The sequence below is a fragment of the Thunnus albacares genome, chromosome 6, assembly GCF_914725855.1.
Source record: "Thunnus albacares chromosome 6, fThuAlb1.1, whole genome shotgun sequence".
In the NCBI taxonomy this organism is placed as follows: domain Eukaryota; kingdom Metazoa; phylum Chordata; class Actinopteri; order Scombriformes; family Scombridae; genus Thunnus; species Thunnus albacares.
Genome location: NC_058111.1, coordinates 30127231 through 30271409, shown reverse-complemented (window position 1 = coordinate 30271409; position 144179 = coordinate 30127231). Strand labels below are relative to the sequence as shown.

Below are 144179 nucleotides of genomic sequence, written 5' to 3'. Positions count from 1 at the left end.
ATCACACTTCAAAAGTCTAGAAGAGCCGCACGATTGAATTGTTTTATCCCCATTCAAGTTAGCCGCAGGGCTAAACTGGAAGTTGCCAGCTTGGTTGGCGAAAGTCACTAGTGTGTTTGCTCTATGGGCCCCGCAGACACGGAAGCAATGTGGAAGAAGTTGAGCTTTTTTGGCTTCGTGCACCATTGACCAACTTTCATTGGAATGAACGGGGCCCCACCTCTGACGCTGTATCCAGTTCTCTTTATACATCCATGTGCTGAATGCAGCTTGAGTGAGAAGTGGGGAGGCTGCAGAGAGGCAGAGTGTGGATGGACTGTTGTGTTCACATGAGACGAATTTTTTTCTGCTTGTGATAATGTGTGAGAAGAACAGAAGTGACTCTAAAGCTGATGAATGCTCCTTCAGTGCAGTTCAATGAATTTGGGGGGTGGAGCTTCTGAGGGAGCACGAGGGGAGGTGTGAATTTCTTTGGGTGTTTGCTCAAATATCAACAATCTTCCTCCAGAATTACTGACTCTACCTTTAAATACATTTACACATAACTATTCTCAAAGGCTTTATCACTTATTGTGGTCTGTGAGCTCACAAATGAACATTTGGATCTGAGCATTAATCAAGCTTGAACTGAACTTCTGTTAGCGTGTACGGACAGTGAGGCCTACAATCTCAGGTTGTCTGCATGCAGTTGCTGAGAACCCTATCTTACATCAAGATGCTCAGCCCATACGTGCTTACAAAGCACACACAAAAATGATTTCCATGCACACAAATGCAAGAACAAATATACAAATTATAGGAATACTTTAATAGAATATTATATATATGTTCATATATGACATACATCTGCACAAATAAACTATCTCATATTGAATTAATGTATTACTCAGTGTAGTTTCTCTGATACGCTCTAAAGGCCCCCCTTATTTCACACCCTGCCTTTATGAAGATTTCATTTCACCCATCTGTGAGAGACAAAACAAAAATACAATCCATTAATTGAATAAAAAACAAATAGCAAATAAGAATAGACAAGGGTGACTTCATTCTTTATAGCTCCATGGGGCAAATGTTACCAAACACTCTGTATGTGAGGCTTGTTTACAAAGGAAACCTGTTAACGTAAAGTTAGCTTGTTAACAGTTAGCTAATATTAGCTAGCCAGTAAATTTCAACCAATGTTTTCATGGCACATGATATAGAGCACATGTTATGACATTCTAATGTTAGAATGACTGGATAGTGCAAATTAAAAGTAGTAACTTTAATTATTTGTACTACTAACATAAGTCACTCTCCATCACGGAAAACTCATGAACGTTCACTCAGAGCACAGTCTGAGATGGTCATGGAGCTCACCAAAACGTCCACCCATACGGGTGAAGTACCAAGTTTTTTGGGAGTTTTTGAGTGCACCATATGGTGATGATAAGTCAGATTTTTTGAGTGGCAGTGCATTTCACAAATACCAGATTATGAGCAGCTCCTCCTCTTTCACTCAGTGTACAGTGCACAGAGGAACAGAAGCTTACTGCCCACTAGCAAGCTGCTTTTAATGTAGGTTAAGATTAAAACCATGGCGAAACAAAGCAGCTTGCATAAGTTTGTCACAAAAAGATGTTGTGAGGAGTGGGAGGAAGAGAATTTAGCTCAAGTTCAGTCATTATTCTCAACCCAGACACCTAACAAGTGCCAAGTAGTAACAAGACGTATGTGGCTGCTAATTCAACCCTTTCTCTGTCAGCAGCAGCATGTGACTGAATCACTGGACTATAATGACATAATTTCAGTGTTCAACACCAAGCCCTGTCGTCTCCTGCTGTATCATCAAAAGTAAGCTAATTTATCATTTCAAACTGAAGTAGACTATTGCCTATTTCAGTATTATTGTTTATTGGGTACGGTTTTTGTTGGGTATACAGTTGGACTTTATGCTGATGTTGCTGCGTCTACCATCTGTGTGTGTGTGTGCGTGTACATGCATGTGTGTGGTTTATGTGGCCGCTGTGCTGCTATGTTCAAGTGTCATTTTTAACATTACTGAGCATGTTGGTGTCGGTGTACCTCTATCCATATGCTTGATTAATGGTGCTGTTGTGTCTGTCAGCTGTGTGTGTGAATATGTGGCCACCGTGCCAGGCTATGCGATGCTGTTAATGTTCGTCTTGGTGCCTGTAACATTACCTCTGATGATGCATAAGGCTTGTATGATTAAACTGTGGTGCATTCAGGCAAGTACAGTTGTAATGGTCTATTTTGGTTAACATATGCATTTCAGAACCTATTAAGTATGATTGGTCTTGGATGGGCTAGGCCCACCTGATTTTCTCTGTGCCCACCCACACTGTGATTTCTGCCTACACCACTGGCCTACAAAGGAGCTGTCTTTACTTTTAGATAGGCTCCATACATTTGGCAGTATGCATGCACTCAAATTAGCTTTATTGCTCAGTTTAAAACAATTGTTAGAAAAGTAATCAAAAAGTAATGATGTAATATGTTACATTACTTTACGTCATTAAAATAGTTACATTACTTCTAAGATTTTAACAGGGTAACTAATCTTTAACCTATTGCATTTCAAAAGTAACCTTCCCAACACTGCTTGTTGTCACTGTGACGTTGCAAGCAGCAGAGACTCCTTTAATGGATGTGTTAATTAGTGAGTTGCTTTAGAGGTGCTGGTAGGCACTTTTTTTTTCTTTGTACCTTTGAACAGAGCCAGGATTGCTGTTTCCCTTCTTATGCTAAGCCTGCAGCTTGTCACAGAGGACTTTTTGTCCTGTCATGTTTTTGTCTGTCTCACATGCATGGAACAGATTCAATTTTAATCAATGAAGCTGTCTACACTGGCATTTTTACTCCACTTTATGCATGTTACTAACATGAATTTTAGGCTTCGACTCTATTTTCTTCTGCTTTACATGCATAACTAGAATGATTGTATATTGGGCTCTGAGTGCTGCCAAAATGTGTGTGACCTACACTCAATATTGTGCCTGAACACATTCTGTGTAGACACTGACAGAGGACTGAAGCTGCTGCAGCTGTGCTACTGATGTGCTGCTTTCACTACACAGTCTGTGTGACTGCCTGCTAGCTCTAGCTTCATGTTGAATGGACATGAGAATGGCATCAATATTCTCATCTGACTCTTAACAAGGAACATCAAACTAACCCCGAAGAGCTAAGAGCTGAGATGTTTATTCTATACAGCAATGTGAAACACATTGTTTCCTGTGCAGATCTTTCCTAAAAGATCTACCTATAAGTATTTAAAACAGCAAAGCTTTCATGACTGCATTGTATCCCTGTCTTTAGCCAGCAAAAAACACTTCTAGAGATTGAGGAGTGGGGAAAGCATAATAAGAACAGATGGGTGTCTTTTAAAAAATTGAGGCATTGCCCCTTCATGTGTGTCCCCGCTTGTATATCAGATTGGTAAAACACCACCAAAAACAGTTTTTGAGACACCTCTAGCTGTTACCCATACAGGTGCACAGAGCAAGCGCTACTGTGTTCTCAATTTTTGAATACAGGGATAGATATCCAGCAGGGTAAAAAATTCTTCCTTGTCCCAGAATTCCCTCTGACCTAAATAGGCCAATATGGATACACACTCTTATTTTTCCCCATCGAACACCCCTCTGCCATGGCCTGTCACGCACGGTTAGCCCTCGATTGACTCAAGGCTGGATCCTGCTGGATGGAGCTAGGCGGGAGCTAACTGCTATTTCCTTTCCACCAATTTAGAGTCCACTCAACCCAGAGCTACCATTCGATTGGCGCCACCAACGCAGATCTAAAGGAGCAGTTAGGGAGCCATTCAGGGAGCAACCCTTACAAGTAACATAATGTGAATGGGTGGCTACCCCCAACTAACACACAGAAACCACACAGAGACTTATAAACTGGATGATAAAGCAGAAGGTCACAATAGTATAATTGAATCTGTGCTTCTGGCCAAACACACAAAAAGAGGGCTGTATTTACTTGTTGTCCTAACATTCCCTCAAGTATATATATATATATATATATATATGTATATATATATATATATATATATATATATACATATATTTTGCTTAGAAGCAAGAGCCTGGAAAAAACCTGTGTTTACTGTCTGACCTGGCTCTATGAACCCTACACTCCCCCTGGGTTTTACACAGCTCTAAAGCTCTAACACTGTAGGAAAAGAAAAGAATAATCAAGAGTTGTGACTCTCTCAGCCATAAATTAAGTTCTTCACCACATGGATGCTTGAACTCATAACTCATAACTCTCATAAGGTCATCAAAAGAAAGGACTGTATGACCAAACACCATCATCACCACAGTCTGCCATGTTGACTCTGTGGTGTAAAAATAACATTGCATTGCAGTGATATGCAACAACCCTGATTAGCAGTGATGTGCATGCAACTGTAGCTGCAGACCTGGGTCTCTGCTGAGTGGCACTGACAAACAACCAGATATTAAACTGTGGTGTCAGTGGTCAAACATGGCACAGTCCCTACTATAAACCCAACAAAGCTTGTGGCTACATTGCATTGTATTCCTCTGAGGCTACTGTTGGTGGAGAAATGTGTACTATTTCCATTTTGTATATTCCATCTAAGAAGAATGTGTCCTATGTTCAAATTATTTGTTGTATTTCATACAATAACAATACATGACATTATTATTATGACACAAAGATGCAAACTGTGGCTGCTTTGAATTCTGGCCTACTGAGACTGTTGTTGGTGAAATTAAATCTCTGCTTCTGCTCTGATGGATTTATTTCTAAATTCCAGTTCTAGTAAGCAGCACTTGCTCTTTGATTTTGAGGGACTGACACCTGAACCCTTTTGTTTACCAGAAAATACCAGCAAATAACGAAATCGTCCCTGAAATTCATAGTGTATCACCAATGGAAATTTTTGTTTAATAGCTTTTGAGTTTATTTCAAGGCAGAGTTTTACTTAATTTAAAGTACGGGGGAGGTTTCATACTTTTCCCATCATGCTTTTACAGGGATTGTGGGGTACAGAAATAAAAAAAAAAACCTTTTCCCCCAACATACATGCTCCTGTATCTTGAGCAAGTATGTAGGGGATGTAAACTCAGTGCACACATTTCATTAAGTTCATAGCATACCTACTAGCATCAAACTAATGATAAGTGTAAAAAGCTGCTTTTTTAAAGCTGCACTAATAAATATTTTTATAGTAACAATGGATTTAATTTGCTGTGTATGAAAAACCCACACACCTACTCTGCAATCTGCCTTGGCTAAATGGAGGATTTTAGCATCTTTCAGCTCATTGTTTTGTCTGCTAACATGAACTTCGCTTCCAGCAACAGATAGCTGCTTTCAGCAAAAAAGTTCTGATAAACGCATTGTACACAACCTGTCAAGCACCAGATGGACACAGTTTCTGACTAGTTGGTGAGCACAGTGGAGCATTTACAGCTAAAGAGCCAGATATTTTTTTCAGGAGTTGGTGGAGATCCAAAACAAGCTAAAACAGACTTAATATTGGACTTACATTCACCAAGTGGCCAGAAACACAACTAAATGAATGCTAATGTTGCTTTATGTCTGGATGTGTAAATAAGTACTTTTGCTATAACATTAGCCACTTAAAAAGTGACAATATGTCAATGTTTTGTTTTAAACTAACTTGTTCTTCTGCCCCCGAGTGGCCACAGAAAAACAATTAATGCAGATTAAAGGAAGATAATAGTTTAGGGGGAAAAAAAATTAAATTCAGTTCCATTCAATTTCATTTATATAGCTCCAAATCACAACAGAAGTTATCTCAGGGCACTTCTCACATAGAGCAGGTCTAGACCGTACTCTTTAATTTACAGAGACCCAACATTCCCCCATGAGCAAGCACTTGGCAACAGTGGCAAGGAAAAACTCCCCTTTAACGGGAAGAAACCTCAAGCAGAACTGGGCTTGAGGTGGGCGGCCATCTGCTTTGACCAGTAGGGTTGAGAGGAAGAGGGAGGGGGAGAGGGGAGAGAGAGAGACAGAGAGGCACAGCAACAACAATAATAAGAATAACAACAACAACGTAATAGAAATATGACTAATAATAATGGAATGTGACTAATAATAATATATGATCAAAATAAGTAAAATAATACTTTTCTGAAAGCATAATAGATTTAGCTCCAAGCATGCCATGTATAATTCTCCACGTCCAACATAATTCACTGCCCATCTCCAATCTTTTTGGAGGAACTGAAGGGCAATAATAGAGGAAGAGCATAAAGGCCATTGAGCCTGAATATCAGGATACATCATGTCTTAAAATGAGAGTAAAAGTTGAAATTTTGCACTGATACATCATGGTTTGAGAATTCTTTTCAGTATTTGCAAGCAAGCTCCTCATGCACCTAGTCATCATGACAGTACCACAAAGCAAACATGAAAAATGCAAGAGAGGACATGTGAGGGGAAACAACTGAGGTAAAAAGTATCAGTTAGTATCAGTATGCGGCTGGGTAAGAGGTGCTGGGAAGCATAAATGGTTTATACCTGCATGCAGCCTACAGTAAGTGACTCCAATCTGAAGGGGGGAAGAGCACATGGGCCTCGGCCTCCAAATCTCATTTGGCTCCGGGACCCGAGGCCTGACTCGCTGATAGGAAAAAAAGTGAATAACAGCAGAGAGGAGGGGAGGCGGGAGGGGGTGATGAAACGAGACGGAGGAGGTAAAAACAGCACTGAAAACGATGGTAAAAAGAGTGTCTGGGATATGGTGGAGCTGAGTGCGATGAGGAAAGACAGAATAAAAGGCAGGAAATTGCAGAAAAAGTCAGGAAGGGAGTAAGGTATGAAGGCAAACCGTAGGAGAGACAGAGTGAGGAAGAGAGGGTGTGATAACAAGGGAGGGATCGTCTGGGATATATCTTCCAGCCAGGATGGATTGAAAGAGTAAATAGAGGTTAAGGAGGGATAAACAGAGAGATAGAGGCTTGTTTCTGAAGACAGACAGAGAGATGGGGTCCACGTTGTACGGTGAACGAAAGAGTGGTGTGTCACAGAGAGGAGGAGGGGAAAGAATGATGTGGAAAAGATCGGAGCGAATGTAGTGTGAAGAAAAAGATGGGAACTGGAGAATGGCAGTGAAGAGAGTGTTTGAGAAAAGAGAGGAAGACTGAGGAGAAACGGTGTGTGTGTGTGAGAGAGAGAGAGAGAGGAAGGAAGAAATTGTGTGTGAGAAGCGGATAGCGAGGGAAGGGAGTGTGACTGATTCGGCCGAGGCAGCAGTAAAAAGGTTCCTCTAATACAGCGGGTGGTGAGGAGATCGGAGCGAAGAAGCCTGAAGGATACACTCTGTTAGAGGAGAGGAAAAGAGGATGAGAGGAAGGCAGGAGGGCGACAGAGATCCAGAGTTGAAAAAGTGATGGAGTGGAAGAGGAGAGACAGCTTTCCCCAGGTTCTTCTTTGCGTCTCCTCCTACTCCTCTCGTTTGCCAAATCGTCCCTTTCTATTCCTCTTTTCTTTTCTTTCTCCCTTTTGCATCTTCCCCCTTTTTGCCCTAAAATCCTCCTCCTCTTCCTTTCCACTTTCTCCTTATTTAAGGCATTTGGCTTTTATTGCTGCTCTCATACAAATGTGAAAAGAGACCTTGAAAGCAAGATGTCTTTTCAATAAAACGGGATGATCAAAGAGCAGAGAAAGAGGGACTCTGGTCCAGACATTTTAACTGTAAACCATGTTGCATCAATTCATAACCACAAGGGACTGCATGCCAGTAGAGCACTTAAAGAAACCTCCACTCCTACTCCCTCCCCCTAACACTTATCATATCACTGCACCCCCACCTGTCAAAAGCAGCGACTCTAACAGGCATCATCTGCAAAGATCAGAGAGGTAGCTATGCGCTACCTGTTGCAGGGACAAAACACAAAGATCAGAAACAACTTCAGGGATTGTGGCCCTTTGCAGTCCCTTTACCTCTCCTCCATCCTTCTATCCCTCTCTTCCTCCCTCTCTCCTCCTCATCCTGTCCAGACTGGCCTTGGCTCAGCGCCCAGGAACAAGTGCTGGCTGGCTTTGCTGGCCAGACGGGCGTTGTAAGACAAACTACCCAATACAGGCTGGGAGCAGATAGAGACAGAGAGAGGGGGATGCATTGAAATGGGGTAAAAAAAAAAAAAGAAGGGAGGGGTTGGTTCAGAAAAGGAGGGATAGTTCCAAAGGGAGTTGAGGTAAAGCGTGCTGGGGCATTGATTTGCAATTCTAATGAAGCCTGCTTACAGTGAATTACACACCAACGCACTCTGGCTTAAGTGTGCATAAATAATCACGGCCAGCTCTGTCCCATAATGGATGGTCCTGCCGTAACAAAGTTAGTGAGGCTGTCTGCCACGGAACCACATAAACATTAAAACCATTATGAGAAGTGCCATGGTGGATTAAGATTGCACAAGGAGGCTCTTGACACGTCCGAGCTCTGTTACCAGGGCCACGAGGAGACCATGGGATTACTGTCTCTCTTTTGAGATTGAAATCTCTGTGTAGTTTTTATGTTTTTGAATAATTCATAATGGGACAAGTGCATCAGTTCATTAACTTTCATTTAAATCCCAGCATTTAACATCATCAAAGCATCTAAGAAGACTACAAAAAAATATATGTACTGGGTAGACAGACAGTGTAGTCAGTATACACACACAGTATAGATGGACCCAACTAGCATCATAGAGAGACTATTTATCCAAAATGTGCACCTTTTTTACTCAACATGTTAGTTTTCTGAGCATTTTTCTTTGATCTTTGCTTTTATTAAAAAAAACTTTTTACTGCATTTCATGAAGATTTTACACAGCAATGATGTGCATTTACTGTACAGCACTCCAATACAAGGAGAAGAAGAAAAGGAAAACCAAATGCATAAAAAGTAACAAAATAATATCTAATAATAATATGAATTGTAGTAAACTAATCACATAAATAATTAATGTCAGAGGTACATGGAACCTGGTTCATGAGGCACATGACCACCTCCACCATCAATCAATCAATCAATTAATCAATCAATCAATCAATCAATCAATCAATCACCTGAAGACCTCAGCCCTATACAGTATATACATACGTACATATAACACATGCATATAAACACACATACACCTACACATGAACTTACTTATAAGTACAAATACTTATATATCAATACATACTTGGATACATACATAAGATCAAAGGCCTCATTCAAATAGGAGGTCAAAACTGGATAACAAATCCTGAAGACTAAATATTCTAAATGATCTTTGCTTTCAGTGATAAAAACCACCAAACACATTTCTAAATTACTCAGACTAAGATATAGAAAGTGTCATATTTTACCATAACAACATTATACTTATGTTTTGGATGGTTTTGAATTGTTGACTCTGTGCAAGTCAAATGTGAAAACACTCAAAGAACACACACCTCTGCCAAGGCTCCAGAATACTCTTGTTTTTTTAATAATAGAAAATGTCTTTTAATTGAAAATGTACTGTCAATCTGCATCTGAATCCATGTACTAACAACAAAATCATCAGGTACATGAGTCAGAGTTTTTCCTTGAAGTAATGACAGCAGTCAAGCCAGGTTTTGGATCTCCACCAATGAATTACTTGTTCCTTAACCTCTGGCTTGGCCCCTGACTAAGACTAATCAATTTGGCTTATTACCAGTTTGTGTTGAAAAAAACAGAAAAAAAACAGATTTTTTTCTTAAGGGGGCAAATCACTTTCAGCTACTTTTTGTCACCTGGATTTTATGCCCAAAATTTTTCATAAAAAATGTGTTGTTTCCTGCTGCTAGATTACATTTCTTCAGACTGTGTTTCCACAAATAGAAAGTGAAGAGAGAAAATAGCAGCAAGTGCAACTGAGCTGCTTATTACTGCATGCTTAAGATCCGTAAGTAAGAAAAACATAATAAATGGGTAAAATACTATAAAACAAATATCATATAAATAAAATGTCCCTACACATGTCATAACTTTCCACCAAAATATTACAAAATCTGTTACTGCATGTTTGAGATATCTTGGTACCTTAAAGCCAAACAAACAAGACTGAAATCATAACTTTCTTGGCAGAGGTAATCTTTACTCCATTCAGTTCCGCAACATACAGGAAAAAAGTGAAATGAAAATTGAGCCCTCTTCGCACATTAATGCCAACAAGTTCAGCATTTTTAATACTTGTCATTTCACACCCTCTCACCTACTGTAAGCACTTTTTGAGACAAAGCATCCATGAATACTGTAGCTGTGGGATAGAAACCCACTCTGGCTGTGATAGCTGAGTGCTGAAAGCCCGCCAGCCAGCCAGCCAGCGTCTTAGCTCCCCGTGTTAATGTGAGTGCAATCTCCTCCATTCACTGCGTGTTGCATGCAAGCAGGCATGTGTTGTTAACAGGCCCCTATGGAGTGCGAGCCAAAGATTAGCGTGGTGAAGGCTTGTTGTACACAAAAACAGCATCGCAGCCAGACACCAGACAGAATGGCTTTCCACACAAGATGCCAGGCCAAAAGCGGGGAGGAGTAAAAGAGAGGGAAAGAAAACATGTACTGGTAAAAAGACAGAAGGATGAAGAAAAACATGAGAATGAAAATGGGAATAATAATGGCAGGGTGAGTGAAGGGGGGTTGATGTTGGCAGGTGAGACAAATATTTGATACTTGTGGCAATGTTGCCACGCCGACGTATTGTCCTAGAACTCCATTGAAAGAAAGACAGCGTACAGAGGGATGCAGGGAGGACAAGAAGGATGGAGGGATTGTAAGGACAGATGGAGAGAGCAGTGACGGATGGTGGGTAGATGGATGGACGGCGCTAAACGACACCATCAGTCAGCGAATTAACGGCCCGTGATGAGCCAACGTGCGAGCCAGCATGTTTTAGGACTTTGTTTGCGGCCGCTGCCAACAATCAACTCAGCCATGTTTGTTTGTGTCAAGGATTGGACACTGATGAGGGGACAGAGGGAGGGAGGACAGAGTAAAACAACAGAGAAGGGAGATAATCTCCAGGACAGTCAACATGACTTGAAGATCTAAGACTGCTATAGATTTCAGATTGACTTTGAGTGGAGGCATGATGTGCGTTTCTATCTTTTGTTCAAACTCTAGTTGCGACTGGGTAGGAGCGTCTGTTGACCTGCAGGTCTTGTGACTTCAAACACCAAAGCCAAGAGGATTTAAGTCTTGTAGTGATGTGGTGTGGACTGTGTCACCATCAAGTTTAAAGGGTTATTATTCATTCATTCATACAGTATATTTGTCCATTTGTCACTTTGACAAAAATGTTATGATTGTCAAACATTATCTATAGGTGAAGTCAGTTTGATTTGTTAATTATGTTTACCCAAAAGCAAGAAAAAACACACCCTTTTAGGCATAACTAGTCTATATTAAAGGGTTGAATTGAAAAACACAGTTTTTTACAAAAAAAGGTCCACTTGCTAGATTTCACAAGGGTTTTGAGTCATATTGTGGTCTTCACCAGCCATATGTTTGTTTGTGTCAAAGAGTGGACTCTATGATGACTAGTGAACCATCGTCATGACACCTGAGTATCCACTGATGAAGACCACAGGATGTGGCTGAAAAAAATCTAATAAGTGGATCTTGAATTAAAGCTGCTATAATCAGTATTTTAACATCAACCATGGGTCAAGTGACTGTGTGTAAGGTGAAAGTGTTTACTCATAGTGACGAATGCAAAGATTATTATCAACAGACTTTAGTTTAACAGCCAGCATTTTTACTGTTTTGTAAAAAACTGTTTCCAGACACAGCAGGCAGCTGTTTTAATAAAAGAAAAGCTGTACACAACCTGCCCAGAAACAAACAGCAAACAAAGTTAGCTTTCTCAGGAGATGGTGGAGACCAAAACAGAGCCAAGAGGGAGAGTGAATATATTAATCAGGTGGCCAGAAACACAACTCCAAATGAATGCTAATGTTACTCTCTATCTGCTGGATGTGTAAATTAGCCACTATGTGAACACTTTTCACCATAAGAACTTGTGTTTGCAACCACTTGCACTTTGTCACTAAACTCTAGTGGTATCTAGTCCAGCATGTAGGTTTGGTTTTATTTGGCCAGGGTTTGAGATTTTTTTAGATTTCTACCACCCTGAAACTGATGGAGGAAAGTGGAATTTCATTTGTTGAATATATGTTGCACAAACAAAGTCTTGGATAATTCAGGGGCCAACTGTTTGCATAAAGACTACGTCATGAGTAGACATAGTTCCAATAAAAACTGTTTGTTTGTCTGTGAATTATCCAGAGTAAGGAGTAACTGTTTAAGGAAAGAGATGTTGAAATTTTTAGATACAACTTTTCAATTCAATGAGCAGCACAAATTAATTTTATTTCCCCTCCAAACCTACAGAAAATAAACAAAACTTCATGGCAAGATATAATACAGTTGTGTAATTGGGTGAATCAGATAATATAAAAACAGTACTTGTCTAGGAGTAGATAGAATGTGAAGGGCTGAACCCACTCATAGAGAATATGATATCACTCACCAGTACACTATAAAAACCTTTCATTAAGCTGAGATTGCTGCTTATCTACTTCACAAACCGAAAGAAGAAAAAAGAGTGAGTTCACGGCTGTCTCTGACTCATTCTCATCTCAGGTTGTAATTTAGGGGAATCTGTGAGGTAGATCTGTGTGATCCGCACAGACGGCAGGTTACTTAGGGCTAGTATTGTTCCGTCGTGACCCTCCATAAGTTGCTCTAATTCTCCCTCTCTCCTTCCTCTGCCTCTGATTGAGCCATTAAGCCAGCCAAGCCAGCTGATTGATATACTGCGTGTCGGGTAACTGATTCATTGAAGTAAATGATTTGATGAGGGGTCAGTCCACAAATCTCTCTGGGCTAATGTGAAGCTAATGGCAAATGACAACAGGATCAAGCTAAACACTAAGACAGCCTGCATCTTCAAGGTCGGAGGAGTGAGTCAGTGCATGGTATTTGTACGGGAAAAATGAAAGTTAGGGGATTGAACACAGAAAGGTGAGTTGTGCAGTTATGGAAGTGGTTCTGCACAGGATGGTATTGACAGTTGAAGAAAATGAGGATTCAGCAAATCATAATCAAGGATGCAACACTGATATTAAAACATACCTCTGAGATTTTAGCCAGCAGCCACATTTAATGGAAGTGAATAGATTTTTTTTTTTTTTGTGCTCAAAGGATTGAGCACTGTTTTTTTACCTTTGCTCCCTTGTGTTGAGGTACAGCACCTGAAATGATGTGCATAGCTATATGTCACGCAAGGTGAATGAATAAATATGTCTTTCTGAATGGATTTATAAAGGATTAAAGAGGCCTCAGTCTATGTTTTTCTTATTGCCAATAAATCTCATGAAAAGTCTAAAACCAACAATGTGTTAGTTTGTCTCTCAAACCCTCCAGTTTCCCTACCCTGTGTGGCACTCAGCCCCAAAGCCCATTGGTTACTGAAGATGTTAATCTTTAATAACAGTCACAAATATGTAGTTTCATTTAAAAAGGGGGAGGCTCACTAATTTCCCAAAACAGCTGGACAACTGTAGTTATTAGCAAATGTCAAACAGGAGTTTAGTGAGCATTTACTGTACAACAACAGGATGGTGTACGTGAAATTGAGTAAAAAAAATAAAAAACTACAGTGTCCATGAAGGACAGTGCAACGGTATGTCTCACTGATGTGTTTTTAATAGTTTTAGGACAACAACAGACAGACTGAAGGAATATAGGTTTTATGGGCTTTGTTGACAATAAGTAAAATTGTAAACCTTATTCTATTCAGGGAATGGTATACTTTCATAAATAGTTCTTTGTAGAGGCAAAAAATTTCCTACAAGCCAATTTCTACTGCTGGAACTTTTATGTTAAAGCTGTAGTTTTGGCGAGCCAAGATTAGAAAGCTTTTAGTCACTGGATTACGGTCAAAGTGGGATTTTCAGATTTTCAATTCACAACTGATGCACGCTCGTTTTCCAGTACCATGAATGCGAGGAGCCAGAAAATGGGAGACAAAAATGAAAAATGTATGAAGGAGAGAAAATGTGACAACCTCTAAACTGGAGCGATTTGGGGACTAGTGTATAAAGACACATCTAAACTGCTAAAGCCTTCCATTTTCCAGTCTGCAGCCCTGTGTTGCTCACTCTTCCACAGAGCTGTAGCTTTCATGTTTTCAAGTGCGACTCCGCAGCTCTGCATGGGAGGTCTGAGTGTACGGCCCAAACCCTTGCAGGGGGAAACAACATCAACCAAATAACTGAATAATTGAATGACCAAATGAAACAGCCTGCACTGCCGAGTGGATCAATAGACTCCACCACTCTCCATTAGGTATTCACTGCTACCCCCCTCTCTCTCCATCTCCCAATTTCTCTCTTGCTTTCTTTTCTCTTTCTCTCTCCTTTCTTTCTTTCTCTCTCTCCCTCTCTCTCCTCTATCCAATGCTCTTGCTATATGGCATTTGTCTTTTTCCTATTATATCCCCTTTCTCTCTGTCTCTCCACTGTTTCACTCACTATCCCTATTTTTTCTATCTCTCACTCTTTTTTGCCTTCCTCCCTCCCTTTTTTCACTATTCCCCAGCCTTTTCTCTGTCTTGTTCTCTCGCTGTAAAACCTTTCAAACTCTCCTGTCAGTATCTGCGGCGCCAGTCCTCCTCTCCTTCCTTCTTCATTCTGTTTTCAATATTTATTCTGCTTCCATCAACGATATGACAAACCAATATATCAAGTCAATATTAGACTTTTATTAAAAAACAGACTTTAGCCAGTCAGTGTGGTCGACCCTATGATGAATGCGATGCAGTTTGATTGATGACTCATTTATTGTAGAGCTGGTGAATGCACTGGTTGTGTATGTGAAGACCTTTACTTGAACGGACTCTGTGACTGCATCTACCGACCAGAAATTGACAAGAATAAAGCTCTGGGGAAACAATAGTAAACTGATAAGATATTGGCCATTCACACACGCACAAACAAAAAATCTACAAAAAATCAACTATTGCAACAAAGCAGCTTCGGTCCAAAGGTATTGATATCAGCCTTTCACGGACTTAAAATCTCTTTAAAACTACTTTCAATATTTATTCACTCTCTGATTTCTCCCACTGAGAAAACTGCATTCCGTCACCCCCTGTCTCTACCACTCTCCCTTCATTCTCCTCACAATCCAGCCCTGTAAATATGAGCCGGGCCACATCAGAGCTCCCATCTCTGGAGACGGCGGCGTAGTCAGCGAGGCAGAAAGACACTGTTGGATTTCACAAAAGGGGTTAACAGGTGAACGCAGAGGAGGCAAGCGAGATGGGAAATGGATGAGCTGTGGTGTTTTTCTGTGCTGCCACTCCAAGCGTGCAACCTCAGTCAAGCCTTATGAACACCTTCATGTATCTACCTGATCAGATGAATAGTGGCCACTGAAGCAGAGTATCCCTCTGCCTCTTCAGGTACAGTAGATGAGAGTGTGTGTCGTCTTGTACTAGGATTAAATATGTTTTGAAGAAAAGTGTGGGAATTTTGCTGCTCCTCACTTGTGCAAATGGGCAGTTTAGGCTTGTGTTCAGGTTTAAGTTAAAGGGGACCTATTATGCTTTTTGTGATTTTCTGTTATTTATATACTGTTATGATGTCAGATATCTATATGCTCAACACAGTCAAAGTTCCAAAACTTGATATTAACATATGTGGAAATGCTCCCTGCAAGTCAAAAGTCAGGGCTTCAACCTGCTCTAAACACTTGGTTTGCAACTGTTTCTTCTACGCGTACGCCCACAGACGGCCACAGCAGCCTTTGTTGCTAAAGTTTTTCATGTGTTGTTGGTATTTTCCACTCTTATATTTTAGATTGGATTCCACCTTGAAGTTGACAAACAAGAAAAAGTAGTGAAATCCTACTACTTAACAGTAGTACACTGTTTCATGGATTGTTGACGTTGCCTCCCGAGCCAGCAACAGTCGGCTGTGAAGCAGCTTGCAAGTGCTAACCAATCAGAACAGTGTGGGTTGCTCAGGAGGGGGGGTCTTAAAGAGACAGGAGCTAAAACAGCCTGGCACACCTAACAGGCGAAATGACCTTTTTCACACCCTGTCAGTGGGCAATCTGGAAGGGAGACAGGGGTTCCCCATCACAAGAGGCAGTCTGTGGATTCGCATCTCTGAACAAACCATGCAAGTTTTGGTTCAGGCATGACCTCTCTCTATTTAAAAATGTATTTATTTGAAGATAGGTTAGGGGATCACCAAATTCAGAGGATGAATCCTCTGTGCAAAATTTCCTGTCAATCCACTCAACATTTGTTGAGATATTTAAGTGATGACCAAAATGCGTGGCTAAAAACTAACATTAGGTTAAAACTATGCAGCTAGCACTGGATTAAAGTTGTTTTTACTGAGTTAAAGTTTTGTGTTTTATCTGCAAAGAAAATGGCTCCTGTTTGTCTCACAAAAGCATTCCATCAGCTTACCAGCAAGATCAAACTAGGTGACACACAATATAAAATGCAGTGTTGAAGCTGCCAATCTTCTCAGTGGCTGTTGTTTGTTTATGGTAATTATACCCTTGTTTCAAAATTAATGTGGTAATGGTTTATTACCTCCGCCAGCTAACGTTGGATGGGGGTTATGTTTTTATTCCGTCTGTTCCCTGTTTGTCTGTTTAGCAGGAACTCTCAAACACTTATGAATGGATTTGCATTAACTTTTACTAATGGTTGGTCATGGGGCAAGGAAGAGCTGACTAACTACACACTCTTTCTCAAAAATATGTATAACATGCTGATTTAAGATGCAGATCTTCTAAATGGACAAACACGATCAAACCTTTTGTGCCAATTAACAGACACAAGTACTCGATACTTTTCCAGTCAAAAAATACTGAAGCAGTGAGCTAATTTCTGGTTTAGACATAACCACTCTGAAAATCTTTCTGGCCAGGTGAAACATAAAAGCTTTGCATTCCCTTGTTGACACCACCATTCATAGAAATATTCTCCTGTGGTATTTATGTGGGGGTTTAAAGAGCAAAAAGAAACTTTGGACTCCTTTTCAATCACCTCTCTGGGAATTATTGTGGAAAGTGCTCTACTCCTTTGCTCCTCTTCATCTTGCACGATATGTCTGAAACTTATCTTTCCTGAGATATTTATAACTGACGACCTCATTACAAAGACTGACATTTCCTCTATTATTAAAATGATCTTGATGAACGACTAATAATTACAAAACCTAAGTGGATATTTTCAGTCTTATAAAAACTGTATGTACAAAATCCCATGTGATTCAAATACACAGAGCCTGCTATATACAGTATACTGTACATGAACATTTTGAAACTTTAGTGGTTTTCTTATACAAATTTAACAATAACAAGAAAAAAAACAACAATAATAATAAAACTTCCTATCATTTTCCTTAATTTCATAACCTGCACACAGAGCTGAAGAACACATGTAGTTAACTAGCTGGTAGGATACAAAGCCAACAGTGGACCCACACTTGTTCTCAACCACTTGAGGCCCCAACCTCTGCAGCTTTTCTATTCAAATCCATCTCAACAGCAGCAGATTTCTCTTATTAGTCACTGTTCTCTAGTTTGAAGGTATGCTAATTAGTGACATTACCTGGTGTTTGAAGTATGCTTACTGACACCACCTGGTGTTTGAGGTGTGCTAATTAGTGAAATCACCCGGTGTTTGACTAGAATGAAAACCTGTAGAGTGATTAACAGAAAGCTCAGTTGATTGGGAAAAGAGAAGGTGAATTAATGAGCGTTTTCATCCACTACTGTCATGTGAATATTAGGAATTGGGCACACAGCTGGTGCCATTTAACCATTGCAGAAGAAGAGGGCGCAACAAGATGATGTAATTAAAAGAGTTTCGGTCAACACAGTGGAAAACCATTGGTGTAATGTGGAAAGCAATGTAGAAAACATGATGGACCTACAGCATTTATGTTTGTCTTTCGTCTTACTTTATGGAATGTTACAGTCCTTAAAGTAAATCATGATGTACATGCTTCTTGTACATCATGATTTATTTGCTATGTCTGTTTCCATTGCACTCCGTTGCATTTTGTCTTTAACCATACGTCAAGTTTTCCACCTCAGCCAAGCATAAACTTTTTTGCAACTTTTTTTTCTAATTTCTGGCATTTCCATGCTGTTTTTTTAATGAGCAAATTGAAAATGCGCACAAAAACAAGTGCACGGAAACAGACCTATTGGTATCCCTTGTTCTTTCATTCACTGCTACCTCTATAATAGAAATTCAGTAGTTAACTATAAAGAGATCAGTAGATTTTGGACATGTGTTAATCATTGTCATTTTGCGTCATTGCTGACAGCTGTTTAGTCGCACAATAGCAATTTCTTCTACAATAATCTAAAAGGCAGCGCACTGCATTGTAGGATTGTTAGCAGAAAGTAATAGAAAATGTAAACTGGACCACAATACAGATAAATATCTGTATTTGTGTGGGTAGGTGAGATCATTCAAAAGAGCATAACCATACAAAGTTGATCTTCATCATTTTGCAAGTTTTGCAAGCTCCAGTGTGAAAATTGTTGTCATATCATATCAGTGTGTATGTTTTTAAATTCACACCACCCAGCAATCCAAACCATAAACTAACAGTAAATTACATTATAAGAATTTAATTGGCACGCAGTGAGCAAGATGGTCATTTTATGTAGCTGTGAACAGGTTTTGAGTCAATTTGAAGGTCACTCTCTCTAACTGGGGTGCTGAGATACTCGTCCCTCTTGATTCTTCTAATAGAGGGAGGTCTGTTGGCCGTTGCCATCTCTACTCAACATCTTGTTGAGAGAAATTATTGAGTCCTTGTGTATGCATAGCATAGTTCACATGGGTGAACTGATTGCGTTGCTAAGGAAACTGCAGGTGTTTTTTTACAAGAACCCTAGGATTTCAAGAGATTCGAGAAAACACTGAAAAACCAATTAGGAAAGGATGCAGCTCAGTGTGCAACTGTAATTCAAAATGAACATACATCATGGACAATGTCTCTCTATCTCGCATCTGGACATGCATGCTCTTACTACGCACGTTTTCCACGTACAGACGCTCCATCACAGTGTTTCGCCTCTCCTCTGTATGCAAGATCAGTGACAGCGGGTATACCAGTTTACAACAGCATTCCTATGTCAACAACAATGAGTATTTTGAATTATACATTGTCATTTTACACTATATTTGTAAAATGTTTGGTGAATGTGCCTTGCACTGAGCTGACTATGTGTGTGAGGCTAGCTGCCACAGAGCATTGTGAGTTGTATTGTAACAACATTATTAAAAGCACTAAGTAAAGAAACAACAAAGCTGAACATGACACAAGCAAGACCTGTTCATAACAAAGGATATCAGCATTGTTTTTCCACACTTGCACATTCTGAAGGAGAGGATAGGTAGCACAGGGCTTTGCAGGATGAAGGCTAGTTTGCAGGAATTTCTTACTAACAAGCTCACAATAAAAAAAAATATCCCATTGAGTTCTTCAGACAGCCACAAGATGAGTGACACTAGGTGACTACATACATACTATATATATATATATATATATATATATACACACACATACATACATACATACATACATACATACATACATACATACATACGTATGTATGTAAATATATATAGTATGTATATGTATAGATAGATAGATAGATAGATTCACTTTTAAAGTCCTGGCAAATCATACAAAAAGGGCATATTGATTTTTTGATTTTTATTTGTCTTGGTTTTGATCTGTCTGGAGGTAAATGGAATTTTGTTTGAGCCACTCAAAGCATTTAAAAACTCAACAGCAATGTGTCCTTCCAAAATCATTGACCCGGGTATGCAGGATCTCGCACAGACCTTGTTGTAAACAATAAAGTAGTCCCACTGGAAATTGTTCACAGTGAGGTCTTGATAACGCAGAGTTCTTAGAGCTATGAGGACAACAAACAAAATTCCATTCACCTCCATCGATTTGAGATGGCTGAATGTCAGAGACTGATATCTTTAAATCTCTGCAAGAAAGCAAGAAACCACTGAGAAATGTATTCTTCGAAATTTGGGTAAACTGATCCTTTATGGCAAAAACTTTGCATGTCGTAGCTTTAAAGCGACAGTCTTCCAAATTAAACGATAAAATGTCATTTGTAATTGCACTCAAAACTACACTTAGAAGCATTTTCTTATCTGACGACTATATTGGCAGGATCTGATACTGCCATGGTTAAGGTTTCTAACTTTGACAAAAAATAATGTGTTCATGTGGATCCCTGTTGCTTATAGTAAGACGCTGACTGAGAGAGGGCCTCTAAAGGAGCAGTGTGTAAGATTTCGTGGCATCTAGTGGTGAGGTTGCAGATTGCAACCAACTGAATACCCCTCCCCTCCCCCTCCTCTTCCAAGCATGTAGGAGAACCTACGGTGGCTGCGAAACTCACGAAAAACACAAAAGGCCCCCTCTAGAGCCAGAGTTTGGTTTGTTCATTCTGGGCTTCTGTAGAAACATGTCAGTGCATCATGGCAGGCTCTGTGGAAGAAGACCCGCACCCTATGTAGATATAAAGGGCTCATTCCTGTCAGAGTTTCATCCCTATCAATGATTTTTTCAGGTGATTATACATTTATGTATAATATATTTTTATATAATTAAAACATACTTATGAATATAATATTACATTTCTGCCAAGTCGGTTCCGCTAGATGCCACTAAATTCTACACACTGCTCCTTTAAGACTTTTAGTTTGGCTTTTAGGATTGCGTTTAGGTTGAGCTCAAGCCTGAGATTAGTGACAGTTCATTCTGAGAGATTAGGGAACAAATGCAGTCAAAAGAAACCTGTGACAAGAAAAATTCCAGGAGCGTTAACGCTGCATGCTGACAATTAGTATGATAATGCAAACTGCTATATATCACTCACCTGCAAAGTGCTGCACAAGACCATGAAGCTGTCTGTATATCTGTATTCAATCTGTGGCTCTGTTCTGTCCACGCTCCAGCTCGTGGTATGTGAGCCCTAATTGCAGCCGGAGTGAGAAACAAGCAGCCAGCCAGTCACTCAACCGGTCAGCAGGGGGAGCACTGCTTCTCAGAGACACTGATTTATTGGACAATTTCACAGCAGTGTCCGCAGTAATGGGACAGGATAAATGGCTGACCCCTCAGTGACTGAACTGACTCCTGGGGAAGAGCAGAACTGGCTCGCTCTGTGTGTCTGTGTGTGTGTGCATACTGTACATGTCGATTCTCCATCTTTTCAGGAGTGTGTCTGTGTTTTATTTCTCTTTGCCATCTTTTTCTCTCTCAGTTTGTGTTTTTAGTGCATCCTCCTTCCAGTTTGTATGTTGTTTTTAGTTTTATTTCTTTACCTCCCTCCTCAGTCTGTACACCACTTCATCCTGCTCCACCCCCCAACACACACACACACACACACACACACACACACATACACTAATTCCATATCTCTTCTCTTCCTCGTGGCTCCTCCACTATCCTATTATGACTAATTTACTCTCTGCCTGTGTCATCCTTTAGCTCTGTCTCTGTCCTCTTGCCCTCTGAGTTTTTACTGTGTGTGTGTGTATGTTCTCTCTTCTTTCCCAACACACAGTCATTCTGTATGTATCATTACTCCTTCCTCTCTCCCAACTCTTCTTTATCTATTTCATCTTTCCTTTCTGTATGTTGTTTTTGCCCCCAGCCCTGGTTTCCCGAAAGGAATGTTTTCACAGTGTGTTTGTGTGTGTACATTTTTATATACAGTATTTTCCTCAATAGGGATGTGAATGCATCCGTATGCTCACATACTCACCAAAGCTACAGTCACACTGAAAACTTTCATGGCTTCCAACATGATTTCCAACATAATTTGGAAGCAGCGAAAAGTATTTTGTACCAATGTTCAATATTTATTCAATATCTTCAAAAGATTACAAATATTCAGATTTTTTTGAAATGTGGTATTGTATTTTTTTGCGCTTCCACCTGTTTGGCATCTTCTTGGCTTCAACTGAACCTTGCACCACTGTTGTTGGAGTGGCAGAGCTGATTGTTGGGTTAATGCAGATCAGATGGCTTGGTGCATTTTCCACCTGCTCACACCATGTCTTATTGTAAATGCAAGGCATTTTTTCTTTTAGTTCACTTTGCTGTACAATTTCTCATTTACTAAAGATTGAAATGTCCATCAGAAAACAATTTGTTTGGCCGAGGGAGAACTCTCCGCCAACTTTCAATTTAATGTATTAGACTTTTAGGGATATATTACCAGCAACAAAAGAAACTGACAGTTTGTGATGGATCAAATAGAATTATATAGGAGGAGAGGAGGAAAAAAAATTAGTTAACAAATACAATATCACATCATGTTACACCAGGGTCAAAAATTAAACTTCAGTGGAAGATGGACTGTTTGAGAAGAGGGAGTCATTTGGTTCCCAGTTCCCAGCAGAAGAAAAAACGGCAAATTTTTGCTTGACAAAATCTACCCCCAGAGCTATCTGGTGTTTGTCATATGCATCGCATTATAATATAAATGAAAAATATACCATCATATAATATCTGAAATGATATACTCAAAGATCCCCTTCAGACATGTTTTAAGGTGTAAAAAAATATTAATTTTGTGTTTGATGCTTGTAAGTACATGTCATCGACTCAGGTTTGAAATGAGCACAAGGAAACTTTCACCCTTTAGCAGATGAATGTGAAAACAAACTCTGCATGTACATCATTCTGTGTAGCTGTGAAGCTCAAACAAAGCAACAAAAAGCAAAACTTTATCTGTCTTTTTGATCAATGTCTTGCACCATATTAACAAACTTAAACTAATTCACAGCTGTAGGCTGCCCAGCACAACCATGGTCTGATTTTTTGGTCAACGAAAACCCTCACCGGAACAGTTAAGGGTTTAAATGCCTGGCTCAAAAGCAGCAAAGTAGTAATAATATCCCAAAATTGCTCCACTATATCTTCAATAAAGCTATGGAGAACATTTGGATTAGAGAAACAAAAGAGAGCAAAATTTGATTTAAGGAAAGTTGTATGTCTCAAAAATCACAGCTATCTGCTTCAAAGAATGTTGCCTCACGATCCTTCACAGCTTTGAATACTCTTTAAACGTGTGTTTTAGCCTTCAGATGTAATACTACTGACAATAATAAATTTAATTTATACCACACTTTTCATTCATAATGAAACTCAAAGTTCTACAGTATTAATAACATAGAACACACAAAATAAAGAAAATAGTTATAAGAGTTAAGATGTACTTACTGCAAATTCCAGCCTCTCTACAGTAAATTCCTGATCATGGTGACATCATTTCACATTCACATTTCCTATTCTTGCATTGTCTAGCAAGTTTGCACTACTCCCATGTGCTTTTTAATGGAGTCTGACATTACCACAGGACATAAAAGGTGATGACCAACCACACTGGCATGAATTCTCTGCCCATCCTGCTTTTTTACTCACTTTCCTCTGGCTGCAATTGGACCACTGATGTTGTCTAAACACCGCTTGTTTCTATCTAATTAATAACTTAACAGCATGTGGGCTTTAGGTTAACAAACCTCGGCTATGCTTCAGTCTAAGTTACCTAACACTGTCTCTTTAACGCTAACTCTTTGCATCTTCTGCTGTATCTAAATCTGTTTTCTACTGCTTGTCTTCCACTCTTTGTGTTCTCTCACTTCTGTTTGTCCCCTATTCTACCTTTGTCCCTTTTCTACCTCTATCTCTGTTGGACTGGACCACCTCTGCTTCGCTGAGGAGATAATGGAGCAAGCCACTTTTCAAAACCACACTGAGGCAGGCAGGTAGTCACACACACACACGCACACACAAAAATGATCTCCCTTCATCTTTTTTTCCAACCAGCTTATCGTTATGAAATCCCATTTCCTGTAGCTATAGTGCTGCACACTGCATATGTTCGTGCATTTGTGTCCGTCTGTCTGTGCCATTAGCTGTTATATGTATAAGTATGTGTGCATGTATGTCAGCATCTGCATCTCTTTCTGCCACTATGAGACACCTTGGCAACAGACAATCTGTCACCACATTGCCCCAGCAACACATCTTATTTGACCAACAGGCAGCATCTGAAAAACAGCAATATGGAAGAGAATCAGGACTTCAGGTTATGTCACCAACATTGTTTAAACTGAAAAGGTTTCCTAAGAGTTGGGAGTGACACGAAACAGTGAATTCAGGGTAGTAAAAATGGAGAGTGCTATCCCACATGTATTGCTCTACCCCTTTACCAACCATTTAAATAAATTACTCATTTATATTGCTCTGGTTTTCTTTCTAAGAAGCTGTTGTGTAATCCGTTTTCCTGATGATACCTTTGGACAACATCTACTCCTTGATTGGTCTCATTGTGTCAAACATGATAATTCCATTGCTGAAAATGATGTGGAAGAGTTTTTAAATTCTGTTTAGTCCTGTATCTGAAGTAGAGCAGATTAGCATCTCTGTGCTTAGATCTTTCACGACAAATCATCTCCAAATTAAGACTATCTGCTGTAGTGACACTGTCAGTTGACATACTTTGAAGTACTCTGTCAGTACCATCAGGTACAGTTATTCCGCATTCAGTTGTGGCTCTGTAGCATGAGTGCTGTACACTACTAGTTTGTACTGTTGTGTGTTGAGTGTATCACAAACATTGTACATCTCTCTTTATGGATTCGTCCAAGGCTTTTGATATTGTTGATTACATCATTGTGTTAAATAAGATGCTTTCGATACCTGGTAGATTTCAAGTTTCAAATGAAGTCCCCAGATCTCAGGTAAAGGTATCCCACAAGGTTTAATTCTAGGCCCTCTGTTATTTACTATTGCACTATCCATTTTTATGCTGATGATACTATCTTGTATGCCATTAGCTCTACCATAATCCAGTCCTTCTCCATGCTTACAGTCTGCTTTTGATGACCTCTAGACCTCTTTTACTAATTTACTATTTACTTGTTTTAAAATGGATGCCTTTTGCAAGAGCTTGAAGCTTTGATTTTCCTACATTGTCCTACAAACCTCACATTGAGCACTTAAAGACTAAAAACTGAAATTAGTTTCTTGCACTGGAAAAAAACGTTTTTCTCTTCTCAAAATAGAAAAACCATTATACTATATATACTGGATTTATGGAGAGATGATGTATGCTCAAGCAGCTGCCACTACTCTTAAACCACTGGATGTAGTTTATCACATTTCCATTTGATGTATTACTCAAGACGGTGATCACACTCTCTACTGAGTTATAAAGTCAGATGGTCATCACTGACTTACAGAAGTCATCAGAATACCCATGTCTTCATGTATAAAGCCTCACTATCTAAGTTGCCAAAATTTTTAATATCCATAATAGAATTTAGAGCTAATAACCATGATGCCAGATCACATGATAGGTTCATGTTTCACTATTGTGTGCAACTCTGCCTAAAATCTTTACATTTTATGATTGCAGTCTTAAAAATGCGCAATTGTATCATAAAATCTACCAGTGGCACAACAAACAGCACCTACTCATTTAACAACGAAGTATGTTGCTTCAGGTACCGATGAGGCATGAAATACAATCAAGAAAGGCCAGTTTGACTAACAGATCTATGAATATGAAGACTTATCAGACACCCAAAACACTACATGGAAGTTTATGATGATCTGAGATAGGATTTTACAACTCTTGAAAGTTATCACAGCGAGAATTATTTTTTCTTTTCTTTTTCCAATCACAGTGTAAACAGTGAAAATGGAACTGGAATGTGCACTTGCATATATTTGATTAACCATTATACAACACGTAGTTCCAACCAAGCAATCTGATTGGTCAACTAGACATTTAGAACGTGCTCAAATGAAAAAAGCCTCATCACTAAAAATATTATTCCACCATTCATTACAACTGCAGACTGTGACGTTGTGTTAACAACAACAGCCATTTCTGGGTAGACGACTGGTGGTTGATTTGAATTGTGGAGATATGTGAACTTGGCAAACTTATTTTTTTCTGTTGTCATTTTCAGGCATAACTGTAATGTTTGAAGGTATATAGTTAAACATGGTGGTCCGACCCATCTGACGTTTCTGCTGGCTTTATTTTATGTACTGTGTTGCTTGGCTAATGTCTTTCATTTGTTTTGTTTTGTGGGGGGTATCTGCAGTGAAAACCCGGAGTGGAGTTTTGAGTTGTCTTTCTTTTATGTTTGTGAAACTGGATTGAACTGAACTGATTGGGGGTTGTGGGGAAAACAAAACAGACCCTTTGCCGAGTGGATTGAACTCTGAGACTGTGGGATGAGTTACACATGCACACACTCACACACACACAAAACCTGAACCCTTCTCCACTCTTCATCGTTACCTGGCACCCCCCTACCCAGCAAAACGTAGCCATTTTCCTTTCAGTTGAGAGCTTCCACTCCGACATCCTCCATCAGTTGTACTGGTGCCATGGCGCCACTAGCTTAAAAATGTCTGTGAAGTTTGTGGATGTAGTAGCTAAATCTGTCCATGGAAAATTTCTTTTTTTCAGTGGATATCTTAGTTACAACAAGATTGAGCTAGCAAAGCAGTTTTGTGTTTATATGTGTGGTATTTATTCAGTTTGGGAAATGCTACAATCTCCAGAAAGCATAAGCTGAAGTTGGCTAGCTGACTCAGCAGGAGCTAGAAATCAACTCTGTTGCTAGCTCGTTACTAAGGGTCTAGTTAACTAGATTTTATTACATAGGAGTCTACTGACGTGAGTGATTGTTTTCCAGGTATTAGTCATACCAAACGTATTTCCATGGAAACGGAGATAACACAAGCAAAAAGTTTTTTATTTTTAGAGCTAACTGCCTCACAATATGAATACATTTTGTTTATATATTTTATTTTGTTGGTAAATGCCAAACTGCAGTTCAACATCATTTGGCAAAGCGCTGCGCTTAAGCAATATTACACTTGAGGGTGTGCTTTACCTTATTGTTGGAACTTCAGTGATGCGGTCAGGAATGAGGCGCTTGTGTAAGCATCACTCGTTTTTTTGCCAGAGCCCTCTGAGTTGGCACCCCCCCCCCCCCCCCCCCCCCCCCCCCTGTGTTGACAGACTGGCCTCATTCAAATGAATAGACCCTTTTCACAACAGACATCTTGACTTGTTGAAGCAAGAAAAACACTGGTGTAAATAGTAACATTAACAATGGTTCCATTCCATTAATTGTCCCGCTGAGCCATGTCAGTGAGTGAGTTTGCAAAATAACAGAACCCTGGAACTGGTTCACCCAAACGGAATGCAGTCATCGTTAATTTTTCCACCTGTGCTTTTCCTGCTTTGACAAGTCAAAATATCTGCTGTGAAAAGGGAATATTACAGGGGGTTGTGTTTTCACGCAGGTCACCAGTCTGAGGTCTGAGGACTTATCACATCCACTAATCAATTTGCTCGGGGAAATCCTGCTATGCACCTCATTACTGAAACTGAAGTTAGAGACTCATTTCTCTGTGGTAACATTTTACCTACTGATATTTCAAATAATGCTTTTGAATGTTTTTAACCAGTTTGTGTATGAAGGCAGCTTTATATATATGTCATTTGTTCTCATGTCACTCGCTTTGCTGTAGGTGCATGCTGACATTATTACTTGCCAGCAGCTTTCAGTCAACACACATTTTACCACCTCCATTCACTGGTACAACTATTCACTATGGTCTGATACATGTATTTTGTAATGGAAGGCATACAAACAAGCTCAGAGTCAGAGACACACACTTTTTTAACATATACTGTAAATGTACTGCCAGACACACACACACACTTTGACACACAGGCAGTTGGACTTGGCCAGTGCTCTGGGAGCTGATAGCTGCCTATCTGTTGTGTTGAGTAAGGGCCTGCAGTCGCTTCTCTCCCCAAGTGAGCAGAAAGGATAAACACTGTTCTGGATAAACCTCTCTCTCATGCTTTCTGTCCTTTTCAAACTTACACACACACACACACACACACACAAAGCAGCAGCAGCACTATCTCTCACTTCCCTCTATCTATCACACACATACACACACTGTCTCAATTGCATTCTGTTTCTCTAACACATCACCGCCCTCCCTCCTTCCTGCCCTCCCTTATACACTTCTCTGCTTTTGACCCCATTTATTTCATTTATGTATCTCCATCCCTCGCTCATCCCCATAACTCCTCTCATTCCCTCACACACACCCCTCCCTCCCTGTCCCCTCTCGTCCTCCTTTCCTCTATCCGTGTCGCTCCTCTTTCCTTCCACTTTTTCCTTTTCCTCTTCCCCCTTTACTAGCCTCTCTTAGCAGCTACATACGCCCCTTCCTTGCCTCTTTGCCTCCCTTCATTCATTTCATCTATTCTGCATTCTTTTGCTCTCCCCCCCTATTTCACCAAAGTCTCAGACACCCTAAGGTGCAGTCAGGGTCTTATTTCCTCTGTTACTAAGGGTATTTTCACACTTAGTTGGTTTAGAGTAGTTACAGGCCTGGAGCAATGTCAGCCTTGGTTCAGTCTGAGACACAAGGTTCCACTGTTGCATTAGTTTGCAGATATACTGTACCTCTGATATGATGCTTGGGTCAACATGAACAGGGTCACTGGAGTGCTACGATGTCACTTTTCTTTTTTTCAATTTAGCATTTGCTTACAATAGGAAAAGTAAGTCAATACATAGTAAATTGCCAGTGCATAGACAGAGACAGTTACTAAGGCTCATTGGTTTCAGGTTTGCCTAATGCTCTACTGTCAGTGGTGTCAAGTATTCATTATAGCTAGAGCCCCTAAAAGACACACTGATTGAGGCTGAACAGTAACAGCAATTGCAGTCAAGTGCAGACCATCACAACTGTACTGAGACTTTGGAAATGTACCAAACAGCCTTTTCAACAAACACATCAGAGGCTTTTTTTAAAAAATTGATTCAACCACGATCTAAACCACCTGCCAGAGGGAGTTCTGTGTGTTATCAGTGTTTTCTATTAAGGTTAATTAATGAGTCATTGTATGTGTTCATTAGTGTTTATGCACCTGTTGCCTAGAAATAAGTAAAGATAAAATACAAACATTTTTACTGATGCATTTTTTGGTATATGTCGTCATATGTTTTCAGACTTCACCTTGACACAACACATACTGATGGCTGAGATTTTGTAGTGTTTACAACAAGTGCACCAGCAACTTAGCGACTACTGTAAATCACAATTTCAAAAGGCAGCTACATTAACATGGTTCTGTCAATTCAGAACCAATAAGCACACCAAGTTGAATTTGCACCTTTGACAGCCTTTGAGAAGAAAAATGAGTCATTTGAAATAACGATTAAGAAACAATTAGCTTCACTAACTTGGTTTTTACAGCAGGATATTGTAAGATGTTGGTAAAGCCACCACTTGGAAGTTGTAAAATTATAGATCTATTTTTCTTGACATTTTTCACATTTAAAGAGGAATTTTGCTCCTTTAATCTAGGCCACCTATGTAGTAGACATGTGTAATTATTTTTGAAATTGGTGCCCTATCACTAGAGAAAAAGGCTGTAGATTCCCCGTAGTCCCGTTGAAGGCCACTGATGGTGTCTTTACGGAACAGTCGTTTTCCAGCAGAGCGGCCGACGAAGAGAGACAAAGTTAGCATTGATCAGCATTATATCTCTTTACTGAGGCTTATTTTCATTTTCATTACAAGGTTCATAAAAACAAATGGCGCGCTGGAGTCAGTCATTTGGGTCATTGAAAACTTACCGAAAGCTGCACATAAGCCAGAATGCTGCCAGAGCACATCGGTGCCGATGGACAGTCAAAATACCTCACAGTCTGCAGTCTTCATTTCAGCTTGGTTTTGGAAACAATCGTGGATGAAGGAGTGAAAACTGCAACCAAACGCTGTTTCTTTTATCGCTATGGACGACGAGGCGCTGGGACCTAATTGTGCTCAAGCTGAATGAAGTCGCATAAGTTACAGGTAACACCCACTGGTCGTTGTGCTGTTCTGTATTCAGAGTTGGCAAAGTCCGATATAATATTCTGTCAGAAAACAAAGTCTGGTTTACCCATGCACCATGAAGTTTGTTGTAGCGCCGAGTTTCAGTTCTATCTCCATTCTTCTGACAGTCATCACCGAGCACCGGTCAATGCTGCAAAGCCACTCCAGCTGCAGCAGGCATCTCTCTTTCAGCTGCAGCTGTAATGTAGCTCCAGTTGTCGCTTTTTCCTCCATACTCTGTTTTGTCCCATTCCACAGCATGATATTTGGCCTCATAACAGTAGCACCACATCTCTGATTCCAACATGATATCACGAAACTCATTTTCTTCCAAATATACTGATATTTTAGTGATATTTTTGTCCTTGAGTTCAGAGATCCCTCTTCGACAGTCTTTGAAGACAGAACTACAAAAAATGAGGAAAAGTAGTTTCCATTTATATGCAGATGTTCTCATTATTTACAAGTGCAATCGCCTCATTTCCAACAGTTTCATCTTCTACAACAGTGTGTTCTACATCAGTGTGTGAGTCAAAAAGTTACAGCAAACATGATGATCTGCAACACCAGATGTCCCGCAGAAAGTTTCTGCTGACAATTTTGCCAAATTTCTGGAGTCGCAGATAAATGTCTGCTTGTCCTGCGACTCTCAATAAACTGACTGTAGATTTAGTAGCAGTGGTTGGCTCTGCTCTGACCTGCTCTGCCTCTGTGGTCCAGACACACCAACATCCACCCTGCCCCCACCAAAACAACCTCAACACTAAATCATCGACTCCCCTTGTGGCTACTGCTGCTACTGCTCATATAAAGGGAGGAACACATGGAAAACATACATCCACATACACGTATGCACACACAAACACAGTTTTTCATATAAATGTTGTAAATACAGATGAATAAAGACACCTTCAGGCTTTTATGGACTTACAATATGGACTATACCCCTGGTCTGGGATGTGATATAACGCGTGCATGCGTGATGACTTTTCCAGATGTTGTGTGGTTTCCTCTAGAATGGGCTTTAATGAAAGACAGCAGTGCAGGAGAGCAGCAGTGGGGTACACAATACCGATGTTAACATTATAGACTCACATTCAGACACACACTCTGCTCCATTTCTGATATTCACATTACACCAGTCATAAATATTCATACCCACACTTGAGTGCAATAACATATGTGAGCCTTTCTACATGCAACACATACCTTCACAGACGGCCCAGACTGTCTCCCATAGGAACAGAGTTGAGTTTGACTGATGGACTGACTTTCATAGATAGCCACGCAGTCACACTCTCTCTCTCTCTCTCTCTCTCTCTCTCTCTCTCTCTCTCTCTCTCTCTCTCTCTCTCTCTCTCTCTCTCACACACACACACAAACAGCACGAGCAGCGAGCATGGCCTTTCACAGCAGAATCAGCTCCTCTTGGCTTGCCGTTTGATCTCGGCACCGCTGATGGGTCCTGAGAAGCAGGTCTAGACTATAACACTTGCCATATGTCTCCTGGAAGCCATCAAGTGCAAAACAAAGTCATCAACAGGCTGCCAGCAGCGCGCAGACCAAACTCTTTCTCTCTCAAATGACCTCAAATTCATTCTAGCAGTGGCTCTATTGACACAGAGATTCTTTAACATTTTCAGCTCAGGACTCAAATGAGAAATTTATTCTTACAATGAAGTCCAGACTCATAGAGACACATTACTGAGAACTTTGAGGACTAAACCTGCTATTACTTATTTATCGAGCTCCGTGGTTGCATTATCAAAAGTCACTTTGGTCAGTCTGGTCTCAGGTCTGATGAATATTATGTCACTTTTGGAATAAATATTCTCACTTGAGTCGATCAACACTACACTGTGTTCACCTAAATTGATTAAAAACACATTTATATTCTTATTCTGCATGTCAATGCCCAAACAAATGCACCTACTGCCTTTACTTTATACACAAAGTCAGAGTCAGTTCTGACAGACTACAGTTACAGTTACAGTTAATGGAGAGAGAGTTTGATTATTTATTTAGCAGGTTAATATTAGCCAGATTGGTTTGTCAAACTGTTTCTGTTGTGCTTTTGTTTTTTCCTGATACCTCATATTCCTGCCACAGCACTCTGCAGATTTACTTTAGGTTTTCAAATCCCACGTTCTGTAGTCTGGTTGAAATGGACCCTGGTTCGTTGCTCCCTTTGGTACGGTTAGTATGGGCGGATCATAACACAGTAATTGTACTGAGATGACCCTTTAGAGGAAGTGCAGTGTGTTTGTGGAGCGTGGGAACGTGATCCGACCTTGATCTGACCCAACTACATTAATCCAGGAATTTTCCTTCTGATAGCAACATGAAAGATCGCCAGCTGACAGTAATATCAATGTCACTTCCACATGCACTTGATAACATCACATTAGCTAACTTTTTTATAAATGTGGCTGTGCTGCCTGCATGTTTTCATAGTTTGTCCAGCTGTTCTGTTGCAACTTCTTGTCTAATTCTCAGTGGATTGTAGATGAATTTAAACCATAAATCAGTTTTTTCCAGCAGTGCAAACATCAGATAACATTAATGACAGAACGTTACGGAATGCAAGATGAGTCTTATTAACAAAGCACCTCATATTAATGCAATAGGTCAAGCAGCTAAATCAGCTTCTGAAGAAGAGATATTTTGGGGCAGATTTCTTTTATGCTTTGAAACACAAACGCATACAGATGCATTACTACAAATTTTGTATTTCCTTCCCTGACAATGTCACAATCTGTGAGATTTGATCATTAAAAACAGTTCTGAGACACAGATGATTGGGCTAGATGTTATGGTTGCGTTAACTTAACTTTAGAAGCAGCTCACTGTGACAATACCCAAACATTTCAATCATCAAACCCCACATCTCAGCTGTTATTCAGCCACATACTGTATGTACCTGTTTGAAGTTTCAATCCAAAACCATCTTCCTTTCTCAAGACCACACATTTGTTGAATTCAAAAAACAGCATGACACAAAAGCTATTATTTGTGTGTCGGGGTAGCACACTGAGCCAACAGGAAGCTCCAGGCACAACTGATCTCAGCACCACACCTGGGAGAAAGCTGCCAGCTGTGATGATCATACGTACGTGTGGTAGAGCCAACTGTCTGACCAGAGGAAGACAGGTTTTCATACGCCTAGAAAGGTAAACCTTCAAGATGTTTGATCACCCACCCACGCTCATCTCATAATGGAATTTAAGGTTTTATCATGTACTTTACGGATTAGTCACCAAGCATATCACAGCCAATTTGATCCCACAGGAGTCCAAGATCATCAAATAGGATAGTAGTTTCTAATGTTGTGTACATTTGGAATACATTAGATATTAGATTGCCTGATGAGCTTTGGCTGCTTAATGTGTAACAACTTTTTAATTACTATTGGCAACTGATTTTATGGACTTCTGTTTTTAGTAATTTACTGTGTGCAAGAGAAGCAAGAGAAACACAGTTTTACACCACAAAAAGTGTTAGATGGCATATGTATCTAAAACACTGATGACTTGAGTTGGTACCTAACTCATACTAACAAGATGTCTTCCGGATAGCTATATAAGTGATATTTTACCGTTGCAACTTTTTCCTATTTAGGAATGACCAAAACATTTTACTTACCTTCAAATACCTGTAACTGATTTTTTTTAGGCCATTCTTGAGGATATGTTTTGTGGTGTGAATGAGCTCCCATTCTTTCCGGTAGTCCCTGCTCAGCCTGGGAGGCTCAGTGGAGAGCACAACTCTCCCCTTTTGTGTTTTGTGCATTGTTAGCTGGATAGTGAGTCACAGCAAGTATCAAATGATCACAGTCACACCTTAGAAACAAGTGTCTGAAGGCATATATACAGATATAACTTGGATTTAGGAGACATCCTGTTTCTCACTGCACACTGAGTCATCTTCTCCTGTGTGGATCGTCACCTCATGGCTCCAGATTTATTGATCAAATGAATCATTTCATTAGACCGGTAGGTGTGACAGGCACATACATATCATTTTAGAGTACAAGCTCAGCACTTCTTATAACAGTTTTAGTTGCTTAAGTCCTATTCCTACCTCAAAACTGCAATAACTGATTTTTTGGGGCTCTCAATGACATATCATCACCTTTTATTGCAAAATTATTAGCAAACAGTTGCTTAAATACACATTTGCACATTAATGCGGAGTCATGTTTGTGTCAGCCTGGCAAATGTAAGTTAGGGTTGCCAACTCTCATGCTTTTGACATAAGACACCCACTTTCAGGCTCTGTCTCACGATGTCATGCTGCCCAAACAAATCTCACGCCAACTCCTACTCTGAAATGAAAAATAGAGCCGCATTGCACAAATGTCAGTACCGGTGTTCTGTTTGTTGCCACAACTGTTGTATGTAGCGTTCTTTGCTTTGACTTTGTAGTCATAATAACAGCAGCACGAATGATACATACATTTTATGTGCACAGCGTTATCAACTTCATTAATTATTTAAATTTCCTGACACTATGACGGGATCTAACTAACTGATGCTGCATTTTTCTGAGAATCAGACAGGTTAGCTGCTATGTACAGATTCCAAGTTTACCCAGTGAAATTATTCAGAGTAAAGCAGCCGTCCTGCTCCATTAAAGCTGTTGAAACTGCTTAAATGCAGTGGTTCACAATATTTGCAGTGGTGTTAGTGGAAGTGTATCCGTATACTGAATGCACCCTCTCTATTTTTTGCAAAGATAGGGCGTCATTACGATCATTACACACTGACAACAATATCAAGGTTTCATAGGCTAAATAATTAATTAAGCAAATCAAAATTTAAAAACAATCAAAAGGTATTGTCTGCCACTGACTGCAGATTTTGGGTGATGTATATATTCATATTTTGGATGTTATATTATTTTTATATTTCAGGGCTTCACAGATTTGTTCATCAAATATACTGTGACCTGTTTCCTCCTGGTCCATGTAGAGAATCAGGAGTAAAGCATCATTACTTACAAAAACCCAAAAAACATGTTGTCTCTCTTACCTCCAGTGGTATCTCTTCATACAGGTAGTTAGATGCATGAAAATATGGGCAGAAACATACATAAATATTTATGCATTTCCTACACCTAACAAAATAAAAAAAAAAACTGTGCTTTATCCTCCACTTCAGAACAAATTCCAGCATTTTCTGGCTTCTCCTTGATCTGAATAAATATTATCCAGCCAATAATGTAACTAATTTCTTTGCAATAACAAATGGTTCCTTCCGGCAAACAGCAAGCACCTTTTCTGCTGCTGTTAGAGCTGTGAGATACATTTTTTGTTGTAACTATGATAAATCAAGCAAATATGTCATTATCAGCGTGAACAAGTTACCCCTCTGAACTGCCACATATGAGCAAAAGAACGATGCATGCTTATGCAGAGATTTAACCATGAAATATCATCATTTAGGAGTAGGACAGTTGGGAAATGAAATATTCTTACCTATAATATTAGATATACCCATACTGTCCTGCATTTCTCAAAATATCTCAAAATGCAAATATCGGTGCATAACTCACACTGCGGAGATGCCAAAAACTTTATTTGGTCTAAAATCCGAGCAAAATAATTTCCTCTGTGAACACATTCATTCATAATACCCCAGTTGATGAATGGAAAGCTGAAGTTAATCACAACTCTACTCCAGTTAATTGAAGTATGAAAAGGATGTATATGCTTAGTCCAAACTGCTCCAAGTGTTTTTTTGTTGCCTGCATATAACTTCATGTCAGCCATTCCTCCTTTTTTCCGTACGGGTACAGCTGCAATGACAGCTACATTAATATTTTCTCATTTGTGTAGTTAAGAGGGTTTAGTGAATCCCACTTGAAACACTTGTACAAGAAAACTTCACGGAATAGACAAAAATATGAAAATGTTCTCGCATGAGGCCCCGTGTTTTATCAAGGCAAACAACCAACACATCACATCAGAGCCAAAATCAAATCATCCCTCAGGGTTCAGATGATTGAAGGGTGTTTGTTTCTTTTATCAGACCTTTAAACTGCTACAACAGCAGATCTGTCACCTGCGTGAAGATGAGATAAATCAAGTATTCAAAATGTATTCAACTGTTCTTTGGGCTTGATCCGCCAAGCCATTAAATCCTAGCTGAGTCATTCTGCTGTGTCTTAATTAATGAGGCCACTTTGAGATTTATTCTTGGGACCAATTATAGCATCTAAGACTCTATGGCAGAATCAATCAGTACTCCTAATATGACATCATAAGTGACTAAGCAACTCTCCTGAATGGCATTACGGCATCAATGAGCAGAAATGGCTTTGACAGGGCGACAGAGTGTGAGGCTGGCAGCCAGATAGATGATGACACTCAGTAATTTCTTAAAAGTCTGTATACTGTAAGGACTAATAGTGTAATCATAGTTGTCAAACTTGCAAAAATACCCTTCTAAATGAGAAAAAAATGCAGACAGTTTGTGTATGGCGTGGCTCTCAGGCTGTGGTTGCTCTAAGACGTGTGTCCCTGCTTCTTTGGCCATTGTGGGCAACATCTGTGACAACTGATTTAGTCCGAGAGGTTTGCACTCTGAACTATCCAGACTTCTTTCCTTCCTTTCGCTTCTGAACACCATTTATAATTTAACTCAAATGTTATTTGTGGGTATGTTCATCTTTGCAGTGCAAAGCTTGTTAGAATCTAAGCTAGATAACAGCCGTTGATGTAATTAACGGTTATTAGAACACCTGTAAAGCAGAGTGATACATGTATAGTTAAAAGTCCCAGTGCTGTTGTACTCTATATCAGCACTCATGGAATGCCTCTTGTCCAATCCGTCTATGGTCCAATCAAATTACTTGGTTGGAACTAACTATTTTGCTACACTGTTTGTATAATTATAAATGTCATATCCGATGCAGATATGGATTCATCCTGGAGAAGGTGTCCAAAAATTAGAACCATGTAAAAAACATTTTTGAATCAGAACTCCAGCCTTTCCATTTGGATCAGATCTCTTATCACTTCTGCCACGTCCCTCTCAATACGGGTATCCACTGTACTCTCAAACTTTCACAACATTCAGTTAATGAGTCCATTTAAAGTGAGCCCATATCAGTCCACAATTTCAGTGTGGATGAAATTCTGGAGTAAATGTTTACTTCTTGCACTTGATTTGAGGCTGAAATGAGGCTAAATTAACTCTGTGGAAGGGAGATTACCAGTGCCCCGGTGTGAATTATGAGGAAGACAGTAAATGCTGGAGAGTGATGACTTTCCTGACAGCCCCCTAGGCTGTTTTCTGTCTGACTAAACCAAGATATGTTTTATAGGTGTGCATGAAATAAATAAATAAAAACATTTGGGTAAAAGTAAAAAAAAGAAGTTATAATTACAGCATAGTTGACTGTCATGTCATTCCATATAACCCACATATTGTGACTGAACCAAAAGCCAAATTGACTGATCACCATATGTGCATGTAGTTACTCATTTTCAAAATGTCACCTTTGCGAGAGCTGCGGTAAGAATAACAAGCTTTGCTTCTAGCCTTTGCATTTTTACACCATGCAATGGGCTTTTGAAAGGGCTTCATAAGACCAAGAGGTTGATGAATTTTCACAGACAACCTTTAGTATCACCGATAGTGATAACAGAATTCATGCATTTATACTGTATATATGCTATGTGTCCATTCTGTGACTCTTTATCTCTGCCTGCTGGAAGGGAGACTGTGTATGTATGCAGGAGAGAACACATATATTAGACTGTCTATTGCTCTGCTGTAAATATTTTGATATAAAATCGTTTTAGTTATTTCTCAAGCAAAAGTGCAAAACATGTTGAGCATGTCAGATGTGAGGATTTGCAGCATTATTGTCAATTGAATATCTTTGTGTTTTGGACTGTTGGGTGAACAAAACAAACAATTTGAACATATCTCTTTGGGCTCTGAGAAATTGAGGAGGCCATTTTTCACCATTGGCCCTTTCTAGATGATTATACAAAAAGCTAATCATCAGATTAATTGACAATGAAAATAATCATTAGTAGCTGCCCTAATGATTTTCTGTCTTTTTCCCTGAAAAAGTCATTGTCTCACGTCTCTTTCTTGACACTTTTCCTTTTCATTTTCTTTTATGACCACTTCTCTCCTTATCTCTGCTGCACTTTAGGAATTCAACAGTTTTAGTGCTTCACCCACATGTTTCATACCATAGCATGCAATCTATACTGTAGCTGAGATGTAAAGATCTCGAGACCAAATGTAATATAATTGCAAATATGCTTCTTTTTTGGAAAATCTGACATGCATTTATACACCACTGACATGTGGGTTTGTTCAATTTGACAAGGAAAACAGCAACATTTCAAGCAGAAGCAACTGAAAACAAGTGTTTAATTCAATTTGAATGACCTGTATAGGGCAATATAGCCATGAAATAAAATCTTAATATTTTCCATCTTGACATCAATCCACGATTTAATAATTTTTTGTTTGCCTGTAAAATGCAGGATTGAAACATCATATTATTTTTCGACAGATTTAACAACAATAAAACATCTGCACCACCTGCAAGGCTGTCATCAGTCTTTATAACATACAGGTTATCCCACACAGCTATGTGCACCAGATGCTTCAACTAAGTAGAGCACAGGCATCAACTTTAATAATCAGTTTCAGCAGAGACAGAGCAGAAAGGTCTGCTCACTAATGGATCTGCTGTTGTTTGTGTTTCTTTACAAGACATCAGCTTGATATCTGCAGACTGTTGCTAGTTGGCTTTAGCTATCCGGCAGGTAGGGGACACACTGAACAATGTAGTATCTGGAAACTGTTCAGTCGAATCCCAACACTTCAACTCTCCCAACCAGAGATGATACCTTGTCAACAAACACAAACAGAAAGCACAGATCAGTGTGCAGAGTCATTTCCAGTCTTTCCTTCTCGTAGATACGACCATTAAATTCTCTATCAGATAGCCAGAGACAGCCAGCCACCTGAAGCTACGACACTTCCTGTAAACTACAGCATGTCCCCATGTAGTGTAACTAATCAGGTCACAGTTAATGGGACTATCATGACTCAAGATGGCGAATGTAGCCAACTACTAGGGATGTGCAGAAAGCTCAGTATTTGTATTTGTATCTGTATTTGTTGAGGCAGCAAAATTATTTGTATTTGTATTCGAATGAAAGTGGAGAGAGGCTTAAAAATCCTGTTTTTGTTTTTATTACGCTTTTAATTTTAAAAAATATTTGTATGAAACAAATATTTGTAAAAAAAAAAAAAACATTATTTGTGCTTTGCCGAATAATGTATTTGTATTCGGGCACACCCCTACCAACTACCATCTACTTTACTTTTTGACTAAAAATATGATTTTTGTGCATACTGTAATAACTCTATTATCACGATTTAGACATTTTAGATTTATCTCCCATCTCTACAGCTGAGTAGGTAGAAGTGTGATTCGGCTGAGCAGAGCAGCAGCAGGAGATGGCCTTCCACTCACCTGCCCATTTTTACAGTGTTGAATGTGATTGGTTTGTTTTGACAAGCTGACTGTGATGATCAGCTGATGTGGCGTGCGTGACTTACAGTACATACCCTCCCTAACCATAAAACTTCACTTCTGCACATATTTGACTGCAGTTTGTTTATGGCTCTGACAACATGATGTAGGAGCTGCGATTAGGCGCCATTTCAGCCGGCAGCATCATGTCAGCCGGGATGGGAGACGATTGGGTGCAAACTTATGTATGCGTCCCCATAAAGCATGCAGCACTGTGATTGGCTGAACGAATAAGCACCCGAGAATCAAAGTGGAGCCATGCTCCCGGCGCTTTGCAAGACAAATAAAACCGCTCCCAACTGTGTTTTTTTTAATATTTTCCCGTGTCACTCTTAGTCTCATCTTTTATTCCCTCTTCCTTCCTCTTAAAACACTGGCAAGCAGCTCAGCCAAAATTAATCGTTTTTTATTCATGCTTTTAGCAGGCCAGTAGAAAGTATTGGATTCCTTTAAAATGGAAGAGGAGGCACAGTTTAAAAACAACATTATCCTTCCAACAACCTTCAATCAATTAGATTCCCTATTAAAAAAAAAAAAAACACCACTAATAGGTCCTAAAGAGCTTTGGCACACACACGCATACACACATAAATTGTCACTATTCTTCCTTGTAAGTCCTCCCAAGTTTTTAAAGTGATGGGCCAACAACTACCACCTCAACACCTGGAAACGCACACACATGCATGGTAGCTTGTTAGAGGGAGCGGATGCAGGAATTTGGGGGGTAGTCTGTGATGCTGTTAACACATCGGGGACCAGCTTGTCTGCTGCCCTTGATGTCTGCCCAGTCTGATGCTCTGGGAGTCAGTCAGACGCCCCCATTGGCTGTACGACCAAAACAAACTCCCCAATTAGAGCAGATAGTTAGAGGCTATGCAGAATAAACAGCTGTTACAGTTTTGGACAGTCAGCAGGATGGAGCTTGCTGAGCGCTATCAGAAAACAGAAAGGCTCGCAGGAACTTCAGTGAATTGTAACGGCATGAAAACTGCCTGTGAGTCTTTGAGAAGCGTGAACAAAGAATTTGCTGCCAACAACATGGTCACAGAAGTCTCATCTCAAGAAGAGAAAATGATCACTTTCTTGGGTTGTAGCTCTTTGATGCCACCAAAAGGAAATGAAACAGGCTCCTCTACCTGTGTTTTATAGTGAAAATAATTATGATCGCTGTTCTCATGATTAACAGCAGATCCTCAGTGCTGACAGATGTCTCTAAAATGTGACTAAAATCTTGACTCACAGATCCGTAAACCATATTCAGCTCTCCAGAGAGGCTCCTCACTTCTTTTTCTTCATCTTCCGACTGTTTTTTTTTTCTCCTCACACACTCCTACACTCTGTTTTTCTGACAGATTAGATCTCTCTCTCCTTCATAGTTTAGATGGATTGCAAAGTTTCCCGAGCTATAAATCTATTAATATTCACTTTGGAGACTGAAGACGATAAATCGCGCCCATAAAAGCGCCACACAGGGAACAGAGCCCCATCTCACATAGACACACGCACATAGACACAGGCAGTTTGTTAAGTGCCTGTGTGTTTACGTGAAACTCCATGCATGTGCGCTGCATTTATATGTGACTATAGGGCTTCATATGACGGACTCTGACTCTGTTCATACTCACTGTCTGTGTCGCCATGATACTGATAAGGGTCACTAAAGCAGACACACACACTCTGTTGTGGCTCTTTATCCAACCATAGATACATTTTCACTGTCTGATTAGAAATTGATTTTTTCCACATTAGGGATATTATAATGCATTGTATGGTTTCACATTTTTCCTTGTTAATTCAATTTCCTTTTCCTGGAATTGGACTGTTAGCTTCACCGTTCAGTTAGGGTTAGTTTGATGGCTTGATTCTTTTGTTTCTGTTGACTTGAAATTCGTCATAAGCCTCTTGGTTTTGTAATTTTCTCTCAGCAGCACAAATCTTCGAGATTACCTTTTTTGTCTTGTTAATGATAACTTAGAACGTGACAGCACAAACATCCACGTGAGTGCAGGTTTTGCTAAAAGATTTAAGTACAGAAAACAGCCACTTAGAATGGATTGAATCAAATGTGCGCATGTCAGATCAATACATTAATGCATTTCTGGCCTGTAACTCTGACTGCACTGAGGCTTCGAGCTAGCATTAGCTGTTGGAAGAAATTGCTATGGCTAACCCACCATCTTCTGATATCTGCATTAGTCCAATTGAAGAGCTCTGTTACAATCCCAGAGGAGAAATTAATACATAGGCTGTATGCAATCAGGAGGGTGCAGGTGAAGTGCTTGACGGAGTGCAAAGAAGCAGGTAGAGGGAGGGGAGAGAGGAGCTCGAGTGGTTTGCTTTCGAGTTTAATGCTAGTGCTGATTTCCAGAAGTTGCATATTGTAGCTTTAGCATTTTGGTTGCCTAAAAAAGTCTTGTTCAGTGTTTGGTTGTACTTAAGAACCTCCATGGAGTCGGCTGTTCAGTTTTTCTGGTAAGTACATTTTGTTTTAAGCCTGTTTTTTGCAAGCCAAAATTAGCATTAGCATTAGCACAGTCAATGTAAATTACAGATTCACTGTGCTAACCAAGCTAGCAGCTAGCGTCAGAGTTAGCTCCACCCACTCGTCCAAACATGGTAACTTCTGGCTCCAAAAATCCAAGATGGTGATGGTTAAAATGCTGAACTCGAGGCTTCAAAATGGGAGTCCACAAACCAGTGGGTGACATGACGGTGGCTACGTCCATTATTTTTTAGTCTATGCGTAAACTGTTAAACTGTCTGCTGCTTTTAAAGAGATGAAGAGGATGAGAGGAGCTGATTTGATGTGACTGATGAGTCAGATGTCCTGACTCCAGTCACTAAGTGGCTGAGATCAGCGACCACAGGGTCCTCAGCATGATGCAGAAGTGCATATTGGTGCAAATGCAATCACATCACAGTTGTTGCAGTGTAATTGCTTTATTCAGCTGCAGTAAGAACAAGGCCATTTAGTGGAAGCCCTTTTTGGGTGGCATCTGGTCTGAAACAGTTAACTCACCACAGCACAAAGCTGAACCTTTACCACAACAGGCCAAAACATATGAAGCTCCAATACTGCAATAGCTGATCACTGTCGGCTGTACAGTGTGTGTGTGTGTGTGTGTGTATGTGTGTGTGATTTAATCTGAGCCAGAATATAAAGTTAAATGATGGTTGCTTGACTCTGTGAGTTTTGTGTTTGAACTCCTCTTTCATTCTTTCATTTTGTTTGTATGTGTATGTGTTTGTGTGTGCATGCGCACAATTTTTTGTTACCTCATGGGGTCCTTTTCCAGTATAAACACCTTGTCGGGACCAGCAGTCTTCATGGGGACCAAAGCCTGGTCTTAAAACACCATTTCTGAGGTCATGGATAAGGTTTGGGTAAGGCTGTCCACAATAAATGGAAGTCAATGCAATGTCCTAACACGGATAGCTGCCAAAACTGGTGTGTGTGTGTGTGTGTGTGTAAGAGAGAGAGCGAGTGATTTGGGATGTGGTGTTCCTAAGAGAAGAACTTTGTGCTTATCTGAAACACCACATGGCCTCTCTCTCCCCTCTCTCTCTGTCAAAGCTGCCATGACCAGGGGGAGAAGTTGGAGAGAGAGAGAGAGGCTGTGTTTGGAATTGCGTACTAACATACTAACATATTAATCAAACTAAGTATGACGTCAAATTGAGTATGTAGTGTGTTCCAACTGCATAGCATGTGGAGTTTGTGTATGCGAGAAATGCCGGGATGTATACTAGATTGGCAAGAATTTCTGAATATGCAGCATGAGCTTACTGGACATACTCAACCGCCCCAAAATATATTGTGTCTCTTCAGACTGTGCGATGGCGGACTGCAAGGCAGATGGTTCTGGGACCAGCCAGCAACAGACCACAAACAAATGTGAGTAACCAAACTGTATTACGGCTTCCATGGGGTCAAATAATATTCAGATGACTGGGTTTGTATTCATAATGAACGTATCTTTATTGCTGCTGGAATTGTATGTACCACTTGACTGGCCTGCTAGCCTGTTAGTCTACTGATGGTAATTTAGCATAGAGGTTAGCGAGTTGGCTAATAACACTGTAGTTGCAACTCTAACTAATGTTAATTACAAATATAGTGGCTGTAAATGTGGACATGTGAGGAGTAACTGTGATTAATAACGCCGTACATCGTTGTTCGTTTCATCAAGGGACCGATGAAGACGCTGAATGCCTCATTACATGGAGGGCTACGAACAAAGAAAAGTTTACCAGCAAGCACAATGCTGCCATGAAAGGCTTGGAGTAAGTAAGAAAATTAATTTTTAAGTGTTGTAATTTTCATGTACATGGCTCATTATTAGTTCAACTGTTACATATTTTGCAACTGGACAAAAACCAGTGTATGGATAGGAGAGTTACTGCTCTCTTCTCTGAGATGTATAATTGCTAGATGCTAGTTCTATGGATATTAGTGCGCTCTCCACAGGTTGTCCAGTAACTAGTAAGTAGTAGCAAGTAGGTCAATTAATCCAGTTAAAGACACACATACACTCACTGACATGCCACTCATTTATTGCTGGTACTTTAGGATACTCCTTTGTGCATGTGATTACATGAAAGGGAATAAACATAGAATATGTACAGACATTAGGCATATGCAATAATGATATTCATAAACAGTGTGACACAATGCAAAAGTAATACAATGTAAGGATAAACAGTACAAAGATGCATAAATGAAGAAAATTCATTATGTTTATTCTTATGAGTTCTCATAAGTGTGAGGGAGTATCAACAAGGAGCAACATTTCAGCTTAGAAAAACATATATCTGCTGCTACTGGTATAATGCACACAGAGAGCGAGCGAAAGAAATGTGTGTCGGTCTCTTAACAGACGCATCAACACTCTCACAACACTGCAACATAAACAAATAGCATCCCGACGGCACAATGATAAATCACCAATAAACATAAATAACATCATCAGGGATCGTATACATTACAATGAATAGCAGTAAAGAACATTTGCAATAGTTAACTAAAGTGACTAACAAACTATTAGAGACTCAAGCGCTGCCACTATACATGAGACAGTACAATAACATATCACTACTGCAACGCTAATTGCAATAAGAGAATAATAACTAAGTACTCACATTCTCATGGACGCGAAAGAGTAAAGCACCAAACATGAAACAAGAGCCCAGAAACTGCGGCAGCAAACAATGTAAAAGTCCAGAAACCGCAGCAATTAATGAAGTAAAAATCCAGAAAACTTCTCTGACTCGACTCAGCCCAGACGCTTCACCCCGCTAACGAGCTGAGTCCGTAGACAGCTGAACGGAGGCCTTTGATTGGTGCAGAGAATCCTGATATTGTCTGTTCACATGCACTCCCCGTGCAAGGCCACAGACTGTGCATGTAAACTGTGAGTGGGCTGTTAGAGGGATGCCTGTGCTGAAACTGGTGAAGAGTGGATGACCTTCTGACTGCTCTTCTAACTGTCACATTTTTATAAAAGTGCTTATCCCCTGTCAGAAGTTCATGCCAATTTGACCAACGTTATGCTTTTGTAGGATGTTCATCAAGCAGCATGGGTTGGAGGGTAAGGTCGATACGTGAGCCAGAAATGGGAGAACCTCAAACAAAGTATGATGTATCGAAAACACTGAAGTCTTGATGTTTAGCACAAAAGAAATGTGATTATGATGATGTTTGATGTTTTATGATGACGTTTGCTTTCTTCAAAAATAATCAGGCATCAAGTCAGTGCTAGGTAATATCTATAATTTATTAAAACAGTTGAGTCCATTATATTTATCCCATGTGGTATAATAATTATAATATAATTTTTCCCCCTGGTTTCCCTAATGTAATCACAGAGTACATGACTAGTGGTGAAAAGTTCAGCTAAATAATCAGATTACTTTTGTGTTTGTTGTTTTGTACGAACTAAAGGCACCTCGCACAGGTGTGAGCACTGAGGGAGGAGAGGCCACTGCTGCAAACTGGAAGTGGTTTGATACCATGGATGAGGTGGTGGGGCAAAGACCATCTATAACCCCACCAAATGTCATCTCCTCAGCCATGGCACCAACCCCTGCAGCAGTCGTCTCTCCTCCAGAGCAGGAATTTAGCACTCCAGCTAGTTCTAAGAGGAAACATGAGTCAGAGAGGCTCATGTTTCTCAGAGAGTTCCAGGAGAGAGAGGAGGAAAAGGAGCGATGAGCGGGAAGAAAGGGAAGAGGAGAAAGAGAGAGGGGCACTGGAGAGAGAAGAGGGAGAGAAAAAGGGGAGAGGAAGAGAGAAGGCACAATGAGAGGAGGGACAGAGAGTGGATGGAAAGCAGGGCGAGGGAGGAATGGTGAGAAAAAGAGGAAAGGGAGAGGGAAAGTCGAGTCAGGGAGGAAATACTAATTTTGCTACTAGAGTCCTTTGCCAAAAAAGGAAAAGAAAAAAAAATTGCAGTGTTTCTTCTGTGACCCCTTTGTTCTAATCAAAGTAATAGAATTATTACAAGAGTTAGGTTTAGGCTATTTTTAAAAAAAATCTTTTATCTTGGCATGATTGATGATTTAAATGCGTTCATGAAAATGAAGGAGACAGTGCAATGTCAACCAACTTTACTACAACATGTATTCACCAAGGTTGAAATTGAAATGAGGAAAATCAGACAACTCCCTGGGTAAAGGTTAAAAAAAGTGTTCATGCAGTACACGGATCTGGTTATTTGGAGCAGACACTGCAGCTGCGAGCCTGCTTCTAAGGGGGTCCCCAGGCCGCTGGAGCGGCTCATTGGCTTCGTCACAGTCATCACCATCACCGCCTTTGTCTGGTTTCAAAATGTCCTCATTCCCGATGCAGAGACTGTGGAGGAAAAGGCAATAACACAAACTCCACCTTCACCTCTAGCACCTTCAAAAAGATGGAGCGCCACCTGGTCTTCAGCACCCCAAATGCTCTCTCCACCACACACCTTGCCCTGGACAGTCTTGTGTGTTACCTGCCCTCAACAGCAACCTGGACAGGCCCATGGAATGGGGTCATTAGGTAAATGGGTTGAGCCAAGAAGGGATAACCTCCATCACCTATGAGGCACCATCCTCGAGGTGGGTACAGCTGGTGCACATTGAAGGGGTGGCACCTGAGGACCTTGGCAACATGCACACAACCCGGGAAACCACGTGGACATCCAGAAAGCGACTCTTGTGGTCACAGATGGCTTGAAACTGGACAGAGTGGAACAGTTTCCTGTTAAAATAGTCCACTGCAGACCATCCAGGCGGTATAATGCGAACATGGCACCCATCTATGCTCCCTGCCACACTGCTGAAAGCTGGGGAACTAGACAGCTGCTGGAACCCAGCCTTTTTCCTCCAGCTCATCCCTGTTGGGAAAGCAGATGAGCCTCCTGAATACACCTTGCAAGCCCTTGCTAACCCTGTGAACTATGTTGTGACATGTGCTGCGGGGAATGTCAAAAGCCTCTGACACAACCTAGTGGGATGTGCCACTAGCCAACCAGTACACAAAGACAAGAACCTCAAATGCCTTCCTTCATCTATGTTCAATGTTCCCCTGTAGACAGAAGTCCTTCGTAAGGTCAGCTTCCCTCAACTAGAGGCACAACAGGGGAACATGAGGATTTACGCTGCAGTATGGCCTTGTTGTACCAACCTCTAAAAGATATTTATGATATCATTTAGGTTAACTATTTATTCTTATAATTTATTTGTCAATTAAATTATTTACAATTACCATTTATTTTGCTTAACAGTTATATATTTGTTTACTTATACATATCTATTGATGATCAAACATACATATCAATTTCTATGATGATGTAATGAGGCCTTTTCCACTTTCTGTCAGTGTTCTGATGCTGTAAGAGATTTTAATTTAAGAGAGTAAGATTCTCACTTTCTCTTTCATCTTGACTGTTGACATCACATTAATATACCGGGAGCTACTGAGCTGACTGAACTAGATAATGTGCTAATACTTCTGAGCGAAATCCAAAATTCATGTAGATCTGAATCATCTACCACAGACAACAAGCTGATTGCTTCTGTCGTCTCTGCGCTGCAAATACTCACACACGGTGGCTGGTAAGAGGCATGGTTGGATAAAATAATTAAGAATGATAGTGAGTGAACATGAAAGAGGAGCTACTCTGGACCCGGGACGTTAAAGGTACAGTTAAGAGGAAAAATGCTCACATATATAATGTACTGTAAAATAATACTTGAAAATATTACGTTGAGTGGAAGAAGTAATGTTTTACATTTGTGATAAACAATTTTCATTCAACAGTAGCTCGGACAGTAATGTGATCGATACAGTGACTGCACATCACACGACTGTCTTGAGTAGGCTTCAGTGTGAACAGCTGGTAATGCCATACTTAATCGTCCATTTAATAGGCAGTATGTAGTACATACTGACTGAGTATGTAGTAGGCAGCACGTTAGTATGCGATTTCAAACACAGCCAGAGAGAAAGATAAACTAGCTGGATGAAGAGAGAGAAAGTTGTTGGATCAGGATGATTCTTACCATATAGAGAAGAAGTATTTGTATGTGTTCAAGTGTGATGTAATTTTGATGCTTGTGATAGCAATAAACTGTAAAATATTTGTTTTTCCGTTTAAAGGCCCTGCACACCCATGGCACACACACACACACACACACACACACACACAGGGGATTTCAATTATTCTGCCTAATTAGACCACAATTAAACTGTCTGGGTGTGTACAGACTGTGTTTGAGTGACGTCTCTCTGACTCACTCGTTTTGCACCTGATGAGGTGGGACAAATAACACCTTGGAGTCCAGTGACCTCACATAAATTTAAGCATAGCTCCACCCACCTTCAACCTAATCAACCACAATATCTGAAAACACCTGCAGGGGTGTGTAGGGCCTTTAAATGACATCTTGTCAGAGTGGAAAAGACAGAAGTGAAACTATTAAACAGGAAAGTTACAGAATGAGTTGAATTCAGCGCAGTAACCTTGTTAATTGTGCCCATACTGGATCATTATGCTCCTCATGATTTACATCCAGTGTTGACGTTCTGTGTCAATGCAGGAAGAAGTGTGTCCTTTATGTTGTAGCAGTCACCTATTTGTGGGACTTGCTATCATTTCCCTGTCTCCCCGTTCCGAATTGGGATAGTTGCATGTCTGGGTTGATTGGAGGGTTATGCAGATCACCTGTGTGCAGAGTGTGGGGACTGGCTCCCAGGTGGTGATTGAGAGCAGCTGGGTGCATTCCCCTCTCGGCCAATCAGAGTGTGACAACGCCCTTTTTCTGGGGTTTAAGAGAGGAGAAAAACTGCACACTGTGGTCACTCTATTCTTTTCTCCACTGGTTGCAGACCTTATTTGAAAAGATTGTCAGACAAACTCTGGCCTGTTCAGGTCCTTTTGTGTCTTTTTCTTTCTGATGTGAGGGAATACCATGATATAAACAAAGTGTCGTGCATTGGTTTCTTAGTGCCCATTGTACAAGAAGTTGTGCTTGCCCCACGATAGCCTAAACACCTGCAGGCTTTATTTTTTATACACATTAAAGAGGCATTTTTTCGTTAGTATTATTGAAGAGGCATTGTTTCATTAAAGGGACATTTCCCATTGTGCAGCACCTTGTAAGGTTTCTCCAAGTGAATATTATTTGTTTTTTTTTTTTTAATTTTTACGTGGCTGGGAGCTGGTTTTCCGACTTCTTACAGAACATCTGTGTTCAAGGGGAACCAGTACTGCCACAGTGTAAATAGGTGAAAAGTAAGGGTGTGGAGGATGATACAAGAGACTGGGATTGGTGTCCTGTCACAGACATGCAATTAACATTTGTGTTTTTATGACCTATAAACCACAATCTTTCCTCATCTTAACCATACTGTAGTTTTCAGGTGAAAATATTATAGAAAGGAAGAATTTTTAAAAAATTCTTGCTAACAAACTGACCAAAAGAGAGCTAAAAGGAGAGTGAATGTTGAATTTATAATCCTAAGGGGACCAGAAAAACTAGTACAAATGAATGCTGATGTTGTTCTGTTCGGCATATCAACTTAAAAGGTGATGTAGGTTTTAAGTTATCTTAATCTTAACCATAGATTAGGTGGTCTTTATTTCAATTAAATCTGAAGTCTTTTGTGACTCAACATTTTGGAAATTACCAACAAGTTTCTGTCCAAAAATGGGGCAGAAACCCCTTTATATAGACCATTTTTGGAAGGCAATGACAATGTGCTTTATTGTTTAGGTTGGAGGTCTTGACTTTATATTATGATGTGGGACACTAATCTAAAATACAAATAAATCAACAAAACATCATAAGATATAAGTACATACTTTGCAGGCATTATAATGTGCTTTAATTAACTCATGAAGTGAAAGAACAAAATTCTTATTTGAGTCAAAAATGTTCAAGGGACAGACCTATTGTTTGTTTGCTCTGGATCAGATCAGTGGATGACTTGGTGCAGTTTCTTTTCACACAGAAAACAATTAAGCAAACCAAAATACATCACTAAATCCCACGTGAGAACATTCACTCTACTCATTGGTTAGTTGTGTTTGGGGAGGGAGCAAGAACAAAAACACATAAGAAAGTCCTCTGGCTGAATGTGACATACTTTGATGCGCTAGTCCAGGTCTCGATTCTCTCTCCCGCTAGCTGCTCGCTCATCCACATCCCAGTATGCAAATTACAACTGGCTACGGGAGCCCTTAAGCTCAAACTTGCAGTTTGGTCGCACTGAGGTCAGATCATGTTCCCACTGCAAACAAACCGCTCATCGGACCAAGTCTCTGCACCTGAGTACAATTACTGTGTTCATATTTGCACATAATCGCACCAATGGGGAAAACAAACTAGAGTCTGATTCAACTGGACTCAAACACTCGAATAATCTCTGTTGATAAAGACACAGTCAGGTCATTTGATGGTAAAAGAAGTTTATCTTGCTCCAGGCAGCCTCTGTTGTCACATCACTACATCAGTTCAACTGCAGGTAAAACTAAACATGACTAAGACAACATGAGACATAAAAGAAGTGTAAAATGAAAGGAAACACCAGCAAAACAAAGGAAAGCTGTTTAGCAGGTAAAAACTGAAAAAAGGTTTGTCAGCACTAGTAAAGCAAAAAAGTGCCAAAAAATAAAAGCTGATCACATGCTTGCAGAGAAATGAAAAGGTCGAAAGTAAGAAAAGCAATAGAATTCAGGGGAAAAAGGTCAAAATTATACAAACGGCAAAGAAAAGAAGGCAATGGGTAACCAATGAAGTCCCACAGTATGAAGTGGTGGTGTGTATGAGTGCGTGTGTGTCAGCATGTTTCCTGCTTAATGAGACTGTGGCTCAGTGGAGTGAAGAGGACGTTAAGGCCGACTCCTTCGCCAGTCCCTCCTTATTAAACAGACAGAGACAGAGGAAGGGGGAGCGAGAGGGGAGACAGAGAAAGAGGAGAAAAGACATAGAGAGAGAACAAGGGAGTGAAGAAAGGAGAGGAGGAGGAGGTGGAAGGGTAAAGAAGGAAGTGAGCAAGAGAAATATAGGAGGATGGTGGAGCAAGACAGACAAGGAAGGAAGCAAAGTGGCTGAAAATGTATAGAGGTAGAAGTGTCAGATTTCACTGGAATGCACTTTTTCTACTAAATACACAGTTTTGGTGTCAAACTCCCACAGTGAATGTGTGCTACAAGATTAGTTCAACACGTGTTGTTAATATACATCAAGACAACATTCACCGTGATGAAGGCAACATAGCTGACAATATCATTTTGATGAACATTCTTGTAAAATGTAAGGTTGCCAACTATACAGCAGTTGCCATGTATAGACGTTAACGGTCCTGATCAAGTGTTTCTGGCCCTGCTCCCAATACGAGTCCTTTTACTGTGCATATCTGCCGATATTGAGCCCAATCCAGTACTTATATTTACATAGCAGCAGAAGATACAATGTTGATTTAATATGTATCTGGCACACTGAAATAACAGCTGTAGCCTTCCTACTTTTGGCCCACGTTTTCACAAACTACTTAATTCAAATACTGAAGGTCTTGGTTCAAACTGATCAGTTTAAATTACTGATATGATATGAATGACAGTTGCAATTACACAGCAGTGTTACGGAGTAGACTTTCTTCCCTCACAGATAATCTTTGGCTGAGCACTGACACGCAAACTCAACAACAGACAAGCTTAATTTTGGCATGTTGTCAAGTTATTCATCGAATTAACGTTAATTAGCAACAGCTGATATGACCTGCCACCATCGACGTTTGTCGGTTTAAACGGTGTCGAGTGTTTTTTACACTGATACTTTTTGTCAATGAGAAATAAAGTGTTAGAGTCAGAGTGTAGTGAATCTGTGTATTTTTCCAACCAAAACATCAGAATTCATCAACAATTTTTCACAATCATATACTCACATATACGAGTGAAATTCTGCACTGTAGGTTGTTGTAAAGGAGCGCAGCGCTGAACACCAGCAGGCTGAGGTGGACAAAACACAGTAGAGTAACGACTAATATTAATCATTTGATAAACTTTTGTTAATCTTAGGTTTGCAGGATTTTCAAATATCATAAATTATTATCCTTGAGGTTCTTTTGACCAAGGAACCTGAAACTCAGTGGAGCTGTTTGTGGCCTACGGAGCAGCTTTCAGGTGTGAATGTGGAGCAGGATGTCGCTGAAAAACAGCAACCTTGCTCAGACTAGTGATAATGAGACTGTCCGCCTGGTTTAAAAAAAAAAAAAAAAAAAAAAAAAAAAAAGACAGAATCCATCATTCCAGCAAGTTCCCAAAAATATGTTTACCTTCAAGTGACAGAAGCCCTTTAGTGCTGTAGGAATTAAGTCAGGAGTACAAAATCTGATGATATTATAGAGTGACATGATGATCAAACAGACACAGTAAATAGCAACAAAAGGTATCAGTTATAAGCAGTCTGCAAAATCCACTGTAAGGCTGATAAAGGGGGTGAAGACTTTTAGAGACTGTTTATCTGCTTTAGTTATGTTATACTTTCACGTGAATTTCCACACAACACATCCTTAAGTACAATATATCAATGACTAACTAAAACATTTCAAGTCAATGATAGAGGGAGTGAACACTTTTAAAATTTAGTGGCATCTAGCTGAACTGTCTTGGCAGAAATGGATCATAAGTATGTTTTTAATTAGTCTATAATCACCTGAAAATAAGAATTGTGTTTTCGTTACCATGGCATGAGCCCTTTATATCTACATAGGGAGTGGGTCGGAGCCTGCCATGTTTCTACAGTAGCCCAGAATGGACAAACTAAACACTGGCTCAAGAGAGGGCCTTTCCTTTTTCTCCTGAGTTTCGCAACCACTGCAGGTTCTCCTACATGCTTGGAAGGGGAGGGGGAAGGGTATTCAGTTGGTTGCAATCTGCAACTCTACTGCTAGATGCCACTACATCTTACACACTACATCTTTAAAGCCACTGTCTCATTAATATTCAGTGGAGAGCTTTAAAGTTGCCCTAAAGGCCATGTCAAGAATTGTCTCAGGGACATACAGTGAAATGTCAGCTTTCCCAATAAAACACGTGCCAATATGTGAAATACTGACCATGTTAGGAGATACATCCTTCCTTTTTATATGTTCTGGATATATTATACCATATAATTTACCAGTGGATGATGGAAGGAGAAGAAAGGAAGAAGGGAAGAGGAGACAGAGAATGAACGGGGGGCACTAAGTTATAAACTAAAAGATCATTTTCATAAGAAAAAAAAAAAACAAGACTTACAACCTCATAAAGACGACCCACATTAAATCATGCTCATTCCATCCCACCCCACTCTCTCTCTCTCAAACGACTTTTCCATCCAATTCCCTCTCATCCCTCTTTCTTTCTCTCTTCTCTCATGTCTCAGCAGACTAAAAGACTCAAAAGTCCACCTGGTCATTTATGGCAAGAACATTCTTTTTCAACACCTGTCCTCTCTTTCAGCTCATTCCCACTGTTTCTTTCAACTCTCCATCCATTTGTGTCTCTTTCTTTCTCCCTCTCCTTCTTTTTCTGTCTCATCATTCCGCTCTCACTCCGTCATTTTCATCCGTCTGTTCTCTCACCCACTCTCTCTCTCGTCTCCTTTTTTTTTCTTTTTTTTCTTTTTTTTTTTTTTTACTGGAGAAGAGGATATGAGTCGGTGGTGATTCCTTGATTGCTCCAGCATATGTGAGTGGCCTATAAATCTGTCATTGCATGTCTCCTTTTCTACACACACACACACACACACACACACACACACACACACTGACACACACACACTGACACACAGAATTTGGACAGACCCTCAGAGGTAACCACATATACCCACAGGGAGAGAGAATGAGATGGAGAGCAGGGTGGGAAAGAAAAGGAGATGCGAATGTGGTGGTTGGGCGGTCTAATGACAGGGGAGTATGAATGCTTAACCCTCCAAACACACACACACACACACACACACACACACCCCACTGGTCCTGTCAGACTACAGTGGTGGGCTCAGGAAAGTATTGGCTTTCACAACAAAGGTGAGGAGGGCAGACCTGTCAATCAAAACAGGATCCCATTCAGGGAAAGGGGGACCACAGGTGACATGAGGAGTACGGACTGTAGCTCATGAGAACACACACACACACACACACACACACACTCCCTCACATGAATAAGACATTTCGGAAGCTGGTAATTTCAACAAGAAGATGAGTTTCATATCCTCGCTTTGCTATGATTTATCTGTTAGAGAGACAGTCTGCAAGACACACGGCTGTTCTCTGTGCAAATAAACTTATTTTAAAATGACAACCTAGCACCATTACCACACAACACTTTTACAAAGTCACAAATGCATAAATCTGTTATGAAATTCCCACAGATATCCAGTAGCTGTTTTGTGTGTGTGACTGATGTTTGCTTCATAGCTTCTGGCGTAAAACATTTTGAAAACCAGCTTTGCAGAAAAATCCTGTTTGATGACAGTTCTGTCTTTAAACAAAAGGGAGAATTGTTTTATTTTGAGAAGCAGTTTATGTTTACAGCTCATCCATTTTGAAAATTTTCAGTGTGTTTGGCTTTTGAAGCTGTATTTTTAGACAATGAGAGTTCCCACTACGGTACTATTTTTCATGACTAAAGTTGGAGTAGTTCTTTGAGTGGGGAGACATTACAAATCTGTGTCTGGGGAGTCCTTCAAAGTAAAAGGATAGGTTGTTTGCAGTCTGATGCGGCAGGATAACATCATCTGGCAGTGCCTTCCAAAACAGTTCCATTTGTCTGTTACAAGAAATATACATCATGTCTATTTACTGATCTGCCATCACTATGGTTAAGGTCTGGTTAGGTTTAGGCTACTAGACATGCTTGGCTGATTTTAGGGAAAGATAAAAAAAACCAAAACATTGTTGACATTGTCTACTTAATTAAATTCATATTCTTCCCACACCAACTACCAGGTCTTAACCCGACTGTGTGTTCAGACAGAATGCAAAGTAAATTTTAGATGCTGCGTGATTCTACATGTGACCTGCCCAACTGGAGGGAAAAGGCTCTGCTAATCCCTCCTTAACCTGGGCTCCCCCCAAGACCACCTACTCTATACAGGTCAACACACAGATAAATGTAAAGAAATTAAACAGACGTGGCTTCGAGTACAATTATACCAAAACTTATTTAAAAAGATCAATTTAAAAAAACAGTAATGTTGTAATACAACCAGAGACCAATTTATTAATATAATAAAGATAATATCTGCCAAGTAGGTATTTAAGAGTTTAGAATACCTCACACACCCTCATGATCATGCTGTTTCTGAGCAAATAATAAAAATAAATAAAAATATATATTCAAAGTACTCCTCACTCTAAAGAAAAAAAACAAACATATGATTAATAAGCCAGGCTGACTGGTACGGGATAACCTCTTCTTCCCACGACGATATCACCATGTGTTTGCACAGCACTGCCACCACCGCAAACACACACACACAAACTAACACCCCTAGGTGCCGTGTAATACTTATCTGCATGCAGGTGCACAACAAACCATACGGCTAGAGCCCCCACACAGTACAGCTCGGGTACGTAAAGCTAAGTAAAGGGGCGCAGAGACAGCGTTAATACACCTGACGAGGTCCTTCAGGCGCAGTGGGTTCGTCTCACAACACAAATCAACCAACACTAAATACAACTAAACAAAAGAAACAAAAGGAAAAAAAAATAAAAAAAGAACAAAAACTATAGGCAAAACTATAAAAGTATAATAGTAGCAAACTATCCTAAAAGAAAAAACAATCCCAGATATCCAACCGTGGCCTTCAATATGATATGCTTAATTGTTTCATCCTACCTCTACCAACACTGGCCAATTATGGCACAGCTCAAATGCTCCTCCGTACTGGACCCCTAAATCACAAAGAACTCATCATTTTTGATACAACTCAATACAACACTACACAGGAAACATCAACTATTAGTGCCTACCTCTACAGGTGAAATCTACTGTCTCCCACGGATCTGGGTGTTCAAAAGCTGGGGTTGCCTGCACCTGGTATTTACAATTATTGCCATTAATACCATAAAGAAAACCTGACAGGTTGACTTTCAAACTACTATACATACCTCAAACAGGGAGATCGAACTCCCTGTCTGCCAGCTGACCACCGTGTAGGAGGACTATAGCACTCTGCTGTACGCTACGGGAAAACACTTCTCTCTGTGTGTCCAATGAGTATTTATAGTGTGCCCGGATGGCAATTGAATGGGATCTGATTGTGCTGTTGGCATTTCCCTTATATGGAAAATAACCCAACAACAACAACAACAGGAAGTGACATAAGTGGCCGTGAGCAGCCAGGTAAAAGTGACTACGCGGGGCTAGGCAGGTAAAAGTGAGGTGAAAGCGAGACCAACCCCTCTAGTCAATGCAAAGACACGAGTAATGTTGATGTCTGTGCAAGTTGAAAATGTTTCAACCTGAGCAAAACATTTGTGCGTAATGCATTGCTTTTTGAATCTGTTTCATAGAGACAGAATGCAACATAATATGCAACCACGGGCTGAAACGCTAACAAAATGCCTGTAGCTAGCTAAAAACATTAGATTTCAGCATGTCAAAGGATTATTTTAGCACTCTATGTCTACCAGAGAGAAAAAGATTTATAGCATATGCTGAAACCAGTTATATTATGCAATGCATAAATGCAAGGGCTGATGTTATGTCTACAGTAGAGATAGCACAACTGGCAGGCTGGCAGGACACTTTTCACAGGCAGCTGATATAGCGACTACAGGTTGTAAACATAGGCGGGGAAATTACACACAGAGACATGCAATCATTTCCCATTCAGGCTCTTTTTACAGTTTGCATTTCATCTGAATGCAGGTTAGCCTCTCTGTGATTTTAACATCTGTTACAAACACTGCAAACCTTTCAATTAAACATCTTTTCGGTTTTTACTTTCAACCTGTGTGTTCTCTGTGACTAGCAGCGTGTCTGAGTATAAGTATCATTTTTACAGGTTTCTGAGCTGCAGGCTGCAGGTGCAGGTCAGGTCAGGTCAGGTCAGGTCAGGTCTGTCTCTTCCACCACACAGCACTCAGCCCTGTAACGTTATCTACTTTTGTCTCTGTTTTTCAGTTCGGCAGCTTATAAAAACTTAGTTCTTGGTTCTTTACCCTGTTAGAAGTGCATCCCATGTTTTCCCCTCCGCGGTGGGCGGGACTTAATTGCGCTCTGTCTCTATAAATGTACAGAAATGAGAGGAAGATGGACAGAGACCGGAGGGAAATAACAGAAAGAACCGGAGTCTGAGTTCAGAGTTCAGAGGCTGAATTGAGCACAAACAGAAACACTCCCACAAACACGGTCAGTGTGTCTGTTGCTAGCTAGCTCACATCTAATGTACAGAAGTTTTTTTTAGCTATTTGGGGCAAATAAACACAAACAGTCCATCTGTCAAATATGTGCAAATGACACGAGGCGAAAATTTGCTTTATGTTCTGTCTGAACACACCATAAGACATTTTAAGGTACTGTAACAATGTAATGCTACTTCCATGTTTCTTCCTGACAACACTGCTCAAGCTAGCAATAAAACCTAAAGTTAGCATGCCTTGTATTCAAAGTTTATCTACAGTCTCTCATTCCTGTGTAAACTGACAAACAGCTAGCAAGACAAGACACAATGAGAGTACTTTCTAAAACGTCGAATGAGTGAATGTAGTTCTTTTGCGAGCTGATGTTTGTTTTTTATGCATCAATAAATTAGCTTACGTAGCTAACACTAACTACATAATGGATAATTACTCACAGATGCATTGCAGGAACTGGATACTGGACTCACATGAAAATTGTTCACCTGGTGAGCTAAAAAAGTTTTTTAGTTTGTGGGTTTGCTTCTGTGCTGTACATCTTACTGAATATGTGCAGTTGTGTTTGTCCCGTTGGCCCCAACCATGAGTTCCTGCTTACCCAATAGACTTTACATTGGAATGACGTCATGTCTTTGCAGTTTGAGGTGTCCTGTCAACAGTTTTACAGATGTCTAGTCTATGGGGAAAATGCTTTTTGGGTGGCGCCATATCCGACTCTCTTAATTATTATGAGAATTGGATACCAGACTCCAAAATGGCTCCATTTCATTCAAATGAAAAAAGCTCACCTTGCACATAAGCCAAAAAAGTTTTCTCGCTGAACAGTAATTTCCTAAACTGTGGGAATGTTTCCTCATGGTTTAAAAATGTATAATCCAAAGAATAATAATTGAGCTTATTTGCAGTTGGACGTGTCCTGGTAACAGTTTTACAGACCTCTCTTTTATGACAGGTGGTCTAACTCAGCACTGCATTCCTTTAATACATCTAGGGTACTCGTAATAGGTTGTTGTATATTGTACTATGTGAAAGTGCATGCGTAGAAGAGTGTGTATGTAGTTCAAGGTTCATGAGAGATTAGAGCATTCAAAGCAAAAACACTTTAGAAACCTTGAAATCTCAGCAGTAATTGAGGTAACAGAAGATTGAGCGGCATGGCTCTACAACACTTGCGAGCCATCCTTCAAAACATATTATGGTAATTGCGTGCAAAGTGGACAGCCAATCCCTAAGAGGCACACACACACACACACACACACACACACACACACACACACACACACACACACACACATCCTTAAATTCTTTGCAGGTGCAGGGTTGTAATTATCTGCACTGAAAGACTTAAAAGTACCTGCACACTGCTCGTTCCCAATCCTTCTTTTTATTCTGTGTAGCAATGATGGACAACATTCTGACCACAGATGGTCTTCTTAAAAAGGAGAATTGGGAATGAGCAAAAAGTGACAATTAAATATTACTGACTTGCACCATTAAGCCTCAATATCTTCTCAGTCCCTGTCCATTTAAATACACTTGGGAGGCACCTCTCAACTGACTTCAACTTTTAATTTTTCACCTCAAGAAAGTTGCTGGAGTCAAGTGTGTTGTGTGCTTAAAACCTGTCAAAGTAAGAAAAATTCTCAAAAATGGACATTTAAAGAGGTATTTCAAAAAAAATTTAAAAAGTAATCAAGGATGTTAGTGTCTCATCAGTAATCAGTCAGTTTATGAATTGGACAAACTCAGTGAACTCCTTTTTTTAAAGCAGATGTGAAATGGTGCAGCACTCTGATTTGCTTTTCTCTCTACCTGTGTGTGTGTGTGTGTGTGTTTGTGTGTTGTTGTTGTGATTGCAGTCCAGGACGCAGTGTAGCGTAAAGCCACCGCTTCAAACCGCACTTAATCACACACTGCAGCGCCAAGTAAATATCTAATCACACACACAGAGCTGCATGAATGCTGATGCACACACTAATGTGTTTATCATGCACACACACATACTCTCAAACAGCACACTTAAAAAGGAACACACACACACACACACACACACACAAACACATAGCCTACTGACACATGTCTTTCAGATATGGAGGGGAAATTCCATCTTTTTCCACTTTGTGCAACGGTCAGACAGCGTGCACACACACACTCTCACACACACACACACACACACACACATCACTGTTTGTGATCTATCTCAATGCCACGCCTCAACAGATTCAATCAGAGGGGAGCCTTTGTTTTTTTTCCTATCTGTTGTTTTATTTTCCTATTCTCTCTCTGTCACTCACACACACTCACAGGCACGCACACACACACAAGTACACACTCTCTCTTTCGTTTCCCGGTAGGAGCCAAATAACTTTAGTCTGAATGTTCCCACAGCTCTCACTATGGAACTAAACACAGACATACAACAGGACCACACGCACACACAGAAAGTGAAAGAGAGAAGATTAAGTTACAGGTGCTGGGTAATTGTTGATGTGAGGCTGATATCATGTGTGCGTGTCTTCATACATACTGAAAATGTGTGTGTGTGTGTTTGTGTGTGTAGCAGGTGTCAGAAGGAGTGAGTTACAACTGCTGCTCGTTCTCTGTCCGGCTCTCAAGATTTATAACACACTTGAGCTGCACACACACGCGCACACACACACACCAGTGTTTCCCCTAGGTTGACTGCTTTGGGGCGGCGGTGGTGGGGGGGGAGCAGCGGCTGAGCAAAAACTCGGAAGAGACTCAGCAGTCAGACATTTCTCTGTTCTCCGTTTAAAAGCGGCTGAGATTGACACTAAAATAAGTTTAGCTGGTCCACCTTAAAGGTCAGCCCACCTTAAGTGAGCCTGGTCAGGTTAAGCTAATCCATTGTCGCTAACTTTGAGGCTAACCCCCTTCACTTTTCCAGCAGATGTGGAAACAACAGACAAGACTTTTCTTGGTCTTGAGAAGCTGCAGCATTTATTAACTGCCAGACTGACAACTTACTGCTAACCTTTTCCTCTGCTGCGCTCACATCCACCGTCACTTTTCTGCCGCTTGCTCTCTCCACACACATTATGCACTGCCCTGTTCTTTAACGGAGCTACGCTACTCTTATAACAGTACCTTTCACGTAGATATCCTTTGAAGAATGAGGAGAGGGAAGATGACTCAAAACAGTTCCACGGTAACGTATGTTGTTATGGTGCTCGCGCACTGTGAGAGTGAAAATCATCAGTAGCCCATTGATATTAATGATTGTATGAAATTTTAGCAGCGGTGCTCATAATTCTGCAGCGGCAGTGTGGAATATAGGTATATAGGTATAGACACACTACAGTATTACTATATTTGTGTGAACCTCAACCTCAGTATTACCATACATTAACAGATTCCTAGCCTAAGATAAATCTCATCCTTTGTATCCATCAAGTGGTAATCTGCAGATTCTTTCAAGATCTTTCTTGTTGAAATCTGTTCATTAAATACTGTAAATGCTCAAATATTCATTTGAGAATTGACAGTATCCTTTATTTGCCTCAACCACAGTGGGAACAGGTCTCTATTTAAGAGTAGCTTATATTAGAAACCTTTATTTTAAATTCCTCAGTTTTTAAAGTATATCTTATACTTTAGTAAGAAACCTTGCTGTTTTGTGATCTGCTTGCATTCTTGTTAAAACAAACTTTAAACTTCATCTATGTTCACATGTTGTCTTGATGAATTTCCACAGCACTAACTAAATCAGTACAAAGATCTGTTCGCCCATTAGCTGCTCAGTTTCTCTTCTCTAACAGAAATATTGTTTACGTTCACAAATCATTTCCAGACAATTTAATGCAGTTTTCTAGCCAATATCACTTTTTATTTGAGGATTTACTGCTGCCCAGTTTTTCACGCATTTATTCCAAACAAACCAAAAGCATTAAACAGATCACTTCCTCTGTGCTGGCGAATGTTACTGCAAAAATTTGGACATTTATCAGATCTGTTCATTTCTATCCTTACACTTAGATACCAAAAGTTTTCTTCATAAGAACACTCAATGTGTGCACGTATACAACACATCTTCATGCATCCATGTGTTCATCTGTGTGGGTGGTGGCACTAATCAATCAGTGTAAAAGACACCTGCTTTTGACACCAGTTTGTGGTAAAGACAGACACCTCCAGGTGAATATGACCCTATTGGCTCTCCATATAACTGCCCCACACACCACACACAAATCTCTGCTGGAATAACACTACCATAATTCAGTGTCATTCAAATATCCTACTAAATATGACAAATGGCAAACAGAGACAGAGTGGGTAAAAATAGCATGGATGAATTTTTTGCCTCAGTTAACCGCTGCAGAAGTATAATGCGACAGCAATGGGTTCAGCTGCTGTCACACCCTTCCTCCCATTATTTTTGCTCTTTCTTTGCCATTTAACTTCTTTTCATGACAGTTAATTGAGAAATATACACAACTCACAGCCTCGAGGCGAAAACAGTACAGGTGGGACCCCTGAAATATGGCGGTGGATTGACTAATTAAAAAAGAAAATCCCATTTAGGCATCAACTTTTCATATCCCAAGACCGGTTTGATACGCTTGATTCAATACCACATTCTAAAATCTCACCTGAGGCAGCGAATATTGCCAAGCGTCTGAGTCTAAAAGTCTAAATCCATCTGTTAGTATTGAGAGCTGAGTCTGCTGCTGTCTGCCTGAGTAGAGCAGGTTGCGTTGCAGAGTAAGGCAGATGTTAAAACTAAATTAAGATGTCCTATCTCATTTCCCCCTGCTCCTCAGCTCCTCTGCTCAGATCAGATCCCTATGACCCATTCACTTCTTTTCTGTCCCTCCTCATCCCCTCTCTTCCCTCTCTTTGGTTATGTCCAATTCCTTTTCTTCCTCTTCCCAGCATAAACTCTGCTGTGCACGACTGACTTTTATACGACAGTGCCATTTTCCACAGAGACTGAGGAACACTAAGCAGTTAAAGTGTCAGGGGACATCAGTCTAGCTTTGCGGTTACCTCAACAAACAAAAAAACACACACACACACACGTAAATCTGTTTCTCCACATTCAGACCTCACATTTTTCAATAAGTGATGGCTTCATCTATCAACCAAACACTGTGTAGTTTCTGGCAGAGGTTTGATGTGCAGTGGCTGAGCGATTATTTCATTTTGAAAGAATTTTGTATTTTTTAGTGAAGGGAAAGATACAGTGGTGACTTGTCAATTTGGGACTGAATGAGTCCTGATGTGAATGAAATCACAAGTGCTGCTAGAGATCATCACGCAGTCAATGACAGCCTCGATTTCACTGAATAAAGACTCCAAACTTTTGAATGTTGTTTCCTGCACTTTAACACTGCTATGTATCTACTGCACAACAAGCTGAAGTGTACTAGATAAACAAGACATGCTGGTTAGGGTTAGCCAAGACTAAGATTATTCCAATTTGAGCATCTTTACATTGATGCCTTGCTAGAACTGATTTTTATAATCTAGGAGTTTTTTCTTTACTTTGAAGACAGAGATGAGTCTGGTATACTACCACACCCTCCACAACTCCACATCCACAGCGTTCAGCCTGCAGACAGTCTCTCACTGCTTGTTGCAAGATCAAGATTAAAAACAACCATATTTTTATTGGCTCTTCCCAGAAAACATTTCTTTGCGCTGTCTAAATGAAAAACAGCATGTCCAAGTGAAATAAAAAGAAGTCTCGATGAAATCCATCGAGTGATCATTGTGCTCTTTACCATAAGGGCTCCTGGACTCTGGTTCAGTTGGTCCAGAGAGCTTCGGCTGTTCAACTTGTAATATATTTTAGATAAACATCTTTTTTTGCTGACTGTCTCCCAGCTTTGGTTACATCTGATTTCAATGCGTATCACAGTCTGTCATTTGAAAACCGTTCTATTTGCCTGGAGAGGATGTAGACAGCCATCTGCCTCCTTTGATACACTTCGGGCCAGATGCATATGATTTATGACTAAAACTGCCAGAAATATGTATGCGCATTATTTGTTGTCATATTTATAAAGCTTTGCTTATACATTGTTCTGTTTTTATAAATCTCAATCATTGTGGAACTATGCACACATGCACAAGCCTCATTTCCTCTCCTACAATCAACGACACCTTCACCTTTTTTCCATCTTCACCTTCTCATATCATCCGCAGCTGGCTCTAGAAAAACATGTACGTCTGGTCTGAAGGATGCTTGAGGTGTGCACATTCTCACCTCACATTCCATTTTCATAAATACCAGTTTATGTGTGGGGAATGGTGAAAGATCAGCAGCTGCCTCTGAACAACAATAACCATGCAAAGTTTAGAGGAGAAACTCACACATATCTTCTTAAGTTATGTTCATGTTATGCAAAATTGAAAAGTTTTTCCTCTGATCCCTGCAGATCCAGGCACACCAGCAAGGTGAGATTACCAACCAGGCAAAGTTGGCAACTGCCCTGGAGCCTTGCACATCCAAGGGCCCCAAAAGTCACAGGTTCACTGCATGTCAATTGGTTTTGGTTGGTTTTGATTAACTGCAAAGTACTTGGGGAATTTGCACTATTATAGTACAACATGTACTAAAGTGTGGCTTGCCGTGTTAGCTAATCCTGAGGTCTAGTCTCAAGGGATCCTGTGTCAAAAACTTCTCAAACTACACATATTCCTAAATAAAGTTGTTGTCACAAAGTAACTGACAAACAGAAACCTGAATGAGGTACTCTGTAGTCTGCTGTGAGACAACTTGGAGTCTACAGGGTACATATAGTACACAATACACAGAGCGTAGTAGGCCTAGCTATTAGTGTACCTAATGCATATTTTGACAGGTTAATCTGATCATGCCAACCAGCAGCAGCTGCTAAAGCAACAATAACAGCCTCACTAGCTTTCCTCCCTCAAACACAGAAAATTGTATTTGTTAGAGAGCTCAGAAAAAAAATCTGAAACTGGAAACTCATATCAGGTTGTTCAGACCTGTATTTAGATAATGACCCATTATTGATTTTGACGGGTTTTTTTTAACATTTGTGTGAAAATTGCTTTTATTTAAAGCCAAATTAAGGAGAAAAACAAGAAGTTTCAAAAGAACTACGTCATAATAGGAAGCAAAGGTTATTATGACCTTTTTATCCCAGACACCTCAAAGAACCATTAGTGCATCCATTCATGGCTTGAATGGCCTCGTAGGGAACCAGCCGCTGCCATAACAGTGTTAAGGGTGTTCGTCTTTTCATTGACCCTCTGCACTGTTATGTAACTTCTAACGGCCCCTACACTAATTTACGTGACTTTAAGTTGTCTTTCAACTTCTGAAATCTGAGTTAATCACACAGACCAATGATCATTTAACTAAAACACTTGCAACTACCCTGCATGACATTTAGTTTCTGTGTTTAGATGCATCCCCAACCGTGAATGTGTATGTGTGTGTTGGATGTTAAATGAACCCCGTGGGTGTGCTTTGGCGTAGGTAACACTCCATTACTTGTCGATTTCCTCTGCATGGCTGGCCTGAGCATTTTACTCACAGCATAATGCACTAATTACCGCTGTAAACACACACAAAGACAAACACTCATAACCATTTACCTTGCTAATTTCACTGAGCCACAGTCATCCTGTCTTGCTCCTTCTGCTCTCTGTCTGAGTCCATTCCAGTGATCATTCTTGTCTTGACTGTGTGAGGAGATGTAATTTGTTTGTTCCTTGAACGACAAAAGGATGACCATATTCAACCAGCCTCAAAAGGGAGTGGGTGGAGAAGGATGTGGGGGGGCAATTTCATCTTCATCACTGAATAGATGTGATTACATCTGTGGGCAGAGTGGAGGGGCGAAGCAAGGAAGGAGGCAGGAGGTGACAGTAAGTGAAATAAGAGGTGGAAAGATAATGACAAGCGGCAAGACTGAAGTAGATTAGAGCAGATGAGGTCTCTCGACTCTTTTTGTTCTTCATTTGGGTCACTGCTCTGATTACTGAAGACGAAATGAGCAGTAGTGCGGCTTTTCTTAGTATTGTTTAAGCAGACTGATAAGGAACATTAGACAAAATGGCACAGTTGGGTGGTCAGGTCGTGTAGCGCTCAATAGCTAGAGCATGATTTGATTCTGACTGTGGTGAGCCATTGAAAAACTTTAGGTTATGTGGATTACAAGATAAGATGAAACTGTAATGTCCCCAGTCAATCTTCTTTAATCTTTAATATCAGCTGCACTGTTATGTACTGTCACATACTGTCTGTCACGTACTGTATCAAGTGCATTACATTTACATAGTGTCCTTTGTTATAACCAAGCATGTTTATTTTTAACATGCAGCTTTATGCACAAATGCATGAAAAGATATCACACCTTTTGAGTTAGCTTGTAGCGTTATGTGAGAAAAGGCACATTTGCATTGTTTCCTGCAGATCACATTTCAAACTTTTCTAAATGCAAAGGACTGTACTAAGTCATTGAAGTTATCACAGTTTGTTCGTTTGTACTTGGTCTCGACTCAATCTCGAAACTGACTGGACTCGGACTTGTATCATACGCCACTTTAAAGTAACAATCTCAAAGATCTCTGTTTTGTTCTCTTTGGTGGCACCTATGGCGATAAGAAGTAATTGCAGGTGTGTCTTTGGACCTCACTTCCCAGATATCCAAACAGTGTCACCTGTGTGACGTCAGTCAGTTGGAAGTTGGCACCTGAGCCACGCCTCCATAACAATTTGAGGCTACGCTAGCAGAGACTGGAAAAAACAGTATGCTGCTTCACATACAAGTGAGTTGAGGAGCAAGTCTGTTGTGTTAGCTCCGCCCACCCTCTCTGGTGGACCAAACACTGCTGGGTGATGGAAAATGTGTCACTAACCCTGCACTGCTTGCAATCTTTCATGTCACCACCGACACCTATTTGTAATACTGGAAATGCAAAGGCTTTCATCAGTGGACCATAGACTCAATCACCATTGTGTTACCTCATTCTGCAATAGATAGTGACTTAACAGACATTTATTTAAATGAAATTCTTCATGATTATTACTTTAATGCACCTTTTAAACTGTGTGACAACAACTATTGTGTAAGGTTATTGCATGTCACAATTTTGCAAGATGGGTCAAATAAAATCTTTGTCACAATCTGTCAGACTGTACAATATCAATTTCAGACATGTCAGATATGTGCAATTAATGTGTAGTGAATCATAGCTCTATGATGTAAATAGAAAAAAGTATATGAAAGCAAAGGGAACATCATACACTCATGTCATCCATCTGAAAATGATTTTGAAAATGCAACAATATGAGGAAGCTTTTCTCCTTTGCACAACTAAACTTTATCCAAAAATGGCAGTCACATTGTGAGAATTTGGACCTACATTTCTGACACTGTTGGAATTCTGCCACAGTCTTCAGTCGCCGCAGCTCCAAATTGACAGTTGGTATACACGTCTGTCACAGTGCGAACTAGGACCACGATTTTGATAACCAAAGATTTTACGATTATCAACATCAGCCCAACATCGCACAGTGTAAAATGGGCTTAAGTAGGGTGACCAGACATCCTGAAAAATTCTGGACAGTCCAGAAATTGTGTCCTGAATCCAGAATCCTGTCCTGTTAGTCCCAAAAATGAACTGTTAAAATAACAGCAATAGATGAATATGAACAATGCTAAAACAAGAGCTGTCTGTATGCTGCGGGACTCGACTTGACTTGAGACTAGACGGCAAAAATGCTAAACAGACCTGACTTGGTGACACAGTAATATTGAAAAATGCTGCACTGAACGTTTTGTGTCTTTTGGAGTGCTGCCAAATTGTCATGAATAATTAATAACATAACAAGCTGCTGCTGTCACCAGAATAAAATGTAGAAGACTCTAAATTCAAATGAGAGAAGCCTTTCATTAAATTATCAATTAGTCTACATAAATTAGTGGCTCAATAGTTTGTTTTTTTTTACTCTCTGAATCCATGAAAATATTCTGATCAAATCACTTAGGCTATAGGCTATAATTTCCACTTTTAGTTATTAAAAAATGTGGTATTATTGATGTGTTTTCACTTGTCTATTGCACTGATTAGGCTATCATAAATAATGGATTGTTGATCACATTTGACCTGTTTTAAAGCAGTTGATGGAGAGTGCAGCCGCCACTGCGGGAGAAATTTGAGATAAAAGTATCTAAAAAATGTGTTTTGTAAGCTCCTAAAAGCTTAATGACGATCTCGGCTGCTGAAAAGGCTTTTAATTGACTGTAACATACCTGTCACCTGTGTGTAACGGTTCATGCATCTAGTAAACAGCCAGGACACTGTGCTTTATATCATCCTCAGAGCTAATCTATCTCTCTATCTTATCCATCTATACAAACTGATTTTCAAAATATTATAACACATATCAGAGTTAGAGTCTGATGTTAATTTAAATTATCTATACATTTTAATCCTTCCAACATTTAAAATTAAACCACCTTTTTTTTTTATTATAATGAAACAGAAGTTGCAGTCACAGGACAGGAGAAGTGTAGCTTCAGGCAGCCACGGAGGAGTAATCTAACAGACGATTTGAGAGGCTCAGCACTGATGAAATGAATAAAATAACATGAATTTTGTGTAAAGGATAACGACCTATACACTGTTACATACATCATAGTCATGTCATTGTGTTTCTTTTTACTAATGACAGACAGTTGACTTCATGAATAAATATGACATTATGACATTCATGTGTTTTACTGTTCGTTGACACTGAATGTAATGTACCGGAGGCTACACCCCATGTGACCACGCCCACCCCAACTCCCCTGTCCCGAATTTCACCCGTTCTCATCTGGTCACCCCAGCCTTAAGTGTGTTTGACTACAACACTGATTAGAACTCTTTAAAATGTTTAATTAATGTTTAATGAATTATTGATTTCAGCATGAGGGGGCTAAATAATAGCATACTTAATGAATAATTCCAGTTATAATTAATATAATAATTTCCAGTCTGGGTTATTTTTTTGTAGTTTTGGCCATTGTTCTTATCTCTTATGATGACTCAAGTTGTAATAAGAAATATCTTTCAAACATTAAATTTTAAAAAAAAGTGCCATGTACATTTTGCAGCATCCCAATTTACAAACAAAATGTACAAATGACATACAAAATTCATGCAAAAAATCAATTCAATCAATTCAATTTCATGGCAATCATCCAATAGTTGTGAAGACATTTCACTAAAAACGAAAAATGTTGACACCATGATGGTGTTAGAGAAAAAAAGGTGAAGGGAGTCAGTAGGATACATTCTGTATGGGCCATGGCTGTCTGTACAATATGTCCTGGCAATTAATTGTTTAGTTGTATCCATATCTGCTAGGGTTGCTAAAAATGAGAGGGCTGGCAAAGGCTGTTAAATCTTCTAAATGATTGTCTCATTTGTTCAGTTATTTACCTAATGTCCCAGAATCAATGTGGTAACGATTTAGTGATGTCAAATTGCTACAAATAGCACCTTTTTTATAAGAAGAAACTGAGAGGAAAAAGTGTTGGAGAACAAAAGGTGACAAGAAATAAGAGGAAATCTGGATATTAATTTCAAAACTTGGACAGGTAGTTAAGGAGGGAAAAGGAGTAGGCAGGCTCAGTTGATAAATGGACAGTGGATGAGAGAGAAAAACTGGGAAAACAGATGTTCAAATGAAAGTGATAGAGAGGAGCCGTAGGTTGCCAACACACTCCCACACGCAGTATGTTTACTCAGCCTGTTTCAATTACATGGAATTAATATGGAATCTGCCAAGGCAACAGCACCGATTCATTTCCACCACTCAGGGACACACAGGGCTTTCAGAGTGGCCCTGAACACTACCAACAAAGACACACACTCACTGACACACATCTCAGAAGCGCCACCTGAGGTCAACCTCATAGAGCAATCCAACTGTTCCTGCTAAACTTGAACCAAGGCTGTGGAGAAACAGGAGTGAGGCCGTATTGTGTCATTATACCAAAAATAGTGGAGATACAAACACTTTCCCAAAACTGTGGTGGCCTCCAAAGGAGCACCGTATTGGTTCCATTTAATGTGATTTGCTCATCATGTCCCATCTCATCCCACACACACACACACAAATACAAACAAAGCAAACACGGCGTGGTGCGCCCACGAATCGAAAATGTAATGACATTCACCCAGTAGGCCGCCATCTTTATGCACATTATCCTGTCTGACCTGTGTGTGGAAATGAATAAATTTCCTACTGCAGCGTAGGTCAAACATGAAACAGAATAACAGAATACATATTCAAAGCCATGGTGGGAAATTCAACACGGAGCACAGCGTGATACAGCACACACACTGGTGATACTGTAAAGCTATGCTACTTTGAGTGTGTGTGTGTGTGTGGGAACATGCAAGCTTTGTAGATGTATTTCATGGAGTTTGTCATTTGATGTGTGGAGTGGTTTCATTAGACCTTATGAACAGGAATTTGGCTATAGATTCCATTATATGAACAACCACGTACCACAGTTGAATAAAGTATTCTGTAGTGATCAGCTAGACAGCATACAGTATGTGTGCTAATAACAATCCCATAGAACATCTCCAAATGGCCTGAGGAAAATATGCCCATAACTAGCTCAGCCCAGACTGCAACACTCAAATGTATCATTGAACATTAGCTACAAGGCTAATACGTAGACAACACCACAAGAAATAAGCTCAACTGCTACATTCACCTATATTTTTTTTATTAATATCAATGCAAATGAATACACAGAGATTCAGCACAGCAAACTGTAAGCATGTAGAAGCTGTAAATACCAACAATTCATGCCCATCACAAATTGAATCTGAAGAGCAACAGCACAGCAGTGACGCTAAACTGCCACCAACAATGTATCCTCATAACTAGCTTTCTAGCATTGCCTGCACTGAGCCACAACGTGCATTGCACTAACGATGAAAGCACAAGCAGCACAACAGTGGATATTTAGCTTAAAACCCATAATGGTGAGTCAAATTCCGGAAAATAGGCTCCTGACAGAGTGGTTGTGGTCCGACAGCAAAAACACAGGAAGACTTGTGTTCTGTGCTGGCATCTGAACTGACCACTGAATGTCTGAGCAGCAGATGTGCAGTGCACGATTATTATTTACCCCTTTATAAAGTCATGTATAAACACTAGAGCTACAGCACACTGCAGGAGTGTGATCATCAGAATAAACAGTGATAGTTTCAGGTTATATGTCCACACTGTATACATGCAAAATTATAATTGGTTGTTACTGGCCAACCAATTGTGAATGAGCCAATGATTGTGAAGCATATTAGGAACAACTGATGCCAATCAGCCAATACAAGCGTGACTTCAGTGCTCTGCCTGAACTAATGCTGCTTTCATGCATTTCATAGCATTATCATAATTACAAGATTCCGACTTGTAAACAGAATTCACGTCAACATCCAAGTTGTAATTACAACTGGAAAACTCTGATATATCCAACTTGATGTTTCATAACATGGAAGTGCCTGAAAGTCAAGCAAAGATGAACATGGTATGATCTGATATTGTGATAAGGAGGTTCACAACCATGTACACACTGCATATAAGTTCAGACTTGGACAAAATAATAGAAACCGTCCATCCCCCTTTTTAAGTACTCAAAAATGATGTTCTCTACATCTACTATTCTGTATTTTTTCATTCTGTATTTTTTTTTACTTTCCAAAGAGCAGATAAACAGTGCAGATTTGCTTTTTTCACCTCCACCCTAATTCAATTCCCTTATTCAAACAAGTGCATGCACAACCTGGCGAGCTGTCGGGTATTTGAGTTTAAACAGCTTATCAAGTTTCCTCCTTAAACACAACACAGCAGGACTTAGCTCCTCCCGGCAGGGATGTGATAAGGAGATGTGAGGATGGAGGAACTGTTTTTACCACACGGGACATCCTCACCCACTGCAGCAAATGTCCCATGATGTGTAGAAATAATGATTTTAGTTCCTTTTGGTGGATTTTATGGCTTTATTTGACAGCTGACAGTAGAGAGATTACAGGTAATGATGTCCCCAGCCGGACATGAAACGGGGGCCTTGTAGTTCATGGTTGGCGTCTTATCCCTAGGCCACTAGGGTGCCCAAACTAACAATTTAAACAGAAACACCTGATGCCTGATGACTGCTGCTCCTATCATACCAATTATACAGTAGATCTACTGCGGTGTCAGGCCATCACAGGATGTGACTGGTTCTAACAACACCAATAGGTAATTGGATGGGCTTATTACTGACAGACCAGAACAGATGTGAGGGAGCAATAATAATAGCTGTATGTGCTCTAAATAAAATCTACAATTTGTTTGTGAAAGGCTAAAGTACGATGTGCAAAGGTGCAGAAAGGCTGATCTTATAGGGACTAATAATAACCGTAACTGTGTAACTGTGCACTCATACAAACAGATTAGTTCTAAAGTGGCACATACTGTACAAGGGACCTGAGACAATGTGTCACATTCACCAATTTTCTTTTATTTTGAGTTGAGCTATTTGTCAACCTTAATGACCTGAGATCAACAGAGAGTTGAGAGAAGTGAAGCGACTGTGTAAGAAAGTCAAGCTTACTGGATTCACGGAAGACCTGCATCAAGGTCTTTCTTGTTCAATTGCAACCAAAGACATGAAGTGTTTTGGCCTGTTAGTAGCTGGTTCAGTCATGTGCTTAGTGATTATTAATACCCCTAAACGTAACAACAGATACTTTCTCCAGCAAAACCTGTACCAATTTAATAAACCACATTGCAAAATAAATATTCTGAACATATCAGTGTGATGAGCATCATGGCCTGGCAATTTAAATTTTATGTTAAGTTTTAGATTTTGCTGACAGCTTCTACAATTATGATAATTCACTCACTTCAGCCGCTGCTTCGGGGTCTTTATGCACGTTGCTGTCCAGGTGATGATCCTCTATTATAACACCTGACAGTGTAACATTGCATACAGTGTAAAGGAATTCCGTCACCCATTTCCATGACCATCATGTTGATTTGACCACCTCACATTTCAGTCACGGTCAGCCTCGCTTTACTGTAACTATGTGACGAGGCTGTGTTGACAGCTGTTTTTTTTGTGCTCCCTCATACGGCTAATAACACTGCCAAATGTATAAAATCTGTTGAATTCCGAACAGCACTTGAAGCTTTGTGGTGTCAGTCTTCTTTTTATGCTTGAGTGACATTTTTGTGAGTGAAACTTGCCCATAAATGAAGCAGAACTTGGAGGCATCGGTTATGGATCGTTTATATTGATATAGGAGGCATTCATCATGTTAAAACAGGCATTTAATTTGTGCAGTTAAGAGTGTTTGGTGAATCTGACTTGGAACATTTGTACCAGCAAACGTTACAGAAAACAGTAAGAAGTTTATCCTGCATTCCAGGCAACTTGGAACTTTCAACCTCCTACTTGAAAAAGTATGATGGAAAAGCTCTTGAAGTCAGAGCTCCGACTGGGAAAGTTGGGCCAATTTCATGAACCCTGACTTAACAGAGAAGCAGATGCTCTGATGGCAGCATCCAACAGAAGCAGTTTTTGAATGGTGAACAGAACTCCACATGCACAGCCAGTATTTGCAGATGCTGGTCAGTTGCAGGATCATCTTAGGTGATCAAAATTAACCACCAACACTGAAATGATTAAATGAAACACAGGATTTGAGTTCTTTTCTGTGATATGAAAATATTAACTTGTATCTCTCTCCACAGGTTATTTGGCCCCTTAGAGAGAGATGAGCCACTAGATCCCCTGACACTCACCCTTCCCATTTAGTGGTGTAGAGGGACCACTGTAGGACTGATAGTTTCTCTTTCTAAAGAAATTTAGCTCATCTTATTCAGTCAATTGCATACCAGAGTCAGTTTTCTAAATAAGAATTTAAATTATGTAGAACCATGCCATGTTTTTTCAAAAATGTAATTTTGTGTAATATTATTGTCATGTTTTATTGAAAAATGTTCACCTTTGAAAAAATGTTTAAACACTTTCAAAACATGAACACTGTGATAATTAGTCATGTGACCCATGTGTACCAGTGGAGGCTAGTCCATAGAGGCAGAGGAGGTTGATCCTCCTCTATTTTTTGAGGCAAAAGGGAGATCAAAATATAAAAAAGAATATTTGGTTGAAATAAACCATTACAAATCTCTATTTTTTATCTCTTCTTTGGAAAAAATCCATCACTGAAATTCTGTTTAAAATGCTGTCCTCCGCAGGGCGGGATCTCTTACATTTGACTTAATTTCATTTCATTTTTTTTTCATGCTAATCTGTGATTGGCCATGACACGTAAAATGACGCTCCAAGGGAGGCTCAACAACCAGAATGCAATATTGACATTGAGTTGGTCCAATGATAGTTTCCAGATTTCATCTTCAATTCTCTCCACTGTAAGGCAGAGTAGCAGCAGTAGATAGCTCCTTGCATTAGCCAATGCAACAGCTGGCTTGTTGTAGCAGCCTGAAGGACTCTTTATACATCCATTGAAGGACTGTTAAGGACTGTTGTTAAACTAATCAGAGAAATTATCTGGACTGGGCAGTGCAGCAGCAGCAGAACGCTGCCGGGGCGGCTGGAGAGAGAAGCAACCGGAGAAACAACCAGGAGAGTTAGCTTGTTTGTCGTTAAGCAGCAGCCATAAAGTTCTGTTAACTAACATACAAGATGACTAACAGTCACAAATGAACATTATGACATGAATACTTCACCTCCATGAAAGAAAGAAGAAGACGTCAGATAATGTGAGTCAGATACAGCTTCTCTCTCTCTGCCTCTTTGGTTGCTAATTTCATCTCTGATGGTTAAATGTCTCTCTGTATGGCTTTTTTGTGTTTTTTATCTCCTTAACAAGAATGCAGCAGAGATCATATAATGTGATGTGGGTAACGTTAGTTTGCTTGTTGAAGTTACAGTGAGCTGTCTGGACTCACTCATTCATTTGTTTTTAATTGAGTGGTAGTTCAGTCACCTGTTGATGTGTGATTAGTGAATGAGTGCAGGAGGTCTGGCTGCTTGCTTCTGACAGTTTCTTTAGTTTGTTTTTAAGCTGAGCTGTATATTGAGTAATAAGCTTAAAGTAATTAGAATAACAAGTGTTAACTAGTGGTGTGACAAATTGTGGTTGATCCGTATTCCGTATGGATCGCCCCCCACGGTTCGGCAGGCATATGAACTGCGGATTAATTGCAAAATTTAATGTCTCATTTAATACAAAGTAAACAAACTGCTGTAAGTACAAGTCATGGACAGACAGCGTGTCGCTAACAGGGATTTTGAAGAGCAACGATCAAACCAGCATCTAACGGGTTGAAGTGACATTTGAGTTATGTTTACCTGCTGTTTAACGTGCTGCAGCTGAGCAGCCAATTAGCATCTAGCTGCTAACTGACGTTAGCGGTGAATGTTTGTTATCAAGTTTTGATGATGTGGACAGAGGCTGTTTCATTCACTGTTTAAAAGAGGAAGGTTTCGTGCCTCATATTGCAATAACTGAGCATTGAATATTTTATATATTTTATTATATTGTATTTTATTTAAACATTCCCCCTTTTTTTCACTGATCCTAATAATGATCTGATCCGTGACTCAAATCCGTGATATGAAACCGAACCATGAGTTTCGTGTTCATGTTAACACCCCTAGTGTTAACATGTCAGCTTTATAGACTATATTTTGTATATCGTACATTTAGATAAGAGTGTGTAAGTCATGTATTTGATACATGCATTAATACTTTCTGGTGTGAACCTACACTTTTAGATCTGTGAATGTTTTTAGTGTTCAGTCTTTCTAGTATTCAGCACTGATCTGAACCTGTATCACATTATAAGCTTTGTGCTACTTTATATATTTCTGTATACTAAGAAAATATATAGGAAACACATGGAAATCATGTGATATGTTTGTTGGTAAAATGACACATTTGATCCACTCCATGGCTAAAATGAGCACTTCTTTGTTTAGAGAAAATATGTATATGCTAAATGTCTTTGAAGAAGCAGCCTTTTCACCACTCACGCAAATTGTTTTATTGGCATATAAAATTGCCCCCCACCCCTCTGATTTCATCAGATGGGACAATGATATAGTTTGATGCGGTTTGTTGTACGTGTTGGTGGTTGGTTTCCTCCTGTCCTCCCCAGTTTTTTGAGTCACCAGCCGCCACTGATGTGCACCTATCACATCTGTGAGTGCTCATGTAATTTTGCTGAGCGAACCTGAAGAAGCTACGGGTGAAATGTGTTGTTCGCTCCTAATAAAGTCACAGTAAAGTTGGTGGTTACTTTTGATCTTCAGGTTTTGAATGGTGTTGAATGAGTAAAACTCTAAAAATAAAGACTTTACTTTGGCTATATTAGTAAATGACATAGGCTATCACAAACATCTAATGTTACTGCTACTTAATAGGCTATTGTGTGTAATATTCTGACTAAATCGATGTAAAATGTTTTGACAGCCTCTTACTTTATCCTCCTCCCTTTCATTGATGTGACATGGCAAAAATTAATATGCTGCCTGCCATAAGATGACGAGTTTCTCGTGGTGAGCCATGTTGATTGTTTGCATTGTGAGTTGCAGAATGCTTCAAGCTCAGAATTCAGAATATTTGACCTCTTTAAACCATCTAAGCCAGCCCCGCAAGAGGACACACACATCACATGGATGATAGTCCTGTACTGCAGTTACAGGTCAAATCAGTCCAAGGAAACAGAACATACTCACAAGGGCCAACCAGGAACATCCTCATGTCAAACTTACACCACGTGCTGCCACGCATGTTTGTCCAGTCTGCAATGTTCCCTTGTAGGCGTTATTTCTACCTACAGCAAAACGTCAGTAGGTCCAATATAAATAAATAAATTTAAAAAAAAAATTGCCTGACAAAGGCCACACTGGTTGGACCCTATTTATGATTTATGGTGGAGCTGTACATCATGAGTGCACACTGGCGGAGTGACACAGCTCATTTTCATGAGGAGAATGGAGCTGCTGTTTGACTGACATGAAAAACGATTTGAGCAAACCTTTACTTCAGACTCACATGACACCACTTAGTGCACTTTCCTGAGGGATTGTTGTTATCAAAGGGCAAGAATACATATACTCTCACGCACTTTGTTCAGAGCATTTACTGACTGTGAAGTAGTGTAATCTCGGCACGACGCTGCTGAACACATACAATAGACGTGCAATCACGGCGCAGGGGAAGTGCCCTCGTCGCTTTAGCAATCACAGACTACGACTGCTATGTTGAATCTGTGTGACGTGTTCTGCATATTTGAATGCAAACATGATTCAAAGTAAAAGCCAGGGGTCTGTTTGGCTTCCGAAAACCCTTAAATAGTAATCAAATCTGGGTGTCGGTGTGACCAAATTCCAACTGACACCCCACCCTCCTCTTCAATCTTTTAATTCTCTTCCTCCCTTCATCTCTTTCCCTGATACATCAGATGACTCTAGCAATCTGTGTGTCATGTAAAATTAAGTGGATGTGAAGATGAAGGGGAGAGGGGGAGAAGAAATGGAAAGTGTGGTAGAAATTATAAGTGATGTGATTAGTGTGTGTGTGTATCCCGGTGGCGTGCCCGGCAGTTAGGGCTATGACACACGGTGGAAGTGACAAGGTAGTGACAAGTTTCCTCTGATCAGGGCCGCAGACATGACAGAGCAACAGTTTTAGGCTGGGAGGCAAAATCAGCCTGATGGTCTCCATCTTTGATTTTGTCACACACACACACACACGCGCACGCACATATATATTTAGGAAAACCCCTTTGGTTGAGCGGTTCTTCAACACTGCTGTGTCCTCCCTCCCTCCTCCCTGTTACCATCTCTTGGGTTTTTGTAGCCTACAGTTTTTTGTGTTTTAACAAGCAAACACTTTGAATGCAAAATTAAAGTCTGAAGCCTGTGGTATTCTATAAACACACACTCCCACACACACACAGGAACACACATCAGAAAACCAATTCTTTACACACATCAAATCCTCTCGGAGCTGGGGTCTTTCCCTCAGTGATAAATGTCAGCCTTCCTCCTCCTGAACAGATATCGATGGTTATTTGGGCTTATTTCTCCAATCTGTTGTTCACCTCAGAGCGGAGATGGAATCCATTTCTGCCTGGTTGGCAGCGAGGGTGACTGTAGGACAAGGTAATTTGGCTGGCTGGCACCCTGTAGTATCTCTCTGTCTGAGCTGCTGAGCTATCTCAGCCCCTATTTCCAAAGTTGACCTCGAATAAACAAGTGCGGCAGACACAAAAACCCTCGGCTCTCTGCTCTGGGACACACAAACTGGTCTTCAGCTGAAATGGAACAAAGTTCAACGCTCTGAGCGGTTGTTAAGTTTGATCTGGCTTTGGCAAACAATCTCCTGAGGAAGTAAAAAAAAAAAAAAAGACACATAATACAAACCTTTTATTTTTTTCCTTTTGCTTCAGTTTACATCTTGTAAAGTATATATATATTTTTCAGATTTCAACATTAATTCAAACACTGAACATTTCATTTCTTCAATAAATGAGTGTGTCCTGCAGTATTTTTTGCACTCCTTGAACAGAAATCCAGGACAAAGATTTGAAGAAATGTAGTGTCAATAGTTTGTTGAGGAGTGTAGTGTCCAAACAAGGACCTGTCCACTGAAATAGGATGGATCCGATTGGCCCACAAGTAAACATAGATCTCATTTCAAACACAAGGATGTCCAGATAAGTCCAAATCCAAATAAACCGGCCTTTTGTCAAATATGAACTTGGACCCTACAGATGTGTCAGTCAGTGTGGTGAAGATTGTCAGGATGAACTAAATAAACATGTTTTATCTGTAGTGGCTTCCAAGACTCAAAATTCAAGGATCTCAAGCCTTCAGACAATAAAATAAAGCATTAACTGATGTAGAGATCGTACTATCAATGTGTCAGCGACTGGAAATACTATGTCACACCATGCTTCAGGTAACACTGTGATGATACTGCTTAAATGCAAGAAATTCTGTGGTAAAGGCTGTAGCGGATATTAAAACTCATTTAGGCATGTCAGTATCCAGGCTGCTCAAACAACACAGTCACTAGTGAGTAAAAACAATTCTAAAAGTTAGAAAGTACCTAAAATACATAAAAACAATCAATAAAATATTGTGGCTAATCACAGTAGTTATTGGTGCTGTAAACATTTTAAGGTAATTTTGGAGATCTGCACAACATGCAGTTTGGCAGAGGAAGGACAAAAGTGCATTTGGGAAAAAAGAGGAATGTCTTCCTGAGATGCAACATACAAGGATTTTTGGAACAAATCTTTAAGACTTCTATAGAAGCACCGTTGCCATTACTGTTCAATTGTGTCCTTTGTTTTAACCTCTAAAATGGAAAAGCAGATTTCCTGAAAGTTACTGCTCTGAGGTGTAATGCAGTCCAACTTCCTGTCTGTGGTGGACTGATTCCAAACTTAAGCTCCCTAACTAGCAAGGCACTTTTTGATCTGAAGGCATATGGAATGATCATTTTAGGAAATGTGAGCAGCAGCAGCAGCAGCACACCGAAAAAAATTAAATAACATTAGAAAAGGAACAAGGGGAGTCAGAAGACAATTAGACTGCTGTCTCTACTGTAGAGGTGATTAACTAGTTGATGGAGTGACAGCGGTGGATTGGTGATTTAAATGAGTAGAGATTTTCGCCTGTGGACCTGTTGGCTCAGATTGGCCACAGTTTGTATGTTCATCTGATATGCCCTCCCCCCCCATACTGACTTTACTTTGGTACTTTCCATCAGTCTCATTGTGTCATGCTTAAAGCTGACCTAACAAATTACATTATGGTGCCTTCAGGTGCTTGTTGGAAATACCAGTCAGGATTTTCTTTGATCTCTAAGTAACCAAGATATACAATGTGATATCTGGTCTTCATTTGAAATATTCTTAAAATAGACTGTGTTTCTAGGGAGACATTGTTCTACATTGGTCCATATTGTGCAAGGCAGTGCAGATGGGATCTGTGAGTCAGCTGTGATCTCTCAGTCTGGGTCAAATTTCAAGGGGTGAGCACCGGGTCAGAACTGCTGAGGTCTGTGGTGATGCTGCACTAAAAGTGCTCCACACACCTGTTGAGAGGAAGATCAGCAGCTGGTGGGGACACTGCAAAACTCAGCAGCCCTCAGCATGTAAGGCACACTTCATTAAATGTTTTCAAAGGTCAGTGGTGATGACAGGTGTGACACCGTGGATGAGCAGCGTGGGGCCCAGGTCCTGAGTCAGCAACTCCAGCTGGCGTAAGTAGGCAGTATAGCGACGGGTGTCAGCTGGGGGGCGGGGCAAGTATAGGAAACGCACAGCAGGCGGTGGCCGGGCCTGGTCCAGGATCAGCTTATTGACAGCTGACAGGTAGTCATCCGACAGGCGCGTGGTGTTGCTTGGGAAGCTGTTGACATAATCGTCTTCGTTATCCTCCTCCTCTGTTCTCGGCGTCTTCTCTTCTTTGGCGGTATCAGGGGACTGTGACGGCAGTTTCTTGCTCCACTCGCCTTGGCGCTGCCAGTGTAGCGCCGCCTGCTGGTCCCAGGGCACGGGGTAGATCTGAGCTTTAATTCTCAGTTCTTTCAACAGCTGGCCCAGCTTCTCCTCCGAGCCTCTCACGCTGCGTCCTTCCTCCACGCAAAGGAAGAGACGTAGCGTAGCTTTGCGCCACGCTCGGACCATGTTGAGGATACATGCTAGCTGTAGCAGGAACAGAGAGCAGGTATCGACGTAGCTACAACTGTCTGGACGCAGGAGGTTGACTGGCCAGACGTCAACGTACACAGTTCCCTTTCCTGGGAAGGAGGAGGGCGGTGAGAGGACCTGGGCTCGGTCAAAGTTGTTGAAGTAACGGGCCAGTACCACATTTTTAAGCATCTTCATGGCGTCAGCAATGATCGCTACATATTCCTGAGGGCCCAGAACCTTCCCGTCCCCGAATTCCCCATAATCCTGCCTGTCGCTGGAACCACGCAGGGAGGCAAAGTGGAAGAGGGGGGGTTGTTGCTCGAGCTCCTCAGAGGGACATGAGGGATCTGTGGACTGACTGGTACAGAGTGACGGATCGATCAGCTTGTCCTTCGGAAGACAGTCATCATAGAAACCTAGGACAAGGGTGTTGGGGCGCATCCCACCTGGAAAGTGTGAAAAGAAAGAAGAAAGATACAGACAGAGACAAGACCATTAGTTATAATCTAATGCACATCATTTCTTTTTCATTATCATTGATTTCTGGAGTAGTTACTTGGAGGGTTGCAGAGGTTCAGTCATTTCATCTGATGAAGTGAAAGAGAGACAGATTTGAAGTGGATGAGTGCTGGAATGGGAGCTGGGAGGGAAGTCAAAGAGAGATAAGGGAGAGTGGCCTAGGATAGACACGAGTGACAGCTTTTAGGAAAGCAGTAAGACAGCAAACAACAAAGAAGAACAAGAAAACCACTGAGAGTTAGCATCTCATTTAAGTTTTTAGGGAGTATTGGCTGAGAGGAGAACATGCACAAGTATTAGTTGACTGTTAGAGCTAAGACTGTTAAAGCTAAAAATGAGAAAATCCTTTAAAAATGTCCAAAAACACAATGCCTGTCTGAAAACAAGCTGAAACATAAAAAAGCCTATAAAAATGTAGCAGTAAAGGGGATTAAAGTGGCAGTTGAAACAGAATTACTGAAAGAAGTTTAGTTGTCACTTTAAGTGTAAGCACTGAAAGAAGGTGAAGTGTCAATTTAATAAGACATTGTAAGAAATTGGAGTAGTAGTTGAAACAATTATGGAAAAAAATTAAAATGGAAGTAGTTTAAGGAGTTAGAATTTAACTGTAGGCGATGAATGAAACTGAAGTGTCGGTTTAAGTTTAAGCACTGAAGGAAACCGAAGTGGCAGTTGAAACAAAATTACTAAAAGAAGTTGAATGGCAGTGAAATGGAAGTACTGAGAGGAGTTATAGTTTCAGTTTATGTGTAAGTATTGAATGAAATGTCACTTTAAGTAAGCACTGGAAGAAATTGAGGTGGCAGTTTGAACAGAAATGGCAGTAAAATTGAAGTGGTTAAATCAAAGTGTCTATGGCAATTGAGAATCAGGAAATAGCAGTACTGATAAGAGTTTTGGTCTAAGTGTAAGTATTTAATGAAGTTGAAGTGTTGGTTTAAGAAGGCAGTGAAAGAAATTAAAGTGGCAGTTGAAACATAATTACTGAGAGAAGTTGAAATGGCAGTAAAAATGGAAGCGAATGAACTGAAAAAAATCATTTAAAATAACCTAAAAAAATAAAGTTCCTACCTGAAAACTAGATGAAATACATACAACCTCCCTAAAGCCACTACTGTATGTGTAAAATTGGTTTGAACAAAACTTTTGACTTTGATGTAGAGGTCTTCACGGGTCCATAATGTTGGACCCAAAATGCACCCATTGAAAACCTACCTGAACCTGACGTGCATAAATTAATTTTCAAAAAAGAGGTCCCGGTCCTGGGTCGGGCCTCGGTTCCTCAGAACTAAGTGGACCTGTGAGGACCTCTACGCTGATGCCCCTAAGTGGTAAAACCAAAACTACACCATCAAAATAATTTAAAAGATGCTAAATTACTTTAAAAGTCTACACCTAGTGGTTTCATTTTTTAATTTTAGTACTTGGAGAAGACAAAAATCTTAAACCACAGCACAGAATAAGAGATATTTGCAACTTTAATCCCAGAAACTAGCATTTCGGTGTCCTTACAGACCAACAGGCAAATGTAGTTATCATGATGACACTGACCTAGTCCGGAGATGAACAGGAGATGTTGGATACCATGACGCACAGAATCAGCCAAAGTCAGGTTCACAAAGGCTTTGATGTTCAGATGGTCCACCAGTGACAGCCAGGAGTCGTACTGGGATTGCAGAGGGTCTGACGGTAAAGTGTCTGGGAGAGATGAGGAGAAACAAAGTAGTGTGAGGTGAGAAATACAGCTGACAGTTCAACGGGAGTGTGTTCAGATTCAGATCAAGTGAAGGAAAGAAAAAATGCAAGAACAAAAGACGTAGAAGTACACGGAGATAGCGAAGAAGTCAGTATGACAGAGCTGGAATTAGAGGCAGAGCTTGAGAGAGATACAAGAGTGAGAGGTGCTGAGATGTGTGAGGGCAACAAAGAGAGATGCAAGCACAAATGACAGCGTAGACAGAAGGTGAGACAAAGAGAAAGAAACAGGGAAGCACAAACAGGCAGGCAAGTGATCAATCATTTAAAAAAAAAAAAAAACATCAATATGTATGTAGAGAGCAAAGCTGAGGCCACATCTACAGGCGGTTCATAGTTAATTCCTGTGGTAGTTTGAGCCGCGTTAGGCTAGACAAGCGAGAAAACACATGGATGGATTTAAAACAAAGCAGGAAGTAGCTGGGAGTTCTTAACATACTCTTCTTCAATGCCATTATGTGTGAAAGAGTGAGTCCTTCATATTTCTCAAGACCATGTGCTTCGTCAGTACTCAAATAAGGGAAGGACTCTTCAGCGGCTAATAAACATATAATTCTTTTCCTATGAGACACACAAGAGGATTTGGATTCTGAAGACTCTATTCAGGGCCAGTCCCAGTCTCCCATCAACACATTAAAAAAAAAAAAAAAACCTCCAACAAAATCCCCAAAAGACAAAGAAAACAATCAATGACCCTGCTCCTTAAAACTCTGCTAGTGTGTGTCTCTGCAGAGAAGAAAGGAGACGCCTCCAGAGCATTGTGTGTGTATGTGTGTGTACGTGTGTGTGTGTGTGATTACTTCCCTGGAAATAAAACAGCAGCAGATGAGCAGCATGCTAAAAAGACCCACTAAATGAAGCGCCGCTCGCTGTGAAACTTCTATTGCAAACAGGAAATCAAATGTGCCACAGTTGTTCATATTCGCTCACTTATTTGGACAAGTCTCAAATAAGAGGCAATATTGCTACTTTTACCAGTCAAGAGTAGAATAAAAAAATTGCTATTAACATAGTATTACAGCAATAATGTTTGTGATGTTGTCATCGTATCTAAATATCAAAATCAAGTGAAATTATCCAAAAACAATACCTCACCACCATCCCTGATTTGCTCATAATTAATCGTCACATGCTCAAACTGAGCTGGTTTAGATGGGAAATGGTGCAGAAGTAAATGTTCCCTGCGTGGAGATGCTGAGAACAATAATATCTGATTTCATCACCAGGTGAGAAAACTGATTTATCGCTATGTTCGGAGGTAAAGAAATGATTCAATTCAGACTTAAAGGAAAAGTTGTTATGAGAAGAAGAAGAGCAACCAGAAGATAAACAGCAGGTCAGATCGTGTGTCCTTACTGAGATCTCCTAGCTGGACGTGTCCCAGCACGTAGAGGCCGCTCTTCTTGATATCGTTGATGAAGGTGATGAGGCCCACGCTGCTGCGAGGGTTGGAAACCATCAGCAGGACCTGAGGCCTCCAGAACTTGACGTGATCCTTCCTCACATCCAGCATCAGCAGGTACTTCCGCACCTGTAAGAGGAGAAGGGGTTATTAAAAGATGTATCTCTGTGAGCTGTACTCAGAGATGAGATAATATGAAATTGTGTTTGTCAGTATTCAGACTTGAGACATACCAGTGGGCCAGTTCAAAGATTACTGCGGGATTTTAATTAAGTAAGCAGAAATTGGCAGTATACAGAACATGCTCGCTCATATGTTAGACGTCTGTTTCATGTTTTGCTCTTCCTCTTGACGGGAGACGTGTGCAGAGAGGGGAAGTAACTTTTAATGGACATCAGTGCTTTCAGATTTGACATCATTTTTCATGCACGAGGAAATTGAATTTTCTAGATAAACCACTTCAGAAACCAAATACTGTTAATGACACGATTTACAGTTCTAATTGAGATGGAGGCATTTACTTAAACAAGTACACTGAGGTTAATGGATTTGTGTGCTAATTCTTATGTATTGTAGCTGTGATGAAAGCTAAAGATTATAAAAAGCTTATAGTATAATTATTCATCAAAATCAATTTCACCTCAGTTTTAAGCCCATATGTATGACAATTTGTTTTCCCTGAACCTCAGCAGATACATAAATTAGTATGATTATTATTCAAAAATTGTAGTGATAGAAACTGTTCTCAATACAGTGTTGCTGCTTTCACGTGTTTGTTAGAATTATTTTTTCCTAATACATTGTTTCTTTATTTATTTCACTGTACATGGTACAGTTTCTATGTGCTTCATCATGCTCATGTTTCTATTCCTTCATTTCTTTGGGATTGAAGGCTTTAGAAAATAAATCCTCAAGACAGTCATGGCAGCATTAGAGACAATGATAGATGAGAGTGATTTCAATAACCTGAATGAATAGCTCACAAATTTAGTTAAGCAATACGAGTAGGAACATGTATGAATGGACTTTTCCTGTTTATCTTTATACCTAAAAATCCTCTCCAAACATGTTTGGCATATAAAAATAAATTATGTTTTAAATAATAATTTGTCAGTATTATGGTTTACAGGTTGAATTTCCTAAAATTACATGTCCTTTTACCTCATTGAAAAATCCAGAATCTATGAATATGTCGATTATTTTTCATTTCAAAAGTTTAACCAGTAGATAGACTTTAATGAAAAGTCCATTCCCAGCGTATGTGCTCACGCTTCATACTGTTCATACTGGACAACAATTGGCTCAAACTAGTTGTGATGTCACAAATTATGCTTGTGGGTACACGTCTTAGACTCAGCTTTAAAGGACAGGTTCACTATTTTTCAAGTCTTTCTTAAAACTATATTCAAGTGCCAAAATGATCATTGAAACAGGTTGTGCTCGCTGCAATTATTTCTCCTGTTCATACTGACCATTAGAAGATCAAATAAACTGGATACCTTCTTTAAGTTAAAAGTTGGTATTTTTTAGTATAAAATTCTCCTCTCTGTGTTTCCCTGTTCAGCTGCAGTGGAAGGATTGTAACAAAAAGCAGAACTTGAAAGGATATCGTATCTATTTGACTAATTTGGACGGCTGAAGCCTCATATAAGCTTCAAATAAACTTTTAAATACATTTTTTTCACAGGAGGCTTGCTGTGTTTGGCACATTCAGAAAAAGTGTTTCAACTGGGGTTTTTAACCACAGTTTGCGACACACGGCTTCTCGCCTGTTTACCCCTGCACAGGCAAGATGACATATGCTGGAGCAGGAAGGCGGACAGAGGAGAGGAATGAGAGGAGAGCTGTTCAGGGAGGGCTGGAAAAACAGAACGCGCCTTCTCCACGATGGGGGCGGAGGGGATTGGTTATTATCCTGACATGCAGTCATGGACTGATGCTGACGACTCAGTGTGATGCACCAAAAACACTCAGCAGTGTAGTAAACATCATGGAACAAGCTGGACGTAATTATAAATGTATAATATCAGTCATATCAGTATCACTTATAAATATCAGGCAGCAGCTCACTGATGTTTTTCACCTTGCTGGTTTACTTCACTGCCTGCAGAGATCTTGAGTTTCCTGTTCCTACTGGAGCAGAAGGAAACCCTGTAAACCCTCTGCATGGAAACAGGAATATTAGTGGAATATTCTTTTTCATTTACCCTTAGTAGGACACACCTTAGTAGGAATATTGTCTTTTTCTGAATAAAGGCATAAACCGGAATATTCTGTGAATGTAAACGTAGTTGCTGTTCATCTGGGCACCGGACTATTGTTTTAAAAGAGACTTGAAAAATTGCAAACACATCCTTCAGGGGGAGCACAGAGAAACTTTCCCACTTCAGCAGATGAATGTGAAAAACTGACACATTTCTGACTGGAGGGGAACTTTAAGTTGTAAACCTGAAGTGAGACATTTAACTTTTTTGAAGAGGTAATGGCACAATCTCCCTCTTACAAATAAAAAGGTGTTTCAAGTATCGGACTTAGACAACCCTCCCCTTATGCATGCAGGTATATACGCATGCGTACATACATGTTGTTCAAACTACAAAAATGTACCGGTCTATGATTTCTTATGAGTGTACACTTAAACGCTAGTGTTTGTATTACAATGCACGCCGTAACACAGCCAGCATTAGAATTCAATGTGCTGATGAGGTGGCATCAAGGTACCATTAAGTAGATGTAACCATGTGGAACCAAACATTAGACCTAAACCTACAGTCTACTAGGAATGATTAACACTCAATTTATTCCCTCATTGGAATTAATGACGATTAACTCAGCGACGACATGTCCACCATGTTAAATCTGCAGCTTTCACTGTTGGATTCAACTCTTTGAAGGTTAGCTTTAAAGGATAATTCAGTGTTTTTCTTGGCTTTTACACTCTTGAGTGCTCCTTATAAAAAGTGTGAGAGTGCAGGTGAAAACCACTATCTTAGTGTTACAGAGAGAGTCATCTCTGATGCGAGCACAATGGGGATGTGATGAGAAGAAAGTGAACTTTATTGAAGTCGTCCAATCACCTCACAGTTAGGGCAGAAGGGGAGGGGGGGGAGGAAGCGGAGTCTTAAGTACTTCTGCTAATTAAAGCGGTGGCACTTTTTGGCTGTGAGCAACACCCCTTAAATGCGAGAGAGTCACTTGAGGATGACTAAAAGTACTTCAAAATGACTTTCACTCGAAAACGTTTTTACATTGTGTTCAACCGACTTGAGGTAATGATAGGAAATTATAGGAAAAATGAAAGAACGACACTCTTTTGTGTTGCAGCTCCACTTTGGGATTTAAACTGAAAAGACCCAAAAGAATCATGCTGATAATGATTGTCTTATCAATACAAGTTAAGCTCAAGGTCCTGAAGTTGCTGAGTGTAATGTACATGTGTGTCTGTACAGTCATCAATCAAAAATGAAGATGCAAACATTTCCAACATTATTACTATTGTAATTACTGCCACGGTTTGCATGCTGCTGTCCAGTAATTGCTGTAAAAAACGAAAAACAAGGTCCAGGGGTTAAGTCCGACTGCCTCCACTCATCTAATCATCTGTCTCTCCTTATCTCTCCATTTCTCCCTGTCTTCTCATCCATCAGGGTATCATCATTTCTCTGTCGCTTCAGTCTCATCCATCACTTAGTTTCTCTCCCTGCTTATATTCTGTCTCTATCTTTCCCTCCTCCCATGATACCATCAGTATTTCTTGCCTCAGTTTGTCTTTTCCTCTGCGCTTTTTCTCTCCTAAACATTGTTGTCAGCCGCCTGTTATCTCCCGGTGTGTTTTTTGTTGCGAGCTGTTGTGTCTCTCCCGTCCCTGCTTCAATGTCACCCAGTTGGCGCACAGTCGCTGCTGGGTGCAGGAGCGCAAGACGAGTGCGTGTACGAGATATGTACACGCACACACGTGGCCTCTCCTAGGTCTGAACCCATAAGTGTAATCGTATAAATCGGACTGAGCTGCTTCCTGCTGTCTGGGGGTGAGAGGAAAAACGGCAGAGGAAGAGGAAGAAAGAGGATGATGGAGGAGGAGAAGGAGGAAAAGCGCAATAAGTTAAGTGGTTGTAATAATGTTCTTCCCCCTGACAAGCTGCTGGCAAACCCAGCTACCCTCACCCTTCCTGTCCATAACCCCTGCCCGCAGCCTTGGCAACGGTTCCCCTCGGCAACAGGCCCTTCTGGCAACAGTGCCCCCCTCTCCTTGAGAGCAACAGGCTCTCCAGATAGAGGACATGGTGAGCCGGATGATGTAAAGAGGTGTCTGTATGTTTGTGTGTAATAAATGTAGAGAGCTTTGCAGAGGATAAACATGCAGATGTGTGTGTGTGTGCGCGTGTGTGTCTGCTAAGCCTGATATAAATGTGATAGATGGCCGCTGTAGGAATGACAAGGCAGTGTTTTGTGTGTATGTGTGAGACAAGAGAGAGGGAAAATGTGTGTGTTTGTCTGCTAAATGCAAAGCGCTTGGCTGAGGGAGAGACAGCAGAGATCAGTCTGTGTTTGTGTCTGCGTGTCTCTATAAACTTGATAGAACGATTGCTTGGCAGAGGTACAGGCTCTTGTAAAGCTGAAGGGATGAGATTTTAGTTGCTCTAGTAATGACAAGGCAGTATTGAGAGAGTGTGTGTGTGTGTGTGTGTGTGTGTGTGTGTGTGTGTGTGTGTGTGTGTGTGTGTCAGACCTGGTGGAAAATGAGAGCCTGGCTGATGTAGCCCCAGCTGGAGGTGGGACTGAGGTAGTGAATCAGCAGAAGCAGCAGCAGCATGAAGGCGATGCTGGCTGAGGCGTAGATAGCGTTGATGAGGAACATCATGACAGCGCAGCCCACGATGCCTAACACACACGTATGCCAGGTGAAGTACCGAAAGGTGGGCCTGGGAAGAAGAGAGAAGAAGTGGAGAAGTAAATTTTACTGCCCGAGCCGTAATTTCAACCACTGCAAGGCGAGCGTACATGACCAAAAGAGAATAATGTGAAGAGGATGTAAAGTTGCAAGAATCTAACTCATGAAAGAACAAAGTCCACAGCAGCGTACTGGGATGTTTGCAGTATTTATTCACACAGAACAACATGTACAGGATGGGTATATTTTGAAGAAACACAAAGTGATACGTCGTCGAGTTCACTACCAGTATAGCGGAGAGATTTGTGTCATTTGGCGTTGTTCATTTGCACAGTCATTTGTTACTGGTTAGCAAAAATGAATTTATTTTCTGATTAATGGACATGATTTGATTTCTTTTTTGGCTCCAAAATTGGGGCGTGGTGGAAAAAGTTTGAGAACTTCTTTGTTAAAACTATAATGTCTGACACTGCAATAAATAGTTCCTCCTGAAGGGTCCAACATTGGTGAAAGTTATCTTTTTTTTTAATTTTCCAAATTGGTCTCCCTGCTTCCTGAACTTCCCACTATCCCCACTGCTTTTTACTTTTTCTGAGAGTTGCCATTTTAATGCTAATAGCCACCTAATGTGTTTGGTCTAGAACCAAACTTCTTCAAATGCTGCAGACAGATTAATGCCTCATCCACTCCAGATAGACCGAAACTGAATAGAATATTATAGAAACAAAACCAACCTGAAGTTCTACTCCTCACATTAAATTACAACTTTTCAAGGAACTTTTGATTTGATCCTGCTCTTAATTTGTACTGCAAACACACAACACAGTTAATTATTGACTTGTCAGGATGTCTGGTAATATACAAGGTAGAATTTTGGGAGTGAATTATGTCGCCAGGTGATATGTGCAGCTTACTATGAAAACTTCAAACAAACATGATCAGATTCTCTGAGATCAATGTAAATGAACTTGAATGATTCTCTGATATAACTCTTCACTGATTGTAATCTGGCATTTTCCATGCAATACAGTAAGAGATGGTCCATTTCAGTCCATGTGAGTCATAAAAGAGATGGTTCCTTCATTAAACTTCTTTAAAGAGATTCTTTAGAGGATATGGTAAGAAAACCCTTTTGTTAGTTACTAGCTGCCATCCCACACCTCTGAAGAGGGACTTCCCAAATGTCAAATGTTCTTTAGACTGAGCAGGATTTGACAAACCGCAGAGGATTTCAGTGAAAAAGCAAATTTACATTCTTCTAACATGCTTATCCATGCACCTGGGTTGAAAATACCAATGAAACAGGAATCTCACAATGAATAATTTAAGTCTGGCACGAGTAAAGAAATACATTTTCAGTCAGAGTATTACTACTTACTGACCTTATTCCCACGCTGTTGAATCAATTTTTAGAAAGCAACGGCAGATTGGATCTTTTACATTCTATGAGATCCTTCTTTTAGTCTGTAAACAGGGCTGGAATTTAACACTTCCCAGCAAACAGTGGACATCATCTGGACATTCAGGGGACAATTATGATGTTCACAGTCACCATTAGGGGACCTTATTTTGTTTGCTGGGTTTGATTTCATGTCATGAAAAGGTCAACTTTTTTGTTGATTTCTGAATCTTTCAGTGTCTTAATGATGAATTCTCACTCCGTGTAATGTTGTAATGTCTGTTTTTGGTTTTTAGTAAAATGTCTAAACATCTATTTCATAGTGACATGTGAGAGAGACATCAGGAAAATACATTTTCACCAACACTGAGAGAATCTTTTAATCGCTTACGCCTGGATTATTGAAACACCCTTTTTACTTGCCTGAACCAAAAATCTATCAATCGACTCCAGACTGTCCAGAGCTCAGCTGCCAGACTTTTAACCAGAACCAAGACACCTGATCACATCACTCCTGTTGAGATCTTACTGATTACTTTTAAGGCTCTTCTCCCTGCTATATCTCTGATCTCTTAGTGCTGTACGCGCCGGTATGAAGTTTGAGATCCTGGGGCAGAGTTCTTTTATCTGTACCAGAAGCCTGGCTGAAAACTAGAGGGGACAGAACGTTTACAGTCAGGACCGCGAGGCTCTGGAACGATCAGGTTGGCTTAGTCAGTGATTTCTTTTAAGTCTCTTCTTAAACATACTTTCATCTGAGAGCCTTTCCTGATTTGACTTGAGTTTGTATTTTCTTTGAACTGTCTTATGTCTGTTTTTATTTCTTTTAAATTTTCTCTTGTTACACTAAATTGCTTTCTATCCGTTTTAAAACCTAATGATTTTATGACTTGTCTGTTTTATTTTGCAGCCTTTGTGAAGAACTTTTTAACATAGATTTTGTAAAGTTCTCTATAAATAAAGATCATTATCATTATTATTATAAATGACTCTTACACCACTTTGAATATTTTTTTGGGGGGGGTTTCACTGGACAGTTTTAATGTCACATGATGATGTTCATGCGTGAGTCTTTTCCATCCTGACAAGGATGTAACTCTCTAGGAAATGTTTAATACACTTAATAAATGCCTTTTGTTTGGAAATTCAGAGACAAAAGGTGGTCATATTCAAAGACATATCAGCTATGATAATGAATAAAGACCTCATGACATCATATCCCTGAAGTAAATCATTATTTAATATAGCTCACAATGTAAGATTTTTGTTGAGACTGTCAGAGCTGTTACCTCAACTCAACTTTAATCCAGCTCCAGGCTCATTTTCCTGGGGTTATTCTGTTCAGTGTTGCTGACATTCTACTCGTGACTACTTGCTTGGCTTGTGACATCATTACTGTTATTTCTTTCCCTCTTGCTCGACACTATATCATTTCACAGAGTTTGTGGCTGATGCACCAGCGGTTCAGGCAGCAGCTATCTGGCCTTGCTGTACCACTGTCCTATACAACCGCTGTAAGTTGAATACTAATTAACAGTATATGTCAGCTGATGTCACCCGTACAAACGGACTCACAGACAAGCAAGACACACTCGAACAAAGAGAGGAAGATGTGCACATCCGCTACTATAATAGGGAGATGTTAGCTTAATTGAATAGTTACCCTGGCAAGGTAAACAAAGCACTTCTTAATGAAACTTTTCAATCAATATTCATTTCAGCAATGCAATTTTGGCCATTGTTATAGTAAAATGTTTTTTTAAAAAGGTCAGATTTTAACCAAAAGTGATTTCTGAATCTCAGACAAACTGTAATGACCCCAACTCAAACACACACACTCACACTCACACACACACACACACACTCACTCAGAGAGTTACAGGGCCATTTTCTAATGCGTGATTGCACGGCAGCATCAAAACAAATGAGAAGTTAATGCCGAGACAAGAGCAATTAACACAAGCACCACACATCGATAATAAGCTACTGCTGCAGACTGGTGTGGAGTTCACTGTGTTCGTGTGCATGGGCTTGAATTCATACATGGATGTGTGCATTAGTTCAATTCACTGCTCATACCTACCTGTCAAAATATACCGTGTGTGCTGATTAAGTGTAAATGAAGGTATGGTGGAGTTAGGAGCTGCACATGGCAGATAGAGGCGTTTATGTTTTTGGAGGATCATGTAATTGACCTCAATTTCTCTGCAATAACCATTGCCATTTGGATAAACAGCCATTAAAATAGTCCCAGCTGTAATTACACAATTCAGCTCAAATGACCAACTGGCTTCCTCCACAGATCCACACGGAGATAAAGACTATTAGACTATAAGTGGGAGAAAAGAGAGCAACACTGAACACTATGCAGCAGGTAAGTGCTAATGTACTGACAGCATGGCAGGGGGTGAGACCACCAGTAGGCTGAATTAAAAGAGAAGAGGCAGACTAACAGACAGAGACAGAAAGAAGGCGTCATTAGCCTTCCTGTTGGTCAAGTTTTCTCCCTAGGTGAGGGAGGGTGGAAAATGTGAGTGGGTCCAAGGTTAGAAACTTGAAAGCAAATACTTTTAAAGATCAAAGCTTCTGAAAGCCAATATTTTGCACTGATATTCAAGAGTCCCATCCTGTGTAACTTAGTAAATCTGCACTTTTGTCCAAATTATAATAAGTTGTTAGAGCCCAACTGACACTGAATTTCTGAGGTCAACGTCGATATTTATACATCCAATAATGAGGTTCAAAGGTCATTCTTGAAACAGCAGTTGCCAGAACGATCTGACCTCAAATTAGTTAGCTGTTCTGAAGCTTTCAACTTTATCACATGGTCCTCATCAGCATGAGGACCATGAGGTTGCTCGTTTGCTGTGGAACTGGAGATGTTCAAATTTCTAACAATTCTGAGCACCTGTAATACTTCTCATCAAGGTTGATGGAAATAGCACCTGACCAAAAACAAACCTTTAACCTCAAGCAGGGTTTTCTTTAGGTGTCTGGAGGGCTTAGGTGCTGTGGTTGCGGTGGGTGGGGGGGGTAACGTCAGCACACTCCGACATTAGCAAGAATAAAAGTGAAACAGATATGCTCACTGATGAGGTAAGCGCTATGTCCTGAAGTAATCTTTCACACTTTTGTGAGTGATGATGTGAGAGGGGGGCTGGTTTGGAGGGAGAGTTGAGCTAAGTTTATAAGACTTTGCCAAATTTTAATCTACGTTACAAACTAAGCTCACCAGTTAGGCTACATACTGGCAGCTTTCCTTTTAGCTTGTTCATAGCAATTTGCTGTTAGCCCAACCAGCACACTGTGGTTGTGTAAAACACACCGGCAGCAGGTGGGAGACTGCGGGAATAGTGGATGAAAATATTGCTTTTCTACCAAGCGGCAACCTCCGGGGCTGAAAAATGAAGCCAACGCGGAAGTGCCAAAAGCTGCAGTTCCTCAAATGGCCACTTGAGGCTCCAAAGCGAGTCAATCCCCATAGACCCCCACGTTAAAATGCCCAACTTTACAGCAGAAATAAACATGTTTACAGCCTGGTACAAAAAACGGTTTTGGTCTCTATAGCTAATTTCCCCTTTCATGACAACTGTACGGGGGGTGAATTTTTTTATAACTCACTCGTTTAAATTTTATTAAGTCGTAAAGTTATACATAATGAAGGACATGGCTGCTTTGAGTGACAGGTCCGCCAGCTGCTGCCATTTGGCATGCCTCTTTGCCCATTTCTGATTGGCTGGTAGTGAGGAAGAGTCACGCACTGCCAAGATGGCGACGGCCGGAGCGGCTCGCTTTGAGCTTCAAAACCGCTCTGCAGAAACCATGTTTTCTACATGTTTATGCTTGTTGAACAGGCTAAAATCTAACAGCATATTGGCTTATATATAGATTCCTTAAGGTTTTTTTTTGGAGAATTGTGACAAAGATGTATGCTAAGTAGGATGATTTACTGTTGAAAAATTAACTTGTCTGTGCTCTCTGGTGGAGAAATTGTGTAATGGCAACGCTGTTTTTACATTTCCTGAAACATAGTGTACCTTTGGCATTTCTGTGCTGCAATTTCTTGAAACTTACTAGCTGACACATACTTCAATACCAGTATATCTCAGATAAGCTAAATTTGGCTGGAGCCATGCAGCTGTATCCCTCAGGCTGAGTTTGTAGTATTACAAAGTGTTACAATAGTGTTATAGTTAGTATTACAGTGACAACTGCAACATAAAAAGGGAAATTCAAATAAAATTTAGACATTTTATTCCTTTACACTTCTGTTTTCAAGTTTGTCTTTAATGATTTTTTCAGTATATGTAGCACCATTTTTATGTATAAATTCCAAATAAATTCTACAAATGTACTCTTGTCAGGGCAGAGAAGACTCTGAAATAGCTTTCAGACCACATGGGACACTGAAAGTCACCAGTGAAAGTCATACTAATGAAGTGAGTGAGATGGTTCGCATCTCTTTAAGACAGAGAGGCAGGTTTTATGCAGGTTTTACAGACTGACATTCCTGAAGCTGTTGAGTGAAATCCTCTCACCATACTGGAATGATTTCTCCAGTGAGACCATGTTGAGAGGAGGTATGAAGCTGCGTCATATCAAAAGGTGGATGACACATGAAAGTCACCACTGATACAGTGCTTAACTTTTAAGGCCAACATCATACTGATGTATCACTCCTCTTCCCACTGTTGCACCACATTGGCCTACTGTCTTTAAACTTTGCTTTTATTTCTACTTGACTTGATCACTTGGCCCACAATTCTCTCATCTTATCCCGTCCCCCATCCCATTGGAGAGCCGGTGTAATTACGATAAAAGCTAGCCCGCCCGGTCCGCCCTCCCCCACCCATCTCTTTTGTCTCTCCGGTCCCTCTATCATCAGTGGCAACAGTCCCTCCATACCATCACCTCGCTCTCACCCCTTCTCTCTTGTTCTCCAGCGACTGATGTCACTTAGCTGACACAGCAAAAGTACCCTGAAATAATCGCTGCCAATCAAGTCCTTAGAGACATAAAAAAAAGAGAAAAGAAACAGAGAACGATGAAGATTGAGAGAGGAGGCCTGGCCTTAGGCCAAAAGACACGTCATAATTGAGGGAAAGCGGGGACAGAAACTTTATCCTTACTCTCCCTCACACACACACACACACACACACACACACACACACACACACACACACACACTCAGGGCGGCTGCCAGGAGATGACAGGTTCTATAAGTGAGAGGTCAGTGAGTGTATGAGACATTATGTCAGTAGAGACTGGACTGACATTAAAAAATCTTATATCACTTGATATTGGATCAACCTCCTACAACATGATCTCCAACTCACCTGAATGCAACTTATAAGAGCCACCTGAACATATCTACATGAAGCAATCAACCTCGGGTCATCATACTATCTGATCACACAACATAATAAAGGACTTATCATAATTACACACCGTTCTTTCATTATATGTTGTCCATGATAAACAGCAGCATCATCTCTTAGCATCTCTTGTCTCTTCTCCCTCTGTGTGAATAGTATTCTTAAGTTTGGCCTTGTGTGTGTGTGTGTGTAATCCCAAAGTCAAATTTCAAAAAACTTTTCACTTTGCATAAAACAATTTAAAATATTATTACACCTAATATTTACTTAATATTATACATTGTGCTTTATATTCTACTTTACGTTTTATCTACTCAGTCTTGTAATTCTGTTTTACTTCTGTCTGCTATGTACATACAGCGTTTATTGCAGGCATGTCTATCTAAGAAAAGGGATCCCTCCTCTGTTAGTCTTCCTGAGGTTTCTACCTTTGTTTTTCCTTATCTGAACCCATACTCTAAGCATAAAGGGTGTTAAATGTTTTACAGATTTTAAACCTCTCTGAGACAAACTGGGGCTTCGGTTAGGCAGCGCTCTGCGATTTATACTTTGCATGGCAGCTGATATATGACATAGACAATAGACAAACTACCATGGCTTGAGGCTGAAGCCAGTGTGGAAGAACCTTGAAGTGCAATGTCACCGACGGCCACTAGATGCTACAACTGATTCCATAATTCAATAATTCAGTCATTATGGTCTCAATCTCTAAATTCAGGCCCTCTAATAAGTGTGCTGGTAGTCATTTTGGAAATTATTGCTTCATTAATACGATTTTAAGACTTATAGTTGCTTTGATGTTTGCCGTGTGGCCATTGATTGACAGCTGTGATTGATGTCTGGCTCTACTGCTGCTCTCCAAGGCTTTACGACTCGCACTGAGTCGGGCTATTACTGCAATATTTCTGTATATTTAATCTACTAGTTTATGGTACCTGCCCTGTTAGCATAATTTAGCTAAAGTAGCTAACGTTAGCCTGAGTGGGAATCCCTTAGTGTTCACTGTAAGCTAGCTTTAGCTTGGGTCCAAGGTAGCGTGGCATGTGAAAGGCAACACCCCACACTCCTTATTTGGAGGTCCTGGCTCCAAACGGAAAAGATGGCACAACTGTGGGCTTCAAATTGGCACCAATGCAAACCAATGGGTGACTTCGCCCCTCAACACGTCCATCTTTATATACAGTCTATTGAAATAGACCTCTTGCCAATTTTATCACGATTAGGGAGGTGCCAAAGAACTCAGCTGAAATTAAATTGAAAATCCAGGCCAAAAAAACCAAACAAATTAGTGTGAAGTTCCTCTTTTAAGATCTCTGCTCTACACCCTAAAGACAAGAAATTGTATATAACATCAGATGTGACAGCTATGGGGAATGATACATGGAGCTTGGACAAGAAACTGTATAGACACCAGAAACAGACAACATCAGCTGTCTGTCATAACACTGCCCAGGAAGGGGTTCAAAGGTCTTCAACCAGGAGTCAGTGGACAACTAGAGACCGCTGGAGAAAAGATGAAGGAAATCACTCACATCAGATGCCAAAGACCATCCCTCAATATGCAACCACCTGTTAGCATGTGACAGCGATTCCATAATTGGGTCATGTGATAACAGCTGAACTGTCTCCATGGCAAATGTGCAAACTCCAGCCCATGTGGCTGAAAGCTCTGCAAATTGTCCTGCAAATGGACCTTATGTCAATACTATTTGTGAACATACTAATTCCAAGGATCAATAATGAATGTTTTCCTCAAATTACCTGACATAAGGAAAAACAGTATAGGGTCAATTTAAATATAAACTGACACAGGACAACATCATAGAGGGTCTTCCTTGAAAAAGATCTGATCAAAAACTAAATGACCAAACTCTGAATTTATGGTTTGAGCTGGGGCAAACTTTTATCCTCAACCATCATCAAACACTACCCCTCCATTAACAGATAATGATTCTCTAACATCCTATTTTCTCTCATCCATCCAGACACAGTTGATGATCCATCTGGATTTTTACACACCCCAAATCTCATTTAATAACACGGTCCAGTCAAATCTCTGACTCATATTTGGACAAAGGATGGACCCAGCAGAGGACAAAGCTTTTGCTTTTAGAGCTAATGGTTCAGCTGGTCAGTTCACACAATATTACAAAGACAATCAAGATGGCAGAAGAGAATGCAGCAGTAATTTGGACGTCAGATGGCACTGAGCTGTTAGAAGTAGAAAGAGTATGTGTGTGTGTGTGTGTTTGTATCTGTTGAGCTGCCAGTTGTTGTTGCTTTTCAGTTGCACATTCTGACTGAAGGTCATCGCCAGTATGCGACTGGGTCCCACGCTTTCTACAAACATCATTTGGCATCAGTGTGGAGCTCTCAGTTGAGTCCTTGATCCAGGTCAGTGACCCTATGATACTGTGGGTATATGTATTTATGTGTGTGTTCATGCATGTCTAAGCCACCGGTTCAAGAGGCCGGTGTCCACGCAGCATCGGTGGCAGGACACACAGCTATGGCATTTAATTAGTCTCAAAACCTGCGCAGATAAAAACCAGGCACAGTTTTCACAAATAGAAAAAAGGTTTCACTAATCTGAAACTGTGTTTTAATGACTCTCTGGAGTCTCCTTGTTAATCTGGTCCAGATTTGACAAGTCTAAGTACGGTGGTAGTATGGTAGACCTGGGGTCCATTCTAGAAAGCAGGTTCAACAGTCTAACCCTGAACTCTGAGTTGATGAACACTGAGATGGAAAACTCTGAGTTTTTGGTTCCATAACAGCTGATCAGAGTCAGTTCAATCAACTCTGAGTCTGTTCCCTCCAAGTTAAGCGTGTGCGTAATGAATGAAAAAAGACATCAACGATGGAGCTCTGATACTATGATTCGCCATGGCAACAGGTAAATAAAAGGCAGAGCCTGCATTTTAATCCAGTGGATGTAGAGATATTAATGCATATGTACATGGACGGTGCACATTCACCTTTAAAAAAAAAGCCTGAGTCAGAGCGGGGAAAGTGTCAACAAGTTAATACAATGAAGTTTTATTCAGTTTTTTCCATTAACCAGACTTACATCTCCTTAATGGATGATAAAGTGGAATCTGACTGTATCAGGCTGTAGCTACATTACATTTTAAATATATTTGTTCAGCTTTAATCTGACGGACAAAACACAGGAAGCTGCAACTGAAGATGAAAAGTATAGTTAAAGATTTAAAACATATATAGATCAAAGACATAGAGACATGATTGTAAGCTCACAGTCTGATCCACTAATAATGTGTTTGGTGATTTGCACTTGAAAAGGCATCAAGGTTAAAATACAGTAGATGTTAAACTTTTAGACATCTATTTGTATTTTGGCTCAACAGCATCAGTGATGCTGCTCGATCCTGCTGATTCAGAAATATTAACATATAATCTCCAATATCATAGGACTGATGTTCCTTCGCGACCAAGTACATCATGAGTGATAGATATAATTATTCATTGATCCTAAGACATAATGTGCAATAAACACTTCAGTGCAGGAGCAGTTCAAACAAACTGACAGTCCTAGAAGTGCTCAGAATCACAGAGAGGTTGAACATCTATGATGGATAGCTCCAGAACAGCTAAGAAATGGAGCTTGAGGTGAGATTGCTTTTAAAATCCAACAACATATTGGCTTATATAAACATTCCTTAAGCTTGTTTTTTGGAGAATTGTGACAAAGATGTATGCTAAGTAGGATGATTTACTGTTACATTACATTTCTTGAAACATAGTGTACTTTTGGCATTTCTGTGCTGCAATTTCTTGAAACTTACTAGCTGACACATACTTCAATACCAATATATCTCAGATAGGTCTTGTGTGCACAGCATCACAGTGTTATAAAAGTCATGCAGAGGTTTTATTCTGAGCTGATTTGAATGTGAGAGTAAAAGCCGCTGTTCAAAGAAATGACTGATGCACATAAAAGTGGTGATTTAGAGTCTTTGAGTAACAAACTAATATCCAACCAGGATTTTGATTCTGTTAGACAGTTGACCTCCGCTAATTCATGCACTTCGATATGCGTTCTGATGTGAACTGAATGAATGAGGAGATGAAACAGCGTGTCTGGCTCTGTAAGAGGGAAGAGACAGAAAGAAACTCAGGGTTTGTTGAAGAAAACCTGCCAGCCAACAGGTTAGGTTCACAGAGTCAGTTGCCATGGTAACTGACCCACAGTTCAAGTTAGCCAGAGTTTCCCTCATCTCAGAGTTAACAAACTCAGAGTTTACACTAAACCTGCTTTCTGGAACACACCCCTTGTCTAATGTGGTCTGGATGTAGAAATATCAGTGAAATCACCCTTTTTTCTGTTTTTTCTGTTAAAATAAAGATGTCACAAACCTGAAAGTGGGTTTAAACCGCGTTAAGGTTTTTGCTAAGATGTCTGACACTTTTTCATAAGTGTGAGTTGTAAAAAAAAAAACAGATAATCAGCTTCTAAATATAATTTTCCTTTTGTTCTCTGAGGTGACTCCCTGTCTTTGACTGTCAGTGATCAAACCAAACAGCCAATCAAATGTCATGTTCAGTATTCAAAGTGACCAATCAAAGGAGTGGACTGTTTACTCTATCCCCGCCTCCAAAGTCTCAATAGTCAACTTGACGAGCAAGCAAGCGTTGAGCAGTTGTGAGCAAGTAGGGAGGGTGGAGCTCGCCCTCGTCACAGCCCTGCGCACGCCGTACTGCGTCTGTGCACGCGCGGCAGAAATGCTCCCTCGAGAGGATGCTTTCCAACCCGCAGATACCGTTCTGTGCGCTCACAGAGCAGAGACGCTCCCTCACCAGGACGGTTTACCGCTCACGGATAATGTGCTTGTATCACATGCACGTGCCTGGTTTTTATGTACGCGGGTTTTGAGACTAATTAAACACCGTACACAGTACCCCCTGAGGATCACTCCATACAGCTGGAGCTACCACTGATAAAGCTGTAGCCAACAGAAGCCTCCTCACACAAAACACTTACAAATAAAAGAAAACAATCACAGGCAAGCACACACAAAGATATTGATAGATTCCAAGAGGCAGATGCACCCACACATAAATGATCAGGGGGGGAAAAAAAAAGAAAAATCACCTAGTGTGACTTGGATCTGAGACACACAAACCCAGTCTCCAAACTGCATATCTTCACTCTCCTGCTGTATACTGCCAGTGCAAACACGCACATACACACAAACACAAACACACTTAACAAGCAGACATCTTTTCCGCTACATCATAATTTCCACCCCTCCTCTCCCCTCTCCTACACAACAGCAAATTTAAGGGAAAGGGAAATATTTCTGCTAAATTAGTTATGCTAATTACAGAGCAGTTCTCAGGGGGAGAGATGGCGCTAAATGGCTTTTAATTCTTTTCGCCTGGAAAGAGACGTGGGAGAGAGCCAGACAGAGAGCAGAATGAAAGAAGTAGAGAGCATGAGGAAAAATAAATAAACAACTAAACACACAAACAACTGGCGTTAAAATTTGCCCGGTGACACAGCGACAATGAACTAACAGAATTAATAACTCAGGGGAAGGGGAAGGAGACCAAAAGCGTGCGGCCGGCCAGACAAGCCGCCTTATCAGAACGCGGGGGCCCCGGGTCCCTCAGCCGTCAGGGAGAGGGGAGATCGCCGGTAGGAAAAGTTTTGCGGCTAACTTTGTGTCCTGTAGCCTTTGCCAGCGGTCAAAGCAGCGATAACGAGGCATGAGCAGATAGCTGTATGTGGAAGGCACCAGAGAAAAGGCTCTCTGTGTTGTACAGAAAGTTATTTATTCTCCAACACTCACTATTCAACAACCAGTTTCTCACTATACTAATACGATAAAGTATACACTGAATACTGATGTTGACAGTGCACTCTTGTGGCAGTTAAGAAATTAAAGTCCCCCCCCCGCTCAAAAATGTGTCTTCCTTGTTTTTACTTCAGTTGATTGTTTGAGCTTCACTGTTCAGAATGATGTTTGTTTTCACATCCATCTGCTGAACTGCTCAACTTAAATCTACATGATTTGTGACATCACAACTTGTCTGGGAGTCAATTGTCCAGTGTGTAACTTACACAAGTGTGATGTGGAAACTTGAAGCCTCCAGTACATGTAGACATCTTGTGTCCAGCTGTTAAACTTTTAAATGAAAAATATGTGCATTTTCATAGATTCTATATTTTTCAATGAGGGAGAAGCAGTAAATGTCATTTAAATTCTAATTAATTAACTGAACCTTTTTGTAGAAAAAAAAATATATCATACACAAATAATTATTCAAAGCAGAGTCTTACAGATGTCTTTAAAAATAGCTGGAGGGGATATTTAATGTTTGTCACTATGTATTTGAAATGTGAAAAGATACAAGGTAAGCAACTTCAAACAACTGCCAATTTTAAATCAGTTTTGGTTTGTGAGTCGTCCGCTACTGTGAACATGTCAGGCAATGTACTCGAAAATCAATATATGCACTGGGGACAAGTGGGCAAATCTTATTTAACAAAATAATGACTTGCTGTCTGAATTAAATACAAAGCGAACTGCAGAATTGTAGATTGAGGAGAAATTTGGCTTTAATTAAGTTAAATCCGATGTTAGCTGAATGACTGGGTAACCCCCGGACAAGCTTTGGTTTGGTGCCAACGGTTGTGGCCTGCCGACAACACAGCCACCTCTTTAGTTTGTATTTAATCCAATAACATCCTACAAAATAGTTCAGTGCTGAATAAATCCGACTGTGTATAGAACCGATATTTACAAGAAGACACCATTGATTTGGAAATTACTTTCAGATGTACAGTATGTTAACACCATTTTTCGCTGTATCCTGATTTCAACTACACTTGACTGATGTGTCCTCGATGTGGGAAGCTGCAAACATTCTCACGTCTAAAGACTCGCATCCAAGCGTCATTGCAGAGGAATCCATAACACAAACTGCAACGCTGGAGGCAATCTGGCATAACAATAAAGTGATGCATGTTGTTTAGACGGTCTCTCTCCTCCGTAACAAATAAAAACAGTAGCAGTTGTCATGCTTCAAATGTATTTCAGAACCAGTAGAGGAGTTTAATCAAGCAACATATGACCTTAGGAAAACAATATAGGTTATTGGATTTGGAGATGTGCATTTATTAATTAAAAATAGTGACACTGACATCAACAATTCATACAGAAAATATGGAATAAATAGTTGCAGAGTGAATTGAATGCCAAAGTCTGGCAGTGTCATGATGTAATCACTGAGCTAAACACACACCTACTCTGTCCTCACACAACCAGGTTATGCTGCTGTTGTGTGAAAATGGCTTCGGGGAGCTTTTATAAATCAGGATCATTGCATGTGTCTTAGAAATACAAACAACACAAACACACACACACACACACACACACACACAGACATTGTAAATTTAAATCTCTAAGCATCTCCAAACACTGTTACTTGAACATCCAGTTCAGGCTGCATCCCTACAAAAACAAACACACACACACACACACACACTCACAGTTTTATTGTCCGTTCCTCTCCAATATGGGGCTATAAGCGGTGGCTAGTTTTATGTCTTTTAATTAGTACGCTGTCGCCATAGCAGCATCCAGCTGACAAACAACCCCCTCCTTACACACATACATAAAGAATGGCAGAGGTAGAAAAGAGAGAAAGAAGGGGAGTGTGTTTAGTGAGGAAAAGGCAAAAAGTGCTACAGGAAGTTACATCCGAGAGTGTTTGATTTGAACGAGACCACAGGCAGGGTCCAAAATTAACTTTTGAAAAAATTTACTGGCCAGACTGATTTTTTACCAGCCAAAATAATAAATTGCTTTTTACTACTGCAACTTGCTATTATTACTATTTATCATGTCATCTTGGTCTCGTATACGATTCTCAATCAATATTATAGCAGTGTGCAAACATTCTTCAACACATAAATGTGCTCATGTTGGAATTAAATGCCATCACATTAATGTTTAGACTACAGCAGCACAAGCAATCAGAAAATCCATTGGCACCAAGTTCAGTGGTGATTTAATTAAGAACTATTTTGCCTCTAAATTGGATGCCAAATTTACTAGAAGGATCATGATTTGCAAAATGCTTTAAATTGTTTACTACTTGTACATTCTATGTGTGGCAACAAGCAACGCTTTATTGAGCAGCCAGATTTTTTAAACGGGGTTCGCTGGGACAGCAACAGCAACATTCACCAAGTTAGCCCTTTGAGCTAATGTGTGCTAACTACGCTAACGACGGATCAGAAATGTGCAACGACATTTTTTGCCACCACTAGATATCAAACAAAAGCCAGAGACTATATCGTATTAAGTTGCTGTGAGTTATAACTTTGCCATTTCTAAGCAGAAGGTAGAAGATAACGTCATCTCTGACCGAAAAGCCCGGACAGCTCTCCTGCTCCTGCCTCCGTCTCAGACTCAGCCTGGTCAGCGGCTGTCTCCTCAGCCTGCTGCTGGGTGTGCAGCGCTATCTTCTTCTTTTTTCCATTTTATGGCAGGTGGCAACCAGTGTTAAGGTGCATTACTGCAACCTACAATGCTGAAGTGTGAACCAGAGTTATCTACCGCCACAAACAAACACAGCAGCTTTCTCCAGCACGTGTAGGAAATTCATTTTTTCCCATTGGCCAGAGTGGCGGGTGGTCTCCATAATGTGCTCGCCAAAGACTAAATTTACCTGAATTTGGTGAATGACAAGCGTTCATTTTGGACCCTGACCACAGGTCTTCATTATTAATGACAAGTGAACTGTGTGTGTGATAGGTTAGTGACACGTGTGCATCTTTTTTTAAAGGGGATGTACCCTAACTGCTGTCTGCTTTACAGTGTCAAATGTTCTTATGTACTGTATGTCTGACTCTCATGGCCCACATACTGTAGGTGTGTGTGTGTGTGTTACCTGAAATTAGGGGCAGAGGCCCATTCCAGAGCAAGGCACGCCAAGTCCACGGCAGCATACACCAACAGGAAGAAAATGGTCACAATACTGGCGATATTGTTGAGCGTCCCTGAAAACAGCACCAGCTAGAAAGAGAGGACAAAACAAAAGAAGAGGGAGAGGAAGAAATAAAGAAAGGGAAAAAGAGATTCACATTCAAAGCAACACAATCCAAAGTCAGACAGACGAGTGTGCCTTTTTCATATGACCTTTTTCAGCACCCACCTGCATCTCACAGCCAAAAAACATGTTTCTAAAATATGAAGTCAGCTACATGATTTGCATGTTAATGTGCATTTTGGGTAAAAATAAGGTGATGAAGCATCTTATTTATGTATATCATCTGATTTTTCCATCTTCAGTCTTTAAAGCCCTTATGTGTGCAAAAATTAAGTTCCTCTTTAAAGATTTCTGCCTCCGGTGACTCCTAGTGGTAATACCAAAAAAAAGATAGCACTGCTGTCTCTGTGCTAAATCTGGAACAGGGATGGAGTTCGATAGCTTTTTATTTAATCCGATTCCAGTATCTAGTTTAACCAGGATTCCCCTAAAATTGCATCATGTACTCAGCTGGGGAATTTCTCAGGGGAAGAGCTGCCACTCTGTTGATCTTGTTGAACTACAGAAACACACAGTCCACTGGTAATAATACAAGGCAACAGCCAAAAGTTTCATTTTTACCTGTTATGGGATTAATGTTAATTATACAGCTAAAATGACACTTGTAATTTTAACTGATGAAATAAAGCTGGTACCTGGATGTTTTATACCTTGCTCATTTGCTTTTGATTCATTAGCTTCTGAGCTTAATGAATCTGGGTATTTTGCTAATCGGGAACTTGTTATCAGATTACAACCCTAATCGCAAAGAATGAATGGCTGAAAGCTGAGATTGTCCCATTTTTGTACAAATAAAAACTTATGGTAACAAAATAATCTGAAAAACATATAGTGGCTTTCAGTATGCCATCATTGACGCCAGAGGTTCCACACATGTTTCAAGGCAAGGATCCCCATAGAGTTGAGCATTAATCCATTTTGGTCCCAAGAACCCCAATGCAGATTTGTGCTATGAAATATTATTATCTGCCTGCAATGTAGTAGGAAGGTGACATCAAGGATAGATTTGACCAATATCTAGAGAGCGAGAGACTGTTAAAATTAAATTATTCTACATTTTCCTGGGGACCCTTGAAGGACCACAGGTGGTCTCCCCAGACTCCACTTTTGGAGCCACTGATTGAGGCTAATGTTCAGTTTTAATTAAGATGGTATCTAGGCTACTGTTCAGCTGCATGCAGTCAGCTATGTTAGCTACAGCAGCTACGTGACAACATGGTCAAGTCCAGTCATATTTAAAATTCACAGTGCCTGATTTGGAGGGAGAGTCGTACATTTAATAATCCTGACGGCACATGGATGTATGAGATTCACCCTCTCCCCCACTGTGAGGTGTAGTAGGTGACTTCTAATAGAGGAGGGAAGTGCAGACCATATTATAAGTACTGCTCTCTGACATGTTCTCTGACATCAGATTGTGTGTGCCTCACTGTGAATTACCACAGATGTGAAAGCCAAGAATGAAAGCAGTAAGAGCTTCCACTGTTTCACCTTCATTACATCTGGTTATAATAGCAATATACTTTACATTACCAATTATGGTTACATTTAATGTAAGAAGTAGTTCATATTTGTGTCAATGTAGATATATATATATTTTTATTTTAAAGCTACAGCACTTGATTTATGGGCACCTTATTAGGCTGTTTTGGTGAATGTGTTAGCAAACAGTCGCACATCCAGCAGACATAGAGCAACATTAGTGTCGTGTTTCTGGCCACCTGACAAATGCACGTTGCTAACTTTATCTGTCTGCTGTTTGGTGGTGGGCAGGTGCTGTAGAGTGGGTTTAATAGGGCTTTTTAGCTGCCTGCTGTGGCTGGAAACAAGGTTGATGAGAGCTTTGAGAGTGAACCAAAACAGTGAAATTGTGGGCCAAAACAAAACCCAAAAAAAGCTAAAAGAAGCTAAAAATGCTGTAGAGCTACAGAGTTGGCTGATAATTCTCTGTGGGTTCATCACTAACTTTCACATTACACTTACTAATTTGATCCATTGATAATATAAAAATATTGATTAGTGCTGCTTTAAAGAATGAAGGAACTGTAATGTTTCAAGAAGATCACCGTTTCCTCATAAAATGCACAATTATCCAATAACTTCATATGTAATCTATTCAGATATTTATTTACACTTATGCTGTGTTCCCATCATGTTGAAGTTATCATATTTATCATTTTCTGGCCGTTCACGTAGACATCCAAGCAATAATCATAACTAGGAGTGACATGAATCCATCATTCAAAGCACTCTAATGCAACATTGGTATGTGCAGAATATTTTTTATCCCCGCATAATCAGCTCTCATAGAACCGTAGCTTAACTATTCATTCAGTGTGTAAATTACACTCGTTACCAGCAATCTGTCACTTGCATTGTGCAATGCAGTGAACACTTTCAAGTTATAACAATAGAAACCTTTCCAATTGTTACCCTCCATTCTACACGTACCACACACCTTCCTTCTTTTTTTTTTTACAGGTAGAACACACAGTGTGAATAAACATAACTTTCAGGCACAGGCTATCATTAGCTCTTTTGTACTGAATGAAGTTTTTCTTTGCACACTTCATCATCATCATCATCATCATCATCAACATCATCATCATCATCATCAAGTGTGCTATCTTTATCCGTGTGTGTGCGGCTGTGACAGATTGCTCAGAACAAGGAGTTAACTACAGTATCCAGGAACAAACACAAGGCAGAGTCTTTCTCTCCAATTACCATGTGTTTTATGATTGGCCACTGAGAAACTGGAGTTGGAGCATATTTTCTTGAGCTCAAGGGCGTACCAGTGGTACTGTGGGAGGAGAGGGGACTAAGTACTGTAGCAACTCTGCCATCACTAACTTTGTGACCATGAGGCAGAAGTAAACTGAAGGGAAGAGAGAGGAGAGAGAAGGTAATGATGGGGAATTGAGATTAATGATGTCACGTTATTGACAGGCGGTCAGAAAGAGAGAAAAAATGACATGAGACAGACCGAGGGAGCAATGAGGGTGGAGAAGGGGAAGAGGGAGAAGAGAAGAAGAAAGAAAAAAATGAGATGGAAAGAAGAGATGAGAGAGAGAGAAAGAAGAGTGAAAAAGACAGAAAGCGGGTAAGAAAGCATCTCTGACCTCTGGCAGGCAAAGTCAGTGGGTGTCTCTCCAGCGCTCCCATGGGAGCCAGCTCTACTAGAGCATTAATTAGCCATTAACTCAGACACAAGCCAGCATGGACAACCGCTGTCACAGCACACAGTGTGTGTGTGTGTGTGTATGTGGTATATTTTTGTGTGGCTATTTCAAAGACTGTTTTTACTGGAAAGCAGTGTGCATAAATTGCCATAAATTTCACTGAAATAAGTGGGCTCACACAGACACTTTTATTAAATAAAAAGAATTGAGTGGAAGCAGCTGAGTAATGTTTTGGACCACAAAGCCAATGCTTTTCCAGAAATGTCTCAGGGTTACAGGTAACAAGTGGACAGTGCTTGCTTAAGTGTGTGTTTGGACTCAGATGTAGATACAGCATGGCTAATGAAGCACTAAGTAAAATACATCTTTTCTAAAATGCTTCAACCAAGAGGTAATTAACAAAATTCTAAAATTCTGTTGTGATTAGTGAGGGCCAAAATGACCAAATATGTGTCTACTTTTTACATATAATTTAGCTAAAAAACATTAACACTATTTATTTTCAGATAAATTGCAGTATAATTAAAACAAGTTCAAGTACTCTTTAAAGTTGTGACTGTTAAAAGAACTTACTGATACAGAAATAAGTTCCAGTACCAGTAAATGTATTGTATCAGAAGGCCCTGTGCATGGGTAACATACAAGTTTAAAGGACCACTGTGTGGAATTTAGTGGCAGTTAGTTGCAACCTGCAACCTCACCACTAGATGCCACTAAATCTCACACACTGGCTCTTTAAGCAGCTAGTGAGAATTTGAACACCCTTCTGTAAGTTTCGTTTTACCTGAATGTATTTAGTGAAGTAACTTTTACCTTAATTCTTCCTTACATGTCATGTTGTGCTGCCAAGAAGGTGATTAATGCAAATGGTTACCGATAGGAATTAAATAGGAAATGGTTCAATTCAGAAATTCAGTTTTAGGCCAAACAGTTTTGTTTGTTGCCCATCAGTTTCACATGGTCTGCTATCCCACAATGCTTTGAGAGGTAATTTACTCACCTCCCATTAAAAATGAACAGTCAAAACTTGTGAGCGGGACTGAGACTGAAGCCTGATTTTTATTTGACTTTGGCTTGTAAAAGTGATTCTTAAAAGAATCATTTTTGTGCATAAAACTGTGGAGATTGGTAAAATTGGCCAGTTTGATGTTTTATGTAAAAGTTGCAAGGAATTGAAAATATTGTAAGGTCTCATAAATATTGTTGGTATCGGAAGATTGCAAATTCATGCAAGCACTGAATAAAACTGACTGATGTACAATTTTAGCGTAATCATGTTCAACGTCCCTCTTTTCCATCACATTAATCTATGCTGGGCTACATCTTACTTCACCTCACCCATCCAGCTTTATTCTCTTCTAACTTCTCTTCTAACTTTTTCTCTTTCTTCTCCCCGTTCTCGCAGGCTGCTCGTTTTCTCTTTACTTAAAAGTCCAATAAAAGAATGCCATCCTCCTCCTCCTCCTCTCCCTCACTTCCTTCCTTTTCTATCCCGCCTCGTGCGTGAGTGTTCGAGACGAGATTACAATCAGACCTTTGTCATCAGTGAATCATTCAAATGACGGAGGAAGAGGACGAGAGAGTCAATGATCTCTGAGCAGCTAACGATTTCCATCTAATTGCTCCTCCTCCACTCATGGAGAGTGTCGAGGGACGAAGAGAAGAGAAGGAGAGAGGTGAGGAGAGAGAGGAAAAGAGACAGAGAGCGCGAATAATGACAAGCCATTCAGCCTTTAACACTCACCTCTGATAATGATGGGATAGTCAGGCCTATTTGCTCCTAAAATCCTCCTCTTCTTTGTCTCTCTATTCTCACCCTCCTCCTCTCTGCCAATATTTCCTGCTCCGTTTAAATTGACTTCTTTCCCCCACTTAGAAGACACAATAGCGCAGAAAAAAAATATCTTTGTCTTCTTTGGTCAGAGTAGAAAAACTGTGTGTTCCCTTCAGCTGTTCTTATACTATCCCTCTCTCTGATTGCTCCTTCTGTTCTTGAAATCATTTTTGTCGTCATCCCCGTTTCTCAGACGCCACTAATTTTGACAAAAATGATGCATCTCCTCTGTTTTTTTGTTGTTTTTTTTTTTTTTTTTTTACAAATTTCTCTGGCTAAAGGACTACGTTTATGAGTTATTATCACTTTGTTATGATTGTTAATAACTGGCACAGATGAGGACTTCATCAGCCATTCATGCTTTGTTCCGTTAGTGATTCAAAACAGGGGCCAATTTTTCCATATCAAACAATCCACAAGCAGATACAGTACATATCTTTTTAGCATTTTGCTGTTACAAACATGCCAAATTAAGAGTGACCTCTTATTACTGTACATTTTCCTTCACTATTCTTAGTCATAAAACTCCAGTGAAGGTGGTTTATGGCAGAAAATTAGAAAAGATAAGAAAAAAATCACATATTTTAGTCTGAAATCAACTGACCACACAGCTGCAGGAAAAGAAAATGTCAACCTCTGTATCAACAAAAATTAAAATAAAACTGTTACATTAATCCATCCAGCAGCCACACTCTTGTGGGACATATCTGGCTCTTCATGCTTCTCTATATTTGGTGCTGAGCAGGTAGCGCCTGCTGCAGCTGGAAATAACACTGATGAGAGCAGTGAGAGTGAACCTCGATAGTAAAGTTGCAGCTGTAAAACCAAAACAATGAGCTGAAAGACGCTAAAACGCTCCATAAAGCGGAGGGGAACAACTGAGTTGGGTGTTAATGATCTGTGAGTGTCACTTTTCACATTACACAGTCATCTGACCCATAGTTAACATAAGAAGTATTGATTTGAGCAGCTTTAAGTCATTTGGATTTTTGCTGCTGATCTCATTAAATGCCGTTAAACACAAGAAACCTCGATGGTAGTGGAGCCTTCTTTGGTCAACAAGATGAATGACTTAAAAAGTATTTGTTCACTGGAAATGCACAAGAACCATATGACAGGTTTGTGTAGATGTTATTGGTAGATGCAGAGTGAATCAAAACTCTTCAAACTGAACTACTTTCTCCTTTAAATTAATCCGTTCTGTTTGAAGGAAGAATTCTCTAAAGTCAAACTGGAGAACATTCTTATCTTTAAGTCTGAGGAAAGTTTCTACAGCAACACTTCACCATCCAAACAATAGGAGCTTGGGCTGAAATTGTCTCACTACCTCGCAAACCTTTATTATCCAGGAATAATAGCTGATTGTTTGAAGCTTCTCTTCCTTCCTTTTGTTCTGAGCTTCATTGCTCCCATACCTCAGCAGGTATTTATCCCTGATTTATCAATTTCATCTCAATATTTAAAAAACAGTCTGAGGCCTGTGCTGGTGTATCTGTATTCTTGACCCTTGAAGCTCTATATTTTTAGACAACAATAAATCAGGGAGTTTATTTAGAAATGTTTTTCATCCTTGTTTTTTTAATTGAATATTGCCAGCTAATTAGTATTGCCCTCAGTGTTGTCTGAAATATAGACAAAATGTGGAGCTGAGGGCACGAATTAAGCCAAAATGTTGTGTCTGAAGAAGAAAATATTCTTTTCTGTTTAGTGCTTACAGTTTTCTGATTTGCTGGCATTTGCTGCGTTTCCTTTTTGATGGTCATAAACTGCTAGAAGCACATTGATTAAGTATCAAACGTCTACAGCGGTTTATCTCCACTCACCTGCACAAGGAACCAGGAGATAAGCACAGAGACCCAGGGGTTACCACTGTGGGACGTCTTCTTAGCAGGAGACAACACCTTACCTACAGCGAAAAAAAGAGAAGACAAGACATCTCTGAAAACACGTTTATGATTGATGCAGTTGGATTAATTAGATAAACTATATCATAGAATGGATGCAAATCGTAACAGATTCTATGGTGTGTGATGACTGGTTTTCTCTATCAGCTGCTTCAATATAAAAATATCACCATTGACCTTTGAAAACCGACAACAGTGAAACCCTGGGTGTATAAGTGGACAGAAGATTTAATCAAGGAAAGAATACGATCAATGAGCATCCTTGGTTGTGATAGAGAATTTACTATTGGAAATTACACGTCCACAGGCATCGCTCTTGGCACTGGAAAACGTTACGCTCTGTAATTTCGGATACATCGTGGGCGTAAAGTAAATTAAAATTGAAGGTGGACATTCCTTGCTGATCAGATGTCACTCCAGAGATGTCTGTTGTCAGTACTTGTGCAAGTGTTAACTTGCATAGTGAAACTTTTCTGTTGACACCTCCTCCTCATTGCTATTCCTGATGGTTTTTTGACACTCTACTTCCCACAAGCCTCCATGAAATATTAATGTATTCACTTATCGAATGAGGAGCAGATCTTGGCGTGTGTAGTTTTGCTGCCGGTGGACAAAAACTGAGTGATTTTATGATCGTCTGAAGTTTCAGAGCATCCTCACGTTGAGAAGAATACAGTTCTCGGTTAAACACTGTATGAAAATTGTCTTAGTTCAGGTAGGAAACATAAAGCTTATTTAATAATACTTACGGTGGCATTTTAATACCTTGTGTACAGCCTATATTCCATATTTTTATGGAACATATGTGAGTACAGTACTTCTTCTGATAACTTTAAGAAGGCTCAAGTGCACTTCCCACTTAATTTTAGCATGTACTTGGAAGTATACAGTTATACAGTACAGGAGATCTATAGAGAGTAGAACATGTACTCATTTGTTGTCTTGGTTAAGAAAATATAGAACTAAAGTTAACGTAATGTGCACATCCAAAAAGCTCTTCAACGGGTGTTGGAGCAAACAGGAGAAAGCCACTTCAGTTATAAAATATAGTAGTGTTTTCACTCCCTCACCTGCTCAGTCATGCAGGATTTACAATAATTAACAATAATTAACACCTGACGTGTCACCACTCTCCCACCCACTCCTGCAGAGATTTTTACAGCTCCTACCTGCAACTTCATACCCCACAAGGAAAATAAGGCTCATGTTTCCCTCACTGATTATTATTTTGAAGAAATAATAAGGCTGTGTTTAGACCTACATTAGTACTGTGTGAAAAAAACGTAGTCGCCTCATTCATTTCAATGAGACCATTGTGTGCCCACGCTTGATGCTCAACTTTTGCTGCAATGCAATTCAGCATCATCTGACGAGGTGCTGCAACAGCCGATCAAATACATGCAACGCCATACTGTATCTCTACAGTTTATCTCGCAATCGTCGTGACAAAATAAAAAAGGACTGCCATTGTGATAACTTGTAACTTCCTGTCTCTGATTATCATAACTGCTGTGTGGTGTTTTGGTGTCTGATTAGCCTTCAGACTCATGGATCAGCCTTCCTGGATCCTATTTCATTGTCTCATCAGTACAGGCAAAACATGTCCCCACTAACACAGCCCCTTGTGTTTTTTTTGTTTTTTGTTGCTTTTTTTTTTTTTTTTTTTTTTTTTTTAAATCAGTGGCATTTTCAGTCTAAACGCCCACTAATACAATTACTCTGCTGTTAAAATGCCTCCTTAGAAGACATGAACTAAAAATATGCCTCATTAAATGGACCTGGGCCTGTTTAATATACTGTAGTGGGGAAAATTAAAACAACTTGAAGGCGTGGGAACTAAAAGTCTATTAAAATGTAATGTATCCTGTTTCTCTTATAATCTATGTTGTTTCCCATGGCAACAGACACAAACCAGATTCTTGAACGTCGGACATCAGAGCGGCAGTGATAATGTTACGGTTTACAGATCCGATCGGATTCGAATTAGAGATGGCAATTTCTAATGTTACTGACATTTAGACAAAATTCATGTAATTAACTACACGTCTAGTCTAGAACGGAGAGAGCGAGAGGGGGAGAGTGAGTAGGCGGGCGAGACGGTGAGAGAGACAAACTCAGCTGAAACTTTACTTCTTACAAGACCAATAACTGCAACCTCTCATATTTTAATTTATGAAATTTCACATCATGATGGTTTGTGTTAAATCTCACATGAACAACAAAAGAGACTTCAACCAATGAGAGATAAAGGGACATGACAAAAAAAAAAAAGCATATGAAGAAGGAAAGAAAATGACAGAGTGAAGTTGGGGAGGAGGGTGAAAGGGCGGTGGAGGGGAATCTGAGTTTAAGACTAAATTTCACAGCTGATAAATGACTGGAATTAAATCAGTGAGACTTTAAAGTCAAATCAATACGACTGTGAGGAGCAGATGGCAGAGGATGGAGAAAGCAGGACAAAGGTGAAGGAGTTATTAGCGACTTATAGAGAAGAAAGAAATGGAAGATGTGTAGGATGGCAGGATGAACTCTGTGTATGTGTGTGTGTGTGTGTATATGTGTTGGAAAAATAACGCACCCATCACTCTGTTTACATAGGACAGTGGCAAGGTTAAGCAGTGAGACGCATGGATGAATTACAACAACAAGAACAACACACACTTACACACATCACGCATACAGTGTGGTCATACTAACCGTTTCATCCCCCCCCCTACGAGCGCATTACACATTTTATGGTTCCACACTGACTCTTAATTGAACAGATTAATCTAATTTAAGTTAACCCTTTGACTGCTGCTGATCAGACAGAGCTGAACTTGAGTCATCTGCCTCTGCTCCATCTGATCACTCCGCAGAGGAACTTGCACTAATACAGCCATTTATCTCCCCTGACACACACACACACACACACACACACACACACACACACACACACACACACACACACACACACACACACACACACACGCACGCGTACAGCTATACACACAGACAGAAACAGGCCAAATCAATTTGCAAAAGACTTAACAAAAGGAGCACAGGATGGGATAAGGAAGTTGCTCACGGTCATTAATAATGACAAAGCACCAAGCGGCATGGATTCACACAGAGAGGCAGGGAGAGATGGAAATCACACGAAGGCTGCGTTCGCTTGATAAGAGAATGACTGCTAGAAGAACTTCATGGTTAACATGACAACTTTTAAAACTTTAAAATGGACCAGCTGACACTGACCACGTTTACATGCACACTAATATTCCACTATTATTCTGAATTAGGCCTTATTCTGAATGTAGCATTTTCCGATTAAGACATGTGGGATATGCAGATATTATTTGGGTTTAAGGAGCGTTGCATGTATACAGCGCATTTGGAATATGTGTCTCAATTGGGGTTTTTACCACAGTTTGCGACACACTGCTTCAAGATGACATATGCTGGAGCAGGAAGACAGACAGAGGAGAGGAATGAGAGGAGAGTGGAGAGCTGCTCAGGGCAGGCTGGAAAAATAAGCGCGCCTTCTCCAAGACGGGGAAGGAGAGATTGGTTATTATCCTGACTGACGCTGACGACTCAGTGCGATGCACCAAAAACACTCAGCAGTGTAGTAAACATCATGGAACAAGCTGCGTAGTGGATGTGTCTGTAACTATATATGTATAATATCAGTCATATCAGTGTCACTTATAAATATCAGGCAGCAGCTCACTGATGTTTTTCACCTTGCTGGTTTACTTCACTGCCTGCAGAGATCTTGAGTTTCCTGTTCCTACTGGAGCAGAAGGAAACCCTGTAAACCCTCTGCATGGAAACACCTTAGTAGGAGCATTGTCTTTTTCAGAATAAGGGAAAAACCGGAATATTTTGTGCAGTCTAGACTAAGAGTACGTCCAAACTAAGCCAGGTGAATCTTTTTCTCTCTGTTTCAGCCGTCTGTCCAGACTAAAATGATGTTTTTCTTGACCAAAAACTGATCTTTTCTAAAACAGTTTCCAGAGTGTGTAAATCTTAAAGCAGCAGCTTGGCGTTTGCTGCCCAGTGAGGGACTGGGCTGTGTGGCAGGAAAGTTAAGAGGAGATTATACGTCACCTCAAACCTAAAAGTCACTGTAGCCGAATACATGATGTAGTTGCAGCTTGAGAATGACTGCTGGTTAATAGGTCGTATTGATGGGAAACAATTAAATGACTTTTTCATTCCGTTGTCTGACAACGGAAACAGAAAAATATGTAAATGAGAACAAAAAAAAATCATGAATTCTGTTACATTAAAACACTTTGGAACAAGCTGTCACTTGGCAGAGTAAGCACATTGTGTCAATATTTTGTCAAATAAAATAGTGATAGCCTGACTGACTGTAGTTCAGTTCAGTTGGTCCGGACCAAGGAAAAAAAAGATACATTGTTGCCTTTCAGTTCTGGTCCACAGACTAACAGGTGACTCTGATAATTGTCATACAACATCATCAGTGCTACATGGACCCATGTGGGAAAACCAGTCTGGTTCCTGACAGCAGGTCATAGAGCTCTTTACTGCTCCTTATGTGTTTCTTTCACTTCTCTGGTTAGAGCTCACAAAGAAATAACTGAGCAATATTAGTTGAGATTGCAACTGGACTTCATATGTTTTAGTTCAGATGATGTAACATAACTGAGAGGGAGCATATGAAGCACATCACTGCACCTACCAAACAAGTCATCCCTGGCCAGGGCGTAGAGGATGCGTGAGGCTCCAATGAGGTTGCTCATGGCAGCGGAGAGGGTGGAGGAATAAACCCCGACGGTGACGAAGGGTCTCCAGACGTTGATGTCTCTGAGGAAGCTGTAATCCCTCTGAAGCAGCACACTACAAAGGTTTAGAGATAAACCTGAGATTAATACAGATAACTTGAACAAACATAAGTAAATAGAAAATAATTCACTAATTCTGTTACTCAACTGAGCAACAAAGATATGCTACAAACAAATAATAAAAGAAATCAAAAGAAAAATAAAATTAAAGAAATAGCTGAGCAGTAAAGTACAGCAGTAAATGTTTTATGAACAGAGTTTTTCATTTGAATTTTTCATTTTAACCTTTCTCAATCTTTCATGGTCAAGAATGAACTATCTTACTTAACCTTGAAATGAACATGGATGAAAGTCTTAACAAGTGCTCCATGACGACCGACCAAACTCCATCTGTCCATGAAGGCTGAGTGATAAGGTTGAAGTCAAGCGGACCTTGATATGAGATTGTTTTTTTGAACCTGAGTTTGATATAGTTTTGTTTTATGTGTAACTTCAACTGAAATTTATATATTTTTTACTATGTTCATCATCTTAGTTTAGCGTGTAAGCATGTTAACATTAAGTTAGCATGCTAACATTTGCACTAAACACAAAGTACAGCCGAGGCTGAAGGGACTGTCGTTAGTTTTGCAGGTATTTGGTCATAAACCAAAATAGTGGACAACTTAAGACTTTGACCTGATGATGGTGCTGTATAGAAAGTTAGAGGGTCACCAAAGTTGTTACAATTCACCCAGAGAGGAACATGAATGTCAAATTTTATGGCAATCTATACAAGTATCAACCACAAGTATCAACCTCTTATTATGAAAAGAGAGCGGCAGAGAAAGAGCAAAATAAAGTCCGAGCTACTACTACAACCTCGTGTTGAAAAACTTCCCATACAACAACACCACACAGAAGGCATCCATCATTTTTGCAGCCATAAACAGAGTTTTATCATTTTATTATATTTGTGTCAGGAGATCAAAATCAAGTGGTCCAAAAGGTAGTTTGTTATTTTAAACTCATTTGTTCTGGGGGCAAAACGATGCCCAATGGAAAAGAACAAGATTGAAGAGGAAGGTATGATTACACTGCCAAGGTGCCTAATGATGAGATGCTTGGAATAAGGGGCTCACTCCAGAGTGTGTGTGTGTATGTGTGTGTGTGTGTGTGTGCAGGAGGTGCTGCACTAGACGTGGAGAAAGAGAGATCAGAGAGTACAAAAACCACAGCGGGGTGTGCATGATTACGGCCTGCCCCCCACCTCTCTTCAATACAACACAGCTAGAGAGAGGAGATCCATCCCAATCTCTCTTGGTGTTTCGATACACACACACACACACACACACACACACACACACGCTCCATCTATTCCCCTCCCTCATCACCTCCATCTCCCTCATCATGATGTTTTTAAAACCCATTCGAGGTTTTTTTTTTTTTCCTTTCTGCTTTTCTGTCTCACTCCCCCCCCCCTCTCTCATTACATCTCCACTTGTGCCAAAGTCCATTCTCTCTCTCTCTTTTTCTCTTTTTCTTTTTCTCTCTCTCTCTCGTAATTAAGAGTCTCATCACGTTTTCTTTCAGGTCCAGTGATTTTAATACTTATTATCATGGCCCTATTAAGTATTGTTCACTCCATCCAAAGATCCGAGCACACTATTATTTCACACGGTGCCCAAGAGGCAGGCAGTGCACGCACACTGTTTTCACAGCTATCATTGTTAAGATATTGCATTGACTACCATTCATTGTGGAGAGCCTAACCTTAACCTTAACCATTACCAATTCATGCATAACCCTAACCTTAACCTAACCTAATTTCATTTCATTTATTATTATTATTATTGTTATTCAGGAAAAGATTAAAAGTAACATTACAGATTTACATTCAAACCAGCCTGACAGGTTCCTGAAACACAAACTCAGATAGTGTTTATATGCCTGTTTGAAGTGTGTATTAAAGGTTATAGCTCTAATGCGATATGGGATCTCATTCCAGATTTTAGTGTATGTGTGAAAAGATGATCTCTGACCATAGTTGTTTTTGAAAACCTGTGCATGTGAAACTGATCTGGTGATGCGTTCCTGCCTTGTGTCGTGTCTTGGAAGTAGAGCAGCAAGTGTTGGATGGGGACTTATAATTTTGGATCTGAAAGTAAAATTTTACGGCTAGATTTTTATACCAGAAAAGGTCCCCAGGAAGTAACAAAAACGCATGCGCGCACACGCGCACAAACACACTTTTGCATTACCACAAATCAACTAAACAAAAGGTTCTGCAGAGAAGTTAAAATCACCCTCGAAATTAGGAAATGAAACTACTTTGTTTATTTGGCATGTGTGTGTGTATGCTTGTGTGTGTGTGTGTATGTGTGTTACAGCGTGGGCACTGCAGTGAAAAGTTTATGAACCATTGCTTTAATCAGAGTCTCTGATATATTCATAACACCAAAAAAACATTCAACGGTCTGATACACAAGCACATGCTTCAAAGGTTGTGTCCATCACACAAAAAAAAGAACATTATGTTAAAAAGTGGTAACCATGATGAAGAATTAAAGTGTGTGTGTGTGTGTGTGTGTGTGTGTGTGTGTGTGTCTGTGACAGAGGTGAGTGATGATGTGGGTCAAAACTTACAGGCTGATTATCAATTCCACTGACGTGTAGCAGGAGCAAAATAAATTTCAAAAAGCTTGACATTTCCAAACTGGCTCTCAAAAAACAAAGCCGCTGCAAACTGGGTGACAGTGATGACAAATGGTGTGTGTGTGTGTGTGTGTGTGGGCGTGTGCATGTGTGTGTGTGAGAGAGGGAGGGGGGGGGGGGGTTGTTCATGTGTTGGGTCATAATAGAACGAGCAACAATTTGTATAGTAACTGTGCTTCATAATTTTGTGTTTCTTTCGAAGCCGTGCATTCATTATCAAGGGAGTGTTGCTTATATGTGACTCTGTGTGTGTGTGTGTGTGTGTGTGTGTGTGGGGTGGGGGTGGGCGGGTGGCCCTGGATAGTAATTATTGATCAGATCATCCAGCTGAAATGAGCTCTGCCATCCAAATAAAGAGCAGAACAAAAGCGCGAGGGAGCTAGTGACAGATTAAAGGAGGCTCGTTTAGAGAGGAACAGGAAACAAAGCTAAACGACTAAAAGGAGCCCGCAGAGATTGTTTCGGCCGATTGTTCTCGTTCCTCCCGGCCCTCTCCATCCTTCAGCTCATTTGCTTACCATTTTTATTCATGCCCTCATTTGTGTATTCATGCGTATTCATCTTTTAATCCATCATTTCATGTGTTTGTGCTTCTGATAATTCACCAGCGCTTTGGTCGAACATTATGGATTAATTATCTGCTATTTTTCAACTGGGATGAAAAATGAAGTGCTGACGTGTGTGTGTGTGTGTGTGTGTGTGTGTGTTTAGGTATATTATAACACCTACGTACACACTGCCATCACAAACGGTGCTTATTCTGCTGTGATCCTGGTCGTCTTAGCTCTCCCGGGGCGAGGTCACTCCTCATCAGCGCTAACATAACGATTCAGAATCATCTAGTTTAATGATCTGAAGAAAAAGGCTTCACGATCTCCAATAAATGATCAAATGAGACCATAGCTAGTTCTTGAGATGGCTCTGGCTTATGGCTAACATCACTGTTATGCTCATTGCACCGTTATGTGACCATTCGCTTCTCTCCAATATGGACATGATGGTCCTGTAAGTCAATACAGCCACTCTCTGTAGAATACAAAGGTTAGTCCCTCTGATAAATCTCTCCATCAATGTTGCATTGACAGCATTTATAGCTCCTGTATTTTTCTTTTGTTGTCCTTCTCTCTATGTTTGCAAGCAAGGATGGACGGATGGTTTTTTTGAATGTAAATAGCAGAATGAGGCTTTTGTATAAATGCTGATGAAAGCCATTGTTTGAGGTTCATTATTCAAAACTTTTAGATAACTTAGATTATGATGAGCAAAAAACATCCCAAAATTGGATCATCCGTCTATCTATCTTTTTGTGGTAAGAAATCTTCTACAACAGCATGTACTGATCAATATTTTCTATATGAACAATTAATCAAATGACTGTGTAATGGAGAGAGGGGTTGCTCATGGTGAGAAAAACCTACAGGAAATTGTCAACCAGTTTTGCACGGTGCTTTTTAGACCTTTTTAAGACCATTGCTTTGGTTTTACGGCTCAACAATTCAGCTATCACCATCAGCAGGAAGATGTTTCAAATAGGAAAAAAAAATCCTCAATATTAAACCCAATGTACACTCACTGTCTGGCACCACATGGAGAACAAAGTTAGGAGTTGGCCCAAAGAGAAAGTCAAATAGCTAGCAGCCTAGGATATATTTTTCTCAGTAGGTGGTGGAGACCAAAACGGAGGTAAAAAGGAGAGTAAAGACTGGAAATACAATCATCATTGGAAAACAACATGACACCAATAAAATTAATACCAATATGTGTGTTGGGTGTGTAAACAGGCAATTTTTTGCTAACATGTTAGTCATATCAAATTTATAAAGTGGCTTAATATGTTAGAGATTGCTTGTTTGTCAGGTTTTTGTGGACTTCTTCTGACCCTATTTGGCCAAGAAAATCAATTAATGCAGCTTTAAAATTGATACTACTTGGCTCGTTAGTGCTCCTAACGACAGGACAGCATATGTGGTATTGATAGATTTTTAAAATGTGCCTGCGGTCATTTAATGTAGAAACATGTCTCCCAGTGCAAAGGTGTGGCTCATTCATTTGTTTTTAATAGATTTTGGACTGGGGTCAAATAGGCTCTATGGCACAGAGGAATACGATACATCGGGCTTTACTAATTGGTAGGATCAGTTCATTGTAGGTTTTGGTCTTTTCATTGGATTCGTTGATAATAACAAAAATATAGAATATCACCAGACTCATCCTTTGAGTGTAAAGCAATAGCCTATTACTCATGGAGAGAGAACTTGAACGGACAGACCAGCAGGTGGGATTGTTGAAAAGTTTGTGATGACTATACCAGTTGGACTTTTTAAGCTACTGTTTTCCAAGAAGTTCAAGTGTCCTTTTCACAGTATATTTAAGAGCACAGGTTAAGACTTACAGACTTACATTATTTTAGCATTTCTGGTCTTTATATTAAATGAAAAAACACTATATATATGTCTGCTTTGTATAAGTGCACTGTAATCCTGGCTAAAATTGAATTGAAAGTGCATGATACAAAAGTAAAAATGCTGCACCTCAGCTGAACGACATGAAAAGGTGATAATTCTATGGCCTAATTTTCCACCATGCCAATGGGGAAAAACAAATAACTCTTTTCTGCAAGCAAAGCCACTTCCAAAATCCTCAGAGCAGACTTCAAAAACTCTTAACAGTAGCAGCCTGAACTCACTCGGATCTCAATTCACAAAAGACCCGTGTTACCTTTACAGAGTCTGTATCTGGCCTGGTGCGCTTTGTGCGAGCTCAGGCCTCTTAGAGACAACTGATTCGACTCCATTGCAACAAATGTACCGGCTCAGAGCTACATCCTTTACTGCTGGGATTTAGTGTTGGTCTTTAGCCTCACTTCACCTTGACCTTGTTGGTGCTTTTAGAGTGTAGCCACCCTACACGAGGGGCAAGAAAGAGATAACGACAAAGCATCAGCCGAGGAAAAGGAGGCAAAGAGAAAGCAAAAGGGAGGTAAGAGAGGGGGTTGTAGGAGCCAGAGAGAGGGAGGGAGAGGGAGAGTTAAGTGCTCTCAGGGGAGTAGACTGTGGTTAAGGATTATTAAATGGGATCAATAACTAACAAGGCCTCTGTGCACACACACACACACACTGTCTTCTTCTCACTCCCTCCCCTTCTCGTATACTCTCACTTACTCTCTCCTAACACTTCAAATGTACTCTACACTTCTCAGCTTTTCTGGGGCCCGTTTTCTCATTCACATTTTAAAATGTTTATCAAATCTCTCCTGATAATCTCGTCTCGTTTTATGACCGCTCTCCATTTCACCGTTTTCCATTTTCAGCCTCTCTATACGGTCCTTCTTTCCACCAACTTCCAATCTCCAGCCACTTGTTTATATTACTTCATCATTTGCCCTCCATGCTTGTAACTAGGGGTTGACTGATATTGGATAGCAAAATCAACAGATGTTTTTTTTTTAATATTCAGGGTGGAAAAAGCCCTAAGGAAAAGCAAGTATACCATTGGATGATGACAGAGGTCTCAAATGAACTGCACGACATATATATATATAGGGCTGAGGTGAAAGCAAGCAGAACTTCCAGGTTCTGTGAATGGGAAAGAATGGCCGATTGGCATACATGTTTATAGACAGCAGATATTACAGCTGAAGAGTTTGACAGGTGACATTAGAGGAGCGTGTGGGTGGATATGATGGAAAATGGAGAAACAGTGGGTAACAAACACAAGCACATCAGCTCCCCGGGATTCGTCACTGTCCTATTTCCCGGCGTTAACGTGCATCAACTATCTAGAGAGACAGTTTTGTTTCACTTAATTCATTCAGCCTGACATTGTGTTCATGTTAGCTGATTTGTTGTTGAGTGGGTGTTATTTTGACACGTAAGCTGCGGCAGCAGTTGTTAGGAGCAGTTAACTTGAGGTTTTTTTGCATTAATCAAAGGAATATGTCTATTTAAGAGTTGCTATTTCTGTACGTTGACCTGCTGCGTCAAGCTAATCCATTCTGTAGCCGTTTTTCATTATTGTAGCTCGGTAGTTAGCTAGCTATGTAGGAGGATAATGTCTATATTCTTTATCCTGCCTACTGATTTGCCAGTTGTTTCTCTAACTGACTGAAACAACATCCAACTGTGAACTGCTGAACAAATTGAATACCCCCCCAAGACACCAATTTATCTTGGAGTATAGATAATAAACCCCAGAAATACTTTTTACTTTTTCCGGAAACCATCAGAGAGGCTGCATCATACAGAAGTAAGCTGGACATGAAGTGACGACTTTGCCTCTCTTTACATAATTTCTAGTGGAATCTGATCAAGAAGTTGAATTAGAGTTCAAATTTAGTGCTTTCAATAGATGAGAGATATTCATCAATTATAATAAATGTAAAATCACATTAACTGCCTCATGCCTATCATAACAGAGTGGGCAGCCAACCAAATGTTTTTTTGGGCTTTTTTTAGCCCAATATCTAAACCTCTCTGACACCCAAATCCTCCCTCTATGTCTCCCTCTTCAATCCCTGCAGCTTTGAATTCAGACAGGACATGATGTTTAAGACTTGGCCTGTGCTGCTGCCATTGTTACCCCCCCTTCCTCAAAAAACAAACGGGGACAGCAGTGAAAAAAAAAAAAAGGAGAGAGGGGGCGAAAGTGACTGGAATCTCTGCAGTGGAGAGATAGGGGGTGAATAACAAAAGGAGGGAGCACGGCTGTGTGGATGGATGGATGAATGATAGACAGGAAAAGGAGGAAGAAAGGAAAGAGGGAAGCCAAGAACGCTGCTGTGAGGTGATAGTGCCAGGAGTAAAGGATGGGGAGGAGGCGGGGATGGGGATGAGGGAAGAAGGGATGCAGGACAAGTCTGGACAAGGAGAAGGAGAAAGCCTGAGAATGAGGGGGGGGGGAGATGGAGTGTGGAATAAAACACATGGTTCCTGATTGTATTTTGCAGAAGAAGAACATAAATGAGAGGGGCTAAAAACATCATGGACTAAAAAAACATGAGATTATGTTTACTGTAAGAAAGAAGTTACTACAGATGTGTGACTGGAGATATTGTAGTCTTTTATAAACCTGTTTCCTGGTTTTGAGTTTCCTCTCTACATGGCTGGATTTAACTGTTAGCAAAAATTTGGTGTTGGGCACCTGTTGACCCCCAGCAGGGCTACTGTGCAAAACACAAGCACAAAATTTGCTACTAATGCTGGAAATTGTACTTTGTTCCCTAAAAAATTTTCAACCTCTCAGTTTTTTTTTCTTTTTTTTCAGTTTTTTTTCTCAGGGTTTTTGGGGTCTGTAGAGATCTGGGGCCCAGGCACAGTTGCCCAATTTGCCCATTTTGTACTCCAACCTGGCCCTGCACTGTTTGAAGCCCCAATTAATGGCTAGTGACATTCATTTTTGGCTACTAATTCAGTGTCCCAGGTCGGATACATGTGAGGTAGGGGATATTACATCGATGTCTTCTTTATTACTACCACTGGAGGTCACCAAAGTCACATCATTTTCAAATTGTATACATACTGGCTTTAAAATCTAATTTGAAAGTGGATGTGCTTCTATGCAAGAAAATGTCGGGTCATCAGTTTGTCATGATCATTTATACTACTGCTTTACTTTGTTTTGACATTTCTATCATTTTATTGCCATGTTTATAGCGACCGTAGCAGCAATGACAGCAATGTCGCTCTGTCCATCACTTTGGTCCAAACGGAAAAATCTTAACAACTATTGGATGGATTGCCATGAATTTTGTCCAGCCGTTCATGTCCCCCTCACAATGAACTGTAATAACTTTCTTCTCATCTAGCACCATCATCAGGTCTAAAATTTCACTTGTTCAACAATCTCATCAGCTTCAGCTGTACTTTATGTTTAGTGCTAATTAACAAATGTTAACATGCTAACATGCAACGCTAAGATGATTAATATTGTAAACGTTATGCTTAGCACCAGCACGTTAGCACTGTCATTGTGAGAATGCATGCTAGCATGATGATCTTAGCATGTAGCTCAATGCACTGCTGGGACTACGTGCAGCTAACATGGGTCTGCTGGTTCACAGGGATTTTTATAGGGGTAGGAACTATGGCAAAGAAAATAAAAAGGACCCTTGAATGGTGAAAGTGGTGAAGGCCCTGAGTTCTTAAAAATCTTCAGAGTTAAGGGAGAGAATCTTGCAGTTAGAAAAAGGACTAAGCAGGGAGGGAAGTTGGTGAATGAGTAAGAAAAAGTGAGTAATAGAGAAAAGGGAGAAAATAGGAAGTAAGAAGGAATGGAAATAGATAGTGTGTGGGTAGAGACAAGAGGAAGAGTAGACATACTGCATGCTTTTTGAAGGACGGAGAGAAAAAAGGAAGGTGCAAAGTGATGAGAAAGATGCAACTTTTCTGGAAAAGTGAGAGGAATTACATGCTGTCCACAATTAATGGAAGTCAATGCAATGTCTTAACAAGTATAGCTCTGTGTATGTGTGTGTGTGTGAGTGTGTGTGTGAGTGAGTGAGTGAGTGAGAGAGAAAGAGAGAGAAAGAGAGAGAGATATCTTGCCTTATGTACAATTTATGACATTAATAAAAATATTAATATATTACAGCAGGTGTCTTTCTGACTGTAATTGCCTGCCAATACAGGCCATAATTCTGAATTTATTTAGGATTTCTACATAAAAGATATTGTTTAATGTAGTGAATTAGCCATTCAGGTTCAGGCAAAATTGAAAACACAAAATCATTGTCTGCAATATAAATGCACAATTTTGAGATTATCTTCATGATTGAAAGCATGATTTCTTCTCTTGGAGCCATAATCAAAATTCTACCAGAATCTTTCTGTTTTTGGTTCAGTCTAGACAGGCACAGTTGTCTTATGCTCAATACTTTGAATAAAAAAAACAGTATTGCTGTATTGGTAGAAAAATACAAGGATTATGAAGACAAAATAAGCCTCTTTCACCATAAGTTCCAACTAAGAGCAAGTTTAAAACTGGACCCAGGTAAGATGGCTTCCATATGGTTCCATACCAGAATGGTAAGTCATTATATGTCACATCTAGTGTTTTTGTTCGGCATGAGTTGCTTATGGTTAAGGTTAGGGTTAGGGTTAGGCTGTCCACAATGAATGGAAGTCAATGCAATGTCCTAACAGGGATAGCTGCGCAAACTTGTGTGTGTGTGTGTGCACGTGCATGCGTGCGAGCGTGTGTGCTTGCGTGAGAGTTGGGTAGGGGTGCAGAGGAGAGAGACAGAGGCACTTCGGGGGGTATGCGAATTGCACACAAATTCACCAGGCTGCATGTCAGAGATAGCACTACAAAAGAGGGCCCAATAGATTCAAATTAATATAATTATCAAGTCAGTTATTAATACAAAAGCTTCTATAGCACGGGGCGGATTAGCCCACAGGTCACTGCCGCACAATACTGTGGAGAAGCAGAAACACACGTGTGTGTAGTGTGTTCGCTCACACACACAAAAAAGAAGTCAATCAACCAAAAACAAAAACCCCCACAGTTAAAACAGACACTAAACCAGTTTGTTAATATTCTAGCAGGAAACCAGATCTAAAATAATAAAAAACTGTGGAGCAACAGAGTGAGTTGTCATGCTCACTCTGTTGCTTTAAGTGTCCACACACACACACACACACACACACACACACACACACACACTAGCAAAAGGGCTTGATAAAGTAGCGACAGGGCAATCTGTCATGGCTGGCTAGCTGGTCACATGAGGTTAATAGATTCCCCCTATCTCACATCCCCTCAGCCTTCATCGCCATCATCACCGGCCCTCTTACCATAATGGCATATCATCAGTGATAATCTCAAAACAGACAAAATATGGGGCCCACTCTATTAACAGTGACCTGGAAACCAGTTGTACGTCTTTCACATCCAAATGAGCTTCATTTTCTTTGCAGTGCTAATAGCTGTGAAGCAGAAAATGTGCTCAGTACTGTCACTGCATCTACAAAGTTAATCTCACAGTCACAGGGTTTCCCACTGTGGACTGGGTGGAAAATTCCACAATGTTCCATAACAAAGTTGCATTGCTAACTTGGAATGCTTCTGAAAACCTTGTTAATGCTATAAATTTGCAATAAAAAAAGGTAAAGTGTGGCTGTTCTTTCTGACATATTTCTGTATGGTGAGTCACTTCTAACAGTCAGTGAATCCTGTGACTTGTGGAGATGGTTTCCAAATCTCATAACTTTCCCTTCCAAGAACTCTCAAACTAAAATTCTCTGATGTTCCAAGAACTCCATGACCTTTGGGAAGTCCACATACAGAGCATAAGAGAAGTGTTCTGGCTGTTGAGGTATGTCATAGTTCATGTTAAAAACCAAGTCTGAACTAGATATAGCTGTCCGGTCCGGGTTAAATTACCTCATCCCTCGTTATAATGAGCACACACTGACAGTCCCCATCTCCCCTTCTCACACCTGAGCAAGGGCACCGATGCCATGATATCAGCACACACACTGACACAGGTAGGCAGTTATAAAGAGGTACTCTCACCGTGCAGTAGCCTACAATCATTTTCAGAGGCCATTCTCCCACCTCCCTGACATTCACTTTTAAATACAATCTTAACTACTTTGCCTTTAAAGCTATGATGCAGAACTACAATTTGCAGAGGGTGGCAATTTAGGAGAGCCTTATGAAAAGGTTAGTTTGTCACTCTAAATATTCTCTTTAAAGGGAAGCGTAGCTGGCTGGTAAGAGAGTGTGACTGCCACCCTTTGGACAACCTGTGTAACTGCAACAGTCACTGAATTTCTCTTTTGCTTGTATTATTTAACAATCAGAGGAATCATGCATCAAACTGTATACATTTTCAATACAGGAAGACACAGCTGGAATCAGACCTGTAACCCTGACAGCATTAGCATAATGCTAAACTCACTCTGCTACACCATCTTCCAGTAACACCCCCTCATTTCTACACACATGTGCACTTGGTAAATGGATGTTACTGCAATTCTTGTGCCATGATAGATATTGCTCTTTTTCTAATTTCCTTATTAGGACATTTTAAGTGTTTATTAATCAGTATTTGTTAATAACTATAACTCCTTCTGTGTAGTAGGAAGTATTATACACTGTTACTGGTGTATAAACAGATAACGACAATAGTAATTATTTAATATGAATAGGAAATAGTATCTATTACTGAATATTCAATTAGGCTTATTAAATTGCTGTAGTTACCCTGGTATCTTCTTTTTTTCCTTGTTTTGTTTTACACAAACATAAAACTCATATTCAATACTCTCACACACACACACACACAAAAAAACATAACTTACATCACAAACACAAACAAAAACAACAGACATACCACATATATACACACATATGCAAACGCACATACATGGCAAGCACTATATGTGATTGTGGTACAGAAACATTCACTTATACAGTAATTTAAATTACCCTGGCATCTTGTCTCAGGCATGACAGCTTCCCTGGCATGTGGTGTGGTAGCGCCGTAACATGACGGATGACTTTAATAGAAGCAGTCATATTTTAATCCAAAATAATTTGGTTAGCTTCCCTGTTTGCATAATTTCATGACAGAAAAAAAAATGCTGCCTGCCTGCCTGACACATGTATGTGCTATTTAGATTTGGCATGAACAACAGCTGTGAGACAGTTTTTCTTCATTTCTAGAACCACTTGCACTTGGATTCCATGATAAATATTGGCCTTTTTCTAATTTTCTTACAGGAAATCAATGAAGTTTTATCATGCACTTTAGGTATTGTTGGTAGTATTTTTTTCTGGGAGTGAGCTGACTTAATATAGCAGAAGCAGTCGTGAATGTAAACATTTTTTGCAAGCAGAAGATGAAATACAATGCAGCATACTGCTTACATACAGGTAATACATAGAAGCTCCTGTTTCCTCCATTACAAAATTAAAGTTGGATATGAAAACAGACTGTTCTCCAGTGAGGCCTGTCACTGTCACTGTGGGACCACTTATCATCTCCTGATAGTGGCTGCTGGCCAGTCAATGGCTGCATTCTTGTGAGTTAGGTGTCAAATATTGTCTGGAGACTTTTTTCCACAGTGCACAATCATACTATTGTGTTTATCTGTGGAAGTGAAAGCAGTGAATTCCAGCTATTACAATGCAGAAGGGAAATGATCACATGGTGAGATTCATTTACGAAACACGGAAAATCCCTCAAAAACATCTAGAAGCAAGATGAGGAACGCACTCTGAGAAGTATGAGGCAATCTACCCAATCGATACGACAGGTTAACTTTCTACCTGTTTTCTCACGTTAATCAGCATTTAATAAAAATAAAAGTCAAAAATCACAAGGTCAGACATCTGGCCTGCAACGTGGATGAACAGAAACAAGAGCACAACGAGGAAATTTCCTCTTAATGAAGGTTTTCCTAGTGCTTCTGAGAAACCATACATTCATTATCAGTTCAATTCTGGTCAACCCCAATAAACTGAGCTAACTGAAGATAAGACAGGGAGTGATGTCTCTGCCATCAAACCAATAAAACCGGATTTTACACACCCCTTGTGCTAAAATCTTCTGTATTTCATAATCGAGACGTCTGTCTCACTTTTTAATCCCCCGCTCTGTTCATTCTGTCAAGCATCATTAACAAGAATCTATCATAGCTGTTTACATTTCTTTTCTACAGAAAGTCATGAAGTCATATGACCTTCCACAGAACCGTTGCATGAGCAGACAAGTCAGTAAAAATGCTGCAGAACAGAACAAATTTCCACTGATAAACTTGAGAGAGGTCATCTATTTGCAACAGCACAGAACTAGGTATGTAGTTCACACACACACACACACACACACACACACACACGCACACACACACACGGGTCTTGTCTGTCATGTGTCCACATTGTGTCTATATCTAGCTGAAGTTCACACCTGGCAACAGAATGCATCTCAAATGTATCTCAAGTGGCCACTTCTGATCTGACTCCACTTCACTGCATCCATTTGATTTTATATGTAGGGCAACAGTGATCACTGCTACACAGGAAACAAACCACACACACACACACACACACACACACACACACACACACACACACACAAACACACACACACATACGAACACTTGCATTCAGCTAGAGGAGAACAGGACTACAGTGGCCATTTGATACCCCACCTCAACCACTCACTTTAAAACCACGTTAGAGTTGTTTCACTACATCAAATCAATTGTGGGAACACATTTACACAACACCACATGTGTGTCCACATGTGTTCCTAATGTGGCCTGAGTGACAATATCCCACAGATGTGTTTAGAGCCCTGCATTTGTGACTAAGGCACGATTTAAAGTGTGAACAAAGCCTCCCCCCCCCACCAACACCACCACAACACACACACACACACATCACGTGAGGGACCCCTTGTGGCCTCTTTGTTGCGTCATGTGAGCAGAGCCTAAGTGTTGTTGGTGTCCCACTCCAACACACTGACACTGCCTCCTTTCATTGATGACTGAATAGCTATATCTCCATCATAAAGATCTTTATTTAAACTGCTTTAGATGTCTACAATGAAAAGAAAACATGTGAATATACACTTACATGTTGAAGTAAAATGTGTGATCCCATGGGGAAAATACTAGCCTATACTGCAGAGGTGGATGAAGTGTGTTAAGAAACTCTTATCAGTAAGTGTGTGCGGTAGGCGGACACAGGGAGGACGGTGCAGCAGGGTAAATGATGGCTATATTGATCTCTGATGCTCTTTTATAGCCCTGTCATGTCAGTTTAGCACCTTGGCAACACTTGCTTTAGAGGTACATCAATACTGAACTCTGGCACTCAGCAAAAGACAGATAGAAAGAGACAGATAGAGAGAGGGAACGAGAGGGCCGACAAATAAACAGAAAGAAGTAAATACCCACTGCAACATCAAAGTAAAGACTTTACTGCTCTCACTTTAAAAGTGAAGCGATGAGGATACAGACACCAAAGTTAACTACAGTATGGGTCCCTGACAGATTGTTAGCTGTATGCTAACAATTAAAGGAAGACTTCACCATAAATATGTCTTGAGTGGCAAATGAGGGGTTTACATCATGGATGTATAAAGAGAACTGGACAAAGCGTTGGAGATGGAGCCGCGTTCATTCCTGTGAAAGTTGCTCAGTGGTGTATGAAGCCAAAAAAGCCACTTCCCGCCGTAAAGAAATACCCAGATGAAAACATACTGCGCATGGGCCCAACGCGTCCAATGGAGCATGCACCATAGATACTTCCACCAGCCGAGATGGCTAACCTCTGGTTTAGCACCCGGCTAACTTGAATGGGGATAAAACAATTCAATCGTGCAGCTTTTCTAGACTTCTGAAATGTGATCAGACCGAGTGCATCCAATTCTAATAGTGAAACGAGTCATTTCGTGGGGGTTGTGACACTCAACAAATCTATCTGCTGATTTACAGACATCTCTTTTACAATGTAAGTCAATGGGGAAAAGTTTTTTTGGGCCCAATAGCATCATGTGACGTTGTAATTACACGGTTTGGCCATTATGTTAAATTAGCTTCAAAGCCCAGCACTCTTCCTGGGGGCTTAGTTTACGTGAACATCAAAGTCAACCCAGAGTCATGGCGTCCATGACTCTGGGTTGACTTTGAAGTCCTTTGTAGTTGTTGTGTATATAAGCTTACTTCAGTTGGTGTCCTCCATGAAGAAGCAAGCTACAAACTTTCAGAGGTAATTTTCAAGCGTCCAGTTAGCATGTATTCGACACTCAAAAGACTTTCTAAGTGAAGTAGTCCTTTAAGAATACTCAATGTTGAGTGGTAGGCCAATAGCAACAACTCAAAACCAGGAAATGAGAAAAAAAGGAAAAATTAGCTTTGAAGTTAAGTCGCTAAATGCTAATAGGAATAAAATAAACATAAATATCATACTAAGTAGGCTATATCAAGTAAATGTGAGTAGACTGTGGACAGTCTAGGCTTATCAGAAAGCAAAAATCAAACTGGCTGTTCAAAATTTTTACTTTTGTTAGAGCTTGTTGTCTACTATCACTCAACAAACTGTATGTTAAAGTGTTAGCATGTTATAAAAGAAACAGTGACCTACTGAGGACAGCAGTGATTTTGGTGTCTACCTTCTCGTCATTTAATTTTGTTATTTAAAGGCCCTACACAGCCATGGTCCACCTACACAGGTGTGTTCAATTTATCTGATAAGACCTCATCTGAGCACAGTGTAGGAGCGTACAGACTGTGCTTGACTGACATTTCTCTGACCCTCCTCTATTAGGGCAGAAAAGTCACATCTTTAAAGCAGTATTTGAATTTGGGGGGGGGGCGCATGAGGGCAGCTGAACAACTTTTAAACACATCATTGACATATGATCCCCTTAAAGTTTGTATGGTGAACTTGTTATCGAACAATTGCCTATTTAGACATCTAGCAGACACAGAGCTACAGAGTCAAGTGATAATTCTTCGTGGGTTCGTCAATATATGTGAACCCCTTCACATTACACATAGTCATTTTATCCCCCGTTAACGTGATAATATTGATTAGTGCAGCTTTAAAAGTCTTGGTTCATGATGTTTAGTGACCTCACATGATTGCAGCATAGCTCAAACTAAAACCTGAGGTCTAATCAGCTAGAATAAGTGAAAACACCTGTGTCAGTGTGCAGGGCCTTTAACCAACTTGACATTTCCCTGGAAACTGTAAGTGTTCCAGTGTAATGGAAGAGCATTAAGGGTTTATGGGGTTGTAGCTAGACTAGAAGTGGCACGTCAGAGGACCTTATGCCAACACACTGGAACGTCCTGGTTGCTCCTATTCATTCCATTCAAGAGGAAAGCAACGTCATCCCTTCAAGTCAGAACTACAATCTGAAAACCAAGACAAGATTTCTAAAGCTTGAGTTGAGATGCAGTTACGTAGCTTCATGACAGCGCATTGTTTTAACGTCAGTGTCGGTAGTATGGTTCTTAAATGTTGCTGAGCGTTGGCTGGATGGACATTTAGCTAAGACTTAACACTGCAAAAAGTGCAAGTTGAAGTCATTGTTGAATATAGCCTGATCCAGTAAGCTTTCAGTCAGTTTAAGTATCCTTTCATGGTTGGATGAATTTGTTGCTGCTACTATAACATTTTAAATGATGTGTATTGGAGCTGCATTATACAGTAATTGCTACTCATTTGAATAACACAGCTGAGTGCAAACACTCAGAACAATGAATGAAGGGTTTTTTTTCTCTAAATTGTCAAAGCTCCAGTGTCAGAAATGGTTTGGTACCCACTGGTCATTCTTGCACCAAGGTTCTGCTAATGGTCTCATGTGTGTTCCCATGTGTTTGTCCCCTTGCATTCATGCATGCTGCGGGTGTTCTGATTGATTAACTGACACCTGGTGCCAGATAACGTTCACTTGGAATAGATGGTATTGGGGTTGGCTTCCGCTGATGCTCCGGTTTTGTTTGGTGAAGCAGAAAATGAACCCTGTTTGCATTATCTGATAGCCGCTAAGTATCAGATTTCATCTGCTGAAAACAAAACATGCTAACATCTATTACTACAGCACCGCACTTGTACTTTTATTAACCTAGAGGTTTAATTAACTTGTTTGGATCTGTGTGGATTAATGTTCAATTATAGGTATTTTCTCTGCTTTCTCTGTTTGTTTGTTGATGTAAATTACATAACTTAAAAGAATACATTACAGTGGGTAGTCTCAAACCAACTGCACTTATGTGAAAGTAAGGAAACGTGAAGTAAAACGTGAAAAGGGTGTGTGTGTGTGTGTGTGTGTGTTACTGACCGGTCACAGGAGCAAGCCACCAGCACGCTGAGCAGGTTGTAGATGATGAAGGTGAAGATGACAGCAGTGATGGTGCCACGGGGGATGGAGTAGCTAGGATTCTTCAAGTCGCCTGGTAGATAGACATATTCATTCTGTGTTTATACTACGCTCAGGTAATCAAGTCACAAACACACTTGTGCAACAACTCAACCTAACCTACCTGACATGTTAGAACCAGCCATGATGCCGGTGCAGCCGTTAAACATGACAGCGAAAACAGTGGCAAAGTTCATCGTGGTTCTTGTCGTGTAATCCAAGTCGTATTGAGCTGTGGGAAGGGATAACAACAGATAAACCATTGTAGTTTATTGACATTATCAGTCTCCAAACAGCAAGTTCAATATGGGGCTGTTGACAGATATTCCTCCATACAGATGCAACGCCAGATTGCATCATGTTTTACAGTTTTTGAGGAAACCGTTCTCTACCTGCCTTTGCCATTGTTTACAGTAGCATCTACTCAATCACAGGGAGTGGGATTTATTCATAAAAATTCCATTTCAAAGCTGAGAGCTGTGAGAGGTGACTACACACCCATATTTAAGAAAAGAAATCCTCTTTGATGAGGTTGCATGTATGCAATTGAAAATAAATATCGTATTCACCACTTCCCTCACATGACAGTTTGATGGAATGAAACATAACAACGAACAAACACCCACAAACAACCAGAGACTTTCACTGCTGTCTCCACTCTGGCCCTTTGCTCCTTACAATGTAATTAGAAATAGTCACATGGAGAAATGAACATTAGGCATCTTAATTACAAGCACCTGATCACCTTTTATCTCTGGACTTTAAAATATTCACATTGTTCAATTAAAGTCATAACTATTATCATTAAAATGGTAACAAAATGATCATTTTCTATGTGTGTGTGTGTTTCACAAATCAGGATTATTCAAAGCTCGCGTGTGTAATAGTGCTCACATGTGCCTGCCCGAGTTACAGCAATTAGCTTAATGATCATGTGCTTGGATATAAATCCCTGCAAACAGAGCGGAGTGCTTAGTTGCATTACTGTGGACTTTCAGAAACTGAGAAAATGTACAATATCTAATGACAGATCAATCAAAAATGTCCCTTCTCTGCAGGCAGTGCAGGAAAAAGATTATGTACTTTCAGAAAAACAGGCACACGGGTGGCAACAGGACAAAGGACTTGCCACCACCACAGACACTCGCGTTTCTGCTTTTATGGGTTTCATGTGTGGGAAGCCAGTGAGGGATCATGTCCTCTTTGTTGCACTAGCAGTACTCAGTACATTTTCCATCCCAGTTAAACTCTCTCTATAACACAAGGATTGTTAAAAGCTTTTTTTGAAAAGCTTTGTGCAGTGTGACAGCTTAACGGGGGAATAAATCAAAGCTTTATATTGTACATTGATTCAGTCAAAATAAATCATTAATATTATTAGGTAATGTAGTGATCAAACTGATTAGTGAATTGCTGTTCACTGTCAGGCCACTTGTGAAAAAAAGGTGTACGCGAGGTATAGCTAGCATACTCACATCCAGACAACAAGCGACAGAGTCCATCATCAACTCTGGCCCATATCCACATCCTGACTGGGTTAAAATAAGGCTGTACAAAGCTACCATTGCTCAACCTTGTCCTCCATATGCCATTAAGGTAGTCCTTATTTGTCAAAACCACTATGTTGTATATTATTTACTACTTTACTATTACTTTATTCACTGTTTTTCAGTGTCAGGACCCACTAATATGTTGTTGCTTAATTTAAGTCTGCGATTGGCCTGATGTCAACATCTCTGCCTCATTCATAACTGATGTCTAGTTCTAGTGCTGAGCCGACTGTTTTCTGAAAGCTTCAGGACGTGAAAGAGCTTCAAAAACTTCAGACCAAATAAAAATGGAAAAGTTGATTGTGTTTTATGTTTGTGCCTTTGCATGCTAGACACATATTTCATAATCTGTCCTCCCAAATTTGAATCGCATTGTCCTCACCTTCTGAATGAACAAAGGAAGTCAACGCATCAGATATACACTAGGGTACTCCAAACATGCTTGGTATAAGCACACCCTGAAAGAACCTCATCTGCAGTACTGTTTTAAGATCAGTCTTCTCCAGCTTACCCCACAGGTTCCCCAGCAGCGTGTCCAACTTGAAGCCAGTGAAGTTTGCTGAGGTGGGAAACATGGGGCCTGTTCCGTTGGCCGGGTTTGGAAAACTGGGCAGGGTGATGGTACGAGGCCCAACGGCAAAGAAGCTGATGAAGATGGTGCCCAGGACAAACATGACCACCAGGAAGATGAGGAAGGTGGCCTTGGCGTAGATGTGGGCTCCCACCATGCACACCAGCAGGCAGAGCAGGGCGACGGCTGTGGCGTAGAGAAGAGACCACCAGTAGCCCGCCGGCAGAACCTGGTAGGCAGAAGTGGCCAGTGCCCCGTCTGGGGAAGGATAAGATGGGAGGGGTAACTTACAAATGACTGAAAGGATATGTTCAAATTGAATATGAGCAGGCGCATTTTGACAAAAAGCTTTTCACAGGAATAAACAACACAAAATCCAACACAGTCCTATGCATTTACACCTAGAATTATCCCACAGTCAGTTACTGAGCAAGAAGAACATGTCTTATTTGTTATTCCACCAATATTCTGGATAATCATGGACCTCTCCATGATTTTTCATTAATTTCTATGAATTTCCTCCTGGTTTGTTAATGTAGTTTTCTAGAGTGAATTGTCTGGTTTCCTTTTAATTATGATGAAAAGCCTCCACCTAAACTAAAAAAGATGGAAAATATGTCGATCTGACAGCATTTTACAAGCTGTTAAAACTAAACTTACCTTCTGGTACTCCAAAGGTGGCCACAATTGCTTCAACCAGACCCAGCACATAGAGAGCGCTGCCGCACACATTAGCCAGGAAGAACATGATGCCGATACTGCCACCAAACTCTGGGCCCAACGCTCGGCTGATCATGTCTGAGCTACGTTAAGGGAAGGTTGTTGGGTACAATGAAAGAACAGGTAGGTTTTGTATTGTATAGACAGAAACCACTTTTGTGTTTGAGTGATGAGTGACATGAGTGACGTTTTTGTCTTTATTGGGTAGAGGATAGTGAAGTGGCAGACAGGAAACAAGGGGAGAGAGATGGGTGTGAGATGTAAGAAAGGTCACTGGCTAGAATCGAACAAAGGATGTTGTGGTATCCGCAGTAACCATTCAGCTACCAGGGTGCTCCTTGAGGGAATTTTTTTTATGGTTGCATTTTTCACACAAGGGGTTAGTTTCTGGTCAAGATTATAATAAGTTTACAGGAAGAGTTACGGTTAAGATTACTTTAGAGCTGGAGATTGGGTTTAGAGTCAAGCAAGGGTGTAAATTCCACTGGGGATTTGGGGAGACATGCGCTCTTCATTTTCCAAAATCCTATTTTTGTCCCTAATACTTTTGTAGTTTAAGGTTGAATTTCTAAAGAAAATGTTGATACACTCATCTTAGTCACCTTCGAATACTACCATGCGCTCAGAGCAATTTGCTTAACAAGAAGCAAAAACGTCTTTTTTGCCTCGGGTTTCGCCTACCAGGTTATATACAGTTACCCTATGTTATTGGTGGAAGTTGCTGCAGCTAAATGCAGCCTCAGAGGAAGACTACAGGCTATGCTCAGGGCTAAAATAAGGTATTTCCACCTTCTCTGCATGTTTTTTTTTTCCTCAGAAAAAAAAGGAATCTAATCTATACTTTTTATTTACAGTTATTATTATAATATTCTCCTTTTAATATTAACTCCCTATCCCTTCCCACTTCTGAAACCAAACTTGAGCACTTTGAGTTAAGAATAAAATTGGATGGGATTACTTTGATCCAGCTTCACTTCTGGGCGCTACAATCACAATATTATGATATTTGAGCAGATGAATATTTTTGGGAGGCACTAAGTTGCCCGATTAGTGCATTTTGATCAGTGTTTAAGGTATTGCTATTATTATATTGCATTTAATTATCTACAGGAGGTCACAAAAACAACAGCTGATTGCAAAAGCAAAAAAGCTCCTTTATGATACTGTATGTGTGTCTAATTGCACCCTACATGTTCATGCATGTTTTTCAATCTCAGACCATGTAGGAGTTGGGCTGTCCTGTCAGATAAACAGCATTGACTGGGATCATTTACCAAATTCCAGCAGTCATGCTGGCCTACATCCCAAATACTGCACTGAACAGCGTCCTATAGTGCGGATAATAATCAAATCAGGCTCCATTCAGCGTCATAGACAATGTATACTTGTGCTTCACTACATTACGCTTGAATGAGGAGACACTACAATAAACACACTGTTTGTCTTTGAGTGTAGGACATTCATAAGTGTGTGTGTGTGCTCTCTTGATATCTTGACCACTGATGATATTGCTGATATTACGCTGACACATGTAATGGTGTGTGAAGAGGATACAGTAGGCTCCCCCAGCATCCAGGGCTCCATTGGTGGAGATGGCGCAGACTGACAATACAGTCATACAGATGATAAAGTAGGCCACCAGGTACATGGCAATAGCTTGGTACAGTCCAGCCTGACCAACCACGAACCCTGCAGGAAAGTCACACACAAACAGATCTCAGTACCAGACGGCAGCTGGTCAGCTGGTCAAAAGCAGAACTTTGGACTTGGCAGTCACATCAGTGCAGTTAAAGACGGAAGTTAAACTTTCCTGGAAAGAGTCCACACTCACAGCACAGCATGCGACGAGGAATGAGAAGCACATGAATTCACAGGATTATCATTAACAAGTCAGCAGCGTTTGTATAAATTAATTAATACATACTGGATGCACTGCGCTTGTAGTTTATAATGAATTTATTTCTGAAAACCTTTGAACAAAGTAAAATGAATGTGACTGTCTGAGTGCACAACATGACTTATTGTGAAACTGGAATCACATGTTGAAAACAATTTACAGTTTCCCACACCTTCACTGTAATACCAGAAAATAATAGTTCCTGATTTAAGTCCCAAGTCTATTGAAGAGCAAAAAATAAGGATCTAATGAAGAACTTTGAGTTCGCTCGGCAAGATTTGAATGTTTTCAGCCAGTAAAAACTTTGACTTTTCATTCATACCACTGAGCCTGTTCATAAAGCCTGGTCCCAGCATGCATCTGTTACTTTTTTAAATCATAATACAAGCTTGCTCTTTAAATGTCAATAAATCTAATTTCATGATATTTTGTGCCAAAAACAAAAGTTAATGTCAATCAATCTTTGCCTCCTCTTCATAATGTTTGTGCTTTCTTTGTTGAACTCGAGTTGGTAAAAACTAATTCATACAGTTTGCTTAAGATAATCCAGTTGGTATTATCAAAAAATGTGTGGTTTGGTTCATTGCACATGCTTGCTAACTCTTTATTACAGTTTAGTTTACCCATATCTCATACAATACTGGAATAATTCTTTGATTCATTTTTGAAGGAAAATGCCTGATGATTTGATGTTTTTGGTTGTCATACATGACAGTAAAGTGAAAATCTTTTGGTTTTGGACTGTTGGTTGAACAAAACAAGAAGTGTGAAGACATCACGTTGGACTGTGGCAAACCTTAATGAGCATTTTATAAACAAAACAATTGATTAATCGAGCAAATAATCGTTAGTTGCAGCTCTATCTCACATGTTGTAATATTGTTTGAGCTTCCACTCATTCCATCAACCTCACTGAGATCTTTCTTTACAAGAAAAGATTTGCCAGACTTGTTACATTTAGCAGAGCTCCGCTCTTCTGTGACTTTATATTTTCAATATGAAAACACAATATATCGTACATGTACTTTCATAAACAAATGTGTTTATCCTCCTGATTTGGTGCCATTAATATATAATAGATTTTCAGACAAATTTAGTAATCAACACATTTAACAGCAGATGTGAAAATCATATTCATCTTTTAAGATTTACAACGACTCTCCATCAGATACATTACAAGGAATCTCAGCTGTGGAAGAAGTACCATAATAACCATAATGCAACACAATCCTGCATCTCATCAACTTCATATTTAGGCTCAAGGTTCATCTTATGAGCCAAACTACTTAAACTACATGAAGTTAGTATTTTGTGGCCCCTTGCCTGTTATCTTATGTTCATTTTATTGTCAGCATTCGGTTTTCTTCTCTTTGTTGTTTCTTCTGTGATCAAATACAATTATAGTTGTCATTGTTTTATTACTTCTGTTCATGTGATGCCTTTTTTTTCTAAAAACTTTACCAGCACAGTTCTTTATTAATCCACTGATGGATTACATGTTTGTGTTTTAATAGCTGTGCAAATGAATAAACTCTCTAAACTAGTTTCTGATGCCGACAACAGGTGACAGGTCAAATAAAGAAAATCTCACATCTTGATAAGCATCATCATGTGCATCTCATCAAAGTGTGACAAGACATCAGTGTCACTTCACACCGTGTTAGATACATATTTTCCACACTTTGTACTTTCTACTACTGTGACCTTTGACTGCATAGATGTATATACATATATATATATATATATATATATGCACTCAGCCACTGTGACTAACAGTGTAATGCTGCTGTCTTCATAATGTGCTTTTATCTACAGCACTGTTGTGGGTGTCACATGATCACACCAGGACTTAAATCTCATGGGAAAGGTGAAACCCGGTTAGGAAAAGCTTTAAAAAAAAAAAAAGCTTTTCACTTTGTTTTAGCACTGATAGCAATTTTCTGTAGATTTTGATAAAACAGACGTTTTTATTTGAAATACCAATAATAAATAAATAATATCATTTACTGGGATACATTTGGCCATGATATTGATTGTAAAATGACTGATTTTTAAAAAAAATATGCTGTCCAACAACATATAAGTCTCTCCATCCACATTTATGTTTTGCCCTTAACGGCTTATAAATTTACTGCAGTTTCACATCCACAATGAAACCACTGTGAGTTCCTGTGCAGACTGGCACGTTACAGTGTGAGAATACTGGTCTCACACAGAAAGAAAGTTACTATACGTGTCCATGTGAGTGTGTTTATGTGTGTCTGTGTGTGTGCATGCACTAAGTGTGTCCACTCCCCAGCAGCTGACATCTCACGAGACTCAGGAAGGGGGTGGGGGGTGGGGGGGGAGTTGGGGGATGAGAGAGAGAGAGTTAGAAAATATGGCGGTATAACAGAGAAAAAACACACACCCGAATAACGTAAACACTTATAAGAGAGGAGAAGTGAAAGGTTTCTTCTAAGCATCTGGCCTCTTTTTTATGCTTTGACAGCGGAAATGCGAAACTTTGGTTTGCATGTCGCATCATGCTTACCAGCATCACACTCACATTGTTCACAAGAAAATGGAACTTTTGCTCTCTCTGACGTGGCCCAAGTCCACTACTTTTTTTAACCGCAAAGTGAAATCCTTCCTCTTAAAGGGATTTGACTTGTAGAAACCTGTTAATCACCTCCTCCCTATAGATACTAACACTTACAGGAAATTGCTACAACAGGATGTGTGAAACTGATCCCTCCATGCCAGTCTGTGATCCATAAACCTGTCAAATTATTAACCAAACCTGAGGATGTCTGCAACTTTCAGAATCTAAGTTATACATTTCTGCTGTGTATAAACATTTGCTGAGATTCAAAAGTTAAGGTTTAGAATTTCTCTGTTCTCCATTTCTGATGAGATAAGAGGAACTGCAAAATGTAGGTTATATATACATTTAAAACAACAAAAAAGTCAAACATTTCATTCTGACTCAGTGGATGTAGATAAGAGGGCGCTGTCTAGACTAGTAAAACCATACTTACAACACATAACGCACCAAACTTGTATTTGACATGTTGTGAACATTGAACAAGCCTCCTAGCATTCTGATTTAATCACCACTAAACCAATATGTGCACTATGATGTCAGAAAGAAGCAAGCAATGCACCAAAAGGTTGCATTTACCTAAGGTGGTTCTATTTACATCAGTTCCTCAGAGCTGACAGATGCCAGAAATAAAAATGGGAGCCTGCTTTTAAGTGCAAGTGTGTGGAACCTGAAGTGAGTGTCCTTCTGCAATTCATCTGTTTCTCAACATAAATCCACTGAACTAATTAAGAAAATCAATAAAGGATAATTCATCACTTAAACTTTATTTCAATAAAAGTAACTTATTGAATTGGTTCACATTGCTCACTACTGCCCTCCATGTTATTCAGATAGAGATTATGCACTTATAAGGTTGATATTACTGAAGCAAGTCAGATTTGATGTAACTTATGGCTTGCATACCGAATTCAACAGTGGCTCCTCAAAATCATGTTATGTACCATGAACCTTCACTGAAAAACAAAGTGATATGAAGACCTCAGAGTTTTGAATGGGGTTTGGTGTACATCTGTGGTGCAAAAATCACAAACAGGTGTCAGTGATTTACGTGGGCATCAGTCCTACTCATCACTCACCTATTCTCAGAAACAATACCACGCTGAACATTGACAGCAAGGTAGGGATCACCACACCGAAGAAGATGGACAGTTTCTTCGGTTGCCGCTGCTGGGTCGCCCTCTGCCTGGAGCTGCCCGGGTGCTGCTCCAGGGCCTGGCTGGCCGGAGGTGGCCGCGGCTCGGATTCATTGACGCTGGCGGAGAGCCGGTAGTGGAGGAGAGGAGTCCGTTCTGTCATTGTGAAACCCGCCTCTGAATAAAGTGCTCTGGATAATTTCAGAGCGAGCTGCCAGCCCCAGCTTTGATCATAAAATCAAGCTAACTGTTTTAACGAATACCGTCGACAAGTTAATAAATGTTACAGATGCTAATCAGTGACGCGTCCTGATTACTGACTATCAAATCTCAACCTTACCTAGCTAGCTACATAGCAGAGCAGGAAATAAGTACCTTGGTTATGAATAAAAATAAATACAAATAAAACCAGAGCACTCAACCTATATTTTGAGCTGACCGGTCCTTACATATAGTATTAAAAGTCATCATAGGCTGCTCATGTCCAGCCTCTGTGGCTTTCCTTCATTTTTCTGTAAACTACTGTAGGATATCATGTGATTTGTCAAACTCACGTCATTCACAGATCTACTTCCGGTTTTGACACTCAGAATAAAAGCTATTGATGAACGAGTACAACGCTTACTACTACAACATGTACTACACTTAATAGAAGTATGTGCACAACGCAGTGTTTATTGTTATTTAGCAATAGTATATATGATCTGCAAAGTGGTTCTCAATCTGGGGTCCAGGGACCCCCAAGGGTCCGTCAGGGGGTTCCAGGGGTCCCCATAAAAATGGGGAATATTTTAATTTCACTCAATTAATTTCAATTATTTCATTGACTAGAAGTTAGCCCAATAAGAGAATGTTTATGACTATTCTGTTCTTAGGTCTCACACTCTTCACAGTTAATCTGCCAATCTACAGTATGGACAGTTATAGAATAACTAAATCTTATCAGATGGCGGTCCTTGACACCAAAAAGGTTGAGAACCTCTGATCTACAGTAACATGACAAATCATTATCTATGCAAAAATGCCACAGGCTGTAAAAATCATTGGTACCATACAAACATCTACCTTCAGGAGGAGGAAGAGCTCAGAAAACACCAAGAGCCTTCACATGTGTCCAGACAGTTAGAATAACTAACCAATAGAAATATCCGTGCTTGAGTCACAGTGTAAACATATGGAAAATATATGTTGGTATATTGTTTAAAATATATGAAAATACATAGCATATAGAATGAAAATATAATATAACTTCCGGTTTTGTTCAGCCTTTCTGTATCTAGCTTGACAAATCTTTCAAGCGCCTGGATTTTCCTGTGTTTTTCAACTCCAGCCTGTTGCTTTCAGTCATATGATCAGGTTGATTGGACCAATCAGAGCACTGCATTTCTCTGGCCACCTGCTAGTAGGAACTGCATCAGGTTAGAAACGGATAACCACTAAAGAAATCTGTGATTTATCTGACTTTGTGAAGTTTAAATGTCATTACTTTTGAGCAATTCAGAACATAACAATGATAAAAGAACATAAAGTTACTAGATATTGAATTTAATTATTTTCAATACATGCATTATATTTGTTTGGTGAAATTTCAAGTGTAAAATAGATACATAAATCACTAGGATGTATTCTGCTTTGTGAGGGTTGCCCAGCTTAACTAATTAATTTGCCATAATATATACAAACAAATACAAACAATAACTAACTATAAACCTTTCATATATCTGCTTTTTGGATTGTGAGTCAGTATTTCTTTTGGCAGCACTATAATGCCATCGTTCATGGACTTGTG

The 144179-nt window shown here is 40.1% G+C and overlaps 1 protein-coding gene and 1 long non-coding RNA gene across 2 annotated transcripts; one reads left to right on the top strand and one right to left on the bottom strand.

The window, feature by feature from the left end:
• Positions 1-41509: 41509 nt before the first annotated feature.
• LOC122983667 lies at positions 41510-104580 on the top strand. The gene is made up of 8 exons (XR_006403751.1): positions 41510-42078; positions 43436-43501; positions 43797-43890; positions 90768-90895; positions 91631-91705; positions 92494-92565; positions 97854-97960; positions 104499-104580. It is a non-coding gene; the product is annotated as an uncharacterized LOC122983667 (long non-coding RNA).
• On the bottom strand, positions 77933-142936 carry zgc:153039 (uncharacterized protein LOC767698 homolog). The gene is made up of 13 exons (XM_044353639.1): positions 142334-142936; positions 138328-138462; positions 136714-136851; positions 135994-136311; positions 134057-134164; positions 133855-133966; positions 116258-116415; positions 111487-111569; positions 104489-104613; positions 88631-88823; positions 83856-84030; positions 82296-82442; positions 77933-80671 (listed from the first exon to the last, which is right to left on the bottom strand). The coding sequence occupies exons 1-13, from the start codon at positions 142551-142553 to the stop codon at positions 79710-79712; spliced, it is 2874 nt and encodes a 957-aa protein (XP_044209574.1). The 5' UTR covers positions 142554-142936; the 3' UTR covers positions 77933-79709.
• Between the last annotated feature and the right edge of the window lie 1243 nt (positions 142937-144179).

Bases quoted from the DNA above. Each gene is read 5' to 3' on its own strand.
- zgc:153039 (XM_044353639.1), bottom strand. From the start codon at position 142,553: ATGACAGAACGGACTCCTCTCCTCCACTACCGGCTCTCCGCCAGCGTC. The intron at 136,852-138,327 runs GTATCCTCTTCA...AACGTAGCTCAG, and splicing joins GGATGCTGGGGGAGCCTACT to ACATGATCAGCCGAGCGTTG. The intron at 111,570-116,257 runs GTAGGTGCAGTG...TTTTCGCTGTAG, and splicing joins GGCCAGGGATGACTTGTTTG to GTAAGGTGTTGTCTCCTGCT.